This window comes from Pogona vitticeps, chromosome 1 (assembly GCF_051106095.1).
Source record: "Pogona vitticeps strain Pit_001003342236 chromosome 1, PviZW2.1, whole genome shotgun sequence".
In the NCBI taxonomy this organism is placed as follows: Eukaryota; Metazoa; Chordata; class Lepidosauria; order Squamata; family Agamidae; genus Pogona; species Pogona vitticeps.
In genome coordinates, this window is record NC_135783.1 from 319504130 (window position 1) to 319648308 (window position 144179).

A 144179-nucleotide genomic window follows, 5' to 3' on the forward strand; every position below is an offset into this window, starting at 1 on the left:
GGGAGACATTCCAAATTTTTTTACTACATCTGACTGCAGCATTGTATAGTACTGAAATAGTGTGCAAAGCTGCAATCCCATGCATAAGAAAACTCAATAAGCCAGTGTAAAAACATAGGCTGAGAAGAACACAGAAGGCAACCAAGAATGCTGAAGCTGGTTAATAGTTCTTAATTTCCAGTTTTAATTTACATATAGCTTGGTTGGAGAAAACTCACTATCTTCAAGATTAATTAATATTTATAATTAAAGTTATAATTATATGTATTACGAATTTTTTTTAACATACTTACAATTTGCTAACTATTTCTAACTAGTTACTTCCAAGTTCTGAGAAACAAGGCAACTAAATAACGGAGAGGAAATGTTTGTAAAGGCTTGATTGTTAACATAAACAAAGGCTTGCCCTTTCCTCATAGATGGCTTTCTTCTTTCAGAGCTATCTAGAAGTCACTTGGTTGCATTGCGGACAAATATTTTATATCATGGCAAACCCAGATCATGTCCTTTCAACTCTCTGAGATGATACAATCTCAGAAGTGATACTAAAAGGAAGTAGATTGGAATTGGCAGCTGCCATCATCAGTAGAATTCTCTGGCTCCCTCTACCACAAAATGTCAGCATTCCAGAGCCTTGTCATACTTATTTTCTGATGTACAGAATGATGTCTGCTATTTGCCCAGTTGCAAACAGTGATCATCAAATCACTTGAACACAAGCATACGATGATTGGCACCCATTTGTTCTCTCAAACTCTCATCTAATAGCTCACCATCTCTTCCCACTCTGGTTTAATTCATTCAGCCATAATCAAAGCACAAATTACTGCTGTGTGCATCCCCAGAAGGAAAACTCATCAGTTCTTGAAGGATAATTTTCCAGATGGCTAGAGGTGATAATAATATTTTATTTTGACAAATGTATTTGTAATGTTGCTGAACTGCACAGTGTGGAAATGCAGGGACCCAAGTTCCACTGCATCCTGTCAAATTAAAAGAAATCAATATAGGACCAGGATAAATACCAAGTTGCAAGCTAGTGATTTTGAAATAATAATAATAATAAAACATTCAGTCAGGTCAATGGTAAACGATATTCTATATTCAGTAGTGGTCTCTACGAGATATTGGATAGGAAACTTGCAAAGGCAAAGCACATAAAGAAATACTCCATTTCCTGTTTTCAGTAGAAAATTGTAGCAGATGCAAATACTAGAAAAATCAAAGCAAGGCAGTGTATGTCCTACCATGGATAATTGCTATTGATACTTCATATCTTTCATCATTTTCTCCAGAATATCTTGGACACATTAGACTGCATATCCCCTAGATGGGCTCAAAACATACAGAAATACAACATAGGCCCAATCAATGTGAACGGTGGCAACAGCATTTTGGCCCCTCCTCTCCACAGCATGAAAACCTTGCTACGATGGGTTTCTCAGCCCTCTGGAACAGTTTATTAAGGAACACAGGGGGCCAAATCTCTCCCTTCCTGCTTACATCACTGGGAACATCTTGAATAATTGGAAACTGACTGTTGGATACTAGCCATCATCTTTGTGGGTTTTTTAAATGACAATTTCATCTGCCATCTCAGATTTCCTCAATGACAATTCTTGCACATTGCTTTGCAATTATCCAAAACCGTTTTGTTGTTGTTTTACATTTATTGTGGGTTTACCTTTTGTTCCCTATTCCTATGCAAACTGACTTTGGTGCTTGTGCAAATCAGATGCGCTGGTGCTGCTACACTGGCAAAACTATCCCTGCCCAACATGGCATGGTGCAGTGCCACGCAACCCTCTTTACAGAGACACCATTCTGTAGAGAAGTGGGTGGGAAGCAGGGCACAAATGGATGGGACTGTTCACTTGTTTATGTCATGGACAACTTTTCCAACCAACCAAATAGGATCAACAAACCCCTGTCCAACTATTATATTGTGATTGCAACAAAGAGCTATGCAGTGAGAAACAGACTTCCCAAACAAAATTCTATTTTGAACAATGATTCTGTGCCCCTTTTAAGAGAAACTTCTTTTTAAAAAGTTGGGGGTATTCAAGGCTCTCTTTTGTAGTTTCCAGAAAATAATTTCTCCAGTCATATAGTTAAGTTTGCAGAAATTATATTTGTACACTAAAGCCTGTAGCAAACTGGGCACAACATATGCAGTTCTTCTTCTCTCTGTTTCACGGGCAAAGAGTCTTCATGTGTTGCCTTCCTAATGGGATCTGCTGCCTCTGAATGGAAAGACACTTTCCACACCTTCAGGGATGCTCTTTACTCCATCCAGTTCCCAGTTCCTTGAGGCAAAAAGTCTTCTTAGATGTGGTAGAATTGATGAAGTATTGTTTCTTCAAAAACACAATTCCTTAGCTTAAAGACTGTTCCCAACATACTAGCGTTAGTGAAAAACAAACAAAACTTAGCCCAGGTAGGTGATATTTGGCTCAAACCAGTTTCTGTTTGCTTGTTTTGTTTTGGTACTTCAATCTCCAGCCAGGATATAGCATCTAAAGGGAGCATGAACTTCAGTCATGAGGTGGTTTGAGTTCTGCAGACTAGATCATGCTGTGCCTGTGTGCCTGCAAATAATTATTCAGGATAATTATATTTTCTAATTCTTCTATTTTAACCTCAGTTTTGCATATGTAATTTTGAAATATTAACTATGTGTAGATAGGCAATGGCTCTAGATGAACATTTGACTTCTCAAATGGCAGCACTTGCCTAGGCCTTGAATAACACCTTTGTACAACAGCTGTTGCCAACAGCTGGTCTATATTCTCACAGTGATGTTGTCTGTGCTTCTCCCTTTCTGCTCAGGAATTATAAGCAAGCGAGATGCTGTGGCTCCCCCAGAATTCATCAGTCGAAAATGCAGTTGGCTCATGTGTTCAGGAGTGTGGAAGAGGATTGAGTACAAAATGCAGGCATGCTGGCACTGCCCTCTTCTGACAAAGCAGCTGTCTTTCTCAAACAGCACACCTGGAGAAAGAGAGAAAGCAGAGGGGGAAATGAGCGTAACACCACAAAGATGGCTGAGTCTAATATTAATCATGGAAAGTGGACAGTTAGAAATGTATTTCTTATTTTCTATGTAACTGGGTTTTTGGTTCTATCAAGGAGGGAAAGGCAGAAGAAATTCACAACTCTTCAACAGGTGACAGCAGGAGCTGTGGAAGCACTTCGTGCCTCTCTGAAGCTGTGGACAGAACACACCAGTGGCTGCTGTCACACAGAGAAAGTATGGTGTAGAACAGCGTATAACTCCTCAAGATATATGCAGCTTCCAGAGATGGAGAAAAGTTCACAGCCACTGTCCCATGGCCTCAGGAGGCTCTGGACATCTCCCACAGGCCACTGAAGAGGCCTCTTACTGAAATGAAGGTGAGGGAGGAGCAGTGCATGGTAGAAAGATAAGGCAGGCAACTCTGTTGCTTTCAAGGGAAAAGATTAAAATCTCACTACCCAAGTCCTACATGCATCTAAATTGGCTGTTTTTGGTCCTGGTTCTGATGCCTTAAACTCTGCACGTAAACCAACCTTCCTCAGCTTAGTGCCCTGCAAGTGACTTCAACTATATCTCCCGTCATCTCCAACCAACCAAAACTCTGATGACTAGGATGATAAGAGTTGTAGTCCAAATACATCTAGTGCAGGCCCCCCCAACCTTTTTCACCCCGCGGACCAGATGGGGAAGGCAGGGCACCCCTGTACTTGTGTGCATGCGTGAACGAGAAATGGCGGCACAGCCTGGCACTCACACGGGGGATGCTGGAGTGTGCACACATGTGCAAATCAGCAGTGCTGGGGTGAGTGCATGCGTGGGTGGGAGGGAGGTCTGTCTCCGTGGCCCAGTCTGGCTCAGGCTACAAACCGGCACTGGGCTGTGGACTGGGGGTTGGGGACCACTGCTCTAGTGCACCCATCCATTTCACACATTTCCATATGGCACATTTCCTTTGTTTCAGAAAAACAAGGGTCACAGACAGCAAGAGAGGTTACTTACCGTCACTCTGGTTCTTCGAGTGATCATCTATGAATTCACACTGAAGCGCAGACTAAACCCATTAGTGTGCATTCACAGAGACCACAAAGAAGAATACTGTTTTTTGTTTGTTTTTGAAAGAGCCTTTAAGCTGGAAACGCAAAATTGAATGCCCCGCTATGTAAATGCACAGAAATACTGCATATTAGGCAGGTCCAATAAACTCAAATGGAGCTCTTGCTACATTCATCTCTCCAGATCCTTTCCATTATTCTCCCTTTTCTTGTAGATGATTTCCCTAATCTGTTCAAATAAATAGCCATTTCACTTTTTCCTCCTTCTAGACAACAAAAGCAAAGAAACCATTTGAGCTGCTGATATTTGTTCCTATGTTTTATCTCAATTTTTTAGGTGCTATATGGAATGAAGTTTTTGTGACAAGCTTTAAAACCATTTTTGGCAAGCAAAATGCATTTTAATTAGAGGTGCAGTCTTGAAGTGGTTAGTCTGTACAGCCGGTCAACAAAAATCTTAGTACGGTCAATCCTCGACTTACGAATGTCCCTTTACGAACTTTTCCATTTACAAAAGGCTCTGTTAGCAAAAATTGGCATCAATTTGTGAACGGAGCCTCGACCTACGAATGAGGTTGAGGCTCCGTTTGCAAGTCAATGCCATTTTTTGCAAATGGAGCTGCTCACTGCCTTCAGAGGTCTCAAAGGGCTTTCCCCCTGACATCGCAGGAAGCTCTTCGGAGGTCTCAAACCGCTTCCTCTGATGTCGGTGGGAAAGCCCTTTGAGACCACCAAAGGTGCCACTCACAGCGGCAGGGACCTCCAGGGAGATCTCCCATGGTGGCAGGCAAGGCTTGAGCTGGCCGGGTGCTTGGCCGCTCACCCCCAGCCACAGCGGAGGCAGCGGAGTGCCGGGAGGCTTGAGCTGGCTGGGTTTCTTCAACTGCTCACCTCCTGATTGCTCCTTGCTGCCCTCTGCCATTTGAATTTCCTACTATTGGCCCATGGAGGGTGGCGTGGAGCAAGTGGAAGGCGAGTTGGGAAGCGAGCAGCCAAAAAAACCTGGCCAAGCTCAAGCCTCCCAGTGGCGGCGGTTACAGGCTGCGGACGGGTAAGGTGCTCCTTTTTCCTTTTTAAAAAACTGTTCTGGGTGGGTTTTGGAGGGTGGATTTGGACTGGGGGGGTTTATGTTTCTGTGCTGTGTTGTCTTGTTTTTGGATTTGTGTGTGTGTGTGTGTGTTGTTTTCAGCCCCAGCGTGGGACTTGCTCTGTTGTATTTTTCTTTTTGGTGTTTTTTTGAAATGCTGGAATGGATTAATCCCATTGCCATGCATTTCAATGGGAAATGGTGCTTCGACTTACAGACATATTGACTTACAAACGCCGTTCCAATACGGATTACGTTTGTAAGTCAAGGTACAGTGGTGCCTCACTTAATGAGCGCCCCGTTTAACGACGAATCCGCATACCGATGTGGATTTTGCGATCGCTTTTGCGATCGCATTACGATGTTGACTATGGGGAAAAATCACTTTGCGATTTTTCCCCATAGCCCAATTTTCCCCCACGTGAGCAGCGGGAGCGTTGAAGCCCCACCGCTCAGCTGGGGGAAAATGCCGGCGGTGGCCTCGGAAGGACCCCGAAGCTACCACCAACATTTGCCTTCCCAGCTCTCAAAGGGTCCCCCTCTGACATTGGAGAAAGCCCTTTGAGAGCTTGGAAGGCTCTCGGCGGCGGGGGCAGGGTAGGGGGGTCCCGAAGGCTTCCAGGCCTTTGCCTGGAAGCCTTCAGGACTCCCACACACACCCTGCAGCCACCACCGCCATTTGAAGCCGCCCCGCGCCGCCTACCCCAGGCATGCTCGGACGCCTGGAAGTCCGAGAACCGCTAGGGTAGGCGGTGCGGGGCGGCTTCAAGCGGCGGCGGCTGCAGGGTGTGTGTGGGGGTCCCGAAGGCTTCCAGGCAAAGGCCTGGAAGCCTTCGGGACACCCCTACCCTGTCCCCGCCGCCGGCAGCCACCCCGCGCTGCCTACCCCAGCCATGCTCGGACGCCTGGAAGTCCGAGAACGGTTGGGGTAGGCGGCCCGGGGCGGCTTCAAGCGGCGGCGGCTGCAGGGTGGGGGGGTGTCCCGAAGGCTTCCAGGCAAAGGCCTGGAAGCCTTCGGGACACCCCCCCACCCTGCAGCCACTGCTTAAGCCCGCCACCCAGCTGGGGGGAAAGGCCGGCCGGCGCTTGGGAAGGAGAGTGGAGGAGGTCCCCGCACTCCTTCCCAAGAGCCCGCCGCCCAGCTGGGGGGAAAGGCCAGCCGGCGCTTGGGAAGGAGGGTGGAGGAGGTCCCCGCACTCCTTCCCGAGAGCCCGCTGCCCAGCTGGGGGGAAAGGCCGGCCAGCGCTTGGGAAGGAGAGTGGAGGAGGTCCCCGCACTCCTTCCCAAGAGCCCACCGGCCCACTGATCAGCGGTTCCAAAATGGCCGCCCGTTTCGCACCTCACTTACCGAGGTGGCAAAAATGGCAGCCCTATGGAGGATCTTCGCTGAACGGTGAGTTTTTGCCCCCTAGGAACGAATTGAACAGGATTTAATTCATTCCTATGGGTTTTTTTTTGTTCCGTACAGCGATGTTTCCGTATAGTGACGTTAATCCTGGAACGGATTAACGTCGCTATGCAGGGCACCACTGTAGTTCTGCTCTAACCGTGCTGTCTGCAAATCTGAACAGCCAGAGCAGAGCTAACTTAAAAAGCAGGAAACAAAGCTGACTGAAAACTAAAAACTTCCTCCTGTCTCTCTGCCAATTTCTTGCGTGCCTCCACCTTTGGTCACTTGGCTAACCCAAATGGAAGGGGAAGGGAAGAGGGAAGCAAGCAAGCCCAGGCATCAGGTGCAAGGAGGAGAGGATTCAAATAGTCTACAACCTGGAAACAAGGCTAATTTCCTCCCCATCCTCTACTGACTCTTTATGTGCTTGGCTGAAGCAAATTATCTCAGGGAAACCTAACTTCCTGGATGTGACTTCACAGCAGATCCGTTTGCATTCTTCCTGCTGCACCGCCACATCCTAAGCCTCACTGATTTCAGTTACTGGAATCCAGTAGCAGGCCCATTGAATCAATGGGGATCTGGTGAGTCAACTCTTCTGTTGAAGAGATGATTGATTCATTGATTCAATGGGCCTACTCTAGCTGTCACTTACTACTGGATTTCAGTCAGTGGAACTTATACACAACGGGCTTAAATCCAAATCCTTTTCCACCTTGCAGCACTGCCTGAACAAACCTCTGCTCAGAATGCCCCTACCTGCTGAGATGATGCAAAGACGTCACACATATATCCAACCCAACTAACTTTAAAGAGACTGGGGCATTCCCCTTTGGGTATAGGTTGCCAGTGCTATTTGACAACATATATTTAGTGTACTGTATGGGCTGCTACATCCAAGGCCTGCTTTTAAGCATTAAGCTAACAGACCTTCAAACTGTGACTAGCTAACTAGATAGGAACAAAAAGCATACCAAGAAATTATTAGAAGAGTGCAGATTTGATTAAAGGTGTGCAGATAATGCTACCTAGGAAATTCTGGGAGTCGTAGTCCAAAAACACAAAACTGAACACCTCTAGAAATGGTTCTGATGGCAGCTGCAATGTAAGCCAGGTTTTCCCCATCTAAGGTCACCACTGCTAAAACCAAGCCACTGCCCAGAGCCATGGGGATGGCAATGAGCATGCAATAAAATTCAAAGGTGATTTATTTTTTATGTTCAGCCTCCTGCAATGCTCAAAGGCAGTTACACCACCCTCTGCTTGGTCCATGAGTTACTCCTGTTAGAAGTCACACAGATGCAGTTAATATTTTCAAAGTACAGTGGTGCCTCATTTAGCGACGTTAATCCGTGCAGGAAAAAACGTTGCTAAATGATTTAATCGCTAAGCGATTTTAAAAAGCCCATAGGAACACATTAAAACATGTTTAATGCGTTCCTATGGGCTAAAAACTTACCTGTAAGCGAAAATCCTCCATAGTGGCGGCCATTTTGGGTGCCTCTAAGGCGAGGCAAAACAGTGGTCGCCATTTTGTTTTTCCGGCGGCCATTTTGGAACCGCCAATCAGCTGTTAAAATGGGCGCTTTGCCATGACCGCGTCCCCACGATCATTGCAAACGATTTTTACCCATGGGGCCATCGCTAAGCGATTTCGTCGCTGCACGGAGCAATCACTAAGTGAGGCACCACTGTAATATCATGTTCCTAGATGGGCAATATTCTTCTTCTTCTTTTCTTCTGTGCTAGCTTCACATAATCTCTATTGGCAAAACTAGAGCCAAAGTGAATACTACTGGGAAAGAACATCTATCTTTACCCATGACTACAGTGTGTACTCCTCCCCCTTTCCCTGGTGTTGATACTCACATAGAGATCAATTTTTGGGTCTCTGCTTTTCCCGCTTCCTCTTGCTGCGTCCCTTGGGTCTCCTCCTCCTTTTGGAGGAAAGAGTAGGAAAAAAGAAGAGTGGGTGGGAAATGAGATACTGCAGAGAGAACCCCAGCATCAAAAATCCTTGGTAATGCCCCTTACCTTTTTGACTTCAGAGCTTCTTGTCGTGGCCTGGAAGGAAAAAGGTCACATTGTCAGGCTTCAGTGTCTGCAGCATCAATGGACATTATAGGATCTGATGCTCCAGCATAAAACTTGGAAAATTTCCTTTCTTGACTTACAACTGATTAAAGATGGAGCAAACCACAGGGGTATGGCCTTGCCCAAATGCCCCACAATTCTGTTCTAAGTAATGTTGGGTCCAGGAGGCACCCTTTTACACCAGGAACTCGCTACTTCCTTCTCCTGCATTGGTTACATCTGCAGTCCCCATTTCCTGTCACTCTCCACTGCCCATATATGTCAAGGCTGACTGAATGAGCTCCCACTGTTGATCCACACTCTACCAAGCATGGAAAAGTAACTTTTTCAGTCTACGTACTACATACAGTGGGGTCTCTACTTAAGAACTTAATCCGTATTGGAAGGTGGTTCTCAAGTTGAAAAGTTCTTATGTTGAATCTGCATTTCCCATAGGAATGCATTGAAAACCATTTAATCCGTATCTACTCTTTTCCGTCCATAGAAACTACAGTGGAACCTCTACTTAAGAACTTAATCCGTTTTGGAATGGTGTTCTTAAGTTGAAACATTCTTAAGTTGAAGCAAAATTTCCCATAGGAATGGACTGAAAACCAATTAATCCGTTCTGGCTGTTTTTTTGTTTGTTTGTTTGTTTGTTTGTTTGTTATGTAGAGGTGCGTTCGTACATTGAAGGATTAGTTCCCATAGGAACTAATGCAAAGCTGGTTAATACATACTCTACCACTAGGGGGAGAATTTTTTTTAACCTAAGATGACCTTAAAAAAAGAGCAGGAAAGGTTTTTTTTTCCTGTTCTTATCTTGGATTTCTGTTCTCAAGTCGAAGCAAAATTTAGCAAATGGAGCTGTTCTTAAGTTGGATTGTTCTTAAGTAGAGACGTTCTTAAGTAGAGACCCCACTGTACTTCATACTAATTCATGGTGTGATTTAAAAGGCCATAACCCCAAGATGTCACTTTTCCAAGCTCTGTATGGTACCAAGTTCCTCTTCTGCCTGATCCCGCAAACATGGGTAAAATCCTGTTTGCATTCTCAAGATAATATGGACCAACTGCAGGAAAAATCTCTCCGTATAGTTTAAAGTATCTTGCTGCATATTGGAGAGAAATAATAACTATAAATAAAAGACAAAAATGGCACACAGTTGGTGACTTCCAGACTACAGTGGTGACCCGCATGGCGACGATAATCCGTTCCAAAAAAATCGTCACTATCCGGATTCGTCGCTATGCGGGGCAAAAAACCCCATAGGAACGCATTAAAACACGTTTAATGCATTCCTATGGGCTGTAAACTCACCGCTATGCGGAAATCCTCCATGCGCCACCATTTTCGCTGCCCAGTAAGTGAGTAAAGAGCGCGAAAATGCTGTGGGTGGCCATTTTTTCCGGGGGCCATTTTGGAACCGCTGATCAACTGTTCCCAAAACATCGCTATGCGAAAATCGGTAAGCAAAACGCTTACCAATCATCGCAAAGCAATTTTTAGCCATTGAGAACATCGCAATGCAATCGCTTTTGCAATCGCAAAAACCACGTCACTATGTGGATTCGGCGTTAACCGAGGCGCTCGCTATGCGGGGCACCACAGTACTTTAGAAAATAAACAGCAGAAGTCTCCATACAGTATTTGAAAATGAGATATGTCTTTGCTACAGGTGAAAATGTGCACCTTCCATTAAAAACATGTTGTACACATGGAGATGATTAGCAGAGGCAAAAAAAGTAAGAATAACTGGTCTCGGCATTCTTGCACTTGTTACCAGTCCAAGAGCCTCTATTCTGGGAGTTCCAGTGCCTGATTTATTGTTCCATTTACAAGATAATTGGTTAAACAAAAGCATAGTTTTATCTTGCAAAGGCAACAAAGGCACTACTGGAAATGAAGAATTCCAAAATGTGGGCATACATGTTTCATGAAAGCACATGAGAAGGAGGGCATCAGTGCTTTCTTTATTTGTTGGGGGAGAAGCATCTCATAAAGGTCCCAGATGTTTGGGATGAGCAGCTGCTGCCTCTATCACATTTTGTCTCTTGGAGGCTGGCTCACTCAGTAGGCAAGGCACCTCTAAGGCTCTGTATATGCTACAGTTCCACTGGAGCCTGGGAAACAAGCAGAATGTGGTCCTGCTTGCAGGGTGTGGCTTTCTCATAGAATCACAGAATAATGGAGTTGGCCTGTAAGGCCATCGGGTCCAACCTCCTGCTTAATCCAGAAATCCAAATCAAAGTATATCTGACATATGGCTATCTAACTTTTAATGTCAGTGTTGTAGCACTTGCCACCTCCTGAGATAATTGGTCTCATTACTGTATTGCTCTTAACAGTTAGAACGTTTTTCCTGATATTCATCTGAAACCAAGTTTCCTGTAACTTGAGTCTGTTATTATGTGTCCTGCACTCTGGAATAATTGAGAACAGATCCTGACCCTCCTCTGTATGACTACATTTCAAATATTTGAAGAGTGCTATCATATCATCACTTGAAGGACAGATCCTGAAGCTGAGGCTCCAATACTTTGGCCATCTCAGGAGAAGAGAAGACTCCCTGGAAAAGCCCCTGATGTTGGGAAAGTGTGAAGGCAAGAGGAGAAGGGGACGACAGAGGATGAGATGGCTGGACAGTCTCATCGAAGCTACCAACATGAATTTGGCCCAGCTCTGTGAGGCAGTGGAAGACAGGAGGGCCTGGTGTGCTCTGGTCCATGGGGTCACAAAGAGCCAGACACAACTTAACAACTAAAGAACAACATTGTATCATCCCTTGGTCTTCTTTTTTTAAGGCTAAACTTAACCAGTCCTCTGAAGATGCCGGCCACAGAGACTGGTGAAACGTCAGGAAGAACAACCTTCAGAACACGGCCAAAGAGCCCGAAAAACCCACAACAACCATTAGACCCTGGCCGTGAAAGCCTTCGCGAATATACTTAACCAGTTATTTCAGTCTTTCCTCATAGGGCTTGGTTTCCAATCCCCTGATTATTCTTGTTGCCATCCTCTGAACCTGTTCTAGTTAGTTAACATCCTATTTATTTATTTATTTATTTATTTATTTATTTATTTATTTGTTTGTTTGTTTATTTATTTATTTATTTATTTGATTTTTACCCCGACCCTCTAGACATCGTCTAGAGTGTAGTGTACAAAACTGTACATAGTACTCAGGATAAGACCTAATCACTGCCATATATAGAAGGACTAGTACTTGATGGGATCTGGAGACTATACTTCTGTTAACACAGCCTAATCACATTTGTCTTTTTTGCAGCCACATCACGCAGCTGGCTTATATTCAGCTTCTGATCTACAAGTCCAATTTCTGAGAACGCTGTCTTATTATTTTACGTTAATTTAAATAAAACAAATTATGAGCACTTATATCTATGAGTGTAGGCTTGAAAAAGATGCGTCTGCATAAAATATCTAGGGTTGGGGATAGGGGTTCAGCACTGCATAGAGCTTTTTGCTATGACTATAAAAGCATAAGATGAATAATACAAAAATTAAAAATAAAAGAAACTATGTGCATCTTCCATAATCTGCACCCATCAAAGAATTCAGCTTTTTCTTGCATAAAGTTTGAATTACTTAATATATTCCCAATAACAATAACAGAGAACATACAGAATTGCTTTTTAATTGCACTTGGCAACTAACAAATAGACAGTTTAGGAAAGCCATGTCTGAGAGATCTAAAGTCTGGCCACTTAAGGAGTAGCACACTAAGGAGACCTAACTCATCCGGTTTCCTAGGCTCAAAGGGTGTCAGCAAAACCTAATTATTTCTGACAGATTGTCTATACATAGGAAGAAGTCTGCTTTGTGTTCCTAAAGAAGAGCAAATGACTAACAACTACTTCCTGCTGAGAAAGCAGGGAGGGATCAGGTGTCAACGTTCCTAGCACTTGCAAAATTAATCTCACCTGCTAATTTGGGCATGCGGGTCTAAGGTGTCAAGAAACTGAATGAAAATGCTTTTATTGTATTTTGGTCTAGCCACAGCTGGGATCCACAGGAACCTGCTATGAGGAGGGTGATGGAGAACATCTGTCCCAGCTAGATTCAAGTTACATTAATGGGATTCCTAAGTGTTTGAATGAAAGGGGGCTATGGCTCCTTCACCATTTATACTGGCTCCCTTAATGACTGGAGGAGAGTCAAGGAGAAGGGCTGGTGGCTTTCACGGAGCCATAAGCAATTAACCCCAGAGACATGCAGCTTAAGAGCTGTGAGGCACTTGATCCTGGACCACGAAAGAGTTATATTTTGGAAACCCCAGAGATCCCACTGCAGGACAGCTGGTCCCGCCTCCTGCTTAGTGACTTTTCCAAACTCTGTTCAGTTCTCAGGTATGACGCAGAAGAGACACAGCGGCCTTTTATGGAGAAGGACAAAGTGAAAACATTTGAAGTAAATAATAAACACATCAACACAGTACCTGCAGACACATTTCCTGTGCTCCACAAAGGACAACTCCACATAAGGCACCTGCTTCCCTGAATTAATCTTCACCAGCTGGAAGGAGGAAACGCGAGTCACTCTCTGAGCATTTCTGGCACTCGTTGTGTGTCTCTCTCCCCCCCCCCCCGCATCTTCCTTTGTTCCTGCCCCCTGGCTGACCCACCAAGAGATTTGGGGCTGGGGGGAGGAATCTAAATGGCAACCCCCTCCCATGATCCTCCCCTCCCCAAACTACCCCTACTGATTAACATAGAGGGACATAGGGTTTCCTGTTCATTTGAGTAGTTCTCATGTAAGATAATTTTTCTCGTCAGTTGTGCCTCCTTCTGAGACAGTGCTTCAGAGCAATGAAATCTGTGAGCCAAGACTTTCGAATAACCAGCATCACACAGTATTATCTCTTACCTGCATAGTGACATTGGTCGTCTCCGTTGGGACACAATGGAGCCTCTCATCTCTGCAGCACCCACTGCAGCGATGCAAAGGGACGCAGGAAGGGCTGAACATATGCTCAACTTCACTGGGATATTCGGACACAATGCTAACCAATTTTTCCAAGGGCTGGCAGAAGCTGCGATTCCAAACGTCAGGAAAGGACATGACTAAATGGATGCAAAGGCATGGTCATGAAGGGTTTTAGCATGTTTCACGAGAGATTACGGTCTCTCTGTTTCTTCAGATAACTGGTGAATGACAACCTTGCACTTGGGACTCTGTATTGTCTCTTCTAAGTAGGTACTCCAATGTGTAGCCAGCATAATTAAATTGTAAACTGCCCAGAGAGTCAGCCTTTTAAGTGCTATGGGGCAGTATATAAACAGCACGCTTTACTGTTTGCTGAGCTTTACTCTAGGGGCAGCCAGGGTTTTTTTGTGTGTGTGGTTTTTTTTTTAAAGAATGCAACTGGATACAAAATCTGCAGCTGGGGAAATGATATGCACTTTGAAACTGATTGATGTGTAGTTGGAGAAATAGAGGGGGGAAATATACATACTATGCATGTCCATTTATTAAGAACCTAAATGACAATAAATTCATACTTTATGTCCACATGTAAGCTCAAACAAACAAAAACAAAAACCCACGCTGGGGACATTTTGATACTTAAAGCAACTACAGGACAGAATCCTCTTTCCCCAGGTTCGGAGGTGGTCCAGAGGTGAAATTAAATGGCAGCTGACTCGTGTTTCAATGGGGGTGATAACATTGTCCATCTCAGCTCCAGAGAGCGAGCCAGCTTAGTAGTTTCAGTAGCAGGCCAAACTTACAACTCTCTGCTCTAATATTTTATCACTTGTCCAGCATTGAATGCCTGAGGAAGTCACCTCTCCTGTCCTAATGACAGGGCTGGTGCTTATGGCTGTCCAGTCTTCCAGGCAGAGATATTTTCTATCTAATCCTTTCAACTAGAGCCAGCAAGGACTAACATGGGAAACGTCTTCATGGAAAGCACATGACTTGTCAACAAGCTAGGCCCTCTCCCTAAGCCATAGATTTAAAGGCATTAAGACCACACCTTGAGCTAGATGCATCTTTCATGTAAATGCTTCTGGGGCCCAGTCAGATGTGACATTAAATGCAGATACTGGAACCCAATGCTGGCCCTAGTGGGATTTTGTAATTCCAGCTTCAGAGAAGGGACAATTCTGATGCTGCCTGAAGCTAGGAAGGAAAGGGTTAGATCCCACCTGCAAGAATTAGATTCCGCCAAACAATTTCTATTCACAGCAGCTGCTATTTGCATTTTTTTAAAAAAAAAACCTTAAACACTTAAATGCAAACAAAAACATTTAACAGCACATGGAGTTTTGCCATTAGCAACCCCACCATCAGTGTGTGAAGATGCTCCTCTGTGTTTGAACCACGTAACAACTTGCTGGTGAGCCATAAGAAGGAGAAATATAGGAATGTACACTCATTCTAACTCTCAGTTTCACAGCCATCCTATTAGAGCCACTTTGACATCAAAAGGGGAGAACCAATATTTCACTCACAGGTTGCTGCTTCAGCAGTGCTGTTCTGAGGAGTCGTGTCTTGCCTCTATGGAGAGAGGAGAGAAAAGGGATGAGGGAAGAGAATCTTAACTGTCCCAAGGCATCTTGGGAAACAAAAGGTAGCTAAACACACTGTAGGGAAATCACCTGTCATATAAAGAGTCCCCACATGAGAGGATATAACATCCAGATTAGTGTTGGCCTCAGCACTGCTCATGTTTCCCCACGTTCCCCTGAAATCCTGTTGAAATCAATCCAACCCTGCGGTCTCCCTCCTTGCAAAACTCCTTGAAACATTGAAAGAGGGACACTAGATGGCAGCCTTGTGCACAGCTTCCTATGGAGTCTACAGTATAAATGAAAGTGACTAAGGTCAAAACAGAGGGAAAGGAAGAAGACAAGTCTGGATGCAGGTGCTCCAGAAGAGAAAATTCTTCATGATTCATAGTCAGGAATAAATAAGCTGTTTTAGTAAAGCTGCTTTATTTTCATAAGAAAAACAGGAGCAGTTGCTGCAATCCATAATAAGGAATGTTTGTTTTGATGATTCTAGGATCATACATGAGTTTGGTAAAATAAAAATTTAAAAGTACAAAAGAAAACACTTTCTGAGAAGGTGCTACTAGTGGCTTTCACTGCATACTGCAGGATTTTGCAAGACCTTACTCAGGCAGGGCACAAACTTCAGTAATAACTAGAAGCCAACATGGATTTATCAAGAACAAATCCTGCCAGGCTAACCTTATCTCATTTTTTGACCCGGTAACTTCCCTGGTAGATGATAGAAATGCTGTAGATGTAATACGATTTTAGCAAAGGCTTTGAGAAAGTGCTCCATGATGTTCAGAGTAGTGAGCTAACTAGGCAGGGGCTGGATAGAACAAATGCCCGGTGGATGCACAGTTGGTTGCCGAATTGTACACAGAGAGAGCTTATTAATGGCTCCTTCTCAAACTGGGACGAGGTAACAAGTGGGGTGCCACAAGGCTCAGTCCTGAGCACGGTGATCTTCAACATTTTTATTAATGACTTGGATGAAGGAGTTCAAGGAATACTTATCAAATTTGCAATGACACAAAATTGGGTGGAATATTTAAGGCCCTGGAAGACAGAAACAAAATTCAAAAACCTCTTGATAGGTTTGAGCACTGGGCTGAAAACAAGAGAATGAAATTTAACGTTGAGAAGTGCAAAGTTCTACACCTAGGAGGAAATAAAAATCAAATGCACAGTTACAAGATAAGGGATACTTGGCTCAATATGGCTACAAGTGAGAAGGATATTGGAACTGTTGTAGATCAAAAGCTGAATACGAGCCAACAGTGTGATGTGGTTGCAAACAAGGCCAACGATATTTTAGGATGCATCAACAGAAATATAGTCTCCAAATTCCATAAGGTACCAACTTCCCTCTATTCAGCACTGGGTTAGGCCTCACCTTGAGTACGTATTGTGTCCAGTTCTGGACACCACTCTTCAAGAAGGATGCTAACAAATTGGAACACGTTCAGAGGAGGGATGACAGTTAAACATATGTTTGCAAATGATAGCCATAAACAAAAGATCAAATTGAAAGTGTATTGAAATAATTGGTCTGCATTAAGTAGAATGTTTTTGCATTGTGCTGACATGACAGATAGGTGGTGTTTCAGGTCCCACAATTTGCTCTACTTTACTAAACCTCTATGGTTTCAACCCATTAAAATCTGTAGGCTCTGATTCTGTTTGACAAAACAATAATGCTTATCATCATGATATCAGCTTGTCATATTCTGATTTACAGGAACTGTAAGATCAGAAATAGTAAAGGCAATAAAGATTTCTATTATAAAAATGTCTGCTTACGCATCAAGACCCTGTACTTACAGGTCCAGCAAAAGTCTGTTGGTTACATCTGAAATAACTATAAATAACACACACACACTCAATTCAACAATACAACATGCTATGCCACATGCATGAGATACCAACAACACTGATACCGGGCACCAGACATCAAAGAGCAGCCGGCTTCATTTCCAGAAACGAGCAACACTTTCATCATGGATTTCCCTCCATAGATACAGACTGGCCCATGGCTGGCTTGGCTGAGGGAGAACACTATTAAATATTTTTTTCATGTGTGGTCAATAATATGCTTAAATGCTAAAAATATTATTTCCTTTAATATAGCCGGGTAGGTGGGGCTCGTCAGCCCTGGAAGGCAGCCCATCTAGGAGAAGGACCACTCCGAATTTAAACCTCCACTGCCTTGTGGCTATATCCACTTATGGAAAGGGCTTCAGGAGATAACCTCGAGGCAAAATCCGGAGCCGGAGTCCCGGAGGCATTTTCTTTCATTCTGCCAACTCCTGCGACGTTGCTGGAACCAGTTGTATTGGCTCTTGCCTTTCCACTGGACCATTTCAGCGATGTGGAGAGGGGGGATTTGCTGCTTGGGTAACAGCTTCGTGCTCTGGAGAGGACACTCCAGCTTCGCATACAGCGTCGAAACAACACGGGAAGTAGCAGTTACCGGTTATAAGTCTCTGCTCAATTGGCGTAGAGCAGGACGCCAGGGGCTACTTCTGACGGTGGGAGAGGTCATTGCACCTCACTAGGTAGATACCGCCCGCCTTAAGCTGGGCAGCCCCCAGCCAGTAAGGTGCTACCTCGCCACGGTCTGTTAACCTCACGGGGTGCGTGGGGTTTAGGGTGAAACCCGACAAGCAGATCGACAACCGTGCACCATGCAACAATCATAAGAAAACTTCTGCCCTAAAGCTGGGCACCTGGAATGTACGGACAATGACCCCTGGCTTTCCTGACTACGGCTTTCCTAACGACCTGCAAGAAATAGACGATGTGCGCAAGACAGCTGTCATTGACATGGAACTGAGTAGACTGCAGATGGACATTGTTGCCCTGCAAGAGACAAGACTGCCAGACTCGGGATCTGTCAAAGAAAAAAACTTCTCATTCTTCTGGCAGCAAAAACCATCGAATGAGACCAGGGAATATGGTGTTGGCTTTGCAGTCAGAAACACTCTCCTGAGATGCATTGTTCCACCCACTGTGGGGAGTGAAAGAATCCTGTCTCTGCAGCTCCACTCATCAGCAGGACCAGTAACCCTCATTAGTGCATATGCACCAACACTGTCATCCACTCCAGAAGTGAAAGACAAATTCTATGACGATCTGGCAGCTACTATCAAAAAAGTCCCTGAAAGAGAGTCACTGTTCATTCTTGGAGACTTTAATGCTAGAGTTGGTGCTGATCACAATTCTTGGCCCACTTGTCTAGGCCGTTTTGGCATTGGAAAGATGAATGAAAATGGCCAACGCTTACTGGAGTTTTGCTGTTACTATGGTCTCTGTGTCAGCAACACATTCTTTAATACGAAGCTGCAACACAGAGTTTCCTGGAGACATCCAAGATCCAAGCATTGGCATCAGCTCGATTTGATCCTCACTAGACGTTCTAGCCTTCCTAGTGTTACGATCACACGCAGCTACCAGAGTGCTGATTGCGATACTGATCACTCCCTGGTGTGTAGCAGAGTAAAACTGCGAACAAAGAAATTGTATCACATGAAAAAGGAAGGAAGACCACGTATTGACATCAACAAGACTCGCGATCAAAGAAAAGTGAAGGAATTTGCCCAAGCACTCGAGGAAACCCTTCCAGGTCCAGCAAATGTAAATGCACCTGAACGATGGGAACACTTCAAGAACACTGTCTACAACACTGCCTTGTCCACCTTCGGCAAGAAGACCAGAAAGATGGCTGACTGGTTCGAAGCCCATTCGGAGGAGTTAATGCCAGCCATTGAGGATAAGAGAAGAGCTCTAGCAGCATACAAAGCCTGTCCTAGCGAGTACAACCTGCAAGCTCTTCGAGCCGCTCGTAGCCAAGTCCAACAGGCTGCCAGGAGATGCTCCAATGACTACTGGCTTCAGCTTTCCTCTCAGATACAGATAGCAGCGGACACAGGTAACATCAAAGGAATGTATGATGGTATCAAGCAGGCCTTAGGTCCATTACAGAAGAAATCTGCTCCCTTGAAGTCTACTACAGGTGTGATCATCCAGGACCGAGCACAGCAGATGGAACGCTGGGTGCAGCACTACTCCGAGCTATATTCCAGAAAGAATGTAGTAACCGAAGAAGCATTAAATAACATTGAGTGCCTGCCTGTCTTGGAAGAGCTGGACAGCGAACCAACCCTAGCAGAAATAAATGCGGCCTTGGATTCCCTCACCTCTGGCAAGGCACCTGGAAGGGACAACATCCCTGTTGAAGTGCTGAAATGCGGTAAGGAGATCATCATCACCGAACTGTATGAAATCTTTTGTCTCTGCTGGAGGGAAGGTGGAGTACCACAGGACATGAAGGATGCAAACATTGTCACGTTGTACAAGAACAAAGGTGACAGGGGTGACTGCAATAACTACCGTGGTATCTCTCTTCTTAGCGTTGTAGGGAAGCTGCTTGCCCGTGTTGTGCTGAAGAGCCTCCAGGTGCTTGCAGACAGAGTCTATCCGGAATCACAGTGTGGATTTCGAGCAAATAGATCCACCACTGACATGGTATTCTCCCTCCGACAGTTGCAGGAGAAATGCAGGGAACAACAACAGCCACTCTTAGTGGCCTTCATAGACCTTACAAAAGCATTTGACTTGGTTAGCAGGGATGGCCTTTTTAAAATACTTCCCAAGATTGGATGTCCACCTCGTCTCCTTAACATCATCAGGTCCTTCCACGATGGAATGAAAGGCACTGTAGTTTTTGACGGCTCAACATCAGATCCCTTTGACATCCGAAGCGGAGTGAAACAGGGCTGTGTCCTCGCACCAACACTTTTTGGGATCTTTTTTGCTGTCATGCTGAAGCATGCCTTTGGAACTGCAACAGAAGGTGTCTATCTCCGGACTAGATCAGATGGAAAGCTCTTTAATCTCTCTAGATTGAGAGCAAAGACCAAAGTCCAGCTGAAATGCATGAGGGACTTCCTCTTTGCAGATGATGCAGCCATTGTTGCCCACTCTGCTGAAGACCTCCAACAACTCATGAACCGTTTCAGCAAGGCCTGCCAAGACTTTGGACTAACAATCAGCCTGAAGAAAACACAAGTCATGGGCCAGGGTGTGGACTCACCTCCCTCTATTACCATCTCCACACAAGAATTGGAGGTTGTTCATGACTTTGTGTACCTTGGCTCAACCATCTCTGACACCCTCTCTCTAGATGTCGAGCTGGATAAACGCATTGGGAAAGCAGCCACCATGTTCTCTAGACTCACAAAGAGAGTATGGCTCAATAAGAAACTGACAACACATACCAAGATCCAGGTCTATAGAGCCTGTGTCCTGAGCACACTCCTGTACTGCAGCGAGTCCTGGACCCTTTGTGCCCGGCAGGAGAGGAAGCTGAACACCTTCCATATGCGTTGCCTACGACGGATTTTTGGTATCACCTGGCAGGACAGAGTTCCAAATAGAGTAGTCCTAGAACGAGCTGGAATTTTCAGCATGCATACATTACTGAAACAGCGACGTCTACGCTGGCTTGGGCACGTTGTGAGAATGGCTGATGGTCGGATTCCAAAGGATCTCCTATATGGAGAATTAGTGCAGGGAAATCGCCCCAGAGGGAGACCACAGCTGCGATACAAGGATATCTGCAAGCGGGATCTGAAGGCCTTAGGAATAGACCTCAACAGATGGGAAACTCTGACATCTGATCGTTCAGCCTGGAGGCAGGCAGTGCATCACGGCCTCTCCCAATTTGAAGAGACCCTTGTCCAGCAGGCTGAGGCAAAGAGGAAGTCACAAAGGAAGCAAAACCAGGGAGCTGGACAGGGGACAGATTGGATTTGTCTCCAGTGTGGAAGGGATTGTCACTCTCGAATTGGCCTCCTCAGCCACACTAGACGCTGTTCCAAGTCCTCCATACAGAGCACGATACCATAGTCTTTCGAGACTGAAGGATGCCTACTACTACCACCACTTTTAAGAAATTACGTATTTTAGGTATTTACTCTCTGCTTTTTTATTCTGCCTCTCTGGGCAATAAGCTACTGCATTTTTGGAATGTAACATCCTTTTCAGTATTTTCTTGTACTTTTTATACTATTTTATTTTGGATTGAAGTCTGACTTAAGTATTTGCCTGCAACTAAAGTTTAGTTTCCATGTATATTTGTAAGCATTTGTCCCTGCAGTTTTTTTAACTGGGATCAATGCCAGGTCTGACAAAACACAGGGTTCTGATTTTTCCCTAGAGGTCTATAAAGTTCTATAGGGCTCTGAAGATGATGTTCAGGGATCAGACTCTCTGATCTGACACCACACTGGGCATTATAGGATTATAGTGATTATCAATAACTTGCAGTTAAAAAGAAAGATGGGAAACTATTATGTTCTACTTCTATGTGCACAATGTGGTTCCTCAGTATAGTGCCACCTGCCAGTATTTTACATTGCTTTTTCACATGGAGAATTACACCTCGAACAAATCCCTCTTTCATGCACTGTAGCATCTAGTGTATTAGATGTTTTTAGATGCGGCATTTAGTGTATTAGATGCCCATTACTTCACCCTTGTGTCCACCTCCTTCTCTTTTATTGCTCTTCAAAGCAACTCATGAAAATCTGTTCCAGCACTGAGCTGAACCTACTTTTTTAAAAAAGGAAACAGTTTAGAGACAAAGGGTGCTCAGTTGGAGAGAACTGGCACCCACATGTACACCCTTTTGATTAAGATCAGGCGATTGCACTGACAGAACATGGAAAAAAGAGATGTCAAATAGATCAGAACAAATTTAAACCATTCCTGCTGTCTGAACAAAAAAAGCTCAAAAAAGACTATTCCCTAAATTCAGCTTTATGTCATGTAGTCACCAGATTTCAACTCAAGTTCATCAGTGCCTCATTTGACATAAATTGTGGAGTGGATGGTCAACATAGTCGCCCACTCAGAGGGCATGACTGGTCCAAAAGCATCCCAAGAATTTCTTAGCCAAGTGGGGATTTGAAGCTGGTGCTCCTGAACCCTAGTGCAATATTCTGACCCACAAACCAAAACCACTTGCCTTTTGACAAAGATGTTCAAAGCCTCACAGAGGAGGAATAGATGTACATATGAAGGAGTGCTAGGTTAAACGATGCCAAAAACAAGAGTTTTGCAGCAGAAGATCCTGAACCTTGGCATCTTTAGGTAAACAGATCAGGTAGCATGTGATGAGAAAGATCTCTGCTTGCGCCCCTGCAGAGATGCTATCAGTCAGAGACTTGGAGACACATTGGTCTAAAATGTCTGACCCAGTGGCTGAAATCTAATATGAAATCACAACTAGAGTAGACCCATTGAACCAATGAGGATTTGATAACTCAACATCTCTATCAGTTCCATTAGGCCTACTCTAATTGTCACTTACTACTACTAGATTTCAACCATTGCAAGGCAACTTCTTGTAAACTTTCCATCATCTAATATGAGAGGAGAGACTACATGTACTCTTCTGCAGTAGAGATAACACAAGAGCAGGTATCAGCACAGTCATCATCATCCGATGGGGAAGAACAAACACATTCAGAGCAGTGCTAAAAAAACAGAAAGGGGTGGATGGACGAGTCAATGAAATAAATTCTTGTTTCATTCCAATTTTAGGGCTTCAGTCTCATTTGAAGAACAGTTTCAGTCATCTGAGTTTTTATTCATTCATCCACCCACCTTGTGTGCTTCAGCTGAATAAGATATTTTAGTGTTTCCCAACTTGGGGGGGATTGTGACCCAATGTGTTTCCTGGGGATACAGGTCTCTTTATATGTGTTGTATCCCTTGTCAAATAATTTCTTCCTTGAACTTTCAGAGCAGGATCTTAAAGTTAGCATGTAGATGTATGTATGAGAAGCAGGCCCTTTAGAGCAGAAAAAACATATCGTTTTCTGAGAAGGGATGACCAGGACTGTTTTTTTTTTTTAACAAAAAAAGAAATGTCAGCATAAATATATAATTGCTGCTGCTTCTACTAGAAAGAGATTTTAACTATGATGCATCACTTCTGATGAGCCTAAAGAAGAGGAGGAAGGGAGGGATCCATACACACAACAAATCCCCAGGAAGAAGACACAAAAACAAATGGCCTGCTTCTTCTGCAGTGAGTGCAAGGAAAGATTCATGCCAGTTTCTGAGAAGGGTCCTCTCTGGGTGAAGGTTTTGGCCTCCTCTCTGGGTATCGCAATGTCCTTCTGCCCCCTGGCCTATCTTTAGAATCCTTTGCCTTCTCTTCTTCCTACTTTTAACCTCCCCCAGCCCCTTCCCTCCCCAGTTTTGAAATGGTGGCAGTAGAAAAATGTCTGCTATGGAAGAAACGGCAGGAGGACACACGGAATCAACTGTGCCACCATGTTGGGGAATAACAACGGTGGCCTATTTATGCAGATGTGGTGGAGGGGGTCACAGGCTATAAAAGGGGGTCACAATTTGAAAAAGATTGGGAACTACTGACCTATTTATTAAAGCTGTATGTATCCTTGCAACCCACCAGCTGGCCTTCAATAGATGCCAGGTGTTGCAAAAGGCCATCCTAGTAGACCAGCACTTAAATGCATAACAGCTACCTGCAGAATCCTGATGGAAAGTTGTGCTAGCAAAATGTCCCACAAGTTAAGTGTTTTGCTGGGGGGGGGGGAAGAGACTTGTTTGGGGGAGCCTTGGATAACCAGGGTCCCAAGCCCTCTTGCTCCACTGACATTCCCCCAACAACGGAGAAAATGATGCTGGTTACTTTTCTTCCACAGTACACATTTCAAAACAGGCATTATTTCAGATGAAGTTTTTGGTGAATGGAAAAAGAAAAAGCCTCTTGCAGAAGTTTTGGGATTTAAAACATTTGCTGCCCAGGGCACTATTTGTTCACAAAGTATTAATTTGTTTACTTCAACTGATCTAGGCACTCTTTATTTACATCTTCTCTGCTAATGAATATCCTCAAGGTTTGGCAGCTTGCCATTTAGAAAAAATTAGCCTGAAGCAAGGCAGAACATTCTTACTTATTAGATGTGACTAACATCAGCATCTTAGTGTCTGGTCATCAAATGCTGATCACATCCATGAAGTCTTGCTACTGGTTTGCAGCCAAACCTAAGGTGGGTCCCAACAACCACAATCCAAACGTATGTCAAACCAAGAAGCAAGGGCCCCTTAAATGCATGGCAAAAGTTAGGTCAGGGCTACAAAAAAGGAGGATCTTGGGCAGGCTACTTTTGCAGATTACAATTCCCCAGCCAGCAGGAGAGATGGGAGTTGTAGTCCAACAAAATAACTATTCCAACTTGAGAAAATTAAAAAAAAAATACAGGTCTGACATGGACTAGTGTGGGGAATGTGGCAAAATGGCCTCCTGGGCCCCCAAAGAGCCCACAGGTCCTTTGAGGTTCTTAAAAATATATTGCAGACCAAATGAGAGAAGAAGGTGAAGAAGAAAAGGAAAGGAAAAAAGGAGGGAGATAGCCAAACCTAATAATGGGCTGGACATATACATTAGTGTAAGCTGACCAAAAAAGATTTCATTTGGAGAAGGCATCCATAGAATAGATGTTTATGTGTACTAAGAGTAGTCAGATCTTCTGATCCTTGAATGATGGGTGGTGTATGTTTATCTTTCCAGCCCTGAATTCTTTTGGCAAGGATAAGACCTTGTCTGATTCAGTCACACTGACTCTCAGGGGTCCTTTTAATGTTAAAAATGGGGATGCTGGAGGAGTTCTGGGGGGCACATCCTGTGTGCTACATACAAGCTACATATTAAGGGTCCCTTTCATGTAGGAGGTGATGCACCCCCCCACCCCACTACCTTTCAGATGGTGGCAGTCTGCAAGTCCAATAGCCATAGCCAGTGTGATGCAGGTTGAAGATGATGGGGTTTGCAATCTACTGAATCTGGAGGGTGGGAGATTACGGGCAGCTGGAATAACATCTAAGGGCAGAACAAAGCCAGAAGGCAGCTTCCCATGTTTCTAACTAGGCACTGCCCATGGGCATGGATATTCCCACAGTGGGCAGGGGAAAGCCTGAAGTGTGGGAGATTCATTCTGAGAAGTAGTAAAAGGCCAGTGCAAGAAAGGCTGAAGTGATAGCTCCTTGGTCCCCAAAATCAAAACCATGTGGAGGACATGACCAAAGGACATCAATGACATTGTGGGAATCAATGAAATAAATCCATTCATTGAAATTGTTGTTTTTTTTTTAATGTGCCAAAAAACTTTGGTTTTGGTTTTTGCTGACTGGGGGGGTGGGGTGGGGTAATTAAGAAAATTGTCTTGAAACTTCCAGCACTTGCTTTTGGTGGCAAAGCATAAGCCAAAGGCTTCTCTCCTTGCTTGTGCCAGAAGATGTCAGCTGCTTGGCACTGAGGAGATTCAACCTGAGCCGAGCAGCTTCCACCTGCATTCCTTTCCACTTAATAACTCCAGAGAACCTCTTCAGGTGCTTCCAGTCTGAGTGTTCTTGACCTCAGTGAGCGTATCTGTTTTTTTTTTTTTTTCTGGCATCCTATTAAAAATCTCATCTGGGTACAGCAACTTTCTTGGTGGCTTTCTTCCCAGGTTAGCTGCGTCCCTATTGTCATTCCACTAGGAGGAAAAGACCTTTTTTTTTCCTTTTTAAAATTCAGACAAGTTTTTGGTAACTGGCCTTGCTGCCGCAAACTGGGCTTTGAACTGGGCATGTGCGCGCTCTGTTTTCTTTCATCAGTGTAGTTTTTAAAGGTGTTTTAAAGGTGTTCATCCACTCTGTGTTTGATTTGTTGTTGCTGTTTCATTGTAAACTGCCTGTATGTCCCTTTTTGGGAGAAAAAGCAGGATATTAACTGAGTAAATAAATAAATAAACTTGGAACAGGAGTTAAAAAGAAGGAAGCGTTGACAGGAGGAAGGCAGGCACAGAGAGAGAGCACAGTACTCTAGCAGCAACATTCAAATCTTTTGCAGATGCTCCTCACAAAACATACACAAGAAGACATTTATGTTCCAGATTCATCTGGTTCTGTAATCTGTTGCTGGCTGGAATTTTAGTGTCACCTCTAAGAAAGGGTGGGCAACAGCATCATGGCAATTAAAAGGCGTTAGGAAAACCTAACCCTAACTCTTTTCCTTTATATTATGGCTGGACTAACATAATTCGCACCATTTACCATAAATCACTCCTGAAAAGCCTGCCAGGAATACCCACACACCCCTTCCAAGTGGTTTTTACATTCAGCCTCATTCTCTGTTGGTCTGCTACAACCATCACCCTCAACTGGCGGGGGATGATGTGAATTGCAATCAAACCTTTCCGTACCAGGTTGTGGAAAGATTCTCTTCTGATCTGAAATTTCCTTCCCTCCCACCCTGCCCACACGAACACTCCACCAGATGAAGACGTTCATCTAAGCTGTGTAAACTTCCCTCCCTCGCCAAGGCTCTGCTATAGAATATAGAGGATAACAACAGTGCCTCTGAGCAGGTACAGAGTTTCCTTCGCCACATGATCAAGCCACGCTGTCGACAGAGACTGCGAATTAAAAGTTTTCCAGATCACAACCTACCCCTTGAAAGCAGTTGTGGCACTGCTAATTTTAAAATTAAACATCAAATAACTGTGAGGGCAGGAGACAATCGCGTATCTTCGTTCTACTGTGGCGCAGCTGACGGTGCCTCGCACTTTTAATCACGGGACAGCCAGCTCTGCTACTCCTAAGGGCTGCCGTTGGGAGAGGGGGTCCCACACGCCCAGCAGCGTGGCAAGCGAGCCTAGCGGACTCGGGCATCTTCCTACGGGGCGAGGATGGCTCTTGTCCAGAAATCCTCCTCGAGCCAACCTGTCCGGGATGCGGGCTGTGGCTGACGGGACGAGATCGGAAGCTTCCCCCTCTCACCTGCGCGCCCGCCGTCCGCAGGGCAAGAGCCATCAGGAAGCCCCGGAGGAGTTGCATCGCGCGGGCGCCACCAGCCGCCTCCGCCGTCCAGGGAGCGAGCGGGCGGGCGGGCGAGCCAGCCAGAGGTTCGGGCAAGGGGAGAGAGCGCGGCGCTTTCAGAATAGCCCGAGGGAAAGCCGCGGCGTCGCGTCTCCCGGATCCCACATGTGGCTTCCGACAGGAGCCTGGCGGGCGCCAGGGGAAGCGGCCGCCCCTCCCACTCTTCCCGGGTGCCAGCAGCTGCGCCAGGAGGAGGAGGAGGAGGAGGGAGACCTCGGGCTCGGTGCCAGGGCGCCTCCGGTCCCGCTCCTCCTCCGCCCGAGGCTGATGGAGCGAGACTGCCGGCAGCACCTCCTGCGGCCCCGGGGCCAAAGGCTGCCGCCGCCGCCCGCCTCCCCGGCTCCTCCCACGTCCCTCTCGGGCGCCCGCCCTCGCTCCCCCGCGGCGCTGCTCCGGGGTCTCTGCCGGGGACTCGAGGAGGGCGGTCCCGGGAGCCGGGCGTGTCTAGACGGGTCCCTGTCGCCACGATGGGGCCGCGGGGCTCCTGCGCGGCGGCAAAGCCCTCCGTGACCGCCGCCTGGTAACCTCCCCGGGGTCGTCGGCGCCTGCCTTAAGCCCCAACACGCTCCCCGACACGCCTGTCCCTCTCTCTCGGCGCCCAGGCTGGTCTTGCCCGCTCCAGTGGGGTGAAGAAGTAACAGGGCGGGACGGCGAGCCCGGTTGATGAAAGCTGCCTCACGCGAAGTCGAGCCTGGGGTCGACCTAGCCCCGTCCGGTCCCCCTTGGCCGGCAGCAGTGGCTCTTCAGGGTTACCAGAAGCCAGTCCCTCCCCTCCGCCGCCGCCCCCCCCCCCCGCAGCTTTAACTGGAGGTCACTGACGGTGGTGGGTGGTCTGCCATCCAGGTAGCAACTGGGCCTGACCCTGCTTCGCTTTCCAAATCTGCAAAAGATCACCTAAGTTTCTGTGGAATGCTTACAAGCTTTCATTCAGTCTCTCTGGGTAACTTTTTATTCATCAACTGATTTGGAAAAAATCCTAACCCATCCTTCATCGTGAGACGTTCCAAAGTGGCATAAGATGATTATGGGAATCATATAATAATGAAGTTGGAAGGGGCTTATAAGGCCATAGAGTTCAAACCCCTGCTCAGTGCAGGAATACAAATCAAAGAATTATCGGTCAGGCGGTTGTCTAAGATGGCCCACTCGCCACCTCCCGAGGTAGTTGATTCCACTGTTGTACTGCTCTAACAGTTAGAAGTTGCCCCCCCCCCCAAATATTCAACCAAAATCTGGCTTCCTGTAACTTGAGCCCATTGTTAGATATCCTGCACTTTGGGTTGACCAATAAGAGATCCTGCTCCTCCTCTTTCAGGTATGTGGAAAATGCTATCCTATCTCCCCTAAGTCTTCTTTACTCCAGGCTGTACATGCCCAGTTCTTTCAGTCTTTCCTCCAAGGGCTTGGTTTCCAGGCCCCTAATCATGCTTGTGACAGTAAATTATTATTATTATTCCTCCTAGAACAGAAACAATTAAACAACAATGGCTGTAGCAGTACCAAGTGGAACAGAAGCAATTATAGTTTGAAATGAAGCATGGGCAAATAAAAATGACTTGACAGGTTACTGAAAAGAGCCAAATGTTGACCAGATCTATAGCCAGAGGGGAAAAGAAGCCACACGAGGGAAGTAAGGGCATCACAGGCAGGCAGGGCATCCTGAACCCCCCAGGGCAGGGCAGGCTGATCTTGCCAGGCGGCTCTTCGTCTATCTCTGCGGTAATATTTATTTTCTAGTGGAAGTGATGAAGTCTAATACTTGTATTAACAAGTATTGTTCCTTGTCTACTATGAAGACCTTTCTCTTCAGGCAACCTTTCCCTTTTAGTGACTGGCCGCTTGAGTGAGGTTTGTTAAATGGATTGCTGTACTTTGCGGCTTTGGTTGTGTTTTGGTGTTGCTTTGGTTTACCATTTTTACTGTGATCTTTCTTTTATCCTTTTAGCATTGTATATTTACTGTTGTTAGCTTTATATACAGTACTGTCTTTTGATTATGTAAGCTGTCTTGGGTACTTTCTGAGGAGAAACATGGGGTAAAAATATTTTAAATAAATAAATACAGTAATTCACTTAACTCTGCTGACCGTCCTCTTTATTTTTAGGCCATTCCCAACTCAATTTTCTGGCCATGGGCCTGGTGGTGGCGGCAGTCAAGGGAGGGTATTTCAGAGTTGGTGGCCCATCATAAAAAGGATTTGCTTGGGGTTAGATGACCCTTGAGGTCTCTCCTAGCTCTCCAGTTCTGTGATTTTATGATGACACGTTTCGTTTAGTCGTTTAGTCGTGTCCGACTCTTCGTGACCCCATGGACCAGAGCACGCCAGGCCCTCCTATCTTCTACTGCCTTCCGGAGTTGGGTCAAATTCATGTTGGTTGCTTCGCAGACACTGTCCAGCCATCTCATCCTTGGTCGTCCCCTTCTCCTCTTGCCATCACACTTTCCCAACATCAGGGTCTTTTCCAGGGAGTCTTTTCTTCTCATTAGATGGCCAAAGTACTGGAGCCTCAGCTTCAGGATCTGTCCTTCCAGTGAGCACTCAGGGTTGATTTCCTTTAGAATTGATAGGTTTGTTCTCCTTGCAGCCCAGGGGATTCTCAAGAGTCTCCTCCAGCACCACAATTCAAAGGCATCAATTCGTCGGCGGTCTGCTTTCTTTATGGTCCAGCTCTCACTTCCATACATCACGACAGGAAAAACCATAGCTTTGACTATTCGGACTTTCGTTGGCAAGGTGATGTCTCTGCTTTTTAACATGCTGTCAAGATTTGTCATCGCTTTCCTCCCAAGAAGCAGGCATCTTTTAATTTCGTGGCTGCTATCTCCATCTGCAGTGATCATTGAGCCCAGGAAAATAAAATCTGTCACTGCCTCCATATCTTCCCCTTCTATTTCCCAGGAGGTGATGGGACCAGTGGCCATGATCTTAGTTTTTTTGATGTTGAGTTTCAGACCATTTTTTGCACTCTCTTCTTTCACCCTCATTACAAGGTTCTTTAATTCCTCCTCACTTTCTGCCATCAGAGTGGTGTCATCTGCATATCGGAGGTTGTTGATATTTCTTCCGGCAATCTTAATTCCGGCTTGGGATTCCTCCAGTCCAGCCTTCCGCATGATGTATTCTGCATATAAGTTGAATAAACTGGGAGACAATATACAGCCTTGTCGTACTCCTTTCCCAATTTTGAACCAATCAGTTGTTCCATATCCAGTTCTAACTGTTGCTTCCTGTCCCACATATAGGTTTCTCAGTAGATAGATAAGGTGGTCAGGCACTCCCATTTCTTTAAGAACTTGCCATAGTTTGTTGTGGTCCACACAGTCAAAGGCTTTTGCATAGTCAATGAAGCAGAAGTAGATGTTTTTCTGGAACTCTCTGGCTTTCTCCATAATCCAGCGCAAGTTAGCAATTTGGTCTCGAGTGCCTCTGCCTCTTCGGAATCCAGCTTGTACTTCTGGGAGTTCTCGGTCCACATACTGCTGAAGCCTACCTTGGAGGATTTTGAGCATAACCTTGCTAGCGTGTGAAATGAGTGCAATTGTGCGGTAGTTGGAGCATTCTTTGGCAGTGCCTTTCTTTGGGATTGGGATGTAGACTGATCTTTTCCAATCCTCTGGCCACTGTTGGGTTTTCCAAACTTGCTGGCATATTGAATGTAGCACCTTAACAGCATCATCTTTCAAGATTTTAAATAGTTCAACTGGAATGCCATCACCTCCACTGGCCTTGTTGTTAGCCAGGCTTTCTAAGGCCCACTTGACTTCACTCTCCAGGATGTCTGGCTCAAGGTCAGCAACTACATTGTCTGGGTTGTCCGGGATATCCACATCTTTCTGATATAATTCCTCTGTGTATTCTTGCCACCTCTTCTTGATGTCTTCTGCTTCTGTTAGGTCCCTCCCATTTTTGTCCTTTATCATGTCCATCTTTGCGCGAAATGTTCCTCTAATATCTCCAATTTTCCTGAACAGATCTCTGGTTTTTCCTTTTCTGTTATTTTCCTCTATTTCTTTGCATTGTTCATTTAAGAAGGCCCTCTTGTCTCTCCTTGCTATTCTTTGGAAGTCTGCATTCAATTTTCTGTAACTTTCCCTATCTCCCTTGCATTTTGCTTCCCTTCTCCTCTCTGCTATTTCTAAGGCCTCGTTGGACAGCCATTTTGCTTTCTTGCATTTCCTTTTCTTTGGGATGGTTTTTGTTGCTGCTTCCTGGACAATGTTACGAGCCTCTATCCAAAGTTCTTCAGGCACTCTGTCCACCAAATCTAGTTCCTTAAATCTGTTCTTTACTTCCATTGTGTACTCATAGGGGATTTGGTTTAGATTATACCTGAGTGGCCCAGTGGTTTTTCCTACTCTCTTCAGTCTAAGCTTGAATTTTGCTATGAGAAGCTGATGATCAGAGCCGCAGTCAGCTCCAGGTCTTGTTTTTGCTGACTGTATAGAGCTTCTCCATCTTTGGCTGCAGAGAATATAATCAATCTGATTTCGATATTGCCCATCTGGTGATTTCCATGTATAGAGTCGCCTCTTGTGTTGTTGGAAAAGAGTGTTTGTGATGACCAGCTTATTCTCTTGACAAAACTCTATTAGCCTTTGTCCTGCTTCGTTCTGAACTCCAAGGCCAAACTTCCCTGTTATACCCTTTATCTCTTGGCTCCCTACTTTAGCATTCCAGTCCCCTAGAATGAGAAGAACATCTTTCTTTGGTGTCAGTTCTAGAAGGTGTTGTAAATCTTCATAGAATTGTTCAATTTCAGTCTCCTCAGCAATGCTGGTTGGTGCATAAACTTGGATTATTGTGATGTTGAATGGTCTGCCTTGGATTCGTATTGACATCATTCTATCATTTTTGAGATTGTATCCCATTACAGCTTTTCCCACTCTTTTGTTGACTATGAGGGCTACTCCATTCCTTCTACGGGATTCTTGTCCACAATAGTAGATATGATAATCATCTGAGCTGAATTCCCCCATTCCTGTCCATTTTAGTTCACTGATGCCCAGGATGTCGATGTTTATTCTTGCCATCTCCTGTTTGACCACCTCCAGCTTCCCAATGTTTATAGATCTTACATTCCAGGTTCCTATGCAGTATTTTTCTTTGCAGCATTGGATTTTCCTTTCACTTCCAGGCACGTCCACAGCTGAGCGTCCTTTCGGCTTTGGCCCAACCACTTCATTAGCTCTGGAGCTACTTGTACTTGTCCTCCGCTCTTCCTCAGTAGCATGTTGGACGCCTTCCGACCTGAGGGTCCCATCTTCCAGCGTCATATCTTTTAGCCTTTTGTTTCTGATCATGGGGCATTCTTGGCAAAGATACTGGAGTGGCATTGGCAGTCCCTACTCCAGGTGGATTGCGTTTAGTCGGAACTCTCCACTATGTCCTGTCCGTCTTGGGTGTCCCTGCACGGCATAGCCCATAGCTTTTCTGAGTTACTCAAGCCCCTTCGCCACGACAAGGCAGCAATCCATGAAGGGGTTATGATGACACACTTAGATGGTACTCAAAAAAGGTACAGAGTTAAGTTATTTTGCCTGCTTGATTCTCCAGGACTTGTTTTCCATGAGGGTAAGTATGAAAAGAGAATTGTTGCATTGATTCTCCTCTAAAGCAAGGCGTGCAGTCCTGCTTTAATTTTAAAGAGCTTTTTCAAAACTAAAGTAAATTTTTGATCACTCCTGTTTTTGTTTTTTAAAGTTTTAAAATTAAATTTTGGAGGGGATGTAGTTTATGACAGAGTCCACAGGGATGCAATTGGCCCCAAACATTGCCAAAGTTGTCCCCGTCTTGCCAAGTTGCTGTCCCTCTTGTAGAGAGAAACAGATGAAACCTCTGTCCAGATTGTGACTGGGGGTCTCTCACTTTGTGCATCTTCTACAGAAAGCTGAAGCCACTTGGAGCTTCTGTGTGTAAACAAGCAGCTTGATGCCTGTTTGTGCAATTGTTACACTGTGTGGTTTACATAGTCCAGGGGCTCAATCAGATGGGCGTTTGTCCTGCAGGACCAGATTGGTTTGCCCTTTTTTCCAGCCATCACATGACACCACAATTGCTAGAGAGGACCAATTTGCCTGCAAAGAACCCCTACCTGTACCTTGTCAGGGGATTTTATTTTTTTGGTGTGGGTTGGTGCACTCTAGTTTTGGTCTGTTCCCAGCACAATAAATCATTGTGAAAAGAACAATATTGAGCTTTGCAGCTGTCAAAGCTATCAAGGCTCCTCCCAGTGTCATAAAATGGCTTAGTAAAGGAGCTACTTCACGATATGTGGCAAATTGAGCATTTCCCCTGCTTTGTATGAAATTATTGTTGTTATTTTTACGCTTTCCCCTTCAGCAACATTGGGGTTAGGGGTGTCAGACCACCATGTAATTCAGAATCCTTGTATAGCTCTTACGCTCCCAAAAATGTAACTACAAAATATAAACAGTTGATTCTCTCTCTCTCTCTCTCTCTCTCTCTCTCTCTCTCTCTCTCTCTCTCTCTCTCTCACACACACACACACACACACACACACACACACACACACACACACACACACAGAGAGAGAGAGAGAGAGAGAGAGAGAGAGAGAGAGAGAGAGAGAGAGAACAGTTCTCTCTATTGGGTTTTCTTCCATCACATTGACAATCCTTTCCATACAGTACCATGTGTAATGAGCCTTAAAGGTCCTTATGACCCCTTGAACTAGAGGCTGAATTAGAGATGTTATGTCTGGGGGCTTGTAGACTACTTTGATGCCTTCAGTGTTGAACCCATGGGTTCTGGGTCTCCAGGAGCACAATGTTCATTCATTCATTCATTCATTGAAAAAAATGTGTATAACTAAAACCATGATATTCAGACCCATGTATTTTTATAAAGTGTATTTGTTTCTCTAGATCATCACTTATATACAAATCTATTACATTAAATTAACCAAAATATTTACATTTGTGTGAAGTGCTGATCGAAACCACAGCTGTGACAACTTTCTCAATTGGCACTATTTTATCTAAATGATTCAGTACACCAGCAGTGGTCTAGCAGAGGTAACAAGTAATAATTTCACTTCCCTTGCCCCTCCACATATTTGCCGATATCCTTAAGCCACTTCACAATACAGAAAATGAGTCACTTCAGTTTCAGCATGAGATTTGGATGCAAGGATTGCAGCATATGGCATATTGATCCTTTCCCTGACCTCAAGTGACCCTCTTTAGACCACACCAGCCTGCTCTAAAAGGGCCAGTGTGGTGGCACCCTCATTCATGGAAGGGGGTATTTATTCCTACATGGCAGCAAGCATTTAGTCTCTGGGAATGTTTAAATGTGTGAAATGGTCTTGGCAACGCCATTTTAAAGACTTATATATGCAGTCATTTGAGAAATGGCACAAAGAATCATGTGGTTGTAATGGTGTGTTGATACAGCCAATATGCTGGTACATCTGTACATTGGATCCATGGTCCATTCCCCTAGGTCTGAAAGTGACAAAAACAGGCTCTACTGATGCTTTATCAGGGCATCTCTTGGGGTCGTGGTCCGCTTCATTTGACCTATCACCATCCCTCTCTGTCTGTTTTACTATCCCTTCAGGTCTCCTTGGCTCTCTTCTGAGCCAGACATTTCCCCAATGAGGTGCCCACAAAGACCCTGTGTGGTGCCCACTAGGTTCATAGAATACATCGGAAGAGGCCTATAAGGCCATCAAGTCCAACGCCCTGCTCAGTGCAGGCATACAAATGAACAAATATAAATCCAGCAACATCTTTATTTCCAATAATGCCCTGGACTCCACGTACATCCTACGGCAATCTTGGAAAATCAGCCACTACTTAATGTTCTGGCAGCCCAGAAAGAAGGAAATGGGAAGCCAAATGCAAGGTGGTGGGGGAAATACTGAAAGGCAAGAGGCAAAGTTTGGGAAAATTGCTTTTTAAAGTCCTAGAATCTCCCAGCCAGCATAGTCATTGTATAAACAGATATGCCGGCTGGAGTATCTGGAGACTGCAATTCAGAAAAAACAAACTTTTTCCAAATCCTGGCTAAGGATGAAAGCTAGTATACAAAGGTGTGCATGCTTGTATGCATTTGTATGTGTTTAAAAGCTGTGACGACTTAGGATGAAAGGCAGATGAGCATTACTACTAAAGCTCAAACAAAAGAGAAATCCAGCCTTCTCAAGAGGAAGCCTTGCTGAATATTTAGGCAACTCTACATTCTTGAAAAGAGACTGAATACCTTGACCACCAGTACTGGGGAATAGATAGACCAACTCTTTGGCTGGCTAAGGGTTTTTGTTTTTTAATTTAACCATACTATTTATATTTCAGTTTCCAAAGAAGTAGCTATGTTAGTCTTTCTCAACTTGTTGGCAAAATTAAAGACAAAAAAAGAGGGAGGAAAGCAAGGAAAAAAATACTGTGGCACTTTAGTGTCTAAGAAACTGGTTTCAGTGTGATCTTTCATGGATAAATATCAATTTCCTGAGATTTTGATCCACAAATGCTCACACTGAAACAGTTTTGTTAAAGTCAATAATATTTCGTCTTTGTTTCCCCCTCCCATTTTTCTCCTTTTATTTTGCCAACACAATATATATTTCAGTGTGATAGGATCCTGCCCGCACCTGTTCCGAATTCTAATCATCAGTGCCAAGTGTTCATTATCTTTTCCAGAAGGGGGTCTGTCCCTTTTGGCCTGGGTACCACACTTTGCTTCTGTTTTCGGTGGATTTGTAAAGCATAAGCAGGCAATTATGCTGCAAGCCGGCATACCTGTGCTGCCAGCTGTCTAGCATATGCCTCTGAACTTGCTTCTTTGGCATCCTTCTTAAAGCGAGGAGTCCAGAACTGGAGACAGTACTCAAGATGAGGCTTAACTAGTGGTGAACTGAAGGCAATTAGTACCTTACAGGATTTGGAGACTATATAGTACTTCTGTTAATGGAGCATAAAATAGCATTTGTCTTTTTTGCAACCACATTGCACTTTTGGCTCCTTATTTAGCCTGTGATCCACAACAATTTAATTTTTTTGTTGCTTCTTGCTGTAGCTCCAACATTCAGAGACTTCTCATTTCCCATTGCTACTGGCTGGATATCTGATACCCATCGTTAGAAATGTTACTATCTCTGGCTGGGCTGGATGGGGTTTTATGCTGCAGAGTTTTGAATTTCTAATAAAATTCCTTTTAGCTACACAGTAAAAGTACAGAGATCCGAAAGGAGACTAGTTAAAAGTTCCCCAGACAGTCCACCACTTTCTTATGAACTGGCACTGAAAGTCACAGTAACTCTCTCTGAGATGTTTGTAGGAGAAGAAATAAAAATAATTTATTTATTTACAGTTGCTTGAAATTACAGACTTAATTATAATGGCATTCAGCTACTGGTGACAGCTAGTGTCCAGGGCCAGATATTTCCGAAATGTACACATTTATGTAAGCCAAGACTAAACAGAGAGAAACAGCATGTAAATATATTAAAGTAGTGGAAGAATCCATTAATTAACCCACCAGTGAAAAAAATACAGTTGAAAGCAAATAGCTATTTTGGAGGTAATTTTTGTCAGGAATTTTGTTATGTATAGGTGAAGTCCCCTCCAAATTATGGCATATGGCAGAAGGAAATGTAGTTAAATTCCCATTTCCCATCCCTATGGTTCTGAGGAGCTGTGTGGCTGCTATTTAAATAACTTAAAAGATCCATGTGAGTTGCATGCATTCACACAAACACAGCATTATTAACAAGGGATTAATATGTTTCCCATAAGTAGAACGCTTTATATGTCTATACAGAGCTCTGTAAATCTATCCCCTTATAACCACTATCATTCAGATTATTTCTAATTTTCCAAAGTTTAAGATAACATACAGGATAACCAATTGTAGAGAAGAATGTGGCCCAATATTTGATGACTACTTGTGTAGCACCATATAAGAAGTTTCAGTCCACAGTTTATTACTGTTCTCTTCAGTATCTATTCAGCCTTATTGATCTCTCACCCCTCCTTAGCATTTCTCTTGCTTTTGCTATACACCATAAAGATGGAGAAATCAAACCCTCAGAAGTTAATATGAACATCTACTTTGCTACCTTTTTTTTTTTTACTTATATACCGCCCCATAGCGCTACAAGCACTCTCCGGGCGGTTTACAATTTTTTAATTATACATGCTACACATTGCCCCCCCAGCAAGCTGGGTACTCATTTTACCGACCTCGGAAGGATGGAAGGCTGAGTCAACCTTGAGCCGGCTACCTGGGATTTGAACCCCAGGTCGTGAGCACAGTTTTAGCTGCAATACAGCGTTTTAACCACTGCGCCACGAGGCTCTTTGGACCAGAGCCTTGAAATAGAGTTTATCTTGTGCATATGTAATCTTACTAAGCATCTCTGTGGCAGCAGTTGCACATGGGCCAAATCAGGATTAGTATTTTTATGTTTTCTTTGCAGCACAAACATAGAAGTGGGTTTAGCCCTGGCTAAAAAACATTTAAAATTGTTATTTGTTACTCATTACACTATATAACTCAGCTGTACCTTATAGGCCTTTGGCTGTAGCATGACATTCCATAGAGTCTGTATGTGTCTGGGGAAATATATATGCACACATTTATATTTAAAGCATGCCAAAGTTGAAGCCTGAAGATGAGTTAAATTGATATTTCCTGTTGCAATCTCTTCTTAAGAACAGCCAATAAGTCTCTAGCTTGGAAGAGGATCCTTCCAGTTCAGAATGCTCTTTTTGTGGTGATAGCGATCACTTCTAAAGACTTTCGCCATTGTAGGACACATGCAGGGTGCTTCCTCTAGCCTAGTTCCTATTGTATTATCTTTTAAATGCTGGAGAAACTTGGTTTGTCAGCTTTTTTTAACAAGTGATGGTTTCTAAAAAACAAAACAAAAACAACCCCCCCCCAAAAAAAACCATGCCTGATGATGTCATCAGCCTTACATAGAACTGAGTTCCACTATTAGATGAAAGTCAATGAAAGTAGGTAATTTCTGGGCAGGAGTACAGGTGGGCATGAACCTCGGTTCAAAGATTCATGCCAGTTCATATGCACAGCACTGCAGGTGCTGCATGTTCCCTTCCCCTGCCTCCCCAGCCAGTTCCCTTCCCCTGCCTCCCCAGCCAGTTCCCTTCCCCTGCCTCCCCAGCCAATGTCCCACTCCACCAGCTGGCATGCACTCCTCCTCTGTCAGTTCCTGGCAGGAGCATGGGTTTGCCTGTCATGCCTCCTTGTCTGAGTGGGTGATCAGCAGCTGCGTTCCTGCCCATCTCTAGGCAGGAGACAATTGCGTGCAAGAAAAGATGGATGTAGAACTGCTTGGAAGATCAGAGTTCTTTCTAAACTATCCTATCCTGTAAGTAACTACTGACACTCTGATTCATGTGTAGGGAAATTGCCTATCTGATTTAATTAATTAATTAATTTTTAACCATGGTTCTCTCATCCAAGTTTTCTGAGGGGTTCATAATTATAAAGGAGGCTTTATAAAAGCACAGAGGGAAGGATGTATAAAACATGGTCCAAATACAAAAAATAATACTACAGTACTGTATTTTTTTTTCTACAAATAATATTTCATATGCTGGGTGGTTCTTGTGTACATGTCAAGGAGAGCAGAGCAGTTAAGAGAATGTTATCTGTGAGCCCGTCTGCATAGCTCCCATTCCATTAACATTCTTCAGAGGCTTTGGGAAAATTGGAGGGAGAAAACCCAGTACTGAATCTGCAGACGGTTCAAGCAAGAATACACATTTTCTGGAGAAAGAAAAACAGTACTGTAATATTTTCCCTGGTTGTGCTACTGTATGTTTCCTGAAGGCAGGAAACATACAATACTAGTTTCCCCATGCAGACTGGCTTCCTAAACTCACAAGGAGACCCGGGCAGACTACAGAGGTGACACAAACTTGGGCAGTGATGGTTCTTATCATACATACTATGTAGTCAAGCTGGTCCATCTGAAGTACCTTGCAAAGTTGCAACTGCAATTAGCCATCCTAAGAAATAGAGCATGTAGGAAAGAGTTTAAAGTTGGATCTTTACCAGAATAGGATAAGAGCTCAGGGAAAAAGTCAGGGTCCCCCATCCCCATGTGCTAGCCATGCTGATCGAGAGATTCAAGTAGCTCTTAAAAGAAAAAGGGAAAAAAACAGACTTTCCCAAGCTATGAATAGGCTGTGTTATACTGGTGATCAAGAAGCAAAATGCTCACTGTGGTTCCAAGAGTTGGCAAACGGTTGGAACAGAATTTTGTCTTTAGAAACACAAAACAGAAAATAAATATTGGTTTGTCATAGGACTATATTTGCAAGTTCATAATTTGCAACATAAGACCGAATGTGGTTGCAGAAATCCCACAGTACTTTAAGAAAAGGTAACTTAATATTTTAATTATTTTATTTATTTAAAATATTTTAACCTACCTTTAAAGGACCCAAGACAGCTTACTAACTTAAATACTGTTAAAATACTTAAAACACTGTAAGTTAGTAACAGTGAGTATACAATACTAAAAGTATCTGTTAATACAATACCAAAAATATAAGCAACATCCAAACACATTAAATGCAGGACAACAATCTATTTAAAAAACCCCACTCAGCAGCCATTCACACAGGGAATATTTTAATATAACTCCTTATTTTAACAACAACCTGCGGCAGAGGAAGTGGCGAGAGAAAGGCCAGATAGGCAGAGGCAACAGAGCAGCAGGAAGGGGCTGGCCAACCATCCCTATTTTGCTAAAGCAAAATTAAGGGCCAAGTGGAAAAAAGTTCAGCGCTTTGTTTTGATTTGGCAAAATGGGATCCTTGAACTGGGTCAGAGAATGAACCATGAACCAGCCTGGTTTGTTGGTTTCTCTGGTTCGTGATTCAGTTAGTGGGTAGCCACAAACCATGAACCATTACCAAATACTGGTTTCCTGGCTCGTGCCGATCTCTAACTGAAAGCAATTTAAAAAATTCCTATTGACTTGGTTTTTTTAATAGGGACTTGGGGCTTCAGACTCTGGACTGGGTATCAAAGACTCAGATTTGTACTTGGGACTCGGATGCAAAGATTTGCCAACATCCCTGATCTTGAGCAAGTTGCACAGTCCACAACAACAACCCCCCCCCCCAAAGAAGGGACTAGTAAGCCATATCTGAATACTATAAACCTAGAAAACCTCAGAAGGGATTGCCCTAAGTCAGAATCAACTCAATGGAATATAATTATTGATAAGTTCTGAAGACTGGATCTTATTATGATGGCCCCCATAGCCACATCACATAATTTAAGGAAAACCCCTTCCCAGGGAGAGAAGGAGGGATATTATTTCTATAATACTCTGGTTAAAAATTCCATCAGGTATCAGCACAGACATCCAGATAAAGAAACTACAAATTTAATTTTAGAATTATGTTCAGAGGTCATGACTGCAACTCCACAATTGCCCAGGACTTTGAAGTAAGTTCTGTTGAACTCAGTAGCCGAAATCCAGTAGGTAGTAAACTGCAAATGGAGTAGCCAATGAAATTTACAGAGCTGACTTACCAAATCTACACTGATTGAACAGGCCTACTCTAATTGTAACTTACTACTAGATTTCAGTCAGCTTTACCTATTTCTGACTACATAAAGGCAACCTGTAAGCACATTAGCCAGAATCTTGTTGGTGTTCTTACGAAGTCTGCATGAATTACCACAGGTAATTGATTAAATACTTGATCACAAGCCCAACTGCTCTATGCACAACCATCTTATCATTTAACTACAGTTAGTCATGGCAAGTTGAATAAACTATGTGAACACTAATATGATTCAGTCCTCAGGGTTTTAACAAACAAAACCTCCAGCAACGGATCTTTTAGCTCTGGCTCTTGATCCTGCAGTCTTTTAAGGTGTTTGTTGCTCTTCTAAGTGCTAATAGGAACAAAGAACTTCAGCAAAGTAACATAGAGAGATGCTCAGCTTCTACTTGACTATTTTCCTCATCTCCAGTCTTTTTCTGTGCTAATGTAATGAATAATAGTGAAATGCTAAAGCACTATTATCACCTCATTCACTTTACAAAGGAAGGAGAGTATGTCATCTGGTCTAATAGGTGACATTGTTCTCCTTTGAAAAAATTCTAGAGTTTATTCCTTCCTCCATTCCTTTTTCGCTTCATGACCATTTACTCATCAAAAGTTATAATAATAATATTAGCACTTCTAAGCAGCCAGGGTAAAGGGGACATAGCACATGGCCCCAATAGTTTACAAATGGGTCTTGACTCATACAGTATTTTACATTTGGTGGTTTGTTTGTTTGTTTATATCCCGCCTATCTGGTCAGTTACGACCACTCTAGGTGGCTGGTTGCCAAGAGAAAGGAAAAGCAAGGATGCATTTACATCTATATGTGTGTCCTGTGTCATTACACTGGAACTGACTTACAGCTACCCTAATAGGGCTTTCAAGGTAAGTAAGATAATATATTCTTGAAGGCTTTCATGGCTGAGATCTGATGGTTGTTGTAGGTTTTTCGGGCTGTTTGGCCGTGTTCTGGAGGTTTTTCCTCCTGTTTTGCCAGTCTCTGTGGCCAGCATCTTCAGAGGACAGGAGTTAGAACTCTGTCTGTGTTGTGGTGTAGTGTGTGGGATAGTTGAGTATTTGTAGCTGTAGAACTCTGTCTGTGTTGTGGTGTAGTGTGTGGGATAGTTATTTGTAACTGTAGGATCAGCTTTTTGTCCTTTTCAGGAGATTGGGTGATTATGGTAATCAGGGTGTTTTTTTGTTATGGGTGTATTGTTGTGATAAGGGGGGGAGATTATCTGTCACTGTGATTTATGAGTGTTATTAGCTAGTCTTTTGTGTGCAGTGATCACTGGTCCTTGTGGCTGGGTAGAGTTCGTTAACCTTTTTTCTAGGCTGCATTTTTCAGTGCTGGGAGCCATCACTTAAGGAATGATTTTACCAGTGCCACTCCTCCAGTGAGTTTCCATGGCCAAGTGGGGATTTGAACCCTGTTTTCCAAAGTCTATCACACTACCCACTACACCATATTGGGAATCCTATTTACATCTATAGTAAATAAATATACAATATATTTGAGAAAGCAATGGGATTTTATTTGATTATTCCCCACTCCCTTCCTGACTCTTCTGAATTGCCTGAAATGGCTACAATCGATCAGACGATATTTGGCTTGCTTTGTTAAATTAACTCCATAAGACGCACCTTTCCATAAGACGCACCAATTTTTTAGGAGAAGAAAACAGGAAACTATAATCTGTTTTCTTCGCTCCATAAGACGCACAGACTTTCCACCCCCCCTGTTTTGTGGGGGGAAAGTGCGTCTTATGGTGCAAAAAATACGGTACTTCCAAGCTGCCTCAGCAATGTTCAGATGGCTTGCAAGGTGACAGAAACATTAGAACGTTATTTGGTACTTCGTTTTAATGATTTACTGTGCAACTTCGACTCAGAATTAAGTTTTTCTTCAAAGAGATCGTGGAGTTAAGTCTGTTTCAACAGGTGTGACAAAAACAAAATTACACTAAAAAGAGTGGTGTCACCTTGAAGACTAACAGATTCACTTCATGAGGGATTTTGTGGATTGTAATCCATTTCCATAGAAACCATGAGTCAGTACTTCTATCTTCAGGCAGAAGACTTTCATCAGAGCCCAAGACAATCTTTCTACTGCAGGCTCTTAAGGTTGGCCTTTGCACTCACACATACATGAAATTTCAGACAAATTTGAAGTCAGACTCCCACCTCCACCCTGTTCAGATTGGTGGTGTATTTTATGGCATCCAGGTGGTTCTGTTGTTGTGTCATTTGTGTTTTTCATAAATGTAGTTTATATCCTGTCTTTCAGGATGACAGCTCCTACTAGTGCTGTTTCTGCTTCTTAACAAAATCTAGAAGGACTATTTTGCAACCAGTTGGGAATCAAAGCCTTTTAGTGCTCTAGAACAATGGTCTCCAACCTTGGGCCTCCAGATGTTGTTGGACTACAACTACCAGAAGCCTTCACGACCACCTCTGCTGGCCAAGATTTCTGGGAGTTGAAGTCCAAGAACATCTGGAGGCCCAAGGTTGGGGACCACTGCTCTAGAATACAGTGGCAGGGAAGACCAAAAAAACCCAAAGTTGTCATTTTTCCCCTTCACTCCCTACACTATGAAACCTGTATCTCAGGCTGCTTGAAGTCTTGATCGGGAGCAGTCCTAGAACAGGTGAAGACAGGTTGTAACTTTTTTTAAGGTACTCAGTTTAGTTCTTTGTACATTTCTGTGGCTTTTACATTGGACAATGAAAGGAGAAAATAGCTTCTATCCATTTATTTGAACTAGTCAAGAATAAGCTGTATTTTTCTTATCTGGCACACAGTCTCTTCAAAACTCTCCCCCTTCCAATCACTATCAGCTTTTCATCTCTAAGTAGTTCCAAATATATATTTGTCCTCATTCATGCATTTTGGAACATACATGTGCTAGTGAATGATGACTATGGGTTAGTAAAGAAAAGGCATGTTTGGAGCAAAAATGAGGGGGAAAGTAGTTGGAGAGAGGCAATCTGAAGCAGAGAAATAACCTGGAGCAGATCACCAATACCATGAAACACACATGGCGGGGAGAGGACACAGGGAAGACTGTAGATATTTCCAAGAGATTTAAAAAAAAACCCTCTTGATTCAGCCAAGAGATCTTCCTGCTATTTGAAGGTAGCTTGAAAAAAGGAATGTTACATCATATACAATTTTTCATCCCACTTCTGTCTCTAGATTTGCCTCACCTCAAAAACCTATTGAACCAAAGGCAACAGTGCAACAAAAATGTGAATGGGTGTATGGGAAGCTAAGGATCTGTCAAATCAGATCTCATTCCTTTAAAATTGTCATCTATCTTCAGCTTGTTGTTGTTTAGTTGTTTTGTGATGTCCGACTCTTTGTGACCCCATGGACGAGAGCATGCCAGACTCTCCTATCATCCACTGCCTCCCAGAGTTGTGTCAAATTCATTCTGGTAGCTTCGATGACATTGTCCAACCATCTCATTCTCTATCGTCCCCTTCTCCTCTTGCCCTCACACTTTCCCAACATCAAAGTCTTTTCCAAGGAGTCTTCTCTTCTCATGAGATGGCCAAAGTACTGGAGCCTCAGCTTCAGGATCTGTCTTTCCAGTGAGCACTCAGGGTTGATTTCCTGCAGAATTGATAGGTTTGTTCTCCTTGCAGTCCAGGAGACTCTCAAGAGCTTTCTCCAGCACCGCAATTCAAAATCTCAGCTAAAGGCACATAAATAATGACGGGGGTGATTGAAAGCTCTACAACAGATGGAAATAGAAAACTATCAAAAAGAAGCTGGGAAAAAAACATGGCTGAAGATTATTACTGGAATAATAATAGGCATTACAAGGCAAAGAAGAAGGGCAATCAACTTGAGCCTCTGTAGATACTGCCTTGGTAGAACCAACAGTTGAAGGCTGAAAAATCCTTTGAGAACAACATCATTCTTAAGGTGCTATATCACATTTGTGCCATTATGACATCTGATCATGCCTTTTTATAAAGATGACGAAAACCCGTACAACCTGTGGACCAACGACAAAGCTGAAATGAGTGCAGACACTATGAGCAACTTCTCTGCCAAACCAACTCCCACATTCTGGGAGAGAAATTGAAGATCCCAGGCTTCTAGTCTTCTTTCCTGGTATCTTTATCTAACTCAGAGAGAACCACCAGTTCAACCTTGGATTTTAAGACAATTCTGAGCAGAATGTTCTTGTGCAGAATGCGGTGAATTCTGATAGTACTGGAAAGGCAATTGTGCTACTATCCAGTTGAGGAGAAATGTTTCTGCCAGAAGAATCAGGAGAAGGAGTGAACACTTACAACTGCTCATTGGCTACCCCAAACACCAACTCCGTAAGGGCGAAAATCTGCTCTGGATCTGATTTCCAAGGGGCAGAAAGGTCTGCATAGGAGAGGAGGAAATGTGTATCATGTTAGTGGAGAAGTACTAGTACAATGTTGTACTTCAGTCTGTTGTAACAATAAAGAAGAGTTCACAGAGGACAACATCAGTCTGTGTTACCAGGCAACTACTATTTATTAAGAATGACTGTTAAGGTAATCATCACTGTTTCTATTTTGTGCATTTCAATTTTCTCTAATCCATCCCCCCCCACCAGCATTTGTGCCTGCCAACTGAGGTAGCATTTCACGCATTTGTTGACCTTAGTTGCATTCCTTGAAAAACTAGTAGTTCAAAAGGTTTTGTTAGCCTCTTTAAGGTGCTATATAATACTATTTATTGTTTTTGCAACTTTTAAGGTTCATCCAGGCCAGGTGTATGAGGGTTCTGTTTGCTCAGGAGGCTGACAATTGGGGGAAGCCACATGTGTTGTTTGTCATCTCCATTGCCACGTGCAGCCCTGTTTGTTTCTGTGAGCAATAGCAGGAAGCTACAAGCAGTTACTCACCTCCAGATGCACATGGCTGGAACAACAGTGTTTATTTTTGTCCCTCAGAACTATAAGGTATATTTGGTCTGTACTTGAGACCGATGTCAGCATCGCTCTGGAAAGGATAACCAAATCATGGGCACATTTGTCTTGTGCTGTCTTTTGGGGTACCGGTAAACTCTCTAGGCTAGCCTAGAATTCTAAGTAGATCACCATGCCAAATTACTAGTCTCAGGATTCTGTTAGATGGGGACATGACACCTAAACTGTTATCTAACTGCTATAATTGGGTAATGTAGATGTACTTCTGCTTTATGCCATCCAACAATAGCCAGTTCCAACCATTGCGTCCAGCCTGCCCACCATCTTGATCGCACAGGTTTAATATGTCAGACATGGGAAGATCTCAACTTTTGGGGATCTGTTTAGTTTCTACTTACAACTTTGAATATTACACAGAATTAAGGAACTTAAAATTAAGTGCATACACATAGGAGCAAATTCAGCTCAGGAACTGTTTGATAGTACTAGAAAGGAGTTAAGTTGTTTGCCAAAAAAAGCTGCTGATAAAATTTTGTTGTTATATGTTGCCAAGTTAGCTCAGACCTATTGTGACTCTTATGGATTAATGACTTCCAAAATGATCTTACATTAACAACAGCCCTGGTCAGGTCTCACACACTAAGTTTTATTTCATTTTAATCACCTAATTTAAAAGGTATACAGGGAATCCAATTGTTGCTTTAAAAAAACTACAAAGAATCTACAACAAATGACCCAAAGATCTCCCAGTAGATCCAGATTTGACTTTTGGCCACAAGGCTTCTGTACTTCCAATAGCCACGTAAGAGATAGAAATTCAACAGGTGATGCACTGATAAGTCTCTCAAAGCTTTGTTTTTATTGAATATTATAACTGAAATTGTAGATACAGAAATGAGATATTTGATAATACATGTATTTATGGCAGCGAGGATACTAGATGGAAAATATTAAAAGAAAGAAGAGGTACTGTCTCTGGAGGAAATGATAGAAAAGATAGTGGAAGTGGCAGAGACGGATGAACTAACAGAAGCATTACATGAAAGATCATCTCAAAGAGGACTTTAAAAAATGGGAACGGGTTTACAATTGGATGCGAAATATGGACTGAAAAGTATAGATAAAAGAAGTATGAGGAGGTCCAAAGGAATGAAGAGAGTTGTAAAGATAGATAGTCTGGAAAAACTGTTAGATTGTTTACTTATGTGATCTCCTTTTTAACATACAGTAACTAAGTAACCGGATGTAAGAATACTCTTTTACTCTCTAGAATTTTACCCCTTCCCTCCCTAACCTCACATCCATTCCTTCCTTATTCCCTTGTACCCACACCCCAACCCTCACCCTTCTTGAAAACTAATAAAACTGTTTAAAAAACAGATAAACAAATGTGTTAAAAACTCAGGAATCTTCCTAATAAAATAAAATATTTCACTCACATTTGGTACATAATTGCCTTTGGCATAACCCTTACAATTATCAGGGTTTTTAATAAAATAAAATCCAGAGTAATTTGCTTAGAATAGGAAGAATGGCCCTATGTGCCATCTCTTAAATGCACACACACAAAATGTCTTATGGCTGGAATTTATTCCTGTAATTAGTTCTACCTCTAGTTAAAAACGCATTGAAGGAAAATGGGTTTCTTGAGGTAGCAAAACACTGCAGCAAAATACTTTTAGAAAAACAAACATTTGTATATTTGCACAGTATTATTAGAAATATGAATATGTAATATGGTTTGTTTGCTAAGTATTTTTGTGAATAATGCTATTTAAACCTCCTTCCCAGACCATTTTTAACTCTAAATTTACCCAATGGGGTACACACACAGCCTTTTATTCTATGCCAGCAACAGAGATTGTTTTAAACGGTAGATCTGATTCTGCCCCACATATTCCCTTGTAACTTAAAAAAGAAAATCTTAAATGCACACTACACCTTTTAGTTACTGTGTAAGTGGTCAAGTTACATGCTCACAGAGAGTTCTATAAGGCATGGATTATTTATACAGTGTAAAGAAACAGTGGAAAAATAACAGATCCTATTTATGCAAAGGTAAATTATTAAAAAGTTGGCTATCTCCATGGGATAGGATAAGTGTCTGGCTGTGGAGCCAGATGCTGGGAGTTCAATTCCCCACTGTGCCTCTAGAGAGAAGAGCCAGCCTGAGTGGCCTTGGGTAAGATGCACAGTCCCAGGGCGCCCCCCCCCCCAGAAGAAAGGAATGGGAAACCACTTCTGAGTACTCTCTACCTAGAAAACTATGAAAAGCACTGCCATAAGTCAGAAGTGATTTGACAGCACATGATTCTTATTATGATTAAAGTATTAAGAATGCTCAATATATGTCAATATATAACAAAAACATTTTATAATAGAGATTATAAGTCTACATATGCTTCCATATGGAACTTTTATCATATAATCAGCCACGGTTGATGTGTCCGGATGTCACTGTCTTTTACTTGTAACTTCCCTGTGTTTTTTCCATTTTCCGTCCATCTCTTTTCTTTCCACAAAAATGTATGTTCTAGATAAAAATATGAAATAGCTGCACTCTCTCTTTTATTGGATAATGCCAAAACCCTGTATGGCCAGAGATGAGAATACAGGGAGATCCTTTCAGCAGCCTTGTGAGTGCCAAAGACTGTGCTAAAGCTTCTTGGTTATTGATTTTATGGCATCAGACTAATATACTGTATAGGGTATAGCGTTAGGATATTTATCATACTCACTTTGAAGGTTTACATTGTTGCACTGTGGGTGAAAGATCTACAGTGAACACACATATACAGTAATAATACCTCCCTGCATGTAATGATTAAAATGTTCATAGAATTCGTATTAGTACTAGCTATTAGCACTAACTACTACTTCTTGTGTTTTTTCCTTAATGGCAGTGGCATGTTTCATGTTCTGCCCTCCCCTTATGTGTTCACAAACACATGAGGTAGGATGATTGAAGCTGCTGGTGCACCCTGCACACCAACACTGGCTACATTGCTGATCAGAAATTCAGCTTCGGTGTGAAAATATTTTGTGCACACTTACAGATGTAAAGAATCCTGAGTGTCCCAGGTTTCCCTGTCACACGAAGGGGCCTCCTGTACATATATTTCTGTGCTGTACACATAAACCCATCCAGACCAGTAACAAATGTGCAGCTGGCAGAAGCACAGCCAACATGGCTGTCAGCATGTGGGGCAGGTCCAGCAAACATACTGTACTTCCACATGAACATTTGACACGCGAGCCTTTGCAGGACTGCACATACATTGTAAAGTTAAAACAAGCCATCCTTACAGATCACTGCTTGTTTACAAATCTGAAAGAAAGGTGTGAGGAAAGAGTGTAGTGGCAAAAGTCCTGGATGGCACCTAAAAAAATATGGGTTCTGCTCCTCACAGAACCATGAACCTCACTGGATGATCTTAGATCACTCAGACTTGATTCAGTCATTCTTTAAACAGATATACTTACCACAAATAGATGGGAACACATTCTCTGTTTTTGGTTTGTTACTCTCCACCTGGAAAGCAGTGAGTCTGTAACAGAACAACCTCTGCTGTTCACGGAGGCTCTCCATGTGTGTCGGGACCCTAAAAACAAGTTATAAATGTATGGTGCAGGCTAGAGCACCCCTCTCTACCCATAATGCATAACTGCTTAAATAATCCAGAAAGAACTATGAAAAGGCCATGTAGTCCCAAAAATTACAGAAAGGAAAGACTGGGTGATACCTTCTATTAGACCACTTTTAAAAAATCAAACAATTTGCATGCTTTCATGGAGAAAATTCCTCTTCATCAGGCTGAGCGCAACCCCTTCATGGGCAGTGCAGATAAATTGTAGATCAGAGTCCCAAACCTGGTGGTACCTGTCTGTAAGAGGTGACATCAGTCCTCTTGAGGTTGCAGCCTCAAACATCCATGGAACATGGTTTGGAATTTTTACACCCCGCTGTTAAGACCAAAAGGCTGCTGATTGCTCTGTGATTAAATAATGTTTATTTAATCAACATTATTATTCTGTGATTAAATAATGCTTGAATGGGGCTTCTGATGCACTTAGTTTACAGGCTCATTGTTAGGATAAAATGAAGAGATGGGCCAGGGAGCTCACGGGAGAGAAAGTGGGAAACAACGGTTAACTAGAAGACAGGAACCAATAATTTCTCCCTAAGGTCCAGGTTGAGTTGCCAAGTGCTAACCCTGAGAAAGTGCCTGAACCTTTTATGAGTTACATAAAAGGGGCAAGTCCACCAGAGGCATCATAGTCCCACTTTTCCTTTTCTGTCAAAAGCTGAACCTGGGAACTTTCTGTGTGAGACATTGCCAAGGGCAAACACCTTTTAAAGGATTGAATACCCTCATGCCTGGGAATTGTCAACACACAATAATTTCTGCTGCAGGAATAATTGCGACAAGACTGAGACTGACAAACTTTTCTCCCGGCCTCTGTAGTTGTCTTTTATGCCAGGTTGACATCCAGAGGCTAGGCCAGTGCTGGGGCTGAAAAGCCCAACCTGGTGATTTCTGCAGATAAAGCTTCTGTTCAGGTTGCGATGGGAGGCCCAAGCCATGGTTTGAGCAGGATTATCCCTCCTTCCTTTTTCACAATTAGTGATCTTAGATCACTATCTGACACCCTGGGCTCATCCCATGACTGGATTTCCAAGGGTTAGAGTCTTAAACGGAAATTGGGGGGGGCTGTGCCAGAAGGAGGCTCTCTTCTGCTGTCTGAGCAACCTATTCTGACAACTGCAGCAGACAAAAGGTCTCAAGCTATTATCCTGGACCCCATGAAGAAGGGGACTTGCCAGCCGGGTTCCCATGGCGATTTTGCTTAATCTACTGCAGAGTTCTGAGTCTGGACAAAAACAAACAGCAGGCTCCAGATGCCAGCTAGCAGAGCAGGGCTGTTACCATAGTAAGAGCAGGTTGGGGACGTCTGGCAGGGCTCTGTTTGTGCTGCTGATGAGTACTGTTTAGACTGCATGCACACGCATGCATATGGATCCTGCAGCATGTGCAGTAGAGCAGCTGCCACAATGACTCACAGAGGAAGCAATCAAGAAAATAGTGGTGCTATGCAAAAGATGGAGGGTGTTTATTCTCTGCTCTGGGTAAGAGGCAGACACCTGTGCAATTGGAGCTCAGAAAAGTAAGTTTGTAGATGAAAATTCCCGGAATCACCTAGTCAGCATAGCAGTAGACTTGTGGGCTGGGGATTCTAAGTTGTAGACCCCATTTACTTCCCCAGATTCTGCTTTCTATCTTTCCCAGATGAGGTAGGCTGGGTTGTGTATACTAACTTAATATAGCTTTGCAAGGTAGGGGTGGGTAAGCAATCTGATCTCTGCTTCAAGAACAGATGAATTCCACAACCTATATGTATAAATGATGTAAAATGAACACAATTGCAGACTTCCTTTGCAAAGCTTATTTTATATATTTCGTTGGCAAAAGTAAAGGGGAAAAGTGTCTGAAGCAGATTTTTATCCACAAAAGCTCACACAGTAAATCTTTTAGTCTTTGGAGTCCCACAATACCTTGTCCTTTTTTCTTTTCCCCCTGTTTTGCCTTTAAATTTTGCCCACACATATATATAAAAATGGAGTAGGGAGGGGAGGGCAAATGTAACTAGTAAGGAACACATTAATAGGGATTAGCAGGAGAGAAGGTTCTGCTCTGCTCATCTCATCCTTAACAATAAGCAGACACTCTTGCTTATTTGAGGAATGAGTTTGCCATGCAAGGGCTAGATTAATACAGTACCTGCCATTATTTGAACAATGCACCCAATTGTGTGCATTCTATAGCTTACATTCAACAAGAGAGGGGTACTTAGCCAGGGATTATCCAAGAGATGAAATGAGTGGCTAGACATTATAGACTGACCTGCAGCTTTTCTGTGTAAGATGAAAGAGTTAAAAGAACACAGAAATTCTGATTCAGTTGATTTGCCGATCAAACTACCTCAGCCTATCTTCAAACTTTCAGGCAGCCAGTCTCTAACATTTCAGGTAGGTCTCTCCCTACCCCTGCATTACCTCCTAGCTGGAGGTTCCAGAGACTGAACCTACAAATCAGAACCAATATTTGACTGATGGTTAAATTGAACATCTTGCTTTTAGAAAACTTTAAACCGAGGGATGGGGAATCTTGTCCAATCTAAGCGTCAAATTTAACTTCTTAGGGCCCACATTTCAAGGTAAGGCCAACGGCAAAATCATGGAACAAGAGAATACTAGTGTACTTTAACTTAAAGTTTTTCCCAACAGTAACTAAAGGCTTAGCAAAGATGTTTCAGTCTTTATAATGGAGAAAAACATTATCATACAAAGGCTGGGAAAGCACTAAACTGTGCTCTCATGAAGAAGGGAGCATGGCCACCTTGGGAGGTCCCTGAGGTCTAGACTGGAACCACAGGAGGCTGGATTCAGCCACAGGTTTCCATAGTTGGTGATCTGCATTGAAGGCCTTTCTGTATATCAAAGCATTGAACAAGGCAAGGTTTACGACTGTCAGGTCAGCAACATCCCATTCCCTGAGGTTTCGGGGTCAACACCCTAGTTTTTTTAGGGACATGTCCTTCTTTCTTTCATTCCTGTTGGAGTCACGAAATGAGCAGGCTGATAGTTTATGTAGTCACAAGTAATTAAGATAGCAAATAGATTTAGAGAATAGAAGTTAAAGAAGTCAGCCGCACACACAGAAGGATGTCTGCCGGCAGTGCTCCTGATGGGCGACTAGAAGAAGAGGACCTTGAATAAGACGCCTGCCCTGTCCCCAGGAGGGGTGTGTTTATTAACCTTACAAGCTCACAGATAGTTAACATTATACAAATAGTTGACAGAGTTCACATAGGACAGTGGTTACATCATGCCATCATGATTGGCTCAAGGAAAGGCCTTTGAAGCTATGAGAAAGAAGAAGAATGGGTAGCCATGCCTCCTCTCAGAAGCAGCTGTGTCGTCCCAGGAGAGTTTGTTCTACTACTGTAGAATCAGCCAACAGTTTAGCAACTTTGGGGAAGGGCATTCCCCCACACCTCCCTTCCTTCCTCCCTCCCTCCCTCCCTCACTGAAAAGGACCCAAGGCAGCTTACAACAATGAAAGACAATATTTAAAGTTGAAAACAATGAGTACACAACACTGCTTAACATCATTAAAAGACAATATTTAAAACTACAAACAATGAGTCAAGAGGCATCTTACATCATTAACAGACTATAGTAAGGGAAAGCTTAATTAGTATACAAATATATTTTTAAAATGGCACTCTGAAAAACACAAAAATGGAAAACACAAGCAGTACTAAAATATAATCAAAGGCAATCTATTTACAAATCACACACAGGTAGGTAGTTACTGAGGGAAGGCTTGCCTGAAGAGAAAGGTCTTTGCCTGCTTGAGGAAGGATAGCAAAGTTTGGGGCAGTCTGGCCTCTTGTGAGAGGGAGTTCCAAAGTGTGGGAGCAACAACAGAGAAGGCTATCTCCTGTGTCCCTCAGACACACCTGTGAAGGTAGTGAGACCAAGAGAAAGGCCTCTCCTGATGATCTTAACACCTGAGCTGGCTCATGATGGGAGATACGGTCTTTCGGATAGCTTGGACCCAGGCCATTTAGGGCTTTGTAAGTTCAAACCAGTACTGTACTTTAAATTGTGCACAGTAACTGATCGGCAGCCAGTGGAGTTGGTTATGTGATCCCTGTAAGCAGCCCCTGTCAGCAATCTGGCTGCTACATTTTGGACTCATTGAAGTTTTCCTGACACTTTCCATTGGCAGCCCCACATAGAGTGCAATCCAGCAGGGAAGTAACTAGGGCATGTATCACAGTGGCCAGATCAGATCTCTCAAGAAATGGACACAGCTAGCACACTAGATTTAATTGTGCACTGCTGTGATGTCATGGAAGTGTGAGGGCAGACTCAAGAGCAGTAGTGATGAAACTTTGGCACTCCATATGTTAATACTACAACTCTAAGAATCTCCAACCTGTATTGCAGATTGCAATTGATTAGGAAATTTGCAATCCAAAATATCTAGAGTGCCAAAGTTTGCTCTGAACTAGAGCAACAGTTGGAAAATACTCTCTCTCTCTCTCTCTCTCTCTCTCTCTCTCTCTCTGTATGTATGTATGTCAACCAGACAATGAGAAAACACAATGATTAAGTACTATTATCAATAGTTAACTAATGCAATACTTTGTTATGTAATGAAGTGATGCTCCTAATTGTTTGGATGAATTTGAAGGCTAAAAGCTACAAAGCACAGTGAAAAGTAGGTGTATTATGGAAAAGGGGGGGTAGAATAATTTTTAAAATCCAAAGGTCAGTCAAGAGTAAATCTATTGGCAGATATCTGGGTGGTTTTCAGTATATGAAGATGAATTCTAAAATCTCACCAGGATTGCCAGATCAGTAAAATCCCATTTCCTGAGATTTTGGGTTCAAAGCCTGAGACTGCAGAATAAACCCTTAAATCTGAGACTTTGCAGGGCCTTATTTTCTGGCATCCTGCTTGTGGAACTCACTCCCTATGGAAGTTGACAGCTACCATTTGATCACTTTTAGGGGGGATCATGCACAAACACATGTTCTATATTTCTCTGTGACACTTTTATTTATCCAATTTTGCAAAGCATCCCTGGAAGAGATGATGAGTACTATACATGTTATCTGCTGGCAGACCAGCGTCCATCAGTAACTATTAAAGTGGCCAGTTTCTGTGCAGCAGCATTAGTCTGCAGGTGAGAAATAGTGCCTTAATCCTCTAGATATATACATGTATGTACAGTATGCATATATGAATATGTATGTATTGGGGGAGAAGTTATGCTCCTAACAATTATTTATTAAGAGTCTGCTGCACATAATGTATATTATAGTTGTATGTATTCTGTTTATTCTTATGCAGTTGTTCTGTGTGATTCACATCTGATCTGTTGATTATACAAATAATAATAATATATTGCTTGGGGTTAATTGTATAAACTGCTCTTTGCTTTTAAAAATGTATTTTTCTTCTCTTGTCAATCTTCTATGTTTCTGTTTTGTGCTAATGTTTTGAATCATGTAACAGATTTAAACCGAAAGTTCCTTTGGGGGTCACTTGGAGCTGAGAGGTGATACAGAACTAACTTTATACAGTACTTTAAAAAAATGTGTCAGCTGTAAAGTTTTCTGGGTCAGTCCTCAGCTGCTCAAGTAGTCTATGCTTCCAGCCCAGCATCTATTTAGCATAAAAGTACAGCTGGCTTGAAAACAAAAGATCCATAGGTTTAAAAGACCAGCTTCTAAGTCCTGTTTTTTTGTCGTTTTCTTTTGTTTTCTTTTTCTTTTGTTTCTTTTGTTATTTTCTCTTTATGTTGTTTTGTCATGTGACATTATTAATGATTTTTTAAAAAAAGGGGGGGGAGTACATCTGGTTTTAGAAATCATAATAATACTGACCAAGAATGAGATAATAGGGTATTTATGTGGCTGGAGAGAAATACATGTGTTAATGGAAGGGGATAGCTTTTGAATAAAAAGCAGGTGCCTGCATGGTAAACAGAAGATTGGATTTGAGTGTGGCTTGTCCACTATGGAGCTCCATCTGTGGCTCAGAAAATCTTCTCAGCACAATGTGCTGGGCAAAACTGCTGTGAGGATATATGAGTTAAGAAATGCACGGCCAATTGATAGCAGTTATTCATCTGGATGCTTTTAATCCAAAATGCAGGGTTCCCTCTGCAGAGATGCACTGATGAGGTATTATTTACTGGAACATTAAGCCAAATACACCTTTTGAATTAGAATATGTTTATTGAATGTTTATGAGCAGTGAGAGAAAAGCAACATAGAGAAAAGAAGAGTGAGGGGTGATATGATAGCACTTTTCAAATATCTGAAAGGCTGTCATACAGAGGAGGGGCAAGATCTGTTCCCAGAGTGCAGAACACGCAACAATGGGCTCAAGTTAAAGGAAGACAGATTTTTGTTGAATATCAGGAAAATCTCCTAACTGGTTGTTGTGGGTTTTTCGGGCTTCTTGGCCGTGTTCTGAAAGTGGTTCTTCCTAACGTTTCGCCAGTCTCTGTGGCCGGCATCTTCAGAGGGCAGCACTTTCAGAACACGGCCAAGAAGCCCGAAAAACCCACAACAACCATTAGATCCCAGCCGTGAAAGCCTTCGCGAAAATCTCCTGTTAGAGCAGTACAACAGTGGAATGAGTTACGTCATGAGTTGGTGAGTTCTCCAACAATGGAGGCATTCAAGAAAAACTTAGATAATCACCTGGCAGATATGCTTGATCGTATTCCTGCACTGAGCAGAGGGTTGGACTTGATGGCCTTGTAGGCCCCTTCCAGCTGCACTTTTCTGTGATAGACCACAGCCAGCCTCTAGGCATTAGGAGGAAACTCAAGAAGCAGCAATTAATGTCACCAGTATGCCCGGTTCTGTTGATTTATTTTTAGGTTGTGAGACAGGGGATCCTTTTCACATAAAAATGGTTGCGTCAACTTTGGTGGTGGTGGTGGTGGCAAGCAGCGCTTGAGTTGCACTTCAGGCTGTGTTCCATTAGTTCACTCCACAGTCTGGACCTGTATCTAAACTTCTGCTTTCAGTCCTAAGCAGCCAGCCTGTGGATTTTGCCCAAATGGCTTGATGACCGGCCAACTCTGTCATCCCTTGCTTGCTCTATGACTCAGTAGTAGCCAACTTATTTGGAAATAGACTCCCAAAGAACACGTACCAACTGTGTTGCAGGATATTAATCAGCTCAGCATCTAATGACTCTTTATGACTGTCAGTTTAAGTTTTTTTACAGCCTTCTAATAGCTATTACGTGTTTCACTATGGCGACTTTTTATTTTTTATTGCAGTACATAATCTGGGCACAAAATATACAGTACTATTAGAGTAACATATTAATTAATAATACATATTAATTATGAGAAGGCCAAAATTTAAAACACTATAAGGACTTCTTAGTATTTTACACCTAGGTAAACCTTACATGGGTTGCCATAAATTGGACCCAACTTGACAGCGCATTATTATTTTTATTACATTATTAGTACTATGTAATTATTATATCATTTGGAGATACAGAAATGTTTTAAAATAGATAAAATTCAATAAAAAAGGAAGGTTATATTGCACTTGCATTATATGCAGAAAAATACAGTAATGGCATGTGTGCTCTTATGAGATCCAAAGGAAAAAGAGAACATGAAAATCATTAGTATAGAAAGTTTTAACATGGAATTCCTCAGGCTATTCTAAAATATCTGTATGCGTGGATGATGTAAGTTCCAAAGAAAAGGGCGAGAGTAGATGTAGCCCTCTTCTCCAGAAAGATCAGCATCACATCCCTATGGAGCACTGCTACCACACTGATATGCTTTTATGCTAGGCTATCATGTTGCATCATGTGCCTGAGGAAAAGATCTGCTTATACGTAACAGATCAGTGCTACGCTTGTAGTCTCTCTGTGCTGTGCTTATGGGAATGAGTGAGAATTCAATTTAATTTAGGGTTTTTAACTCAGAGATGGTCCACACTGAGCATGGTTCAATTTTCCTTGCACCCAGACAGGTAGTTCCTGGACAATCCAGTGGCTCCCAGTGCATCAAGCAATAAATACTTTACTCATGCCTGGACGCAAATACCAGGATGATCTATTATAATCTGCAACAAAATAAATATAATGACCAAGAACAACAAGAGATAATATCATTGTGAATGAGCTCACAGTGGGGTTATCTCTGGCCATTTTGGCATTGTCCTGAGTTGCTCTGTTTTGTTTTTGTTTGTTTGGTTGGTTACACCATCCCAGTATTTGCACTAGGTGGGCATTTGTTTCTGGAAGTAGTGGGATGCACTGTTTGGTCCTGGTACCAGCTGTTCACACACATCTGGGAATGTTCCCTGATTTATCTCTCTCAACACTGACTGCTCTTCCCTTTTGCCTCTCTTCACCCAATTTCTCTCCCTCTGGATTTCAACTGTCTTGAATCATGTTTCTGATAGTGAATTAAAGTTGATCCTCTCTCTCTTTTCCTGACTGGCTCCTAATCTGTAACAGTTCCACAGCAGATAAAACATGGTAGGAGTACTGTATCTGCTCCTTTGCCTAGTGTCAGTGTGGGAGAATTTCATTTTCATTCCTTTTTCAGTAATTTGCCAAAATTCTTAAACCTCCCAGGACAAAAAGTACCTGAACTTTTAAAATGTTGACTGTAAGAGAAAGCTGAAGTGATAGATTCCATCCTTTGCAAGATTTCTTGCATAGAACAACTGGCTTTGGCTTTGTGTGCTGATACCATTTTGAAGAGACATAGGCCACATTGTAGTTTGATTCAAAGCCTAGCTTCCATTTCAATTTGCAGTTAGTGATCACACTGGGGCCACGGATTAATTCAGAGCCAGTGTCTACACATGGATACAGTGCAATCTGCATTTCAGCCTACAGTCCCCTCCCTCCCTGCTTCTCTCCTTTTGTTTGTTCCTGCCTCTGCCAAACCTTTTATGGTTCACTGTGAAGCTTCTTGGTTTTTAAAGAGTTGCAGAGTGTTAGGGAAAACAAGCAAATCCTGAAATATTTGACTATGTGGTTGCGGCCTTACTGTTGTCCCAAAGGCCACTATTGTGCCTTTTACAAATTATAAAGGAAGTCAGACATACTACTCTTAACACACAAGTGCTGCTACCAGGAATCCAGTGATACAATATTCCTTTCTTGCCTCATTCATGGAGACAGTCTAGCTTTTGCCACCAGATTGTTAGCTTTGCTATTGTGGCATGGCTGTATAGAGAAAAACAGCTTGATCATTTACCTGTTTACAAAAAAGTCACAGTTCTGTCCATTAAAGCTCACATTAAAATATAAGTTAGTCTTTAAGGTGCCATGGGTTTTTGTCTTTTAAAAAAATAATAATTTATTTTTATATTATAATTATTTTTCCTTTGAGTTTTGCCTGGTACAGTCCAGTATGTTATTGCACTGTAGATTAAGTATTACATTCAGCCTGTGCTGCACTTTGTGATCTCTAATTTATTGCTATGCAGGTAGGAGATGACCATATACAGTAGTGCTTCACTAGACAATGTTAATCCGTTCCATTGAAATAGCTGTCTTGTGAAAACATGGTCTAGCGAAAAGCGTTTCCCCGCTGGAATGCACTGAAACCCGTTTAATGCGTTCCAATGGGGAAATAGTTGTCGTCCAGCGAAAATCGCCCATCGGGAAGCCATTTTGCGAAGCGCCGATCAGCTCTTAGAATCGCTGTCTTGCAAAGCTTCGGTCCCAAAAACACCCATTTTGTGAAGATCGCCCACAGGGAAGCCATTTTGTGAAGCGCCGATCAGCTCTTAGAATCGCTGTCTTGCAAAGCTTCGGTCCCAAAAACACCCATTTTGTGAAGATCGCCCACAGGGAAGCCATTTTGCGAAGCGCCAATCAGCTCTTAGAATCGCTGTCTTGCAAAGCTTTGGTCCCAAAAACACCCATTTTGCGAAGATCGCCCACAGGGAAGCCATTTTGCGGAGCCGCCGATCAGCTGTAAAAATCGTCGTCTTGCGAAAAAAACATTTTGCGGGGTGATCGTCTTGCGAGGTACCACTGTAGTAACAAATGGGTTTATGCTTGCAGGAGGAGGTACTTGGTACCCTCCTTGTGCATGAAAAAACAACAACTGTGCACATAGTGGGCAGCAGTGTATGCTGATCATGCAATGAGAATTCTGGTCAAAAACACCCTGTTGTCCCAGGGCAGCAAAGGATTGAGGGACAGGTGTTACTGAAATACAAGGAGCCTAATACACACACACGCACACACACTAGAAGGAAAACCATTAGACAGCGACATGAAGATGGTCACGTTCTTTTTGGAATCCCCTTTCCAGAGTCTGCCTTGGCAAAAGAACAAATGATGACTTGCACAGTGACTCAGTTCTGCAGTGGAAATACAACAAAGAGATTTCCTCAGCGTGAGATTGAGGGCCCCTCTGTTTCACGATGAGCTGTGAAATCTCTCTGGGAAATCTGCCCAGCCACACAGCCATAATAATGCACAAAACAAAGAAACTGCAGTTCAATTTAAAGAACAGCCCTGTGCCACCTACAGCTGAAGTTATACATCTAAAAGGATTTAAATAACATTTTCTTAAAAATAAAATGAAAAATATTTACCCTATTTATATTTGCTTGGTTTTGTTTTTATTGCTTGGCTTGTTGGGGAGGTTTCCTTTAGAGAGAAGATCAAAGTGGCTTACACAGCTAAAAACCAAATACAACTAAAAATTAAAAAAAAAAAAAAAAGCTATAAAATGCCAGAAATAAAAAAAGGCACGAGGCAACAGAGCATATCAGGGGAAATGCAGCAGTAAACGTCCACAATGCATAGGCTATCTCTCAATCTAGTGGGCCTCACTGAGGCTGCAATTTACACCAGACATCAGAGTCGGGCTAATTCAGATTCGAAGTGGATTGACTCAAAGTCTCCTTTGGCTTTGAAAGCACTGTTGGCAACCACATGGAGCGCGTAAAATAATCCAGAATAGGTTTCTTGCAAGTGTCCTTGGGGCTCCTAAGCAAGCTGTGGTTGTATGAGAGACCACAATCCCCTCCTTCTTCCTCTCTTGTTATTGCCCCTTTCCCAACCTTTCCCCTGCCCCCCCAACGTAGGAGAATATTTATTCAAGTTTTCCAAATAGCACTGGTGGATTTGGAGTGTCCGCAATACGTATACACCAACCGAACAAATGCAGTTTATTTAGTCCACTCTAATTTGTTAGGGTTTCTTTTAATTTTTCTTGTTTACAAAACAGCATTTCTACAAGTGCCCTGATGCTAATTTGAAATTACAATAATAGAGTCTTGCAAAAACACAAGCCAGCAGGTCCCAAATTTGAAATGATGTGCAAAGTGTGTAAAGTGGCACAGGGGACTATGAAGAAAAAAAACCAGAAGCCCCAGTGATTGCGACAAAAAACTACAAATGGTGGGGGAGGGGGGAGTCAAGGTGGATTTGCATTTATCTGCACCATGTGTAGTCAATGGAAAATACTACAATTCCAGAGCAATTATCATACTATTTGACAGTGTAGTTGCTCCCCTGTAGCTCAGCTGAAGTTTCTGCTGCTAAGAGTGGGAAAAACTAGGGCTGGAAATGAGGGGAACTGTAATCTAACACATGTGGAGGTCACGCTAGGATGGAAAGGCTGGTTTCGATAATGTAAGTGAGTGAATGGGTGTCAGTTTCAAAGAAAAACTCTAGTATGGAAGCTGTCTTCTCCTTCCAAAAGATCGGCATCATGATAAGGCTGTTCCTCTGCACCACTGTTACCATGAGGAACTGAGGTTATGCAAAACAGTAATATAATTTTAGCTAGTGAGTTCTATCTATAGCCTACCTAACGTATGAGCTCAAGGCAGCTTTCCATCCTACTTTATCCTCATAATAACCATTCTCTGAGGTAAGCTTAAAAAAGGTCACCCAGTGACTTTTATGCTGCCAAAAGCAGGGAAAGGGGAATAAAAATATGAGGGGAGATTTGTGAGGCAAAATATTGTAACACTTAAAAAATTAACAGATTTCAGAAATTATTTCAGATTTTTGTGAATTTTAGTAGATCAAAAACCACTTTCTCGGACACAGGAAGTACTAATACATGCCCCTGATACTTATTTGAGGGTGGTGAGATTCATGCTCAGGTGCAAATATAGATAGTAGACAAAGTGACAATGTTTTGTTTAAATAAGAATGGCATTATCAAGCTGCTGATTAGCGGATCCTAACCAGGGGTATAAGCTAGGTAGACTTGTCATCACAGAAATGCTAAGAGTTATTTCTGAAAGAAAGGCTAGAGTCTATCAAGGAAGACAAATACTGGCATTCTGTCATTATTTCTGTCTTGTAGCGGATAATAGCATTTGCTGCACACTATAGTGGCTATTACAAAGAGAGGTTCAAGAGGGAAATGGAAGAAATTGGTTATTAAGCAAGCTCCAGTTGATCTCTAAGGGCCCAAATAGAGATCAAGGCTTCTTAGCGTACCACATGTCTTAATAATAATGGAGGATTTTTGTATAAAAATAATCCAGTTTATAAGTATAAATCTGTTGTCTCCCTGACAAACGTTAGCACTTTCCCCCAAAAAAGCCAATTCATAGCATTTTTATGACAGTCAAGTCTACTAGCTTACCTTCATGCTTAACATCTGCTAAATAATAGCCTGATAGTCCCATTCCTGTGTTAAAAAATCTTTGTTACTTTGTGGTGATATTCATGTCCACATTCATCCAGACATTAATCTCACCACCATGGAAGAAGAATAGGAGACATGTCTTTGCACTCTCTGTGTCCAAAGAAGTAGATTTTGATACATGAAAGCTCACACTGAAATAAATCTATTAAAGTGCTATAATATTTTGCCCTTTCCCTCAGTTTTCTTTTTCCTCTTTAGTTTTGCAAAAATGCTGAGACATACTGTATTAGCATGGCTACTTCTGAAATTGCTACAGTGAATTTTATGGCTCAATGCGGATGAAATGATCTTCCAAATCCCTGTGTAATAGTTTAACCACTGCACTACAATGGCGCTCAACTACTCCATCCTGTGTCAGAGAATAAAAGAGAGCCAGATTAAAATCACACTTAATATATTTATCTAACTTGTAGAGATTGTGCTGTGTATGGGCTACATTATACTCACACACCATTTTTTAGAAAAACATCACTAGTTTCTTTTATCTACCAACTATCTTGATGTTTGTGTGCTGACACCATTTTGAGACACTTATTATGAACCTAGTTTGAGCTTAGAAATATTATTTATCGGATGACAGTTCCAAGAACTCTGCAGCAACCCTGATCAATGACCATGCTGGCTGAAGAGTCCTGAAAAGTATAGTCCAAGAAAAAACTTTTCCAAGCTCTGCTCTCTTCCTATTTCTATTGCATTTATTTTAAACCTCCACCTCCCCAATGCAGGCAGAGACGGCTGGGATCCCTTACCATTCAGCTGCATTTTTATTTGCTCTTTTATTTGTTCATTGCTTCATTGGTTTAATTATATTTTTATACTGCCCACCTACTGGTGGAGCCACTACTCAGCGCAGCTTACAAAACAAGATCAAAACAACATAATAAAAAAACCCAAGAGAAATACAAAGAAAACATCATAGACAGCATGGTCCCTGAAAATACAATAACTTTAAAAACAACAATAAAATTACAAGAATAGTAGGGAGCTGGCAGAGAGAAATTCATGATAGAATTAATCATGATATAGATGATAACCCCTCATAGGCAGCCAAAACAGCCTTCTGACACAGATCCATACATCACAGCTAAGGCAGAAATTGTTTATTGGGCATAATGGAGCTCACTATCAAGCATTAGACAACGCAGAAAGAGGTGGAGGGGGATACAAACCACAGAAGCAAGGAAATCCTGCCAAGCACACATCACTGGCAGTACCACTCTCCAAGTTCCTTGGCTGCAGGCAGCGCCAATGCAGAGTCTGGGAAAAGAGTGCGACCCAGTTAGAAACTGACCTTTTGCATTTGTTGCCAAAATAGCCCGTTACAGGCAGGCTCCTGCCACAGACACACACATACAGAGGCTCCATCTGTGGGAAGGCACATACTTCTACAGTGCATAGAAGAAGCTGCCATATTTTCATTTAAATTTCTGTTAAAGGAAGGGAAGCAGCAAAAAAAGAAAATGTTTGAGTTATCCTCACCCTTTGAAAGAATTTTTAAAAGTTACTGCTTGAACTACAGCAGCTAGATTGTGCTGGAGATTCTGGAAACTGTAGTCCAGAAAAGCAACATTCTCAAGATCTGTTCTTTTTCCTATTCTTTGCTGCTATTCCATGTTTATAAACCTGTACTTTCCTAATGTGCATGTTGTGAGTTATGTGCCATCAAGTCAGAATCAACTTATAGGGACTCTAATACAACTTTCAAGTAAATGAGACATTTAAAGAATGGTTTTACTAGTTTCACACGCGCGGGGGGGGGGGGGGTTCCATGGTCAAAAGGGGATTCAAACCAAGGTTTCCTGACTCCTGTTCCACCACTCTATCCATTACGCTGCACTGGGTACCTTTCTTTTCCCCATAGGTCTTCCTTTTTATCTGTATAGGAGAGAAAAAGGGAAAAAGAAAAAAAAATCTCTCATGCGTTAGGATTAAGCTGTAGTGATGTATGTAGTAGAATCCCAGAGCCCCCACCATCTACTAAGGTGCATGAAGAAACATGTCGTCCCACTCTCGCTTCCCTGTTTCCCCTGAGTTTACTTACAATCTTCCCAGTAGCTGAGGTGAATGTGTCTAGATGGATTTTCCAAGCAGAAAAATGCTGTCATGAGTTTAATAATGAAAGCATTTGAGGATAGCTTTATCTTAAAGCAATAATTTAGATGCATTTGCTTCATCAAAGACCTGCTGCAGATGAAAATGAAAGCTGATAGAACTGGTTGGTAGCTATGAATCAACAGTACTGCTTCATTTTTGGATTTCTGCTTTCGGATGTGGTTACAGAGATGCTAACAGAGAGTACCTCCACCTCAAAATTCGCTACTGTACCACTGAGATGAAGCCTGAGGTTCTAGCCAGAGGAAGTTTGATCAAGCTCTCACACCAGGCATAGGGTGATGGGGAAAGGAGTTAAAGAGAGTGGGCAGATGGATCAGAGAATCCAGGAGAAGGCTGTCTGATGTCTCCTGTCTGAGCAACAATTTCCACCTTCCAGCCAATAACAGGGAAAGGAGCTGTTTTTGGCTTCTTCAACTCTGCCCTTCAGACTGCCAGAAATACTACTTTCCCATTCTATTTATGTTGGCTTGATGTGTCTCAAATATTGTTCCCTCCAAAATAAACCCAGCCATTTCCCCAAAGAGTCTCCTTCCTGATGCTTAACCTAGATCCTGTATCATGCTCTGCACTCTCCAAGTTCTCACGCAGTTGGCTTCCCTTTGATATAGACCCTGCACCCATCCCAGTGCTGCTTCTGTTTCTTCTACTGTTACCTGGCACAGACTTTCTAGTCCCATCAGAAACCTGCAAGTCAAACTGCAGCCAGCTGTGCTCAATACCTGTTTGAAATTCTCCCAGTTGTCCCTTGCCCTTATGCAAAATCCTTTCCCAATTCTCTGTTCCCACTTCCCCCAAATTAGTGCCCTCCATTGTATCCAACCAACATGGCCTATGATGGCTGGAGATGCTGTAAATTGCAGTTTAGCATACCCAGAAGATAGGTTGAGAAACTACTATTGCCTTCTTGGCTCTTAGTCTTAACAGAGACAATAAAAGAGAAGAGAATGCCATGGCACCTTTCAGACTTGCTGATGGATGGTGCAGTGACAATGGTAGACCCATCAGCTGATGTGTAGTGGGCAATGAGTCACATTGACAGAGCTGAGTTTCTTGAGCAGAGTAGCAAAGGCAACTGAGATTGACAGCAACAAAATTTCCTACACCAATTACAGCATCATAAGAGCATGAGAACAGCCATACTGGGTTGAAAGAAAGAAAAATTCACTTGCACCAAAATTCAAATTTGTAATGATAGTCTTTTAGATTTGGAACAGTCAAATAACAGTCAATTTGAATAGCATATAGTTATTGTTTTGCCCTTTAAAAAACACAAAGAGGCAAAACATTTTAAAAGGATTTCCCAGTGTCTCCTAACACCTTCCCAAGGATTGTGCCAAACAAAAAGTGCACACCAATAGCCAGCACCGTCTAGGAATTAGGAAGTGACTGTAATGAGCATACTGATTGAACCCTGAACAGTGGGAATGCCAGCAGTAGGGGACGCAGAGGACAGGTTGCATTGGGAGTGGGTGAATACTTTGGGCAGTACTGGCAGATTAGATCAGCAGATATCCTGTGATGGGTAAGAACTGTGCCAACTGGGGCACAGCACAGTTGAGTGAGCACAATCTTGAACTGTAATTTGGAAGAGTGAAAGAGGCAGAAGGAGGGGGATGCAGAATGAAGCATGACATATACACTCTGTGAGCAGAGTGTGTCATTCTCTCTTACTTAAAGGGGACTTATTCATTCATTCATTCATTCATTCAATTTGTACCCCACTCATCTAGATCAAAGTCTACTCTGTGCAGCTAACAACAATACATAAAAGTAAAAGCAATTTAAAATAAAAGCAACAGTATTAATATAATTCAAGACAGCAAAGAATAGATTAGGTGATGACAGGAGCCAAGGCCTGCCTAAAAAGCTAGTTCTTAAGTTTGCTCTTAAACACACCCAGCGAGGGAGCCAGGCAGATGTCTGTGAGTAGACTGTTTCATAGTTGAGGGGCCACTGCCAAAGAGGCCTGGTTTCTTGTTCTTTCTCTCTGGGCCTCCCTCAGCTTTAGGGAAGCCAAGCAGTGGAAGGCTGACCTCAAGGAAAATAAGTTTTTCTATAGATCCAGGTTCCAGATGTGAGCAGTGTGGACTGAAAATGTCCCCTGCCAGGGAGAAAATTCTCTCACTGGGCACACTAGTTGGTGGGCAAGGCAGCAGCCCCATTGCCACCTTGGCCAGTGCTCCCCAGACTTTAACCCTTATACTAGCTGTCAGAGAATGAACTTCTCCAGGTGTTGCAAGCTATGTTGTAAGGTAAAAATCTGAGCATGGTTTGGTCAGTAAGAGAAATAATAAAAGACATGCCCTTCATCTGTTGACATGGATCAATCCAGTTGCCTGTATTTCTAGACTCCCCTGGAGGGAGGCTGACTAGAGATAGTTTAAAGGAGTGTCTTGCACTTTCACTGTTTATCACTATACCACTGGTGAAGTTAAGTGATTAAAAGTCGGACTGGGACTTGAAACTTTTACTATGTATGTTATATCGCTGTGTTTTATTCATGTAAGCTGCCCCAAGTAGACTTTGTCTAGGGGGGCGGGGTAAAAGTCCAATAAAAGTAAAAGGAAAGTAAAAGGAACATCCAAATTCTTGTCCTGATTGAGCCATGAAACTCACCCAGTGACCTTGGGTTGGCCATGCTCTCTCAGCCTGACCTACCTCACAGGGTTCTTATGAGGACAAAATGGGCAGGAAGAGAGAGAGCCATGATCTCATTGGGAAGAGGGGGTATATAATGGAGCCTTGATCTCACTGGAGAAGCGAGGGGGGATATAATGTAACTAATAATAAATAGTCTTTGATGGTCTTATTCATGATTTCTTATAATAACCTTTTAAAGTCATCCAACTTGGCAGTCAACACTACATCCATACTTTTAACAATGTACTGTGTGAAGGAATACTATTTTTTTATCTGGCTTGCATCTTGCACCACTAAGACTATGTCTGGATCCAGGCCTAAGAACATAAAGCGGCATTTGCTACATGTTAATCTCTTGCTGTTCCTCCCTCCCTCGTCCATTCTCCTCTATTGTCTCCTTAACATTTAGGTTCTAAGTGCTTTGGAACAGGAATCTGTCTCTTTCGCCTTCTCGTATTTCTCTGTGAAGTTCCATGTACATTACTGGCAGCACATAAAATACAAAGACCAGCAGTAACACCAAAAAGAACACACGAATGTTAAAAACTGGGTGCCACATTTCAAAAATGAAATTGGCAGGCTAGAATGCACCTAGGGGAGGGGTGAGGCCTCAAAATCAAAGGAATGGTTGAAAAACAGCTGAATATGGTTAGCTTGAAGAAGAAAAGATTAAAGAGGAATGCGACTGTGCTTTTCAAGTATCTGAAACATACAACAACAACGATGATGATGATGATGATGATGAGCAGACTGTTCTGTACTGCTCCAAAGGATAACAACAGAACTTGCACATTTACCACCTTGCAAATTCTCAAAAAGGTGGATATTGCATGAACATGATGCAAAGCTTGGTGATATTACTTTTTTGGATTACAGCTTCTGGAATCCTCCAGCCAGTATGATCACCAAAAAAGAGAAACTTTTCTGAGCTGTAACGATAAGAGGAACATTCTAATGGTGCTGTTCAACACACAAACTCACTCTCTTGAGAGGTGGTGGGCACTGGAGATGTTTAATCCCAGAGACTGGGCCAATCCATGGAAAAGACTTTTTGGACAGGAATTTTTCAAGTGTTATGTAATTCTCTTATCATGTTTAAGTGGAAGAAGGGAAGTATTGCTTTGTCTTGTTTTTTTCTTTCTGTATGTATTTTCAAGGTGTGATAACAGAACTGGCCATTAGAGGGTACTGGGTGGTATTCTCCTGTATTTTCCCCTCTGCCACTAAGGACAACACAATGCATTATTCATATGGAACAAACTACTTTTGTGGGCAGAGTAACAATAAGTATGACAATCTGCTGGGCCTAAAAAAGTCATGAGTAATGCAACAAATTCCTTAAAAACAAAACTAAAAGCAGAGATAACAGGAAACTGTTGCTTTAATATACTTCCCTTTGGCATACAATTTCTCTTTTCTATACTGTGACAATATTTGGTGCCAAAATTGTGACAACCTTCTCTGGGAACAAGCCAGATAGGCTTTCTCAGACAGCTGACACTGGAGCAGTCTCTCTCAGCTGAAATAACAACTGCCTTCACACACAATTTTAACATTGCAATCAATAAGAAAGATTCTAGACATAGGATAAATGAAGAAGTGAGACCAGGATATATATGTTATTTATTTAATTTATATGCTGCCCACACTACCCAAAGGTCCCTGGGTGGTTTACAACATTTAAATTACAGTACAATAAAAATTCAGAACAATTAAAATGCAATTAAAATATATATAAAATTGCCATAGGACCCACAGCTAATATTATTTCAATTAAAAGCCTATATAGAGAGAGAAGGGGGGGAGAGCATGGCCTTGGAAATGTCTTATTCAAATGGGAAATCATGGAATCGCTACTCTTTGACAAACAAAACAAAATAAAATTGCAGGGAACTGCCAACATTAAGCAGTGAATGGGAAACACTCCCCAAAGACCTTACCCTGCCCTGTCTAAATCGGTCTTTCAACAATCTGTCTTTTGTCTAGGAGAAAAGAAGTGGATCCCAAAGAATGAAGCTCTACCCTTGTTCCAGGAGCACCAGGCATTGGCTTGTTTTGTTAGCTTTGCCAGTATCTGACTTCAAGTTGAAGAACTGGCATTATGAAAGCAAAATGTGATGGGTGACCTCCATCAAACCATTCTTCAACTCAGATCTGGCATCTGTATGCCCAAGAACACTTTCTGGGGCCCTAGTGATAAAACACTGCCATGCTAAGGACAATGTCCTTCATATCATGATGTGTCAGTACAGAAATCTAGAAATGAAAAGCACTTCTTTGTTATTCTCAGTCAGCTGATCCTGCATTTGGGGGTACTAAAGAAAGTGATGGGCAAGCATTATTTTTTATGAGAAAGCATAAGACTTATTTCTCCAAGGCCAACAAGTATGTTTGGTGTGACTAGAGGAAAACATGATAGGATTCAAATACTGTGGAGAAGTGTATTTAATATGTTTGCTAAGGGCTTATCTGTTGTTGTTATGTGCCATCAAGTCGCTTTTAACTCATGGTGACCCTATAAACTCATGGTGATCTCCAAAATGTCCTCTCCTCAAATGCCTTGCTCAGCCCTTCTTTCCTCCAAGGAACACAGAACTTTCTCTACTCTTTTAACCTCACTCAATAACCCTGTGAGCCAGGCCAGAGTGATAGTGATATCAGACAAAACAACATTTAGACAACAGTTTCCTGCAGAGCACAGTGATGGAGCTTTGCCAGAGCTTGGAAAAGTTTTTTTCCCCCAGAGTGCAACTCCCACAATCCTCTAGCCAGCATGGCTAGTGGGCATGCTGGTGGGAGGATGCTGAGAATTGTATTCCACAACAAAACTTTTCTAAATTCTGCAAAAGGTCCCATGGTTGTCTCCAGGGACTTCCATGTTAAGTCTGGGAATGTCTCCTGTCTCAATGCTAGAGATTCTCTGCCAGTCTGTGTAGGCAGTACTGAAGTAGATGAATGAGGGTCTGACTCTGTAGAAAGGACCTTCCTATATTCTTGGAAGCAATCCACACTGAATTCAGTGAGAATTTTTCTACCAAGTAAACATGCACCAGATACTATATTGCTGTCCTCTTTTGTTGATGGTCACTCTGTGAGAGTTTCACAGCTCAGCAAATATTTGGATCACGTCCAAGCCAATGCTGCAGCCACCATATTGGTTCTCCAGCTCCCCTATGAGTGCTAAGAAGGATATGCCCAGCACAAATGATGAGCTGCTGCTTAAAATACACGAGCTACTAACCTATCACCTGAAAATATACTGCAGAACAGTCTGTTCCACAAACAGTTTCTCCTTCCCCATTCCTCACACAAGGGGGAAATACAGCAAACTCTTATGCATGTGGAATGCCCATTCAAAGCAATGTGGTTATCTCTGGCTTGCATAATGGTAAATTGGAGATTGGCTTGATTTGATCTAGCTCTAACTTCCATACATCGCTACTGGAAAAACCATAGCTTTGACTATGAGGACCTTTGTCTGTAAGGTTATGTCTCTGCTTTTTAAGATGGAGTCTAGGTTTGTAATCACTTTGCTCCTCAGAAGCAGGCATCTTTTAATTTCGTGGCTGCTGTGACCATCTGCAGTGATCAGTGGTTTTCGTTGCTGCTTCCTGCACTATGTTACAAGCCTCCATCCATAGTTCTTCAGACACTCTGTCCACCAAATCTAGTTCCTTAAATCTGATCTTCACTTCCACTGTGTATTCATAAGGGATGGGTTTAGATTATATCTGACTAGCCCAGTGGTTTTTCTTACTTTCTTCAGTTTAAGCTTGAGTTTTGCTATAAGAAGCTGATGATCAGAGCCACAATCAGCTCCAGGTCTTGTTTTTGCTGTGTAGAGATTCTCCATCTTTGGCTGCAGAGAATATAATCAATATGATTTCGGTACTGCCCATCTAGTAATGTCCATGTGTACAGTCGCCTCTTGTGTTGTTGGAAAAGAGTGTTTGTGGGGACCAGCTTGTTCTCTTGACAAAACTCTATTAGCCTTTGCCCTGCTTCGTTTTGAACTCCAAGGCCAAACTTACCTGTTGTTCCTTTTATCTCTTGACTCCCTACTTTAGCATTCCAGTCCCCTATAATGACAAGAACACCGTTCTTTGGTGCCAATTCTAGGTGTTGTAAGTCTTCACAGAATTGTTCAATTTCAGCCTCTTCAGCCTCAGTGGTTGGTGCATAAACGTGGATTACTGTGACCTTGAAAGGTTTGCCTTGCATTTGTACTTAAATCATTCTATCATTTTTGAGATTGTATCCCAGTACAGTTTTTCCCACTCTTTTGTTGATTAAGAGAGCTACTCCATTTCTTCTATGGGATTCTTGCCCACAATAGTAGATATGATAATTGTCTGAATTGAATACGCCCATTCCCATCCATTTTAATTAACTGATACCCAGGATGTCAATGTTTACTCTTCCCATCTTCTGTTTGACCACATCCAGCTTACCAAGGTTGATAGATCTCTCATTCCAGGTTCCTATGCAGTATTTTTCTTTGCAGCATCGGACTTTCCTTTCACTCCAGGTGCGTCCGCAGCTGAGCGTCCTTTCGGTTTTAGCCCAAACACTTCATTAGCTCTGGAGCTACTTGTCCTTGTCCTCTGCTCTTCCTCAGTAGCATGTTGGACACCTTCCGACCTGAGGGGCTCATCTTCCAGTGTCATATCTTTCAGCCTTTTGTTTCTGTCCATGGAGTATTCTTGGCAAAGATACTGGAGTGGCTTGCCAGTTCCTGCTCCAGGTGGATCGCATTTAGTCAGAATTCTCCACTATGATCTGTCCATCTTGGGTGTCCCTGCTTGGCATACCCACAGCTTCTCTGAATTACTCAAGCCCCTTCGCCATGACGAGGCAGCAATCCATAAAGGGTTCTTTACTATCTAGCTTTTGCACTCATACATGATAATTGGAAATACAATAGTGTGAAGGATCTTGGTCTTGATCTCCAGTGACACATCCTTACACTTGATTATATTTTCTAATTCCTTCATTACTGTCCTTCCAGATTTCAGGAGGGACTTATCTAGATGGAGCATTTGTTGCTGTAAAAGTAAATAATTCAGCACTGATGGTGGTATTTTTCCCACCATCCATATAATAATATCCTGGTAACAACAACAACAAAAAACTACGCTTCCTTGAGATTTTTTGTGTCCCTAGCCTTCACCTTTTGTTTTGTTCTGGGGGTTTATTCCATGGAGCAGAATTTAGTGTGATGGTACTTTCAGTAAGCATTTCTCCATGAAGTCTCTCAATTTGGTTTACTTTAGCACATCATTAAAAACATCTGGAGAAAACGTACAGCATGGGTATGCATTTCAAGTAGGGATCTCCCAAAGATGTCAAAGATTTCCCAAGTAGAAGCACTTCCTGTAATGTGTCTCTTAGAAGTCCAGTTTGGATATGAATCCTGCTTAGCCTTCCTCTACACCAAGTTGCACAGCAAACAAGCATGGCCAATGAGGGCAAAACTCCTGCCTTCTCTGGAAGAGCCCTAAGTGTTAATTCATGCACACTGGGACAAAAAATTGCTCATGTCACATATTTGTTGATGGGTCTGATCAGTCAGTTAGCTATCAGCAAGCTCCAAAGTGTTGTTAACCCATTTGCAGCAGTGTATTTCAAGTAGGAGATTTTTAGGAAAGGAATCAAAAACAAAACAATCACTATGCTGAGCTATATCATGATAATCACATTGTGTGTTCTCTGGTTGCTGCACCTCAAGAAGGATATTAACTTTTAAAAAAATACCGTAGAAAAGATTACCCAAAATGACTTAGGGCTGGAGCAACTCTCCTACCGGAGAAGGGTACAATAGTGAGGGCGAGGAGACTATGATAGCCAGGAAGAAAATCAAGTAAAGGAAATATTATAAAAGTATATTAAATAGTGTGGATACCAAAAAAAGGTGTTTTCCTCTTCTCATAATAGGAGAATCCAACAAAGCTGAATGGTGGAAGATTCGAAACAGGCAAAAGGCAGCACTTGTTCACATAGCACATGAAGTAAAGATACAACTATCACCAAAATATATGGTGGCTGTAACAACACAAAAAGAAAAGGTGGGCTAAGGTTATCAGTGGCTGCCAGTCATGATGGCTACATACTAAGATCTGGACCAAAGGCTGTGTGTCTCTGAATATTAGTTGATGGGGAACTTGATCAAATATAGACTTCCCACAGGCATCTAGTTAGCCACTAGGGGAAACAGAATCAGAGAGACTTATGCCCTGGTCCATTATGGTATTTCTAAAAGACTAATACATCTTGGACTGGTAATGTCCTCTAGCTATGTAGTAACCACATTAGCAACCGCACTTTAGCAGGCATACTCCACTTTGGCAGCCAACTAAATAAATTTGTATCAGTTTCTGTAAATTGCTACAACAAAGACAAATGTCCTAACAGCTGCCATTCATCTAAGCCTGTCATCAGGAAGCAAATTTTAATGAAAATCCTCAAAGGGCTGTAACAATTAGCTGTTGGATCATCAAACACAGTAATGGACAACAATGTACATATTCCTCTGTTTTAAAATTGCTGGATAGTTTACTGGTTTAGGTCTCTGGTTGCAGAGCCGGAGGCTGGGAGTTAAATTCCCCAGTATGCCTCCCTCACAGAGGCTGGACTTGATGATCCTTAGGGTCCCTTCCAGCTCTGAAGTTCTAAGATTATTTTCCTCTGGCCATACGTATAAAATATTTTCAACTGGAAAGTTAAACAGTAACCAAAATCTTGTTTCTTATCATAGTAAATTGCACTAGAGTGGGCCCATAGAATCAGCCAGGATTTGGTGAATTAACTCCTCCTTAAATTCCATTGATTCAACTTACTGTGCTAAAGTAAATCACTTTGTAAGTAAGCTGCAATTAGAGTAGGCCCATTAGAATCAATGGAACTTACCAAATTCCCATTGATTCAGTGGGCCCATTATAGTCCAATTTTTAAACTATAGTTTAGCCATCTGTACCCCTCAGATCTAAACGAAGACCCAAGTAATCTTGTAATCTGATCAAGCACCAAAAACATCTATAAGTGTGCCTATTTGAAAGATAGACATAAAAGGAGAAAAATATTAAAAATAGGCACAAAGATGGAGACAAAGAATTTTGCTTCTTTGTACATTCTCATCTCAGATACTCTTTCTCACGGCCTTCACTCACCCTGGTCAGCTGTCCAGTGCTTCCCTGCTTCATCAAATCTTTCTTCTTTACTGCCTCAGGCAAACTGGGCAGTATAGAAAAAGCATTGTTCTCATAATTGAATTTGCATGTTTTTTTTAAAGCAGGTGCAGCTTTACCAGTCTTACAGCTCAACCATCTGATAAACTGCAGCTGTCAGCCACTGAAGATCAACTGCTGAAACTCTGTTCACATGCCTGCTGGAGCAAACAGTGAGCTAGCAAGTGGTCTGGAATGTACTTTCTTGCCCAGGGACCCTTGACCGTGTTCACTGTCAACTGGGATTTGTCAGGCACTGTTATTACAGAGCTCTGGTTGTCTGGTTTTATCTACTGTTATCTAAATACAAAAGAAGCACAACTATGTGGTATGTAGACATATACAAAAAATTCAGTAAATATGGAGACAATATCCAAAATCAGAATTGGGCACTTCCTTTCCTGAACCACTAAAATATCATCCACAACAGTTCCTGATTACTCTGTATGGATGAGAAAGCTGGACAAGAAAGCTGGCAGGAAAAAAAATTCCATTGAAACGTGGAGTTGGAGAAGAGTTTCACAAATACCATGGGCCACCAGAAAGACACAGAAATGGGTATTAGGTTGAATCAAGCCTGCAATCTCACTAGAAACTAAAATGGTTCAAGTGAGGCTATTGTCCTTTGGCTATATCAGGAGAAATCAGAACTCACTGGAAAAGACAATAATGCTGAGAAAAGTCAAGGGCGGGTCGGGGAGGACTGGACATGAGCTAGATTAGGTAAATAAGGGAAGGCACAGCTTTAAGTTGGCAAGACATGAGCAGGGCAATTGAGGACAGAATGTTTTGGAAGTTGTTAAGTGATGGTTATTAATTATATTTTACACGTAATTTTATTATTTTATTGCTGATTTAAAATCAAGTTTTGGATCTTCCTTGATACAGGTCTTCCTTTTAAGGTACCATAATAATAAAGTAAGCAAACTGTTAAGATAAACACCTGTTCAAGTTTTAAAAACTCCAAGGACCACTCTTTCTTTAAAGCTACAGGCTATGCAGAAATAGATGCAGCTTCCATCAGCCTCTGTCAAAGAACAGTGACATCTCAGAAGGAAAATGTGTGGGTGGAGTTCTATGGTCCTATTATAAAACAAGCTGTTATGTGTTGGTGTGACATAAATCTTAAAATAGAGATGGCAAACCCTTTTCCTTCCAGCCAAAGTTGTAAATGTTGTAAGCCACCCAGAGACCTTTGGGTAGTGTGGGCGGCATATAAATAAAATAAATAAATAAAATAAAAAGAAATAAAAGTCCAGTTTTGGACTAAAACTCCAACAATCCCTCACAGTGGACAACATTGGATGGGGCTCACGAGAGTTGTTATTAAGTGCTGTCAAGTAGCTTCCAACTTCTAGCGACCCTATGAATTAGTGACCTCCCAAAAGCCTTATCCTTAACAGTTCTGCTGAACTCAAGACTGTAACTTCTTTATTGATTCAATACATCTCTTATTGGTTTTCCTATTTTCCTATAGCCTTCAACTTTTTCGGCTATTAGTCTTTTCCAGTGAGCCTGGTCTTCTCATGCAGTGCCTGAAGTATGACAGGCTTTCAGTAATGTTTGCTTCTACAGAGAGCTAACGCTTTATTTACTTCAGCACCCACTTATTTCTTCTTTCAGGAGTCTGGTATCTGAAAAGCTCTCGTTTGACACCACATTTCAAGTGGATTTTTTTTTCTGGTGGGTTTTTTTGGGGGGGGTTAAATTTTCACATCTTTACACATTAATCAGGAATAGGAATCGGTTCCAGTAACACATCCTTACACTGGAGGATATTTTCTAGTCCCTTCATAGCCGCCATTGCACGTCCGTTTTCTTCTGATTTCTTGGCTGTAATCTCCACTTGGATCGAAGGCGGAACCAAGAGATCCAAAATATTTAAGTAACTCAATTTCTACATTACAAAGGTCAACATTCAAGTTAAGCCATTCTTTTGTGGACGTGACTTCTGTCCTTTTAACATTCAGCTACAGCTGAGCAACCACCCCACCTGTTTCTACAGCCTGGCAAGAAAAGAAAAAAAAAAAACAAGGGTGCGCGGCATCCCCGCTCTTTCGCTCCTCGCAGCCCGAGGCTTCGTTCCCCCAACACACCTCTCTCGCTCTCGATTGGACGTCCGGATCTACACAAGGGAAGGCACCGTGTTCGCTCGTCCAATGGCAAGCGGACCTCACCCGGAAAAACGTGCTCTTCTGTGCCACGGTCCGACTAGCTACACCATCCTTTTCCTTTTTGGTCCCAGAGAAACAGCTTTCCCCTTCCCAGTCTTCAGGCAAAGTTGCCGGGATGTCGGCCGCGATAACGAAGAAGGAGTCGGAGCTCTCTGGTCAGATCGAGGATTTTGTGGCGCTCCTGAAGCGAGGTGGGAAGCGGCCGCGCTCGGAGGAGGCTGCTCGGCAAACGGTGGGGCTGTTGCGGAGGATCGTGGCGAACGGGCGCTGGGATAATGCGGGTGAGAAATTGGGCGCGTGTATGGGGGGTGTTAGATATTCAGTTCTTCATGACACACACGAAGGTGATGCTCAAGTTTCCCTATCCTTTTCCTTGAGACGATGCTTTCGTTAAATGAAATATAAAGGCCGTCATCACGATCTCATTTCGATCAGTTGGTTTAATACCTCTCCAAATGCAGCTACAGTTGTGAGAGAGAGCATCCGAAGATATAATTATGCCAGGTGCTTCCCCCCCCCCGCCACCCTTACATCCATCAGAATACAGAAGCCTTGGCGTCCATTGCGTCAGTCTAGACTGTTTTTAACCTGATCTTAATCTATGAAGTACACTGTGAAGGTTTGCTTTTTTCTTTCTTCCTTTCTTCAGCTGTCATCTTGATTTGGGTTAACTGGTTGATATCACCAAGCAAAGGGTCTGATCTTAATTGCTGATGTATAAATAGATTCTAACACTCACACATATGTGTGAGTATTAGTCTGTACAGTATATAAATATATACCTATCAGATGGAGTTATTGTATAACTCCAGCTGATAGGTTGGGAGTGCAGTGTGGTGTATCACATAGGCTGTGTTGGTCCCTTCAAGCTGTGTGAGAGAGCAGAGGAACACACATGTTGAAAAATCCAGAGTGATATGTACTATCAGGGAGTAGCTGTATTCCACTGTATGCAGGTAATGAACTTTGAAAGAGAATTACCACAACTCCTTCACCCAATCTTTCAGGAGAGCTCATGGAATTGATACGTAAGGAGGGCAAGAGAATGACTGCTGCCCAACCGTCTGAGACCACTGTGGGTAACATGGTGAGACGAGTGCTGAAGATAATTCGTGAAGAGTACGGCAGGCGAGTGTGCTTGTGTTTGCTTTATATCTTCCTGTTCTGATACTCTTGGATTTTTAATGTGTTGTATTAATTGTATTATGACAGCCAGTATAGTGTAGCAGAAAGAGTGTTGGATTAGGACACAGGAGACTTTGGGTTCAAATCCCCACTCAGATAGGGTAACTCACTGGGGAGTGATTGGCTCTTTGTAAACCTAGTCATTAACTATTTCCCCTTCCTTGGAAACCCAATTCAGGTTGCCACAAATGGAAATCAGTTTGACAGCACATAGCGCACAGATTAATTGTGACAAAAAGCAGCTACCTGATAGTTCATGAATGTTCATAAATAAAATAGTCCTTTTTGCATGGGAAATCACATTGCATGTAACTAATTATTCTTCAGGATTACATTCTTTGCAGGTTTTTTTCTCCCCCGGATTAACAGGATATGTTTATTCCACAGGCTCCGAGGACGCAGTGAAGAGGGAGACCAGCAAGAGTCACTGCACAAACTTCTGACCTCAGGAGGTCTCAATGAGGATTTCAACACCTACTATGCCCCACTTAGGGCCAACATCATTGAAGCTATTAGTGAGCTGTTGATTGAACTAGGTGAGACAGACTAACATTTTAATGGAAATAGCAACATAAAGTCGCTAGTAAAATTAAAGAGAGAGTTCCAACAGTAATTCATTGTAAATCACTGCATTAGTTTCTCTTCCAATCTTTTAAAAAAATCAGCAGTGAAAGGAAACTATCGTAAATTCCCCCCCCCCCCATCATCTGACTCGACCTAAGCAACATAAAAAGACTTCATGGTTCAGTATGTCTTGAGTGGAAAAGACATAGCCTGGCCAGATTGAAGACTGGAACAGCATCTGGTAGAAAAAATTATGTTTCTAATGTGCAGTGGCCAATCATGTAAGAACAGACATGTCTTTTTGAATTGTGAGCCTTAAGTACTATCTAGCTATTGGATCCAAACTATTTTCTGCTTGTGGGAGTATACCTGAGTGGAATTCCACTGAGAATGTTCCCACTGGTTGGAAAGAGGGTGGCAGAGAATCTTTGTTGATTCCACACTCCCTTTATGGCTCCAGTGCCATCTCCTCCACTGTTCTGGGGGTCTCCCAACTCTGAGCAGCAGCTGTTCTGTGGAGACAGAACTGACTATTGCCCCGCCCTATTCTGTCAGTGGGAATGCTCTCCTGAGCCATAACTACATATATGTGCCTTTGGTCACAGCACATGACAGAAGCCATAGCACAGTTTAAGAATGGCACCAATGCACACTTTTAAAATTAGCACCATGGCTTCAATCACTGGCTAGCCAGTGGTGGAAGGCTTCTCAGCTACTGACAGCACTGGGTTGGTACTCAACATCTGGCAAAAATGGAGTTGCTTAAGCTGTCCCTCAGGCAAGAACAGCATCACTGTCAAACCAGTGCTGGGAGGCTTTCTGACACTGGCCAGCTGGCAATGTTGGGGGTAACTCCAGCGGTTTCATTAAAATGGGGAGCTGTTTCCCTGTCACCAGCAGTGTTGGTAGCAGTAAGAAACCTTCCTGTACTGGGCCAGTAGCTGCTCTATAGCTTGCTTTAATGCGAGAACTTCACATTAAAACAGGATGTGTAAAACAGATGATTTTGTATCTGTTTGCAGATAACTCACAGTAAAATGCTTACTATGGGTAAGTTCTGGCCCTGGATCAGAAACCTTTTGTAGACAGACATTAGTATGAGACATTAAGAACTGACAGCTGATTGATGTCATGTTGTCTGCTTAATGCTCAGTGAAAGAAACATCTCTCCTTTCATGTTTGGATTTATTTTCCTTACAGAGGGAACAACTGACAACATTGCAATGCAGGCACTAGAGCACATTCACTCCAATGAGGTGATCATGACCATTGGCTACTCTCGCACAGTGGAGGCCTTCCTGAAGGAGGCAGCTCGCAAAAGGAAATTCCATGTCATTGTGGCTGAATGTGCACCATTTTGCCAGGTAAGGACCTGTTCTCTGAGCTTTACTTGTGTGGCATTTATGGCTTTCATTGGAGCCCTAATATAATAAGTACACTACGGAAGAATAGAATATAGTTTGTAAACAGAAAATGAGATAGGAAAAGCTTCTTATTTTACCACTCCCAATAAGGGAAATGCTGATCCAGACAAGTCTCTCCTGTGTATTTTTTGTGTAACAGCTGACTCTGACAGCTAACTCTGAAGAAAAAAGTTTGAGATATTTTATTTTGATAGCAGCATCAAATTGATAAAATAATTAATAGCAAAAATGAGAAAATTTTAAAATACTAAATATCAGAAATTATAATCTCACCCAGAAAAGAAATTTGTAGGCAACATTGTTAAATATAAGAAAACATTTTTTCACACAGCACATGGTCAATATCGATTGACATAAGTCTTTGTGATGATAACTGGTATTGAGGGACTTCTAAACCATTAAGTAAATACTTGATGAAAGTTATTAAAAACTGTAATATTTGGATATTTCTAGTTTCTGATTTTGACAATCCATTGATAGAATTAAGCAGAGATGTAGTTGATCAAATACTGATCTTAGTGGGAACCCTGATAGGAACTAACCAGATGGTATGAACTGTGTATTCATGACGATCAGAAAGTCTAGCTCACCAGCTTTCCTTTCTTGTGAAAAACCTTTCTCTATCTCTTTTTGGTAGGGTCATGAAATGGCCGTCCGTTTATCTAAAGAGAATATAGAAACCACAGTCATGAGTGATGCAGCTATCTTTGCTGTCATGTCTCGTGTTAACAAGGTAAGTGTCATGGGCTGGCTTACAAGGTTCCAAGAGGGGAATAAGTTGCAGAAGTCATTTGCCTGAGATTGGCAGCAGGCTTCTTTTTCCCAGCTTGTTTTCTTACTCCTGACCTTGCTCTGAGTATTTTCCTCTGAACTGAGGACAAATTGATCTGAGTTCTGCACTTTGTGCACCAGAGGGTCCTGTCCTTCCCTCCCCCCACTGTCTGCCTGGTTGAGTGCTATACTTCTCTCCCCAGCATGTGGACGCCTGTGCTGCCATACTTCTGCATACCACACACTGTGACCCACTCTTTGGCTCAGCAGCCCTGTTGACCCAGATGTTGCACTGAAACTTCTTTTGCACCTCCCATTCTTTCTTTAATACCTTGCCTTGCCACTTCTACCCTTCCCCATCATTTATCCCCTTAAACTGCTGGCTCTGGTCTTTATCCCCTCCTCTAGGTATTAAAACCTTTGGTTCCTGAACTGCAGCGTGAGAAAGCCTACATGGCTCTCACATGGTCCTTTAGAGTTTAGAGACCTTCTGCAGGCTAGGAAGAAAATCTATACATATAGCCACCTGCAATTTTAAAATATTTGATACGAAATACAAGGGACTTGCAACTCAAGTAGAATTTTTGATATTTGCACGTGGTGTCTCCCCAGGTATTTGGATGCTGCAGATTCAGAACAGAGGGGATACCTGCCCTGCTGAGCTGTAGACAAATAAAGATTAGAGCAACCAAATTCACCCAAAATTTGCTCTGGTGGTGACAGTGTATGGACAACATTGTTTCCTAAATGCTTTTGTACTATAACTCCTATTTGCCCTAACCAGTATACTCAATGGTGATGAATGACAGGAATTGCTGTCCAACAACATCTGAAGGGATACAAGTTTTGCACACTTTATCTCCATCAGTTTTGGACCATGTGCTGATTGTTCAGATCAGCAGAATTCCAGGTTGTCAGATGGGGTGCTGGTAAAAGCTCTGCTGAAAGGAGTTTCTGATTCCCAGAAGGCTAATTTCTGGAAGAATATGAAATGGTTCTTGTGAAGTCATTGTTTTCCAGCTGTAAAACACATTATGGTGGACCCATCTTTCCACCACCAAAAAGTAGTGAGGAGTAAGAACTGGATGAGCTAACACATTTTTCCTATTTAGTTTCATGGGCAGACATGGGGGTGGAGAGGAGTAGGAGACCAGAGTCAGCTGTGTGGATCATGTCTGGGAATCTTCATGGTGGAGAATGAAATTGTGTTGGTCCACTTATGGTAAAGCATAAACATTTTTGCTATGATAAAAATTCCATTTTCGTTTTAGTCATTAGTATGTTTTAGTAGTAGTAGTAATAATTGGTCAAAACCCTGTTGCTAAGCATAATAAATGCATTAGAGTAGGCCCATTGAATCAATGGGGATTTAGTGTCATTTCCTATGTAAGTGACATTGATAGAAATGGGCCTACTCTAACAGCAACTTACTATACTAAAGTTGTAAGTAGAATAGACCAATTTGAATCAATGCAACTTACTCATTTATTACTTATTACTTAAATTTGTATGCAGCTCCCATTAGAGCCAAAGCACTATTTTGGGCAGTTTACAATAGTAAACAAAACAAAACCAAGATAAAACTAGAGCTATGTAAAACCAGTTTAGCGACTAACCAATAAAAAACAGATGGTGCAAAAATAATAAGGCAGAAAAGTAGCGGACAAAAGCAGTCAGCTAGGGTTAGTGTGGAAAACCTCTCTGAAAAGCCGTGTCTTGCCTCCTGAATGTCCACAGGGAGGGGGCCAGGTGAAGGAGGCCTTGGTTCACTAAATCCCCACCGATTCAGTGGGCTTACTCTAGTGTGACCTACTACACTAAGCAATAAGATCTTAATCATTGTGCCATAGCATGCCACAAAAGTAGATACCGATATATTTTCCATACTGCAGTTTGTATGTTTCATTCACTGGTATTTTACAGGTTATTATTGGAACAAAGACTATTCTGGCCAATGGTGCTTTAATAGCTGTCAGTGGGACACATACGATGGCATTGGCAGCCAAACACCACTCCACCCCTCTCATTGTCTGTGCACCGATGTTTAAGTTGACACCACAGGTAGGTGTTCACCTCTGTGTCCAGGACAGCATATGAGCAAGCAAGCCAGTGCTGCAGCACAAGGATAAATCATTGTGTGATTTGGCTATACTGAGATCCTTGGCTCACCCTCCATTTTGGACTGGGTTGGATCGTTGTCCTCACATTAGTCTCCCTGCCTTTCCATTTTGGAGTATACTGCTGTGAATTTTGTGCCTGCCTACTCTGGATGTTTTGCTGCTGGGCTAAGGCACCAAAGTGGTAGTGCAGGGAGTAATCCTCAGTCCCATATACAAGGGATTAAGGGTGTCAGATTTGACTCTATTTATTTTCTGTTCTTATGTTTCATGATTTTAAATTCTAGTTTTTGGGAAAGAGGGCCGTTTGTGTTTTCCTTCTGATATTTTTCGCCCTGGTGGGAAGGGTGCATATCTTTACTGTGTTGGATAACAGGGTATCTCTTCTTGTTGTTGTTGTTGTTGTTGTTGTTGTTATGTGCCATCAAGATGCTCCCGAGTTCTGGTGACTTCATGAATGAGCAATCTCCAAAATGTCCTGTCCTCAACAGTCCTGCTCAACTCTTGCAGACTCAAGCCTGTGGCTTCCTTTAGGGGAGGATATAGAGTTTTATATTTGTTCTGCTTAGAGTTGGAGTGTATGTATTGGCTATTTAGTTTGCCTATTTTGTCCTGTTGCATAATTGTGGTGGTGGACTACTGCCTGGTAGGTAGATGCTACCGATGGGGTTCCATCTTCTTGGATGGGGGGCATCTTCGTTTCACTCATGCGCACAGGCTTTATCTGCTTTTGTTCTGTGGTCGGAGATTTTTGCTGCTTTGAGAATTGGCCTAGAGAGGCCTAGCTGTGAAGGGAAAGGCCAAGCCTGCCCTACCTCAATGGTGGTGGGGGTTGTCTTCTAGGATAGTAGCTCTTCTTAAGTACTTTCTGATTTCCAGATAGTCTGGGTGGGTGGTTGGCTGGCAGGTGAGCACTGTTTGGCCAGACTAGGATGGCTGGTCTATAACTGTACTGCAAATTAAACTAATGTGGTATGTGTTAGTGTGAGAACTACTTGTGTACAACTTTTAAAAACTGTGTTTGTCAGGCTTAGGGAAGGATGATGAGTGGTAGGATGTGGTGCTCAGGTTGGTGCCAGGAAGAGGATTCTGCATGAGTGTGTGACACCTGCCAGGAAGAGGGCTTAAAGGTTGCATAGGAGCAGACCAGAGGGCCTGTGGAGGGGGATCAGGCCTCTGCTGCCACTGGTACCAGAATGGCAGTGCCATAACCCAGCCGAGCCCTTCTGCTTCAGAGGTGGTGACCTGGGACCTTCCTGCATTGCCCCTACCTTCTGCTTCTCAAAGGTTACACGCAGAGGGTAGCAAAAGTTCCACCCAGGCTCAGAGAGAGCAGACCTCCCTGGGGTTAGGGGAATTGATGGTCAAGGTGTTAGCGGAGGACATTGGAGAGAACCTGGGAGGTCATCTCTGGCCTCTAGCTAGATCGGTTTCCACAATGGAGAGAGATGAAAACTGATGTGCCCCAGCGATCTGTCCTGGGATTGGTGCTTTTTAACCTGTTCATAAATGACCTGGAGACAGGGATAAGCAGTGAGGTGGCCAAGTTTGCAGATGAAACAAAACTTTTCCAGGTGCTGAAGACCAGAAGGAATTGTGAGAAGCTCCAGAAGGATCTCTCCAAATTTGGGAGAATGGGTGGCAAAATGGCAAATGCATTTCAGTTTGAGAAAATGTGAAGTAATGCACATGGGGGGGAATCAAAACTTTATCAACTAATGGGTTCCGAGCTGTCCATGACAAATCAGAAAAGAAATCTTGGTGTGCTGGTGGACAGTTGGATGAAGGTGTCAACGCCAGTGTGCAGTGGCAGTGAGGAAGGCCAATTCCATGCTAGGTATCATTAAAAAGGGGGTTGAAAATAAAACAACCAACATTATAATGCCATTCTACGAAACTCTGGTAAGGCCACACCTGGAGTATTGCGTACAGTTCTGGTCACCACACCAGAGCATTTGGAGGCAGGTCCCCAAGGGAATCTAATTTAAAGGGAATTTAATTTAAATGTCAGATGCAGGGGAGGGGTATCAGGAGACAGGTATCTAGTTATCTCATGTGCTCCCAGCGGCATCTGGTGGGGCCACAGTGAGACACAGGAAGCTGGACTAGATGGGCCCTTGGCCTGATCCAGCAGGGCTGCTCTTATGTTCTTATCAGCCATCTGTGACTAGTCCCTCCTCTGCTCCTGGGGAGACTGATTTAGTTGTGATTGGGAAGAGAGGAAGAGCAAGGTGCTGGAAGGGGGTCTTCTTCTCCTGGATGGTGTGGGGGGGTCATGTCCTCTCCCATAACCTCAGCATCAAGGCTCAGGCCACAAGTTTTTCATGTATGGGTGAAAGACAAGCTGGCAAATTAAGGAGGCAGACTACCAGTTTGTTATATGCAAGTTGCGCAAGGCCTGAATTAGTTGGGGGGGGGGTAGGATCTGAAATGCCTCTTGGCCTCATGCATGAGCTGGCATTACAACCACACTCATGCAGCAGCCAAGTTGGCAGAGGAAGATTTATATTGTGAGGCAGCAGCAGGGTGGCAGCTCCAGTGGGTAAAAGGCAGGAGGCCAGCTGGCGGCAAAGAAGGTTTTCTCTTCTGCACAGGAGTGGACTCTGAAGGAAGCTTCCCCACCCAGCCACCCTCTATGGGGGGTTGTGGTGTGGCTGGGCCACACAGAGGCTGCAGGCTCAGAAAATGACCACATAGTTTTCCTTTCTTACCTGAACTGTTGCCTGTCAGTAAATTGATAATGATTTGACGATGATGATTCTGGTGGGATAATGTGAAGTACTGTAGTTCCTTAATCAGTCTGGTGATTATTGTGGGGGGGGGTTTGTTTTTTAATTGTTGTTGCCTGTTTCTGGAGTAGATGATTACCACCTTGCCTTGCCCCTGCTTTTTCAGAGTTGTTATGGGTTTTTGAGAGATCTTTGGGCAAATGCCAGCAGGGGGAAAAAACGCAGAACAAGCAGCCTCTCCTGTGAGTAATAAAAAAGCCAGCACATGAATGACCCCAAAACAAAAGAGGCACCCACAGAAAGAACACAAAATGAATCCAACCCAAAAGTTTTCATTGGGCTCATGCCTCTCCCATTCTCTCTTCCAGTTCCTTAATGAAGATGACTCATTCCACAAGTTTGTCTCTCCACAGGAAGTGCTGCCTTTCACAGAAGGTAAAATCTTTCTGATTAATGCTTCTGAGTGAGAGTTACCTTTTAGATAAAAGAATAATCCGTTAATGACTCTGAATCTCTGACTGTTGGATCATGAAGGAGTTTAAATTGTATTGTACTCAGTGGATCTTAACATTCATTGGCACAAAGCCTGACTATAATCTTATTCAAGAGTTCTAGCTGAACTGATAGGTGTGTGCAATTGATATAATACTGTCCACAGTTATCTTACCAACAAGCCCATCCCTGAATTCTTAAGGCCTCAATAGCCTTCCCCTTTGTTGAAAACGAATCTCCAAAGAGTCCCCATGAGTCGTATTCAACTGAAGATTTTTGTCTGAAGAGTAGAGATGGGCAAGAGCCATCTTCCAAAGCCAGTGATATGACATTATATGTCATTAAACTTTTTCCTTTCTTTCCTATTAAGAGAACATTAAGAGATTTTTATAGGTATGTAATGTTAATCTGATGGCCTGAATGGATATCATAGAGTGATGAAAATCCAAAATCCTGAATTTTTTTCCTGGGAGGCGGGGAGAATAGTCTTTTGAATAACTGGTTAAATTTTTGCTTTAAAGTTACCTCATACTATAGATGCAAATAACAGAATATGCTCAATTAAGTCATACTTTTTCCTGTCTTTTTACTGATAAGTGTTTCTTCATGGATGTTTATGCTCCATTCACTGTACTGAGACTGTCCTGTCCATCTGGATCCACCTAGTGTATTTCTTCAGATAAGCAGAACAATCTGTCACATTTTGTGCCAGCCAGAGCTCCACTGCAACAGAAGTGGTTAGAGTGAGAGCATTTGTATGTATGATCTGTCAATGTTTCAGCTGACAGTTCTGTTTTTATTTTTTGCCCCCTGGAATAAATGGGAGATGTGTGCAGGAACCAGTCTGGGGCTTCACAGAGGATACTTATGCGTGGAATGCCTTATTTCAGGCCCCATCATTAGCAGGAACACGATTGCCTGGAATCTTTTTCCATGACTTCAGATGAGGTCTCTAGAGTAGATGTGCTCACTTTATATCAGTAGTAGGGCATCTCTATTCTAACCACCCAGCAGCGATTCCATTACTGTAAGGAAGCTCAACATCTGAGGCCTTGTTTCAATCCCCCCTGCCCCGCCCACAATATAAGGCTGAGGATAGCAATTGTCTTCTCTTACCTTTCTCTAAATGAATATTAAATTGCTCTGGAAAATGTACTATATAAACAGTGGGATATAAATGCTGCAAGTAAATAAACCAACTCCACTAAAAAACTTTAGATTTTGGATTAGGCCCTACATTATTAGTTGAATTATTCCTCTGGAAATCAGTGGAGTTTCACTTAGTTATAACCACATTTTTACACTGATTTATTTAAGTGGGACTGAAGTATCTGTCTAATTACCAACACTGGTCAATATCCTACTGAACTTCCAGTGAGTAGAAAGTCCCACCAGTACAGTAATGCTGGACCATAACACTCACACAAGCACTGGCACAGAAGGTGGGCTTTCTTCATGGAGCTCACTGATTCCACATTTGGAATGATCTTGCATTATTACACCCATGGAGTATTCTACTTAACAGAAGCTCAGTAGGTTAATGGCTACTTTGATCTATCTTTCTGCTCAGTTATTAATAATGTAATTTTATTTTTTTTCAGGAGAGATACTGTCTAAGGTTAACGTTTACTGTCCCGTCTTTGACTATGTTCCTCCAGAACTTATCACCCTTTTCATTTCAAATATTGGAGGCAATGCCCCTTCCTACATCTATCGTCTCATGAGCGAGCTGTACCACCCAGATGACCGTGAACTTTAAACTATGGACATAATTTATCACAAAATATTTTGTTATCCCTATGGAAATAAAATATTTTATTTATCCTTATGGCTAAATAAAACCTTGAACTCCAGAACACAGCATTACTACACTGAAAGGGATTGGTTTGACCCAGGCTTTTTTTCTATGTGCTAGAATATTTCTCCACTCTTATTTATCTGAGGGACGTGGTGGCGCTGCGGGCTAAACTGCAGAAGCCTGTGCTGCAGGGTCAGAAGACCAGCAGTCGTAAGATCGAACCCACGTGATGGAGTGAGCTCCCGTCGCTTGTCCCAGCTCCCGCCAACCTAGCGGTTCGAAAGCATGCAAATGCAAGTAGATAAATAGGGACCACTTTGGTGGGAAGGTAACAGCATTCCGTGTCTAAGTCGCACTGGACAAAACACTGGCTCTATGGCTTGGAAACGGGGATGAGCACCGCCCCCTAGAGTCGAACACGACTGGACAAAAATTGTCAAGGGGAACCTTTACCTTATTTATCTGTTCTGGCAGCTGTACTGAAAGACAAAGAATGATTCCTTTCTGGTGTATTTAAAGTAAGCAACACTCTTTTCCACATAGGCCAGAATTCAGTGATCAGCCTAAACACCAAACAGAATTGCTGGAAACCTATGATGATAAATTCATCTGCAAAGAACTCAGCTCTTTGACTCGCATGCTCCTGGAAAATGAGGGCAGAATAGAAATACAGAGGTTAAGCCTCTTTAATATAGTGAGAGAGGACTCTGCTTCCCTTTTTTCCAATTAAGTCTTGGTGCTATTTTAATACTTTCAGACAAGTTAAGGTTACCCATGGTGTAAAGTATTATCAAAAGGCTACAATCAATGTTGAGATAAATTGCTCTTTTGTTTTTTGTTTTTAATGGCAATCCAGTTAGAAGCACTACCTTGTGTTACAATTTCCCAAATGTAAATCACATTTAAATATAATTTATATTCCAAGCTGATATAAAAATGATAGGCATTCAAATAATTTGATTTAAATAACAGTTAAATATTATACCCAAGTGAATCAATTTTACCTACATACAGCTGTTCCTCACTTCTGGTTTCTTGGAAGTTATGAGGTTGGTTTAAAACAACAGATTTCAGAACAGCATTTCCAAAGCACTTCTAGTTCTAGTGCAAGTTGAATCGTTCTGCATTTCCTCGGAGAAGAATTCTTAGATCCTGGCTAAGAACTAAGAATTAAATAAGTACTCGCCCCTGCTTTCAGAGCATCAGAGTTCCTTTTGTTGCTGCCCTTTCACAGCAAATTGTGAGGGACCTTTTGGACATGCTTAGCCCAAAACCAACGTGTTAGGTAGCACCGGGATTCACTGCAGTTCTGAGCTGCAACTTATACTTCCACAGAAGAGTCCTTTTCCTTCTGAAATAATTGCCAAGCTTTAGCCATTCTCCTTAGTTTAGGCAAATTGGGTTTACACTGGGGAAAAAAGAGAATATTAATGACTCAGTAACAAACATCTTAAGAAAACAATCTGGCCCATACCAATTTGTTTCCTGTGCAAAGTGGTAATCAGATTAACATCAAGATGTTCCTGCTGTTGTCACCCTATGTTCTAGACAGGCATCTATGACACAGAATTGCAAAACAGTGCAGACAAGAGGAAAGAAAAGTAATGTCACTCATTACTGATAGTGCCTCAATATTCAGTGAAAAACTCATGAAATAAACTTTTAAAATCATTTCCTCTACTGTCAGGAATATTGTTCTTGGTTTATTATATGGGGTGAGCAGGTACTACTTAAAACATAGTACAACTATGCATTGATATTAGTATCACTATGTTACTAACTGGCATGTATTACTAATTTTTAGATAAGGACTATCAGGATGTTTAATGCTTTTACAACAGGTCTGTTATATAAGGAGCTTGCAGTTACACTGAAAGGGGAAAGTGTAAGAGACCTGAAAGGTCATATGATATTTACAAAGATCTCTGAGAAGTATAATAGATTTTTGCTGACTCTTTTTCATAAGTCCATTCTTACAAATCCATATGGATCTTCACTTCCAGTTCCTTACTGGAATTGCTTTGCAGGAATTATTCCAAGGCACTCATGTAAGAAAACTGAATTTTAAGGAGGCCTGATGTTTGCACAGGAGTCCAGGTGTATGCAAATTTTGTGCTAGACTGCAATGCAACAATTGATCCAATTCTCATGAGGCTGCAGACTTTTAACATATTCCTTGGTTTTTATCCAAAATGCCAAGAGGCAGTCTACCTGGCTGTTACTAATATTATACATGATGCAATGAATGGTCCATATTGTTTGCAGAACTCTATCTGCTCCACTGATGGGAGTTCTAAGACTGCTCACTTATTTCACTTGCAAATAAATATAGATAGATATACAGATACCAAATATATCTTCTGAAAGGACCAAATATGGTCCAAGCAGATTAGGCACAGCTGAGAACATGTACACCTATTTCACAGTAGTATACCTCAGTCTCCTGCCACAGATGGTCTATATCTGCAAGAGGCAGCATGGAGGGTCTTCCATGAGCGCACTGGAAGGGTAACTGACAACATGACAAAGATTCCATGAGACGGCAGCTCTCTTCCAAAGTCAAGCTGTAATTGAATTTAATAGCACCTAAAAAAGAGAAGATTGTGTAGAAACTATTACAATATTAGAAGAGTGCCTTTCTCCAGGCTTTAAAGGTGCATAATTTTATTTATTTCTTTTATTTTTCTACCGCCCATCTGGCTATGAAGGCCACTCTGGGAAGTTTACAAATTCAACAACATAAGCAACAATACAGAACAAATCATTGAATGTCAAAATTAAAAATAAAAATAAAACAACAATAAATAAAATAAGGTAATAAAAGGGCATGGTGGAGGGGTTGAAGATGTAATTGTTAAAAGCACCACCATATTAAGATGTTCTAAAGTTCAGAAAGTCCTGTCTGAACAACTATGTTTTTAGCAGTCTCTTTAAAAAAAATTGTTCTAGACTCCACTAGAACAAGTCTTTGCATTCACCTACATTGAACAGCAGGCACCTTCTTGTACAGTACATTTAAAAAGAAGACCAAGTCACAAATGGCAAATGAATGCAGACGAAAGAGAATGGGTCCTCTTGATACAAATGAAACTAGATAGCACTGATTGAAAGTATTCTCGTCTTTTCATACAAGTGTTGACAGCATTAAAATAATCAAAACCATAATCAACAGTGAATAAGAGAGACAGATCCTAGGTAAAAGCATCAGAAATCTTAACTAATATGCTAGGAACATTACATATTGCTTGTTGACAAGGGCTGAACCCATTGCTTAATGTAGCAAGTTGGACTAGAATAGGCCCCTTGAATTACAGATTTTGAGAGTTGTCAACTCCATAAATTCTATTCATTCAAATGGGTCTACTCTAGTTTTGATTACTGTAGTAAGTTGCAACTAGAGTAGGCCCATTTGCATCAAAAGAATTTATGGAGGAGTTGATTTTTCCAATCCCCACTGATTCAATGGTCCTGCTCTAGTGCAACTTACTATGCTAAGCAACAGAATTTCAGTCAATGAAATTTGCAGTCTTGTCCATGAGGTACACCAAAATTGCTTGGCTAGACCAAAGGTCCAACTAGTCCAGTATTCTGTTTCCAGTCATGGCCAACCACTCTTAGCACTCATAAAGGCAGTGGTTATTCTGATACACCTTCAAAAAGTATGGCAAAAACGCTTTCTTCAAAACAAAGACAGAAAATTATGCCTCATACCTCAGGCTCTGGAACAACAGGCATTATTCAGCTCTTCTATTTCTAATGAAAGTTCTCCTCGCCTCTCAAGGTAAGAGAAAGTTGGCTGTAAAACAATGAGGTGGCACAAGACAACACCTTCCTTACCATGGCAAGCCTGGGAAGCCAGGACCTTCTGAATTGTTAGTGGCAAAGTCCCTTGTGCCCCACCTGTTGCTTGTAGTAGCTGAAAGCAACAAAATGCCATTATTTGACTTTCTAAAGAAGATACAGGATGGAAATTCCAAACAAAGACAACTGTTAGAATTAGTATTCCAGAGTCACATTAGAGCTGGAAGTGAGGTGCTTAGCAGGGAGCACACAGCAACACCTCATGGTACTGATTATTACTGTTTCTTGCCCCCTTCTCTCTTCATTACAGAAGATGCTAAATCAGACTCATGTACATTTTAATTCCTCTCATTTGTTTTAGAATCCTACATAAGAAACACCCCGTGTGGAGCATAGCATACTTTTCTTACTCCTAATCTTACACTAGGGTGGGCAATGTTCAGAAATCCATGGGCCACACATGTTCATCTCTGGACCACAGGGAAGCTGAATTCCCTTTTATAAGTGGACTGAGTAAGAAATGTACTAGGTAACCCAGTTCTGGAAGGAGTAACCCAATTATTTATTTAATTAAGAATATTTTATACCACTTTATATCTTGGCAATCTCTGAGCAGAGCACAGAGATAAAAACAATGGAGTGTTTTAAAATCATTGAAAACATTAACAACTATATACATACATTAGAACCAATAAGGAAGCCTCCAGAGCCTGCCAACTTAATCCCTGAAGGCTCTGGTAAATCAGCACCAGCTGAATGATAAGCACCTTTCCATTCCCCTTTGCCTGTTCTGACCACTGATTAAAAGAGTCTGCTTTAATCTCATGTTCCTAAAACATGCAGAGGGGGGCTAAAATACTTATTGTCTCTTTAGCAGGTTATGTGAGAATCGTCTTCAGTTCACAACACATGACATGCAGAAAGGCCATACCTCAATTTGTTCTTGAATTAAGTCCTTGAAAAAAGTACAGAAAAATAGAAATCAGGGAAATGAGGTTGTATTCTCTCCACAGAGTTTTTCCTATCCTCTGAAAAGGGATAATCAAACATGCAGCAACTGAAATGTAAAAATCCAAAGGGTCTGACTGCTCTTAACTACAAAAACTTCATCAGATGCCATAAAAGAAAGTACGTGGACACTAAGAAGCCTTCTACGAAGACAAAACAAATGTTTTGGTACTCACATGTTCATTTCTTTGGTTTGCATTGGAACAACGGAGAAGAAAAGTCAATTCTGATACAAACCCACACAGAAAACCAAAAATGCACTGGCCAAAATTATTGTCCTGCTGGAAGACCCATGACCTCTGGTGGAGACACAGCTTTCTGACACTTTGCACCCCAAAATTCTTTGGTAATCATCAGATTTCATGATACTGTTCACACAGTCAAGGCATCCAGTGCCAGAAGCAGCAAAGCTACCTCAAAACATATTTGAACCTCCACTATGTACGGACTGTATTCTTTTCTTTGAATGCCTCATTTCTTTTTCTGTAAACAGTGCCATGATGTCCTTGAGCAAAAAGCTCTGCTTTTGTCTCAGATGTCCACAGTACATTCTCCCAGAAGGATTGTGGTTTTATCACATAAGTTTTGGCATTCTCCAGCCTTGCTTTTTTAATGCCTTTGTGTCAGCAGTGGTGTCCTCCTGGGTCTCCTACCATAGCGTCCCTTTTCATTCAGATGGCGACAGATAGTGCGAGCTGACACTGTTGTACCCTGTGTCTGCAGATCAGCTTAAATTTGTTGGGAAGTTAATCTGGGTTCTGTATCTACCATTCGAACAACCCTTCGTTGTAATTTTTGAGTAATTTTGCTCTTCCGTCCAGGGAGATTAGCTACAGTGCCATGGGCTGTAAACCTCTTGATGATATTGTGCACAGTGGACATAGGAAAATTAAGATCTCTGGAGATGGACTTGTAGCCTTGAGATTGTTGATGTTTTTCCACAATTTTTTCTCTCAAATCCACAGACAAGTCTTTACACTTCATTCTTTTCTCCATGCTCAGTGTCACACACAACACAAAGGCTGAGTCAACTTTCTCTATCTTAACTGGTTTCAAGTGTGATTACTATATTGCCCACACCTCTTACTTGCAACAGGTGTGTCTAAATACAAATTAAAGAAGCATCACATGCTTGAAAAGCAATTATTTCTTACAATTTAGACAGGGTGCCAATAATTTTGGCCAGTGGATTTTTTGGTTTCTGTGAAGAATTGTATCAGATTTGCCTTTTCTTCTCTTTTTTGTGTTGTTCCAACATAAACCAAAGAAATGAACATGTGATTACCAAACCATTTCCAACTGCAACAATTTTCTGAGAGAAGGGTTGCATTTTCTGACAGAATTGCAAGGTTGCCAATAGTTTTGGCCATGACTGTAAGTGCAACCTTGGTTGAGGCTTGCACTATGCATTTCATATAAAGCTCTCATCATTATCAGTGTCAAAAACTATAACTGCCCTTCTTCCAAGATAGATAATACAGCATATTGTGAGGGTTCCACTTTAGGCTCCTCTTTTGGTTCAGAGAAATCAGTAGATTTGTATTGCTTCAAAACAGGTGAAAGATTTATTGGTGCATTTAACAATAAACAAGTATCTGTGACATGATTATGAGTTTTTTCTCCTTCTACCAATGGGCCCAGAAGGGGTCTCCAATCTTCTAACAGGAACAATTTGCCATAACTATTGCTCTATGGTCCTGGTAAATCAGCAGGGACCCAGTCTTTCACGGCCTGCACCATCAAACCCTCCAGCAAGGGCACGGTCTCATCATCCCACACAGTTTGTCTCTCTGGGTCTCAATCCTCCCAGGGTCCTCCCTGTAGTTCTTCTTCCTCATTTCTCTTATTCTCCATTCTAGCCTCTCTCTCCTTTCTCTCTCCACTCTTTCCTTCTCTTCTCTCAACCTCCTCCTCCACTCTCTCACCTCGGCTTCTCCCCAATAAGAGGGTCTGGGGGGAATCTCCCTTCTTCTGTAATCCGCCTCCTCTTTATGCACTCTCAGCCTCTCCCAGCATCCTGTCCTGGGGTCCTCCATCCACACCCATTCCCAGCCTGGCGGCAACTGACTCCTTCCCTTTTTCCTCCCCTGTTCCTGCCTCAAACTCCACCCTCTTCTTCCTCTCTTTTCTCACCTTTTCCTCCTGAACCTCTCTCATTGTCACACCCTGCATGTCTCAGTCAACTCTATTTCTGACCCTTGCTGAGCTTCTGCTGCAGGTTCTGGTGTTGACTGGGGACTCTCCTCCTTATTCTTCTTGTGGGGGAGGGATGGCTCTCCAGTGAGTGGGGCATCCCTCTCGCCTTCTGTCTCACACATATGTAACAATATACTGTATATGTAAGCTAAGCTGGAAGGAAAGCAAAGAGAATGACCACCAGCTCACAAGTCTTAATATGGAAAGCTTAGTATAGCAGGTTTATCACTATTAACAAGATGTTCTACATGGTGCTTCTTTCTTTTTGGCTTTGGTGACAGCTTTATGGAGATTATGTTGATTGAACCTCCACTTCAGGAATCATAGAATCATAGAACAGTGAAGTTTGGAAGGGGGCTATAAGGCCATCAAGTCCAACCCCCTGCTTGATGCAGAAATACAAATCAAAGAATATCTGCCAGGTGGTTGCCAAGTTTCTCTTGAATGCCTCCAGTGTTGGAGCACTCACCACCTCTCGAGGTAACTGGTTCCACTGTCTTGCTGCTCTAACAGTTAGGAAGTGTTTCCTGTATTTCCTGATACTGAGAAGCAATCCCAAAGTTAAAATAAATGGTGGTGCATTTGCAAAGGACTTAATCAGGGATCAGATATTCTAAATGGAAACATCAGATCTCCATAAATTATTTAAATCCTGGATTAAGACTATGCTAACCCCTAAAAGGAACTGCAGGACAGGGGCATAAAAACTGTAAAGGAGACAGACCATGTGTGCCACTTGATGAGCATAACTTATTTAGGAGGAAAATAATTAATTACCTACAACTGTATCTTACCTGCACAATGCCCTTAGCCACTGTCTGCCTTCCACGGCGCAATTCATTGGCTTCTCTCTCCACAAAGCACAGTGGCACTTTCCCAACGAGAACCTGAGAGAGATTGTTCTCTGGAAAGAATAATTCAAGGCCTAAGTCCTCCAGACCTTTGCGGCAGCATCTGGAAATAAAAAATTAAACAGAAGATTCTAAACTGGGTGATCAGTCTTTTTGACTTTTCAGAAATAGTATTATTAGAAATGTGATTTCTTTTGACTAGCTCAAGCAGATTTTTTTTTAAACACAATGAATTATGAAAGTTCATAAAATTTAATTTATGAGCTCAAATGTTAATCCCAACTACAGTTAGACCACTGAACCCAATTCAATGGGATATGTAAGTGCTGACTAACTAGACTAGAACTGATTCAATGTGTCTACTCAAATTAGAAGTAACAGTATGATTCAGGCCAGAGTTTCAAGAAAGAAATTTACAGGTTTATGGTACTTTTGAAACACAGGAGTACAACTGTATTGTTACTTGTAACATTCAGATATGAAACAACATGCCTAGTACCCCTAAACTTCCTGCATGAGGAAATAATACTGTCACCAAACATGAAGTGCCTCAGCATTTCAGAAGTATGAAAGATTTAGAACAAAAATAGGTGCATGCTCTACATTTCTGAGAATCTTCACAGAATAAATTGCAGATTCTCCCTACACTTTTCCATTGATATACTGCACAATTACTTAAGCTATTTCTCCAAGCACGAACATTTATCTACCTGCCTGTAACTTTGACCGTATGCTTTTCATCCTGTCTTCAATAGATATAGTGACTAAAATTTCCCATTTTAACAACATTTTAAAAATAAGAATTCTAAGTTATACTATCCATTAAATCAGAGGTCATCAACCCCCGGTCTGTGTCCTGCTTTGTGCATGCGTGCACGTGCCAGCGCCGGCATGAGTGTTCCCCCACCCCTTCACACCTGCGGCTGAGTGCCCACATGAAGGGGTGGGCACGCATGCGGGCAGGCACTCCTGTGCATGCGCAAAGGGTGCAGGAGTGCTCATGGTGGTGCTGGCGCGTGCATACGCACACTGCCCCACCACTTCGCTCATGCACCTGAGGCTCAGAGGGTCAGCCGGTCCGCAGTCCCAAAAAGGTTGGGGACTGCTGCATTAAACAAAATCTTTATCCCTGGTGACTTGTAAATTAAGCTGGTATTTTCCTCATAATAACCATTCACAAAAGAATGATGCTAAATGCAAGATATGAAGGTGAGGAAAAATCACATGCTATGACTAAAAAGATGTCTGTCCTTTATCACTTGGGGGAGCACCAATCACAAAGAAAAGCACACTAAATGTAAAATATAAAGGGGAGGAAAATCACATACTATGACAAATATTTTACATTTTCGAACAAATCTCTGCAAATGTTACAAAAGCTACAGTTGTGCCTCCCTAAACTCTTTTTCTCACACTTATAATCCATCCATCAAGATTTTCTTTATAAGGCTTAAATTCCTGTGACCTGGTGCTCTGGTACCTTTAAGAAAAAATTAACTCAAGACCTCCTCCCAAAAGAAAGTTTTCTGAGTTAATCTTCGATGGCAATTTTCATACCATTTCAGAACATTTGCAGGAATAAAAGCTCCTGAAAAGTTGGATGGCATTTGGGCTTGAGTGACAACAAAAGCATCTTTTGAACTCTCTAAATGAACTGACCAATGGGAAAATGGCACTCGCTACAGTAGAGCCAAGAGTTCCAGCAGCTCTACAGAAATCCCAGTCAGAGCTACAGATGGCTTTTGAGGCAGATTAATGGCTCCAATTGGATGTCGGCTGCCTTTCCCAGATTTTAGGCAGGAAATTTTGAACATGGCACTTTATTTCTCAGATTTGACAAACCCCAGGAGCTGCCACACCACCACTCTGTTTTCATCAGGAGAGCAGAAGTACGGAAAGGCAAGGGTTCCCAGCACAGAGACCATAACATGTTTGATGCTTTCACAGTCAGGCAAGTCCAGTACAGATTTATCTACTGCTACTTGCTGAGTAACTGCACTAACCAAACAGCCAAACATGGTGGCAGTGGAGGCAGTACAGCTCTGCTCCTCCAAGCTGAGCCTCTCTAGAGATGTACAACCGACCTAAGTGAACACCCCATAACCCCTTATTACATCCCAATCTCCAAGGAAACACCAACTGTGATAAATAGATGCCTTGCACTAGTGAGGGAGCACCTCTATTTAAAAAAATCGCCACGTTCTATCAGTGTATCGACTCCAGTTTAATCTTTATTTTCTCTAGACAAAACACAACCAGATTCTTCGTAAATATCAATCCCAAAGGCCTCTTACAGTGCAATTGTAGCTGTTTCATGAGAAGAAAGAGTATTCAGTCTAGTGGAAATGTCTCAAAGTCTTACTGCATATTCCTGTATATGTCTACCGGAAAGACATATACATTGTACAACAGAATTTCAACCCAGTGTCTGAAAATCTATTGTACAGTTTCATCTGCATAATAGCGATGATGTTATTAGTAGCAGCAGACTGCCATTAACTTGTTTTCCCGAAAATAAGACAGGATCTTGTATTAAGTTTTCCTCTCAAAAACACATTAGGCTTATTTTCAGGGGATGTTTTATTTTACAGTCATCATCTTCTGGTTGCTGCACAACGCTGCACAATGGTGGAGGGTGGGGTTTCACTTAACTGGGGCTTATTTTGGGTATAGGGCTTATATGATGAGCATCCTGAAAAATCATACTAGGGCTTATTTTCAGGTTAGGTCTTACTTTGGGGGGAAAAGGGTAAAAACTTCTGTTTGCAATTGTGAGAAACACACAGCTTGCACACAATGAAATGAAGTCATATGCATCCTGAAATCACAAAAAGCTTTTAATTAATGGCAGTTTGCTGTTGTTAATGATGCCATTCCTGTTGCATAGGTAGACCCTGCGCAACAGGATTTGACTCATTGAGTTCAATAAAAATGAAAGTCTTGTCTGGAAGTTTTCCCATTCTCAAAAAATATGTTGTTGTTGTTGTTGATAAGTCATGTCTGACTCTTCGTGACCCCATGGACTACAGCATGTCAGACCCTCCTGTTTTCCACTGCCTCCCGGAGTTTGGTCAAAACTATATATTTTACAATATATTTTACAGTCTGGCCAATACCAACCGCAAAAGTCTCCTCTGATCCTCTGTGATCTCAATCTCTAGTGGGGGATGAACAATGGAGGCCAACAATTTCTTCTTGCCCAATGCTTCTGGCTGCTTTTCGTACAAATCTAATGACAAAATAACACATGCTTTTTTTGACTTATATATAGGAATTGTGCTCAGTGCCTGGCCTTATAGTCCTATGATTTTTGAGTATGATATACATTTCTCCCTTGAATTGTATAGGTTAGAATAGCACAGTTCTCCCCCCATAAATATATAAACATTCTAACTAACAAACATTTAAATAAATATTCGACTGCTATTTGCTTCCAGGATGTGGCCTGAGAAAAGGGGGCCTCAGACCTGTGCCCTATTGTTGGCAGTGAGGCTACCCCCTTCTCATGGCCTGGTGGCTTCACGTGGTGGTTGGGGAAGGTGCTGGGGCATGCTGTACAATTAATACAGTAAACTCATATAGTGTGTGTAGGGTGGTGTTTGTGTGTTAATCAACTGTTTATGTTCTGCAGTTTTTTGGGGGAACGTAAGAGTTATGCACAGTACCCCTCACCTTAGTGTTGTTGAAGGGAGAAGGGTACATCCAACAAGAAGTGAACTATTATTTTCTCCAGCAGCTAAGGGAAGACCTATACTATTCAAGTAATAATATTTTCTGTTTTTAGAAGCACAGCTGTTAATGAGACATTAGGAATCCCAGCCAGGATCAACCATGGGCAATAATCCCAATAGGCAACTATTATTATGACATTTCATGAACAGATTATCATCTCACAAAATAGCAGAGCAGTTGTTACAAGTATAATGGCTCCATTTAAATGCTGCAACAAATATTTCTCACAGTCCCAGAGAAGTTTTTGCATTTTTCAGGATTTTCCTTGCCAGATTTCAACCTGAAAAGTTTCTCTTGGCCTCTTCCTTGTAGGAAATGTACAGCTTGTGTTGACAGAGGTCAATGAACTGGGACAGACAAAACAGACCAGTGCCCTGTTTTACACAGCTGTGCCCAGAATTTCCTAAGGCCTGAAACAACAATATCCTTTGCTAAACACAGTGAAGGTGACTCATGTTGTGATAAAACAACGGAATTAAAAAATTAGAAGAAATCCTCATGATTTTCACTGTTGCTCAGGATGCTGGTCCTCATTAAGCAAGCACATGATGAAATAATTCATTCTCTGCAGAACTTACCAAATTTACTGTGATGTATCAGTATAGTTTCTAGATTCCTGTCATTAATCTACCAGCAATAAAACTACTTTCTTTAACCATCTGGATCTATACCTGAGATAAGCTGCTCAAGGCGGACACGCTCATGGGCTGCATGTTGATCAACCAGCACAAGAAGGTTTCCACCTGAAACTGTGCAAAACCAACAGGCGAAAAGATTTAATCATTATGACAATTGTACATAAGAATATATCATGTGATACTATTTGAATCCAATTTTATCTCTACCTCACAAAGTAGTCAAGGATATAAAATAGCAACTATGCAAGGATACCTAGAGGATGATGTTTTCAATGGAAAACCCAAGGCCTTATCCACTACATTAGAGTACTCCAGTAGAGGATCACAAGCAAAACTGTTATAACTTGAATAGAAGCATATTGTTCAACATAAAGAGAACAGGCTGTTCATCGTTGAAACATATGAGGCAAAATAGTCAACTCGGCATTGAGGGTCAAACTAGACATTAAATGAAAAGCATATCCTTTGTCATTAACCAATGCTTCCTCTCACATTAGGATTTCTGCAGAGATACATATTCCAGCAATCAAATTTACAAATTTAGTCCAGAGTTTGAAATATTATGTTTGAAAATTAATTAATGATGACTGTTGGAGGTGGGAGACTGATTTATTGTCATAAATGCTGGTGAAAATCATTTAATTTGTTGATGTTAATTAAATGATTAGGGGGTTGGACTAGATGACCCTTGGATCCCTTCCAATTCTTTAATTCTATGTTTTGGATTTCTTGCACTGCAGGGGATTGGATTAGATGACCCTTGGAATCCCATGCAACTCAACATTTTTGTAATATAATTTGGCTGCCCATTCTTTTGTACTTATCTCAAATGAGATCAATCAGGCAGCATATCCTATCCCCAAAGTGTACAGAGAAAAAGAGAATCAAAAGAGGCATGTGCATGTCCATAACTCTGTATTAAGATTTATAAATAATGCCTTGTCTTATGTTTTCTGGATGGAATACATTCTAATAATAATATAATTTATTGTCATTGTAAGTATATACACAGTATACCATACAACGAAATTCACAGACACCCAGAGATTTAATTCTGAGATTAAATCAATATTTATGCCTGTAAATTAGTTTTAATCAGTGGACATAATGTAAAAGCACTGAAAGGAAAGAAAAATCTACTCAAATGTTGAAGATACAAAAGGCAGTGACCAAATCCACATAATTCATGTGGTTTGGTTCAGCACCTCTCTCAGGTGTGTCTTTAGTTTTTATAATCTTTGCTGTATTTTATGCATTGTGCCTGTTCATTTTTATTTGGGCTCTTATTCTGGGATGGGTTTTAAATGATATCTTTAAAGCCTTTATTCATGTATATTCACGAAGGATTTCATGGCTGGGATCTAATGGTTGTTGTGGGTTTTTCGGGCTCTTTGGCCATGTTCTGAAGGTTGTTCTTCCTAACGTTTCGCCAGTCTCTGTGGCCAGCATCTTCAGAGGACAGCACTCTGTGCTCTGGTCTCTGTGGCCGGCATCTTCAGAGGACAGAGTACTGTCCTCTGAAGATGCCGGCCACAGAGACTGCCGAAACGTTAGGAAGAACAACCTTCAGAACACGGCCAAAGAGCCCGAAAAACCCACAACAACCATAAGATTTTGGTTACTGTTTAACTTTCCAGTTGAAAAATATTTTATACGTATGGCCAGAGGAAAATAATCTTAGAACTTCAGAGCTGGAAGGGACACTGAAATCACAAAAAGCTTTTAATTAATGGCAATTTGCTGTTGTTAATGATGCCATTCCTGTTGCATAGGTAGACCCTGCGCAACAGGATTTGACTCATTGAGTTCAAAAAAAAAATGAAAGTTTTCCCATTCTCAAAAAATATGTTGTTGTTGTTGATAAGTCATGCACTAACCAAACAGCCAAACATGGTGGCAGTGGAGGCATCAACACTACAGCTCTGCTCCTCCAACCGAGGAGATGTACAACCGACCTAAGTGAACACCCCATAATCCCTTACTACATCCCAATCTCCAAGGAAGCACCAACTGTGATAAATACATGCCTTGCACTATCTGGATATTACATTTGTAGTAGCATATAATTAAAACTGGCTACAATTCCTGGTAAACAACATGAACAAGAATGTTACACCAGAAGGACTACTACTGTGATCCAATACACTGTATATATATTTTCCTATGTACTACCAAAGTTTAAAAAAGTTATTTGTCTGTACCCATACCTGCCTTTTCACTCTTGTCTGCTCTAGTGTCGATTAAACAAGCAATAAATTTGTTGTCCACTTGATTAAGCACCTGTAAGATATTTAAATTAGGAACGTTTTGTAAAAGGAAAATCAATTAACTCCATAGCAACTGTATTCAACAAAAAAGACTTAAGATTTCACTGGATGTCCTCAACTGAAGTTTATTCACATATCCCAAGAAAATAAAGAGTCTGTTCAAATTACTCAACACTGAAGCCATGAGAGTTCAACCTTGTAATGAATGAGCATATTTGTCCTCACTGCTCAATCATTCTTGTTCACAATATGACTAGCTAAACAAATCAGTTTCACCCCACAGTTGATTTATCATGTCATCTGGCTTTCTTGCTACTGATTTATTCCCTTCTAACAAACTAAAGAAAGAAGCCAAAAACAAATTATACATACTTTCTGTTTTTCTGGGAAGAAGTAAACTAGAAGGGTGGGAGTTTGCTCACAGCTGTTGTTGCTGTCACACTGTCAAGTTGCTTCCAACTTATGGCAACTCTATGAATTAATAACCTCCAAAAAGCCTTATAATCAACAGCAGTGTTCGACTCTTACAAATTAATTCATCTCTTATGTGGTCTTCCTCTTTTTCTGTTGCCTTTTCCAGTGAGCCTTGTCTTTTCACGATGTGACCAAATTATAATAGTCCCATCCTTTAGTTATTTTGCTTCTAGGAAAAATTCCAGCTTAAACTGATCTAGAACTCAGTACAGTATCTAACTCTCTGGTAACCAATAGTATCCGGAAAGCTCATCTGCAACATCACATTTCAGATTTTATTTATTTTCATGTCAGCTTTCTCCACTATTCAGATCTCATATCCATACATAAGTAATTGGAAATACTATCGGTGTAGATGTTCACCTTGGTTTCCAGTGACACATCCTTGCACTTGAGGTTCTTTCCTGTTGACTGATGACTGAACCAAGGCACAACAATTTTTTAACAATTTCTATTTTTTCATATTAAAGTTCTTTAATTCTTTTGGAGAAATAGTTTTTGCCTTAATATTGAACTGTAGTTCTGCTTCTGCACTTTATTTCAGGTTTAACAGAAATAATTTCAAATTATTGCTGCTTTCTGCCGGAAACTGGACCCCCAGGAGGGGCGTCTACCCCCCGGGAAAGCCTGGAGACACCGATCACGGTGGCGGGGGACCTTGAGGTCTACAATGGTGGTGGGGAAGCCCTGGGAGACCTCCTGGGGGTCCAATCGCAGCAGCGGAAAAGGGCGGGAAATGTAAAATTGCTCCCCCGCCGCCATGATCGGACCCCCAGGTCTCCAATGGCAGCGGGGAAGCCCGGGGAGACCTCCTGGGGGTCGCCCGCCACCGCGATTGGAGGCAGCGGTCACCCAGCACTGGGAGGCTTGAGCCAAAACCCGGCCAGCTCAAGTCTCATGGCGCTGGGCGACCGCTGCCTCCGGCACGGCCGGGGGCAAGTAGCCAAAGCACCCTGGCCAGACTCAAGCCTCACGGCGCCTTTTTTCATCTCAGGCGGATAGCCCAGCTGCGGTCCTACCTTGATGTTGGGGCGCTCACTACCTTGGTGCATGCGCTCGTAATCTCAAGATTAGACCACTGTAATGCGCTCTACATGGGGCAACCTTTGGGGTTGCTGCCGAAACTACAGGTGGTGCAGAATGCGGTGGCCAGATTACTTAGTGGGGTGAAAAAATACCAACATATTTCGCCCACTCTGGCGGCATTGCATTGGCTGCCCATCCGATTCCGCATCGACTTCAAAGTGCTGATGCTTATGTACAAAGCCCTAAACGGTTTAGGGCCTCGATACTTGGCGGAACGCCTACACCTACCGAGATCTACCTGTGTCACTTGCGTGAGCCAGGAGGTGAGGCTGAGGAGCCTAACGCCGAGAGAGGCCTGGAAGGAGAAGACAAGAAATCGGGCCTTCTCGGTGGTGGCTCCTCGCCTTTGGAACAACCTACCTCCTGAGATTCGCGTGGCTCCCTCGCTGGGTATTTTTAAGAATCAATTAAAAACTTGGATGTTTCGGCAGGCCTTCCCATCAGATAATTCCTGACGTCCTTCTCTTCCCCCTCCTATTATTTCCTCTTTCTGGGTTAATGTTTTAGTTATGCAAAAATTGTTTTATATGTATTTATTGTATTATTCTATGTTGTTAGCCGCCTAGAGTGGTCCTGACCCGACCAGATAGGCGGGATATAAAATAAATAAATAAATAAATAAATAAATAAAAATAATTTTGCAGGATGGGCTTGGGCTGAGGGAGTTATGTTTCTGTGCTGTGTTGTTTTGTTTTTTGGTTATTTTTTTCCAGCGTGGAACTTGCTCCAATGTTTATTTTTGGATTTGGGTGTTCTTGGGTTTATTTTTTTCAGTCCCAGCATGGGACTTACAGTGTTTTATTTTAATTTTTTTTGGTATTTTTTTCTTCCCTTAGAACGCTTTAATCGGTTTTCAGTGCATTTCTATGGGAAATGGTGCCTTGATGTACGGACTTTTCGATTTGTGAAAACTGTTCCAATACGGATTAAATTCATATGTTGAGGTACCACTGTATACATGTTGCGTGGCAACAGAATTCTCTTTCATCTCTGTTCACACTGACCACTAGGTGTCCTTTCATCTTTAAATTAGTTTGTTCATTAGCAACAGCATTATTCATATGAGTTCTTTGATCTTCCCCAGAAGTTGAATAAGTGCCTTCCAACCTGAGAATCTCATATTTCATTTTGGATTGTCTCATCATAGATTTTCAGGACAATAAAAATGCAGTATTGGTTTACAGTTGCCTCCTTCTGTGCAGTACTAACAAGAATCAGTTGAATGTCATTTTTATTACCCTTCAGGAGTTTCTCTGCCCACATCACCACTGTAACAACCCATTCTCTTCTGCTGATGCAACTGTTAATCCTGGAGAAGGTAGATGCATCTTCATTTAGTGCTTGGCTTTGCCCTTTCTGCCTTGGGTGATACTGTTATGAGTTCAGACTTATAATGGAGACTAGTCTCCTATTCTTAGCTTCCCACTGAAGCCTATGGCTAGATGACACAATAAACTAATCATGGAACAAAGCCACCTAGTTTGTTTATCTGAAGGGTGCTCAAAGTATGACCTAAGAGCCAAAAGGACCCTACCAAGGCTGTTTTAGTGGCTGCAGAATGTTCCCCTGTCAAAACAAATCTATCACTTTCTCAAGAGTACAGATACTCATGCAGGAGTGGTCGTTTGCAATAAAACGGAGCATGGGGTGATCCAAACACTCCTACATCCCAAAGAAGAATAAAAACAAACAAAACAAAAAGCATGAAAATGGACTTTTAACAACATTTCACATTAATTGTCCATCTCTCTGTCCATTCTGAGAACCCTCAGCAGGTCCTATGTATGGAAAATTGGCACCAAGACACTGTGACATCACCCACCTAGTTTAGCCAATATTTCTGCAAGCAGAAGCAATTAAGCCAATGTACAAGCAGGCTGCTTGTTCATAAGAAGCAACAGTTGTCACTTTTCTCAAACCCTGACTTAAGAAGTGCATTATTAGCTAACAGTAGTTACTACTTCATTCTCCTATCTCTGCAACCCAACACACTTATGAAAGGATGTTAGTTTCCAAGTGATACTCCCTGTACTGCTGTTATGCAAATGCTGGCTAGTTTACCTGCATCGAATCAATCATATTCTTGGTGAACCGGTACGGATACAGAATGTTATGGATTTTCACAGCAAGACTGTCAGCCTGCCCACTGCTCACATCAACAGCAATCTGTAAAACAAATAAAGGTAGCTGTGTTATTCTGTGCTAGCATATCAAGCAAAAAGAAAAGAAAAAGAAATAATAAAGAAGATAAAAACATTGTGGCACCTTAAAGACTAACTGCTATATTTTAATGTGAGCATCATGGACAAGTCCACTTCCTCTGACATGAACTTCATAGGATACTCACTGGAATAGCATCAGTCCAAAAATCTTACTGACAAAAGGCTACTTCAGACTACAATGCTTTAGATATATCCTGTGCAATCTAGTCAACTTCTATTGCAAGCTGAATCAGGGTTAAGTCCCGGTCATATGGAAATGAATTTACTTAGATCTGTGAAGCTAATTTTCAGCTAAGCTGCAAATAAATTTATTTAGAAAAAAGATGATCCTATGTGAGTAACGACAAGTTAAACCTTAAAAAGAGGGATGGCACTATTTTTACTGCACGCCAGAAATTAGGAATAATTACTGTACATAGTCATGCAGTTACTATAAAGAACTTACATTAAATTGCCAGAGATAATCCTGAAATATTTAGTTGGTTTACTTGAAAACTATCCTGGGAACCATTTTATGGGAAAGCACCCTATCCTCAGTCAAGACTCTTATTTTGTTAACGTAGGTGAGGCCTATACAAGCAATCTAGTTTCCAAACAAAACAGTATCAACTTTGGAAAATATCTTAGAAAAGCAATCAGTAAAGACAAGTTACTGGGCATCCATATAACATCTGAAATCCTGTTATGCAATTATGTCAGAGTTTATAAAAATATTGTTGTCTCCATTCAAAAATTAAATGTATCATAAAACTGAAATAATTCCTAATTTAAAAAAGGCCAGATAATACCACCAACCTCTGGACAGTGAGCAAACACAGGATTGTCCCATTCTGAAAATAAGCTCTGGAGAGATTTTCCTTGACTCTCTAGGAAAGAACATATGTACAATCTTGAAACTATGAACAGTTCCATATGAGGCTTTTATTATGTCATTCCCCTACCTCATCAATGCCCTATGACAACTACTTCATATCTGAAACGCTTCCAGTACATTAAGATAAAATATGTACAAAGGTAATCTCCAAGTAGGAAAAAAACTGCACAAACTGTCAAATATAAAGTACACATGAGATTTTATTTTATCACAAGTGCAGAGATTTAGTAGTCCTTGTACTGTCTGTCTAAAGGTTACAAAGCAATGTGCAATCAGACTGCCCAGTACCTATGGAGACCTGTACTTCAACAGAATTGTTATCTTTGAGATAGATGGTTAAAATGGATTCAGAATCTTTCTCTAAAGTAAGTTTTTGTGCAAAACCCCACCAAGTTATAACATTAAGGAAGGCTTGAAGTGAACTCCCCATTAAATTCCCACTAGGGTGGAAACCACATACCAGAACAATTATTCAAATTTCCTAATTTAATAGGATCTCAAAAATTAAATTTAGTGCAATTAGATTTAATTTTAAAAAGGGGCTAAGGAATTCCTCATCAAACCACCAATGTTTACTCAGAGTTCAGTACTTCATACTAACCACAGCTGCACTGTAATTGACTTTGACTCCAACAAGTTTTTCCAATTCCACACATCAAGTGATTCATAAAAGTCCTATTGTTAACAGACCCTGAATCACTCCAAGTTCCCGTCAGATAGCTGGCAGAATTCTTTGGTTTATTATTGCTTAGCAAAGTACCCTATGTCCTGGCAAAGTGGTCCTACCTGTGAAATCCTGGCTTCCCAAATGTCTCTCTTTCTGAGGTCTTGGAAGAAAGGGCACAATAAGGTCACTTCTAAAGGGGTGACATCTGCACTGAAATCCTGAACACCAAACCAAATAATTATCTGTACAGACTTTCTTACACCAGATGCCCACAAAAATGTTCATTTGTTAGCTTTACTACTAAGAGAACAAAGAGTGCAATAAAAAAAATAGAATTACATTTTTTACTAATATACAGTGAAAAAACAAAGGTGGTAATACAGTAGGACCCCCGTATCCGGGGGGGGGAGGGGAATGGTTCCAACTCCCCCCCCCGGCAGTTGCTGAAAAACGTGAATTATTGCAAATGCAGTGTTTAACAGCAAATACTATATACAGCAGACCTGGGCAAAGTGTGTCCAGAGAGCCACATACGGCACGTGAGCTGCTCCTGTCTGGCCCATGGACAGTTTTGAACATCAAAACCATTTATATCTTTTTGTCTAAAGTTTATCAGTTGCTTATCATTAACATACTGCAAAAAGTATTTGTGAAGATTAACCAGTTTAAAATAAAAGCAATCATAACATCACTGTTTCATTTTATTTTTAAGTAAAGTTGGTTTGGCCCCCAAACACAGTTCAGATTTTTCATGTGCCCCCCCCCCTATAGAAATTAATTGCCCATCCCTGATATACAGCAAGGTCTCTGGTTCCCTCTAGTGGCCAGTTCTGGTAACATCACCTTTAGAAATATGTATTTCTAGGATTTTTGTACAGTGGTGCCTCGCTTAACGGGTGCTCCGTTTAGTGACGAAACCGCATAGCGACAAACTTTTTGCGATCGCAAAAGCGATCACATTGCGATGTTTCCTATGCGTTTTTTTAGCTTTGCGATGACCGGTTTCCTGTTTCGCTTACCGATTATCGCAAAGCGATTTTTTAACAGCTGATCGGCGGTTCCAAAATGGCCGCCAGGTAAAAAAACGGCTGCCCGCTGTGTTTTCACGCAGATTCCTTGCTTTAGAGGCAGCGAAAACAGGTCACTTTTTTTGCCCATAGGAATGCATTAAACAGGTTTTAAAGTGTTTCTATGGGCTTTTTAAAATCGCATAGCGACGAAATCGCTTAGCAGCGATTTTTGCTGCACGGATTAACGTTGCTATGCAAGGCACCACTGTATTTGCGAAGGCTTTCACAGCCGGGATCTAATGGTTGTTGTGGGTTTTTCAGGCTCTTTGGCCGTGTTCTGAAGGTTGTTCTTCTTGGTTTTCTTCCTCCTCTTTCAGGAGATAGGGTGATCAGCATGTTTTTGTTGTGACAACAAAATCTCCTGAAAAAAGACAAAAGCTACTTCCCACAGCTATAAATACTCAACTATCCAACAAGCACCAACAGAGCATGGACAGAGTTCCTACTCCAGTCCTCTGAAGGTGCCGGCCGCAGAGACTGGCAAAACGTCAGGAAGAATAACTTTCAGAACACGGCCAAAGAGCCCGAAAAACCCACAACAACCATCTAGGATTTTTCCTTGAATATTTTTAATATTTTCAGACTGTGGAAAAGTAATTCAGTGGATACTGATACCACAGATAAGGGGCCCTACTGTATTACACAATGCATTAAGGATATATTGGCTGAAATCCTGTTACATAGAACAGTAGGTCACAACCAAAGTAAGCCCATTGAATCAGTAGGGATTTGGTGAGTTCTCCCTCCATGAGTTTTACTGATTCAATGGGTTTACTCTAGTTGTGACTTACTGTGCTAAGCAACATAATTTCAATCATTGACAAGGAGGTCTACACATTGAATAAATACAATTTGATTGTTCCTCCAATAAGGAGGCACCTCACAGAGCAGGACACAAGACGTTTAAAGAAGAACACAATGTTCAAGGGCAGAATGGGACACCATAGCAGGCAGGATCAGGGAAAGTCCCTCACCAGCAGCAGACATTTAGTGCTGGAAGTTGTAATAAGCAAGAAAATATGTGAGACCTTCTAATAAAAGTAGTTCTACTCCACTTTCTCCTCCTTCTCTAAAGTATCACTTTCAACTAATCCTTTCTAATGCTACATTAGACTTTGTATCCTACAGACCCAACATAAGGTTGTGTGTAAGAATATTTATGCACTTGCCAACCAGAGATGGTCTTTGAGTGGATACGGAGGTTGGAGATGGCAATATAAGTTTAGAACAAGAGCTCAGGTTCAAGAAGCCTAAGAACTAGTGCAGTAGAACTTCACTATTCCAAAAATAATTCTTAAAACAATAATGGATGAGATCAGGAACATGTTCAGACTATTCAAGTCTAATAGGAAATGACAGCATCACGTTTATTAGATAATCAAATTCACTTAAATTCTGCATCTTCAATTCTACCTATTCTACCTGCATGTGATTGTGAACACTAATGCTATGAACTGTAATGTTTGTCTAAATGAAAGATTTAATTCTTGATTCATTTATTCTCACAATAACACTATGTGGTAAATGAAACACAAAATTATACACTGTGCACTTACCATTCTCTATGACGTTTACAGACATTGTGCTTATGTCTTTAATACATAGAGCCTGAGGTTCCTCACTTGGAGCACAATATGTGCTCAGTCCAGTCATTTGATTGATATACACTGTCCTGCCCAAAGAGGCATCAAACTGGAGCAACCACTCAGATGAAGAATGTGGTTGCTTTTCCTCATTCACAATTGCACTGGATTCATCTGTGACTTCTAAGTTAGCAGACAAACTCACATTCTGACATTCACAGACTTTCATATCTTGTTTTGCTGATCCATTCATAACGCCAGTAGTTTCACTTGAACCTTCAGAATTCCCCTCTTTATTGAACAAAGCTACATTTCTATTTTGGGGGACTACATATTCTCCATCACTATCAATGAAACAATGGTTAACAGTATGCTTAACATCCTCTGTTCTTGTACTCGAGAGTCCCATGGTAGTACCCTGCTCACCAGAAGGTGAGGCAAAATAGTGATGCCCTGTCACTTCTTTTCTTGCAGAAACTTGAAGTAAACATTCTTTCTCACAAGTGAGTTTATTTTTTTCTTTATCCTTCTGACTTAAACACACTTGGGGTTGTTTTAATGGTTGCTCTACAGGTTCTCTATTTAAAACATCTTCAAGGTTTCCCTTCATTCTAGACAATTTAGAGGCAAGTGTTCCTGTGAACTGAGTTTGAGAGAGAGAGCTTTTTTTTATTTGTGAGTAATCTGTCAGTGTCAGAGGACTTACATTAAAAGCTTCTCTGTTTAACAGACTTCTTTCCATGGACTGCTGTGACTTTTCTAAAGAAAATGGAGAATTACAGGTAATATTACATGCAGCTGGTATTCCATGAATACAAGGATTCTGAAGATCTGTGTGGTCATCAGTAAGAGAGCTGCCACCAAGTGGTATTTCAACTGCATGCCTCTTTTCAAGAGCAGCTTTTGATGAAGAACTCTTTAAGTTCCCATAATGTCTCCTGAATCTATCTAACGAGCCCAACTTTTGATACAAGCTTAATTTTTTTAAGCAACAAGATCTAGGTCTAACTGAAGGTTCAGCCATTTCTCTACTGTGGGGTGCACTGTCTAGATGAACAGAACCTGAAGAAGCTACAGGAATTAATTCTTTAACATGTGATGCCACAAAGTCCATACTATCATTTGCTGGAACTGAAGCTACCCAATTCTTCCGACATGACACATTCCTCATCTCAGGCCCATCTGTAATTGCTGTGGATATGCTTTCATTTGTTATTCTTAAACATTCTTCAGAATTTTGAGTCTGACCTAAAAAATCCAACCTTTTTCCAAATATATCATTTGCACTTACTGGACCTAATTTAGGCAGGCTGATTAATTGATTGTTTACTTCTGTTGTTTTATGGGGTGGCTGATTTTGCCTCCAGCATGTTAGGAGGCCCGTGGAACACAACTTCAGTGGGAGCTGCCCCACTACTTCTTTGCCATCAGTATTTGACACTACAGAAGGTTCCCTGCCTTCTTTCACTGTCTTGTATTTTTCCTTCAAATAATCTGCAAAACGAAATTCACAGTTGAATTGGTTGACATCTTCCATAGTTCCAGCATGTCCCAGACCCACAATGTTCAAGCTACTTTGCTGAAGTACTCTTTCGTGTTGACTCCTGGTATCTTTATCACATTCCTTAATATGAAACAAACTATCAGGTTGTTTGTTTGTTTCTAACACAATTGACCTGTTCTGCTCACCACATGAACACTTGGAATTATTTGATTCATTCTGTTGGTTAACAGGCACACTTGCCTCTTGCTGTAGGTTATCCAATTTGGGGAATTCATAAGTGGTGTCATTTTTGCTGGACAAAAGATTCTCTATTTTATTACTTCCAAGTTCATGAGCAGGTTCAGTACCAGTTAAATCTAAGCAAACATCAATTCTTTCCATATTGCTAATAGGTTCAGTGTGATCTGATGCCTCCACAAGAGTTATTTTCCTTCTAACTGACTTTGATTGCAGATTAAACATTTCATAAGAATCCATAATATTATCACAAGCTTTCTTAAAATTCTCCTGCATGCCCTTCTCTTCTGTGAGAGAAGATGTTAAAGCTACAGAGCTAGCCAAACAAAAGTTATTCTGTTCATTAAATTCTTTAATATCTTCACTACACAGTTCAATAAATAGTTGTTCTCGCTTTAAGAATTCCTTTACTCCTTCTTCAACACAAGTTAAGAGAGTAGCCCAATCACGAAATTCTATAAGAGTTTTTGCAGGTTCCAAGCATACATCATAATCATCATACCGACACTTCACATTTATAATAAAGATTCCATAGAGCTCTGGGCCAGACCGGTGGCGAGCTGGACTTGAATTTGAAGATCCACTTTTTGTTTTGCATATAACACTTTGTTTTCTTAATAAAAAGTCAATGAGTTTGTGCAATCTTGTTCTTAATACTATCCTATTATTCACAAATAAAAACTGAATATTCTTATTGTAATGCCCCTCAGAACTGATAAAACCACTTATTTCAAATCCTCCAAACTTATAATTTATTTCTCGTAATTTCTGTGATTTGCCTAGACCATAAATCTGAGAAAACCGGGAACAAATATCTTTTGTCTTGGACAGCTGAAGCACCACTGAACAGGAAGTATCATTCCTTAAAGAAAAGGAGACAGAGGGGTGAACAAGTGAAATGGCTTCTACTTTATGCCTCACTCTTTCTAATTCCAGTAAAGAATCCATGCATTTTCTCCTCACAGGTAAATGGTGGAATAAATTACACACAGTCACAGTTGTTCCAGGACTTGGTCTATTCAATTCTGCTTCTGAGACTTCCAGTCCTTTTCCATTATGAAACATTTTCAAGAAGGTTTTTGATGTTTTGCTAGTCTTAGATGATATTTCCAGTAAGCTTGCCATGCTTGCAATGCTGGCCAAAGCCTCCCCACGGAAACCATAGCACTTCAGATTTTCTAGGTCTTTCAAAGAGCAACATTTACTAGTAAAATACCTATTCCCCACTTTGTTGAGATCTTCTCTTGCTATACCACAGCCATTATCCACTACCTGGACTTTTAAAGTTTCCAAATCAACTCTAACAGCCACACATGTTGCTTTAGCATCTATACTGTTCAAGATAAGCTCCTCAGCACACTGGCCTAGTGAAGCGATGGCCACTCCAGAGCGCAATTTGGCTTGCACTTCTTCAGTCAAGCATTTGATCATTGCAAGAGCAGGAAAGAAACCTCAGGAGACTGGATATGCATCACCACTTTCTTTTCTTCTGACTTATCTGTTAAAAAATAGACGCAAATAATTAAAAGGTTAATTTGACTTTGACTTTTTTTATTAGAGGTTTAATAAACCCCTTAGCATTTTTCTAGTGCCTTCTCACAGTCATTTTAATATTCTCTCAATCAACAAAATCCAGTTGCCACTTCAGAAATACTCATCTAGAAAATAATTCCGATTTATCACTTCTATGTGTTCTATCTATATAACATTCACACACAAACTCCAATACTATTAATGGCAATAGAGAACTGTGAAAAATAATAGATTGAACTAAATCCAGATTTACATACCAAAAGCAATTATTTCAGAAGACTGTATACTAACTTAAAACTATACATTACACATGTATTCAAAATGTTCTCCATCTTTAATTAAACCACAATTACTGGACACCAAAGGAGAGTACCACAGCAAGCATAAAACTGACCTATGTAATGGGAAATTAAACTGCATTATATCACCAATACTGTTTATTACTACTGTCAGAGCAGTTGGACTAGATGAATCTAGCTGGCAGGCCCAAGTACAATTGACCAATGAACCAATGGGATTTACGAAAGTATTGATTTATCATTCGGGAGTTAATTCAATAAGACTACTACAGTCGGAACTAGCAATTGGTTTAGGACCATAACTTGGGGAGGATGTTGTATGTTTGTGCATGTTTTTGTCTTTTCTTTATGCTCGGGTTGTATGGAGTCAGCTAGAACAAATAACAGTTCAAGGCACTCACTCTCCTGACCTAGAAAATACCTTTTTAAAAACACATGCACCAAAACATATCAAACAGCCACACTCACAGCTCCATTGCTAATCCAATGTCAACTTCGTTCACTGAAACCACAGACTATGTATATTAAGACACCTTGGCACAATAGTTAAAAGGACTAAAGAAGCGACGGATGTTCACACTTCCACACTGCTCGGCCACTCCAAGCTTATCCTACCTCACAAAATGTTGTGAGGATAAAGCGGGGAAACCGTCTTTCACATCTGGTGACATAACCTGAACTTCTTGGAAGGAATGGTGGGCGGGCTACTCGTGCGGGGAATGAAAGAAATACTTGTAAGGATTTCAGCTTAGTCAATAAACAGCGAAAGAAAATACACCTGGAACCTCTTCTTAATAGGAAACTATTCTAGATGGTAAGGAAAAACGCGAGGAAACCCCATGCCTTTGCTTCTCAACCTGGTTGGCTTCTGCCTGAGGGGACCACAGCAGAAAACGAAAAGCGAGCAGCGCAGTTGCTGTTATCCGAGCAAAACAGGAAGCCCACTGCGGACGGGCCGCCGCCAACCGATAGGCAACCTGGCCAGTCTCTCTTCCCGAGAGGCCACGTTAATCTCCGCCTCCGCCTCCCGACCATCTGAGGCACTCCCAACAGCAGCCCCGCTTTCGCTTCCGCGCTCTCCTTCGCCTTCCGGAGCGAGAGAGACTGCACCTCAGCGACATGCAGGTCGTTCAGTTTTTCTCGTCGCCTCAGTTAGCGCCAATAACTGCCGGCAACGTAGAGGAAAATAAAGACCTACTACAAAACCGGAGTAACTACGAGGCATCGGTTTCCATCGTACGTCGAAAAAATATTGCAATGCATTCTGGGTCTTGTAGTCTTTCGAAATGTTCATTGTCCCGCTTGGAGGCCTCAATAGAAAGAGTACAGTATTCTTCACTTGGGCAGGCAGAGCGGGTCAGAATAATCGCTAGGGAAACCTGTGGGAGCAACTTAACGCATCTCTCCCCAAGGTTTTCCGATGAAAAATTTTGTTCATAAGAAAGAGGTGGGTGAAAATCTCTCACTTGAATAGTGACGGTGGTTGAATCTCTAATGCAGCACGAGCATTGCAGTTACTTGATCAGAAGAGATGGGGAGTCTGCAAAATTTTCTGGATTTTTCATTTGGTGTAGTTTGTGAAGTAGAACTACAAAAGTGAAATATTTAGGTCAGACTTTATTATAGCTGCTGAAAAGGGGATGGTGATAGGGGCTGTCAGGAAAAGCATGGTAGCATGCTTTAGACTTTGAACACTATAATTAATATGAATCAAAAAGTAGATGCCACTATTGAAGGAATTATTAGGAAACATCTCCTCTGCTGCTTTTCACCATCAAGAGTTCAGTTTTATGCTTTCTCTGCTTACAGTATTTGCATACGAGCGAATCCAAGAATGGAGCACTTCCATACTGTTATTTTATGTAAGTTATTTTACAGAGTATTGTACATAAAGCCACCATTTCACAGTTTCCTTATGTGAGAAGGTTTAGGATAAGCTAGGATGAGTCAGGGTTACTTTAACTCGGGACTTCTTGCATTGATAGGGAGTTGACCCAGATAACCTTTTTGGATCACTTTCAACTATACAGTTATGTTATATTATATAGGTATGTAATGGTGACATGGGAAATAATGTACAGGATGTTGTGTTAGTGATCAACAGCATAAATGTGTACTGCAAGTCAAGCAAGGATGTGTAGTTTCAATGACATGGAAAATTACTCTAAAATTAACTAAGTCACTAGGATTTATTTCCAAATATTAACATGACTCAAAAATATAGCATATCTAGACTGTTTCAGAAAAGATTTATACACATATCCTCAATCTGACCACAACACTGCTATAGCTCACCAGTTTCAACTGTCTACTCACAGCAAGTGGAAAATTGTAAATATACTGAATTAGCAACAGCAACCTAAGCTCTAGTATCAGAACCCTACAACCCCATTGGAAGACTCCAAACTATCCCTCTCCCATCCCATAATAAAATGCATTCAATAACCATTTCATCTCTTAATTCATGTAAATATGTTCAATGTGCTTCTTCCACTTCTGTGAAGATCAAGCAAATGATTCAAGCACCACAGCAGCTTTAAACAATTAGGTATGAAGTGCAAAAAAAATGCTCCTGCATTTTTCATGCAATGGCAACTGAGGTAAGAATTTGGAATTTTACACCAACACATCAGTGGCATCGCATGGAAAGGCTTTTATACTGCATGGAGCTGGGTATGTGTAGGTGTGTGCATGTACATATGCTACATCTCTGTGTGGTTTGTGATGGAAGGACTTGTTTCATTCCATAATGGAGTTTCCAAGCAAGGTATTTTACCTGTAGAAATTAGCAGAAAATTAGAATACACCAGGAAAAGAGGAAGGCCTAACATGATATGGTTGATTCAATAATTAAAACTACAGCTTTTGGTTTATGAGACCCGAGGACTGCTCTTAATAGTAAGCGCTTCTGGAAGTCAGTAATTAATTCAGGCATTACATGCTGGAAGCAACCTGACAGCACATAACAAAAAGGGCGCTCTCAGAGATGCTACTAAGATAATTTTTCTCCTTGCTTTCTGTGACCCCATCCTTTGAGAAATCTTACCTACATCAGTTGCCATAGCTCTCATGGAAGATGAGGTTATCAGAGGTTACTAATCCATTATCTCTATGCATTGCTTCCAGTATGAGAGGCAATATGCTTCTGAATACCAATTTATTGGGAAAATAAGCAAGAGGGTCTTGATGCAGTTATGCCCTAGTTTGGGGCTTCCCCTAGATATTTATCTGGCCATCGTGGGAACTGAATTCTGAACTAGATAGGTTTTCAGTTTAATCAATTACAGCATTTCTCACACTCTCTGCCTTTTTAACTACCTGCACACTATCAACTGGGTTTGTTCTTAGTCTTAGTGTAGTGACAGGATGACAAGAAGTTACTTTTTCATACCAATTATAAACTGCACTCTCTTTAACAAAATTAATTTCAATCCTATATTCATTTTGTCTCTCCCCATCCAATGAATATGTGAACTGTTTTTTAAAAAGTATCATAAACCACTTAGAAAATAGTATTCAAACCAAAAAGCAAACATCTTCAAACAAAAATCAAACTATAGTAAAATACTGTAATTTTATTATATATTAACCTGCATTCATGAAATCTACAACAAAGTTCACCTTAAGCTTTTCAATGGGCAATCTAATTTTAATGCATACTATTAGACACTACATGCCTAAGTAATGCTTTTATTAACAGGCATTATATTAGCATATCAAGTTTTTAAGCCAAGAAGCCTGCCTATTTATAAGTGCATTCAATGTAATACCTGTATAATGTAAATAAAAAACACGCAAGACTGAAAGAATCTACATGTAAAACAACTAATGGAAAAATAAAAAGGGAAGGTTTTCTTATAGATGATCTTGTGACTTTTAAAAAGCAAACTAGCTCCTTTTTCTTTTGGGCCTTGTTATTTGACAATGCTGAAGTCACTGTATTCTAAATTAGTAATCTTCTTTTCATTATGGAATTCAGCTCTGTCAATGATGGACTTGGGACTTCCCTTCTTCTGAAGCCATTCTTGAAGCTGCCGCACCTTTACAATAGGGCCTTGTATCTGTCCTTGCACAGTGCCATAGTTGGTATTCTGGACCCAGCCAACCAGACCCAGCTTCTTTCCTTCAGCCTAAAGAAAGAAATACATTGCATTTATTTATTTACAGACATTTTCATATAGTCCGACTTAATGGCATACACTACTCTGGGAGCTAAACAAAAATATAAACAACCCCAGCCTTTTAGATTGAAAGAAAAATATATGATACACAACAATCATAAACAAATTGAGAAATTAAAACCACAACAAATAATCTATACTATATAGACTCTTCCAAAGAAAGAGCTAATATAATTAGTCAGGAGATTAAACTGGGCTACTTTGTGCAGGAAGCAGTTTCCCCAACAGAATGTAACTATTGTTTGTGTCACATTTCCACGATGTCTCCTTCTCATCCAGGAAATATAAACAAGTCTACTTATAAACATGCTTTTTGTCACCCTCAAAGTGCAATAAAAATGAAGCAGCGTAGTTGACTCTAATAGCAACGTCCTCTGTCTATACTCCAAACTTGAGTTTTGCTGAATTCAGTGAAGCCTATTCTAGAAAATGAAAGTGCAAGACAAAGGCCTCCAGCAGTCCAATCCTATACAGTGGGGTCTTGACTTAAGAACGGCTCGAGTTAAGAACATTTTGACTTAAGAACCGCTCTCATAGGAAAATATTGACTTGACTTACATACTTAGATTTGAGTTAAGAACTGAAAAAAAAACACGTGGGAGGCAGGGAAAGTGCAAAATGTGAACTTTCAGTTAACTGTTGGCCAGTGAAAAGGGTGGCTGTCTGCTTCCTCACTCCTCCCAGCGTTTAGAGAGTGGATTGGAGTCTTCAGACTGCCTGGTACTGCCTGGACTGTATTTTCCCTGCCTTCCCTGAACCTTTCTTGACCTAAGAAAAAAAGAAACAAAATATCCCCCTCTAGTGGTCGAAGGCAGAATAGCAGCTTCCCATTAGTTTCTATGGACGGAAAAGAGCAGATACGGATCAAATGGTTTTCAATGCATTCCTATGAGAAATGCAGATTTGACCTGAGAACTTTTTGACTTGAGAACCGCCTTCCAATACGGATTAAGTTCTCAAGTCAAGACCCCACTGTACAGTACACGTCTCCTCAGAAGCAAGCCCCACTTAATTTTCGTGATTACCCCCAGGTAAATGAAAATGGGTCTACAGCCAGCATGTTCATCAGTACCGATCAAAAAGACAACCCAAAGTAGCCTCCTCCTAGGTTGGCCACAGAACGATCTACGTACAAGAAGGGCCACGCACCTGTGTGTATTTGCGGAAAAACACCCCTTGGACTTTCCCAAACACTTCATAATCCACGGAAAGCAGCCCATCTCCCTCAGCCATGGCCGGTGGTGCCTGGACCAAAAGCAGAAACATAGCCAGCCAGAAAAGGAGATACAAATCCCGACCCCATGTCCATCCCTTTAAAGGGGGGGGATGGAGGGCACCCCCCTGCAACTCCCAACGACCGCACCACGAGGGCAGCGGTGGCACCGCCAGCTCAAACCAGGCGAAAGTCATCGAAAAGGAGAAGATCGGGCCGGATCCCCTCCCCGTCCCGTCCCGTCCCGTCCCGTCCCTCCTTCCTCCCTCAGTCCGTGCCCCATAAGGCGAGCCAAAAGGTCAAAGCACAAAGCCCCGCCTTCAATCTGCATCCTTATGAATATAGAGGGAGAGATGGGACAGGATGGGGCCTCCGCCAGTTGAGGGTCTTTGCAAAGCTTTAACTAACAGCAGGAAGCGCCCGGCCGGCCGACTTGCTCAGGAAACTGCCCCACTTTCCAAGAATCCCGAAGGCTTTAGAGCCGACCATCAACCGCCACGAACGGCCGGGCTTCTAACCGGCTTACCATGGAGCAGCCCTCCGTCCAGGTGCCTAGAAGAGTCCTAGCACGTAAAACGGAAGTGGAGGCAAGTCGTCCTTTCTAGGGTGAAGCGCGGACGGCAGCAGTATATGGCCTAAAACCATAGAGACGAAAGACTCGATGGAATGAAAAGCGAACTACAGTGCTGTATGTATGAAGATGAAAGAGGGAAAAGCCAGAAAACAAAACGGGGAAGAAAAAGTAGCGGTGAAAATCGATATGAGGCGTGAAAATCGGCCGTTCAGCAACAGCTTTATTGAGACAAACCAAAATGGCATAGAAATACGAGAAGAAAAACGGGGTTGTTCCTTCAGAATGTTCTCCACTCCAACTTCCAAAACCCCGAGCCTCAGATGAGGGGGTAATGGACATTGTAGTCCAAGTAGCTTGGGGGACCAAGGGTTTGCCATCATCCCTCTCCTCTCTATACATGTAATTTTTAAAAAAGTATTGCGACACTAGAAGATTGAAGGGTTTTTTTTAATTACGTATTACAATCCACTTCCTTACACATATGACATATCATATATAGGCTTACGCGCATAATTTCCATTATCTTGATGGAAATGGAAACCAAGCGGGATGCGATGCCGGTAAAAGTGATGAACGTACTTGCTGCTTTGGACCGGAAGCGGCTAGAGAGTAGTCGGATGTAGCATCCGCGTGCACGTTGCTAGGCAGCCGGGGTAAACAGCTCCACGGACGGGAGGCCGGTGTAAACAGCGTATGGGCTTGGCATGAGGTATGAAGGCCGAGGATACGTGTCTGGGGCAGGCAGGCTTGGCCTCGCGAGGCGGGTGAGGGCCCGTTGCCATGGCGAGCGAGCCGCTGTGGGCGTTCTTGGGGCTTCATCACATTCCCGGAAGGCCAATCCTCCCGTTAAGGAGGGCGGATCATCCGATGGGCAGTCAGTCCGTCCACCTGGGGACACTTGGGCGCGTTAGATAGATGTCAATTCCACTCCTAACCGATTGTTAGCAACTGGCAGCCTTCTGCCTAAAAGAACGTGATTGTTTCCAGTCGAGAAGGGTCTCAATCGTAAATGCACTTACAGTACACGCAAGTAGGGTTTATATTGGTGCTTTTAATAGCCATCTATAGAGTTATGATGAGTTAAGGGTAGATCAACTCACTTCAGGCTCTTCACAGTTGCAGAACTTCTTTATCACAAGGCATAGTTAAATGCTTTTTTTTTTTAATTTACGGAGTTTGAAGCAGCCTCAGAGGTAAGTCCCTTTTCTTGTAAACAGCCCCATTTAATGATTTGACTTTAAATTTGTTTCGATGGAAGTGTAAGGAACTGAATCTGTAGAATACTTGTTGTGTAAAAGAGTATTTTTTAGCAGGTAACCTAGACTTCAGTTTTCTCCACCTTTGGCCCATCTGTTGCTGATGGTCGGTTGCTGAACTCTTTGTTAAAGAACAGATTAAACATCTCCTGCACTTGTATTAAAGTCAGTATACTAGGAGCATTCATTCTAATAGTTCATAGAGCTGGAAGGGAGTTTAAGTTAAATGCAGGAATCCAAATCAAAGCAGATCTAATACATGCTTGTCCAGTTTTCTTTGAATACCCCCAATATTGGAGCACTCACCACATCCCAAAGTAATTGGTCCCATTGTCATACTGCTCTAACAGTTAAGAAGTTTTTGCTGATATCCAGCCTTGTCAAGGTATCCTAGTTGTCAGGATACATTTCAATTGCTATACATTCTGTTGATTCGTAGCGTCATTGGCTTAACTGAAAAGTATGAACTAAGTACTGTACGTACATAGTAAGCTAATATTGTGTGCTTAGTACATCTAATTAAGTATTCAGCATTTTGTTCATAATCAGGTACATGCTGTAGACATGGGCAAGGGCTTGGGCTTCATCTGTAATTAGTTCACAAAAACCTTAAGTTCTGTCACAGGGCAGGCCTCTGGGATTCTTTTTTCACTTCTCTTTACAGGCAGTTTTCTCTTGCCTCAGCTCCTTTGCAGAAGTGATTACATGTTTGGGTTTGGGACCTCGATATTTGGCAGATCGTCTTCTCCCACCCAGATCTACCCGAACCACCCGTTGTAGCCAGCAGGGACAGCTGAGGGGCCTGACGCCAAGAGAGGCTTGGAAGGAAAAAAATAGAAACCGGGCCTTCTCGGCGGTGGCCCCTCGGCTGTGGAACACACTTCCCACTGAAATTCGGCTGGCACCCTCACTGGGTGTTTTTAAAAGACTGTTAAAACTTGGCTGTTTAGGCAGGCCTTCCCTCCAGTCAGCTAACTCTTTTCATTTCTTTTTTCTTATCTTATCCCAACCTAGTATCCTTTCTGCCAACTCCTGCGACATTGCTGGAACCAGTTGTATTGGCTCTTGCCTTTCCATTGGACCATTTCAGCAATGTGGAGAGGGGGGATCTGCTGCTTGGGTAACAGCCTATCCTCCATATTACCTTACCCGGGCTTCATGCTCTGGAGAGGACACTCCTCGATTCAGAGCATGTTACCATAGTCTCTCGAGACTGAAGGATGCCTATGCTATCCTTTCTTAAATTGTTTTAATTAATATAGAAATTGTATTTTATGACTATATATATATTTTATATAGATCTATTTTATGTTGTAAGCTGCCCCGAGTAGACATGGTCTAGGGGGGCGGGGTATAAATAAATAAATAAATAAATAAATAAATAAATAAATAAATAAATAAATAAATAAATAAATAAATAAATAAATAAATAAATGTTGGAGAAGACGGCTATATATCAATTTCCCCACCTACCCTACTCTTTGGTAAAAGGAACAACAGGTAAGTTTGACCTTGGAGTTCAAAACGAAGCAGGGCAAAGGCTAATAGAGTTTTGTCAAAGAGAACAAGCTGGTCATCACACTCTTTTCCAACGACACAAGGACATCACCAGATGGGCAATACCGAAATCAGATTATGTTCTCTGCAGCCAAAGATGGAGAAGCCTTATACAGTCAGCAAAAACAAGACCTGGAGCTAATTGTGGCTCTGATCATCAGCTTCCTACAGCAAAATTCAAGCATAAACTGAGGAAAGTAGGAAAAACCACTGGGCTAGTCAGGTATATTCTAAACCAGATCCCCTATGAATACACAGTGGAAGTGAAGAACAGATTTAAGGAACTAGATTTGGTGGACAGAGTGCCTGAAGAACTATGGCTGGAGGCTTGCAACATTGTACAGGAGGCAGCAAAAAACCATCCCAAAGAAAAGGAAATGCAAGAAAGCAAAGTGGCTGTCCAACGAGGCCTTACAAATAGCAGAGAAGGGAAACAAAATCCAAGGGAGATAGGGAAAGTTACAGAAAATGGAATGCAGACTTCCAAAGAATAGAAAGGAGAGACAAGAGGGCCTTCTTAAATGAACAGTACAAAGAAATAGAGGAAAATAATAGAAAGGGAAAAACCAGAGATCTGTTCAAGAAAATTGGAGATATTAAAGGAACCTTTTGTGCGAAGATGAACATGATAAAGGACAAAAATAGTAGGAACCTAACAGAAGCAGAAGAATACACAGAGGAATTATAAAAGAAAGATATGGATGTCCCGGACAACCCAGATAGTGTGGCTGCTGACCTCGAGCCCAAACATCCTGGAAAGTGAAGTCAAGTGGACCTTAGAAAGCATGGCTAACAACAAGTCCAGTGAAGGAGATGGCATTCCAGTTGAACTATTTAAAATCTTAAAAGATGACGCTGATAAGCTGCTACACTCCATATGCCAGCAAGTTTGGAAAACTCAGCAGTGGCCAGAGGTTTGGAAAAGATCAGTCTACATCCCAATCCCAAAGAAGGGCAGTGCCAAAGAATGCTCCAACTACCATACAATTGCACTCATTTCACACGGTAGCAAGGTTAGGCTCAAAATCCTACACGGTGGGCTTCAGCATTATGTGGACCAAGAACTCCCAGAAATACAAGTTGGATTTTGAAGGGGCAGAGGAACTAGAGACCAAATTGCTAACATGCGCTGGATTATGGAGAATGCCAGAGAGTTCCAGAAAAATATCTACTTCTGCTTCATTGACTATGCAAAAGCCTTTGACTGTGTGGACCACAGCATACTATGGCAAGTCCTTAAAGAAATGGGAGCGCCTGACCACTTTATCTACCTCCTGAGAAATCTATATGTGGGACAGGAAGCAACAGTTAGAACTGGATATGTAACAACTGAATGGTTCAAAATTGGGAAAGAAGGCTGTTTATTGTCTCCCTGCTTATTCAACTTATATGCAGAATACATCATGTGAAAGGCTGGACTGGATGAATCCCAAGCCGGAATTAAGATTGCCGGAAGAAATATCAACAACCTCAGATATGCAGATGATACTACTCTGATGGCAGAAAGTGAGGAGGAATTAAAGAACCTTTTAATGAGGGTGAAAGAGGAGAGTGCAAAAAATGGTCTGAAGCTCAACATCAAAAAAACTAAGATCATGGCCACTGGTCCCATCACCTCCTGGCAAACAGAAGGGGAAGATATGGAGGCAGTGACAGATTTTACCTTCTTGGGCTCCATCATCACTGCAGATGGGAACAGCAGGCATGAAATTAAAAGACACCTGCTTCTTGGGAGGAAAGCAATGACAATCCTAGACAGCATCTTAAAAAGCAGAGACATCACCTTGCCAACAAAGGTCCGCATAGTTAAAGGTATGGTTTTTCCAGTAGTGATGTATGGAAATAAGAGCTGGACCATAAAGAAGGCTGACTGCCGAAGAATTGATGCTTTTGAATTATGGTGCTGGAGGAGACTCTTGAGAGTCCCCTGGACTGCAAGGAGAACAGACCTATCAATTCTAAAGGAAATCAACCCTGAGTGCTCACTGGAAGGACAGATCCTGAAGCTGAGGCTCCAATACTTTGGCCATGTCATGAGAAGAGAAGACTCCCTGGAAAAGACCCTGATGTTAGGAACGTGTGAAGGCAAGAGAAGGGGATGACAGAGGATGAGATGGTTGGACAGTGTCATTGAAGCTACCAACATGAATTTGACCAAACTCCGAGAGGCAGTGGAAGACAGGAGGGCCTGGTGTGCTCTGTCCAAGGGGTCACGAAGAGTCAGACACAACTTAAAGACTAAACAACAACCTTACTCTTTACACTCTTGGTGCTCCATTTACTTAGGGGTATTTTTCTGCAAGTTAACATTTATTTCTGCCAACACAGATCTGTTCTGTTCCAGTCCAGGAGGACCTGGGAGTGGTGCCTCCGAGGACAGTGGGGCCCTCATGATTTTCTCATTTCAATTTTGTGGAATCAGTTGGAATCAGCATTAACAAAACATGTCCTTTCTTAGCATAACATTTTATCCTGATCCATGGATCTGGTCTTGAAATTTTGTGCAGGTTTTTTTTTAATGTTTTATGGGAACCTAGTATTCACATGCAAGTTTCCCTGTGGTCTGAGCATTAACTACCATTATACTACAGCAACACACAGGAAAAATGTATACAAGGGGTTTATTTGTTAAGTTTCATTTAGAAGTAGGCAGTTGTTCAGAGTTATACATGAAGGTTTTTAGGTAGCAGAAAAGCTGGAGCAAGTTTCCCTGCACTAACCTTGACTTGCAGCGCTATTTGGAAAAGGAGGTGCAGAAGACTTCCAGTGGGAAGGCTATTACTTGCTTTCTCCCATAGTTCTTTAAATAATCATATATATCTATAAAAGCATAAAGACTCCCAGCCCACCTTCTATGCTTAAATGTAAAGTTAACTAATTTAATAAGTTTGGATATTGTAATACAATAAAAAGTGGCCATGCAGTATCGTCAATCCAATATGCATTTCTAGTTCTGTGGATTATTCATAAAAACAAAATCATGGCTAGATGCCTTTATAAAGCCCCCTTAGAGCTTCTGAGTACTGTTCCCCTTATTGCTGGAGGTGGGAGCAATCTGTAGCCTGTATAATTAAACTGTAAACTACCCTGAGAGTGCTTTGAGCACTATGAGGTGGTATATAAGCAACAGACTTTGCTTTCACTTTATCATAGTGGAGGAACAGAGACTTTGATTGAGTGCCCTAGTCATAGCATGCTTGTAACATGTCACATTCCTCCAGGCTTTATTGGACCGGCTGAATGGCTGAGTTGCAGCTGTCTGTGTGTTCAGTTATGGATCCAGCAGCATGTAATCCAAGTCTTCCAGCAACAACCCAGGAGAGGTGTCATCCAGAAATTCTTAAAGAACATACCCAGTTGGAGCACCTAAAGAATAATATTGAGCAACAGCTCCTATGCAACAATGATAAGCTGGCAGATCTTCATCTCCAAAAGAGGCAACACTCTTTTTGTTCTCATCCTGCAGAAAATACTCACCTGATTTTGGAAAAGGCAGGCTTCTACTCTGCTGGCCCCTTCAACTGGTATTTCAAGGGACAGGCTAGTACTTTGCCAGCTCACTGGAGAACTAGGCGGAGAGAAGGTGTGGACAGGGCGTACCCACTTAAGCCAGTCTTTCACCATAAAGGTAGGAATGTTCCTCTTCCCATTTCTTGGCAAGCTGGGAACTTGGCAGCTAAGGAAAATCCTTCCAAAGGTACTAGCTCAGAGAAAAAAGAAAAGTCACACATACTCAAGTCTCAGCATGCTGGAGTGCCGCCACTTTTTCCCGTTGGCCAGTCTAAGATATCAGCTCCTCATTCACGGGCAGAGTCGGGCTACATTCAAAAACTGGAGGCTGCTGGACGGAGCTTAGAGGAGGAGATCCAGCGGAAGGAGGCTCTCCTCAAGGAAAAATTGAGAAGAACAGAAGAAGAGCTCCGGAGAATACAGTGGGAAAGGCAGCAGACAGAAACAAAAGCAAGAAGAGAACAAGGAGCATTACGGATGCCTGAGAGGAAAGCAGCTGATATTGCTCAGGGCCGTGTTTCGAGACCTGCAGCTCAGCTGCACACTTGTGAAAAGATACATGTTTCAGAGAGCCCCGCAGCTTCATTGGGGGCTGCCATGCCTCCCCAGCTGCTCCCTATGGAAAGACTCAAAAAACAAAGATTGGTGGCTAGCAATAGTAAAATTCGAGAAAATATTTTAGCTACTTCTAGCCCAGAACTGGCTCCACTGCATGACCAGTCTCTTCCAGCAGCAACCCCTTTAGGACAGCTTAGCTGTGTGGCAACAGACTCATTAATTACAGAGGATCCTAGCAATGTAGAAGAATGGGGAGAGTGCAATATTTGTGAACGAAAGCTTTACCGCTCCAGATTGGAGAAGCACATAAGTATCTGCAGCAAGAACCATGGCTCCAAAAGAGAAGTGTTTGATTCAAGCAAAGCTAGAGCCAAAGGCACTGAATTAGAGACATACCATCTCCTGAAGGGCTCAGATATCTCCCAGGTAATACACATGGTTACTTATTACACATTCACTGTTCTTCTTTTAATTTATATGAGAATTCTAGCTAGTTTCGGATCTAAGCGCTAATGGGCCTGAGTTCTCCTTGGCTTTAAAAACACAGTAGCATCATTTTCTGATACCCACCTATCTGTCTGGGAAGAGGTTCAGTCTTTTTCTCTCAAAGATTTCCTACAAATAATAACTTGATGATTGCTTAAGTATCTCCAGTATCTTAACCAAATACAACTGCAGATGGGGTAACTTCTAGCATCATTTCAGGTAAGGGCAAAAAATAGAATGTGAAGTTTCAGTAAGGTTTAGTTTAAAGCACTGAGAATTGGCCTAGAAACAACCGGCTATAAACTGTTTTACCTCCTTTTGTCATACACACATAGGTAGTTGTGGATGTGAAAACAAGCAGACAAAACTTACCAGGGTTGTATGTAAAGGTGTCTAAGTAGCAGACAGACTTAAAATTTATCAAGTTAATTTGGCATAATCTATCAAAGTCACTGCTGTAAGTCAGCATTTATGTCAGGCATTTACCGGTAGTAGTATCTGGTAAACACTGTGAGGATGTAGTAAAGAGAAATCATTTATACTTAAAATTACAGAAACAGAGTTTTTCCTGTTTCCTATTTTAGCATAGGTAAATTCTTCCTAACTGAATACATTTTATCTACACTCCTTTTAGATGATTTACCGAGTTTTACTGAATTAGGAAGAAAATACAATGGTGTTCATTTGCAATGTATCTATGAGCAAAATTTGGCTTTAAGGAGTAGTAAGTATTCAGCTCGGCTATTAATAGTTAGACCTTAATATACACAGTATTTTTCCATTTGTCTGACTGCTGTAGGGGCTGGGAATTCGTTGCATTATAATTGTCCTATGATGTCAGAAAAGATCACATTGTGAGCTAAGAGGGTTGTACTAATGGTTTCTCCCACTACCCCTGTCACTACAGAAAAAATTCTCCAACCAAAGCTCTGAGGCTTCCAAGCAAATCAATATATCTAAGCAAAGCAACTGGCGACAGAAGCATGACTCTTTCATCAAGACATTGCGCAGGGCTCGGGAGGTTCAGCAAGTAATCTCAAAAGGGGGGAAGGCCTCAGATCTTCCCCCAGCACCTGCCATGGAGAACCCAGACTACAAGCTGTGCCCTTATTGCACCCGTCAGTTTGCACCCAAGGTAGCAGAGAGACACATTCCAAAATGCAAGAACATAAAGAACAGGCCCCCACCACCGCAACAAAAGAAACGTTGTTAGTGGTGGGCCAAAGTGGTACCATTTCCCTCAGTCTGACAATCCAGAGTGACAGAAAGTATTCGCAGAACTATTGCTTCATGTAAGAGACAATAATGTGAAAATGTAAAAGTGAGAAGCCCATAAACTGTGAACAGATTAATTAAAGCCCTTGTATTACATGTGAGGTTAGTGCCTAAGGCAGTACTTAGGCTACAACAGTGCCCTTTATCTTTAGCGAACAATGGGATTTCAATCTGCTTCTTCGGATGTGGCACTTGTGTGTTGCAGAGGTGTTACTGAAAAGTGTCAGAAGGCAAGATAGAACACACTACCACCAGCAGCTTTAAAGGCAACTCTGCCCGCCACAGCAAAAGAGTACCTTCGTTCCATAGAATGCAATGTATCAGTTGAGAAGGGGTGATGCCTATTTGGATATAATGAGGTAAATTCAACATTGCCAGAATTTTCTCCTCTAGCCTTCCATGCTGGTTTTTCCAGACCTCCAAAGCTGACAGTGGACACACTGTGGGGTCCAGTGGGATAGAGGGAATAGCTCCTCACCTGGTTCTGTTGGATTCTGCTCTTCCACTGTTCATTCCTTTCTATTGTGTACTACCCATTGCCTCCCATTTGGATGAATCTTTTCATAACTAGTTTCTTGGCTCATCTGCAGATACTGTAAGTTCTGTTCGTTGAAGCAGATTGCAAAACAGTTGTAGAAGAACATGGAAACTATTATAGTGGAATGGGTTACCTTAGTGTGGTTAGAAGTGGCACAGCTACCTTATTTATATGCAATACATAAACTCGGGGCGGAATGAACTGAGCAAGTCTTTCAGAGGTAGAAGTATGGATTAGTTATATTTAAACTGTTAATGACCAAGAGATCTGGGTGCTAACTAGCCACAAATAGTCAGCAAACAATGGAATTTTTATATACTGTATATATAGCACTGAGAATTGGCCTAGAAACGACAGGCTATAAACTGTTTTACCTCCTTTTGTCATACACATATACTGTAGGTAGGTGTTGTGGATGTGAAAACAAGCAGTCAAAACTTACCAGGGTTGTATGTAAAGTGTCTAAGTAGCAGTGTCTAAGTATATATATATATATATATATATATATATATATATATATATATATATATATATATATATATATATATATATATATATATATATATATATATATATATATATATATATATATATATATACTGTATATACTGTATATACTGTATATACTTATATATATATACTGTATATACTTATATATATATTTATATATTTATATATATAAAACGGAATTTATATATATCTGCTATGTCATTTAATTCACCATGTTTATTTACTAAACATGGGAATGTAAATCATGGAGGAATATATTTCCTTTATGTCACAATGCCTGAGATTCTGTTGCTTAGTGAAATAAATTCCAATTAGAGTAGGCCCATTGGAATCCATGGAACTTAATTGGCTCACTAAATCTCCACTGATTTAGTTGGACTACTGTAGCACAATTTTCCACACTAAGCAGCAACATTTCAGCCAACATTTCCCCAAATACTATCATACAATGTGGTATTTTAACTGATTATGTGGTACACAGGAATTGCTATAGATTTTTTTCTGAGACCCATGTTTTCAAAATGACAATTCTGAAGCAATGGGAGTGAAAATAATTTTAAAGGTTTCAAACAAATTAGTTTTCTCAGTTGCACAGATGGCCCTTACAAACTCCTCTTGGTTTTGTTTTCCTTCTGCATGCTTTCAGGTTGATGATACCATCAAAGTACTCCTGTACTAGTCAATGAAAAGATTTAGATTTTAGTTTCAGTATAATTAAAGAAAAGTTCAGACACCATTTCTCTTGGATGGTGGCAGCTTAGAAATTTTTCTTCAAGAAAACAAGGTTTTCCCATGTGAAAGACCTAGAAATAGGCATGTGCTGGTCAATGTCCTGTTGCTGGTGCAATGGTTAATGATTCAACTGCAGAAACAGATTACCACTGATTAAAGAATCTCTCCTTTGGTTTCTGGTTGCATGGATCACGTACAATGAGACAAAGTTGCACAAAATCAAAGTAGGGACTTTTTAATTAGTGACAATGTGCCACTGATGTTGACATCATTCTTGATGAGTCAGCATAGTTATGCAACAGACGTTTTGCCATTATTTTTAAAAGAGATGCTGGATCAGAATACCAGATTCTGTAGTTTTATTTGCGGCTGGAGTCTACAGAATATGGACAGAGTTCCTACTCCTGTTCCTCTCAAGATGCCAGCCACAGAGACTGGTGAAACGTCAGGAAGAACAACCTTCAGAACACGGCCAAAGAGCCCGAAAAACCCACAACAACCAACCCAATTACTACTCTTTGTTCAAGATTCATAAACACATGTCTGTCCTGCAACACCAGTGTGTCACTCCTGATATCTCACTGTACTAACTGGTAGTATAAAAATGCTAGTAATTACTGTAGTAACATATATTATTAAAGGCAGCATTGGTGGGAGAGATAGTTAAGATGTATTATTAAGCCAGAATTAGTAGCAGATATGATTACGATATGCTTTAGAATGATAAAAGATTATCTTACCAAATATCTTCACACCTTGTAAGATTTCTAAAACAAAAGTCAAATAATACCATTATTGAAAGTATTCGAGAAGAAACAACAGCCGAAGGGTAATCTCTGTTACTGGAAAAACAAACTCCCTAGCTTCTCTTACAAAATGTTAACACGCCTTAATGCCACTGGCATATGTTGAACAAAGGAAACATGCAGATTCGTTCCATCTCAGCAAAATCAAGACCTGAAGTCCAGTACTGATACTGCTTTTGTGTTGTCTCCTTGCACTACAGGTAAGCATGCATCGTTTCACTCCTATTAGAAAAAATCAGGACACAGAGGCAAATGAGTGTCAATATTTATTTAAACAGAAAACGTCAAACCATGCCACCACTGAATCTTTCAAATATAGATAATAACAACCTAGTTTTTGGCTAGAGTGTCAGTGCAAGCGTATGCTGTGTTCCACTATAACAAATCAACAGCAATGCTAGAAAGAGACTTGACATCTACAGAACTAGCACTGCTGAAAAGGGAGAAGGAAAATAGATCTCAGAGTGCTCAAAGGCACGCTGGCCTATTTGCCCCTCATCCTCTAGCCTAGGGCAGGATCTGTGTTGAAAACTGCTTCTTTGGTTGCATAGCAGAGCTGGTGCATATATTGTGGTCTGTAACAGGCACAGCTAGGACACCGTGAATCCTTTAAGGCACATATACTGTTGTGGAGTACAGGTCACACTCAGTATGGTAATCAGTCCTCCACTAGATTTTTGTCTGTGTACTTTGTTTTGCAAATGTGACACACTAAGAAACAGATAGCACACTGCCAGAGAGTGACTCCCATCAGCTCAGTAATTCCTGGCTAGACAGGAACTAGCTTTAATTCCTTTTTAGTTCCTACTTTAGAACAGGAACATTACTGAGCTGCAACAGAATTCTCATATGAAAATGATAAAACAGCACTGATAATTTTAGATGTGAAATCAAACCAATGCCACAATGGTCTATTGTTTCTTTTCTCTCTCTCTCTCTCTCTCTCTCTCTTCATATCAGAGCATTGCACAGTTTACAATTTGGGATTGTAAATGATCTATTGAACATTTGGCATTTTTTATTTTTATATTCCCCCCACTAATACCAAGGACTTCTTTGCATTGAGGCTGAATGTAAGACAAATATTGTATCTCTCAAAAAAAGCATTAGATAGACTCAAGTAACTCTTTAAAAATGTCCTATTTGGGTAAGATGCTCTTTCACCCACCTCCAGACAGAAGAAAGTACATCAGTCTGATCTAATTGTAGAAGAGAATACAAGGGAATATGATGATGATTGCAAACTCAAAAAAGGGACATGAGGAAGAACTGTTTTGGGAAGTCAAAATATGTTATTAAAATAAGGGACCTTGGGAATCGCACCCGATGATAAATGAATCATATGGATTATGTCTCACAAACATCACAGCTGTGTCAAAAGTGTACATAAAGTACAAAAGCAATTTAGTAAATGTACTGATTTTTTTTAAATGAGAAAAGGGGAAATTCTGTGTCCAACACTTCTTCCTATACAGCTTAGTACCAAGAATACAAGAAATGCTCTGAATTTATATATGGTAATCTATCGCTGGTAAATCCATTGGATGGAGGCATTGTCTTCAAACCAGCACAGCTCATTTTGTCAAGTATTCAATATGAAACAAAAATACACATTTGAGAGAGGGCACAAAGAAAGGGGCTTTCAACCGCTTTGGCATTTATACCAGGTGGAACAGATGAGGCACTAAGAGGGTGTCTTAATTTCAAATTCCACACACTTGTTGGGCCTCAAAACAGCTGCTGTGAACTCTAGAACTATAGATTCTTTCTTTGAACAGCTGGGAAATTTGGCCAGTTCTTTTTGGTCTGAAGTGTGCACAGTAGGAATACTGTAGATGGAGTAGTTTCCCAAATATCCTTTAAGTTACCTTCTGTATAGATTGGAGTAAATATGGCTAAAACATCTAAGTGAAAGACGTAATTCTTCTGCTTTGGAAGCTTGTGTATCCACTTTCAAAACAAGAACTTTCTTAGGTACTGTCTCCTGTAAACAGAGTGGGATCCTGCCTCTTTGACTTTTGGCTGATGGCAACTTAAAAGAGGATATCAGTTTAACTGACAGTGATTATTTATTTGATTTTCTCCTTTCAATCATTTTCCAATTTCAGTTGCCTGAACGTGAGGTTATTACTGTAAGTGACTCAATGCTACCCTTAAGAAATTGGGAAAGAAATGAAGGATGTGCTGTTATTGGAGACATTTCTATCCTGTGGCTAGCTGGCTTCAAAGTCAGGCTGACAGAATGTATATAGAGAGGGACTGCTGCTGACATGATGTCTGAATAAACCCAGGCTTCAATGTGGGTCTTGGCCTCTCTCTAAATTATCTCCTAAATCCATAGTTTCACATGCTTCCCCGCTTGTATACATGGATGCTGTGAAAATCCTGACCTCCTCGTTCACAAAGGACCTGAAGCCAGGAAAGCTGATCTCTGCATTCGATGTGCTGAGAGATTGGATGAATTTCACCAGACTCAAAAGGCTACAGGCTAAAGCGGCATGAGTCAGTTCCCAGAAGGCACCAGGAGTCAGAATCCAAGTCAGGTTTTGCATCTGCTTCCATCTCTTCTTTGGTGGTTTGTGTAGCTTTGGAATGAGCCTCCAACTGTCCGGACGAAAACAACAACAACAAAACCCCACTTGCAACTAAGTAAAACTACAGGTGATGTCTTACAACATAACGAATTCTAACAAGAAAATGTCTAGTTTAACCACATTTGTTCTATATTCTGTGTTACACAGGTTACAAAGAATAAAATGATGAAGTGCAGGGGCCAACATCATCTTCTCAGGCTGCTTCCCAGAAATGTTCTCATGTGGAACATGATTCTATTATTAGCTACGTGAGCTCAACTTAAGATCAACATATGGGACATGGAGCTGAAAAGTACAGAAAATCTGTTTTCATAATCAAAATTATATCCTGATTGCCAGCCTCAAGGGTTTTCCAGGCAAAAGAAAAGGAATCCAAATGCACTCATCTCCTTACAATTCAGGCTTGATACAAGCAATTCCAGATTGCCAACTACAGTGTCTGGCCTCCAAGTCAATCTAGAAGAACAGGCTTAGTCAAACCTTTCAAGTAAGAAAAAATTCAGCATGACCCATGTTGTCTAAAATTATTAAATCCTCTCTCTCTCTCCACACCTCAGTCATGTCACAGTCAATCTTACTTAGCAACTACTACATTTGAAATTACCCTAACCCAAATATTAGCATGAGTTTCGAGGAGCTACAAAAACATTCAAAATTATTCTAATCTGTCAGTTTCTACGAGATGAAACATTACCTGTTGCGTTCCTTGCATCTTTCTTGTGAGACTCTGGAGCTGGGCACTGAGACGGGTGGTTTCTTGCTGAAGCTTCTCTTGGTCAGCCAAGCACTTTGAAAGCAAGCCACTCAGATGCTCCACTTCAGCTTGTAGCAAGCTGCATTTACATGCCGATGATACAGCAGAGGTTTTCTCACTACTACAGGGTTCTGCTGAATTCAAAAGGTGCTGCAATGCAGGATTCACAGACAAGTTTATATATAGGCCTACGTATATGCCATGTATGAAATCTTTAAAACTAATGTTTGCCAAAGCTATGAGTGGAAGATGAGAATAGATTTACTAAGAACCTGGAAATCAAAGTTCCAAATAATGGAAGCAAAATTCTTGAACAACTAGTGTGCTGAGATACTGGTTAATATAAAAATGACTGTCATACCTCCAGCTGCAAATCTGGAGTATATCCTTCACTGGGAGTCTCAAGATTAAAAGCTTCATACTTTACACATCCTATTCCTATTTCTTGAAATCTTTCTTGTTTTTAAAATGTTGTCTGTTCTAAATCCTACCCTGATTTTTTTTAATGAAAAGTGACAAAAAGTGTCTGTCAGAGATGCTTCTTGGGGTGGCATAGAACACATTGCGCTACAAGTAACTGTTGTCAGTCTCCTATTAGCCAGTAAATCATGTGCATGTTTGCCAACTGTTAACTTTTAAGAAAACTTTCCTATTTACTTACTTAACATCAGTTTTGAGGTTAGTTTGAATTATTTGCTCAGCTTTGTAAACTCTCACTGCTTAATTTCAGTATATTAACAGGTCTTAATCTTCTCGCCCTAGGTGAATATTTATTGTACCAGTCATTTACACACTCAATTTCCACCTCTAGTTCAAACTATCATAGAGAATTCCATACGTTGATATAAATTTACATTACCCAGGATCCTGCATTGGTCTTGTTAATATCAACAGGTGTGGGTGGAGCCATGTGGAGTCCCTTCAGCTCATCATAAGGAAGAGTTTCCTTGTCAGACTCTGAAGATGCTAAACTCCCAAGACAGGGGTTTTCAGGCATGGGAATAAACTCTGCACTCTCCAGCTCCTAATCAAAGAAAGAGAAATGGCAGTTTGTTAGATTTTCTCCATATTCTTACCTATCATACATATTTTTTAAAATTTATTTTTTATTTTTAAAAACTAGGGATAAGGTAAGGAGTACAAAGGTAGAGGGGGATATGGGGGGAAGAGGGGGAAGGAGAACACAAAATGTACTGTCATCCAATCAGTTTGTTCATGTTGCATTATCAAGTCAACTTTTTCCCATTCTACAATTTGATTGCCCTCCAGGTTTCAACTTACAATTACATCTTAGTTTAATTCTATGTTATTCAAGCACTATCTGGTGACTCAAGCCATTTATATAATAAATCCCATCATTCAGTTGCCTTTTGTATTGGACAGTCTTTTAACACTTCTGATAGAATATCCATTTCTGCCGCTTCCCATTTCTTCTGAGTGAGTTCCTCTTGTTTTGGTATCTCCAATTTTTTCCAGTTCTTAGCGTAAAGAATTCTGGCTGCAGTGACTATATATATAACTACCGTAGATAGTTCTTTGTCTTATCTATATTATCTGGTATAATGCTCAGTAAAAACAATTCTGGGGTTAGTGGAACATTACAAAGCAGTATTTTTTGTAACTGAGTATGTACTGCTATCCAATACTGTTTCGCTACTCTACAAGTCCACCACATATGATAAAAGCTTCTGTCTTGTGCTTCACACTTCCAACAAACAATGACACCTCTGTATAAATCTCTGACAATTTTTCTGGAGTCATATGCCACCTATAAAACATATATGTTCTCTTTGAAATTTACCGATTTTGTGAGCTTTATGTTATTTTTCCATCTATGCAATCATTGATCAATATCAATACTATGTCCTATATTTTGTGCCCACTTAATCATACATTCTTTTACCATCTCATCTTGCATTTTATTTTCAAGCAAATAATCATACATTTCTTAATTTATCATTTGAGCCAAGCAGAAGTTTATTGAATATCGTATGTTCTGCGTAAAAGCCCTCTATTTTATCTTTTCTATACAGTGGTGCCTCGCTTGACAAGGATAATCCATTCCAGCGAAATCGCTGTAGAGCGAAATTGTCGTCAAGCAAAGAAAAAACCCATTGAAACGCATTGAAAACCAGTTCAATATGTTCCAATGGGCTAAATACCTCAGCGTCCAGCGAAGATCCTCCATAGGGAGGCCATTTTCTGATCCCTGTTAAGCGAAAAATCCGTCCTAAAAACAGCGAGGAGCCATTTTGCACAGCGGGCGGCCATTTTGAAACCCAACGATCAGCCGTTTTTAGATTGTCGTAATGCGAAGAATTGGTTCCCGAAGCAGGGAACCGATCGTCAAATGAAAATCGCCCTTTGAAACATCGTTTTGCGATTGCAATAGCGATCACAAAAACATTGTTGTGAAGCAATTTCGTCGTTTAACGAGGTAATTGTAAAGTGGGGCATCACTGTACCTAGATTCCACTTGTGTTCTGGACCACTAGTCTAGATATGTTTTGTGTTTCTAGCTCTTCTTTGGACCTCAACCCACGATCATTTTTAACAGATCTTGATATCTTAAAAGTTTCACTTCTGTCATGAGGTTAAGTTGTGTAAAGGCCTCTATGGGTGATACCCAGCCTGGTTTATTTTATTTTATTTTATTTTTTTTTGGTAAATCTGCTGGATGATCTTTTTCTAAGTCCCTAGTCGGGCTCTTCTTATCATATGCGAGTTGAAACTTTTCTGCTCTTTATCTTTTTTTTACCATAGAAAAGCATGCCAACCTAACTGTAAATCATGTCCTTCCAACTTGAGTAGTCTGTCATTATCTAAAGTTATCCATTCCTTTATCCAGACTAATATACAGGCTCTATAATACAATACTCAATCTGGGAGACCAAAACCTGCTCTTTGGCATCTCGCATTGCTTTGATTTTAATTCTTGGTTTTTAACCTTGCCACACAAACCTCATGATTATCTTGTTAAGTTCTTGAAAAAATGACTGTTTTACTCTTATGGGAATTGTCTGAAATAAAAATAACATTTTAGGTAAAACATTCATGTTGCTATTCTTCCCATCAATGATAGCTGTAATTTGTCCCATCTCTCCAAGTTATTCTGTATCTCTTTAATCAACTTCATATAATTGTCTTTGAATAATATACTAGATTTCTTTGTGATTTGGATCCCTAAGTATCTGACTCTTCTATTCTTGAAAGTTAATCCTTTCTATTAATTTCTGTCATTCTTAATCTCTCATATTTTTAACAAGTATTTTTGTTTTCTTTTGGTTTATTTTCATTCCTACCATATCACCAAAATTCATCAGCATATCCATCAGGTCTTCAATTGAGTACATTGGATCCTCCACTATAATAACTAGATCATCTGCAAAAGCTTAGAGCTTAAAAGTATGACCTCTTACTTTCAGTCCTTTTATTTCCTTTTATCTCTAATTTGCTCAGTTAATATTTCTAGAGTAAGAATGAATAGTAATGGAGAGAGTGGGCACCCCTGTCTTGTACCTTTCTGTATTTTTATTTCTTTCATTAGCTCTCCATTGATTCTAACTTTTGCCTTTTGCCGGGTATAGATTGCTTTAATTAATTTCAAAAAGTTTTCTCCAATTTGTAGCACTTCCAATTAGTGTAGCATAAAATTGCAATTCAGATTATCAAATCTATGCACCCAAGAATATCACAGCCATTTGCTTCTCCGGGTGAGCTTCACAGTATTCTTAAGTATTTAAGATAATCCTTATATTATTTTTCATCTGCCTTTTTGGAAGGAAGCCCGATTGGTCTTGATGTATTGTCTGTATTAAGATTCTTTTCAATCTAGTTGCCAACATAGTGACCATGTTGGCAACTAGATCCACATTTAGTAATGAGATTGGTCTATAATTTATATTTCTTTATCCTCCGTGTTTTCCTTATGTATGAGAGAGATTAGCACTTTGGACCACGTTGGTGGCAATTCTCTCTTTTCTTCTACAAATTCCAAGAATTTCTTATATGGTTTAAGCAATACATTTTCTAATTCTTTGTAATATTCAGCTGGAAGACCATCTGGGCCTGGCGATTTCCCATTTTTTTGCTTTTTGAGGGCTTCTATAATTTCTGCATATGTTAAAGGCTCATTTAAAGACTGCATTTGATCTTGAGTCAGTTTCATTTTATTGTATTTCAGTACATATTCTTTCTGAGATTCTTTGTCTACTTCCTTTTACTGTACAGTGGTGCCTCGACTTACGAATGTCCCAATATATTACCATTTTGAGGTACGACCAGCTTTGGCTGCAAAATTTTGCTTTGACTCGTGGCTGGGGGAAAAGGCAGGGAATTCAAATTGCTAACTGCTGGTGGGGAAGAGGCTGCTTCTTTGTAGCTCTTTTGCCCCAGCAGTTAGAGAGTGTGTGATTGGAGGAGGCTGCTGGTAAGGTAAGGTGCTGTTTTCTGCTTTTTAAAAACTGTTCTGGGTGTTTTTGCAGCTTGGTTTTGGGCTGGGGGGGTTATGTTTCTGTGCTGTGATGGGTCTTGCAGGGTTTGTTTTTTGGTTCCCCCCCCCCAATTTCTGATGGGTCTTGCAGGGTTTGGTTGCTCTTTAGAGTTTTTTTCCCATTTCCGATGGGTCTTTGGGGGGTTGTTTGTTTTTTTTGGGGGGTTCCCCCCATTTCCGATGGGTCTTGGGGTTTTTTGTTGCTTTTTGGGGTGTTTTTTCCCATTTCCAATGGGCCTTGAGGGGTTTGTGTTTTTTCGGTCTCCCCCCCATTTCTGATGGGTCTTGGGGGGGTTAGTTGCTTTTTATTTTATTTTTATTTTATTTATTTTTATTTTTGGTTCCCCCCCCCCCCTATTTCCGATGGGTTTTGCATGCTGCCCTTGCAGGGACTTCCAGGCAGGGAATTCAAATGTGCTAACCGTTGGTAAGCGAAGAGACTTGCAATATTTTATTTTTAAATTTTTTGGGGGGGGTGTTTCTTCTGCAACAGATTAATCGCGTTCCAATGCATTTCAATGGGAAATGGTGCTTCGACTTACGAACATTTCAATTTACATCCATCTTCTGAAACAGAATTTGAGGCACCACTGTATAAATTTCGGTAGAAGTCCTCAACAATCTTTTTTATTTCTTCTTGTTTTAATTTCTCAGTCCCTGATTCATCTTTCACTGTTTGTATTATTGTTTTCTCCTTTTCTTTCCTTAATTTATATGCTAACCATCTCCCTGGTTTATTTGTGTTTTTTCAAAAAATTTGCTCTGCAAATTTAAGCTTCTTTGCAGTTTCCTCAGTGAGCAATATATTTATCTGATGTTGTACTAACTTTATCTTCTCTTTCAGTTCTGTATTTGATGGATTTTGTTTCAGCTGTAGTTCATTTGATGCTAATCTATTTTCCAAAATCTTGTATTTTTTCTTTCTTTCTCTTTTTTGTTTTGATGAAAATCTTATGGCTGCTCCTCTAAAAATGCCTTACTTGCCTCCCAAACCATTGTCACTGATGCTTCTGGCCTCATGTTCTGTTTGAAGAAGAAGTCCATGTCTTCTTTTACTGTATTTGCTTGGTAAACTCATTTTTCAAATGTGAAATATTGAGCATCCAATTAAATTCTCTTGATTTGCTATCTAGCTGTAAAGAAATGGGACTGTGGTCTGAAAATGTGTTAGGTAAAGCATACCTATCATACATATAATGTGGAGAATATGAAGTTGAAAATACAACTTTCCATTTATGGGAGAAATAACTTCAATGCACAAGGGAAAGTTAATGTAACAATGGCAATTCCAACTTCCAGTAACTACAAGATGCTAGCTGAAGAAAATTACTTTAAATGTTCCTTTAAGAAAAGGAGGAAGATTTCTTCTGTCTGTTTTGGTGCTACCAGTAGAGAACAGTAATGTTTGGGCAGAAGCCTCTCAGCCAACGCTGCAAAACATGCTGTTAGAGACATATTATTTTTCTTTTACCTTCTCACACTGTGCACAACTGAAGTTCTCACCTTGCGCAGCCAGCTCGGGCAGGAATTGCTGGCGGCACTGCTATCTGCAACTGCTTCATTTGCACAGATCCGATCTCCCATTTTACGGTCTGCTTCCATGGTTCCCCGGAATTCTCTGCTGGGTTCTGGGATCTCTGAGTCCCGCTCGCTTTCCTCCTCTTCTCCTCCTTCAGCTGTGGAACTCTGAGCAACTAAAAGGGGGAACAGTTAAATATTTAAAATCTTAAGTATTTCCATTGCTTACAAAGGAGTTTTCGAGTCATGGGAATACAGATGTTTCAGGGCCCCAAAAGGTAATGATGTTAAGAAAAAAATAATCTCACAGTGAATTATGGGGCCAGAACATTAAGAAGACTCAATAAGAAGGTGCTGACCACACAGTGTTATTATTTCAGCAGTTCACCTCAGCAAGCACTCTGCAGAGTACCATATGTGTACATCTTTACTACAGTTTTATACTACCTATTGCACTCCTCCTCCACATGCAATAAGCATACACTTCCTCACTAAATCTTCCATCTTCAAGTACAGGGCACTGAAGTGACAGGAGTGCACTCAGATAAGATAAAATTATCAGTTCTATCTTCAGCCCACCCCTCAAGATAATACACTGCATTTCCATTTTCACTAAGCTTCACACTTGATTACAGTGGTGCCTTGCATTGCGACGTTAATTCGTTCCAGCGAAATCGCTGTTGAATGAAAACGTCGCAATGCGAAATAAAAAAGCCCATAGAAACGCATCAAAACACGATTAATGCATTCCTAGGGGCTTCAAACTCACCGTTCAGCAAAGATCCTCCATAGTGCGGCCAGTTTCGCTGCCTGTTAAGCGAGGAATCAGTCCCAGAAAACAGCGGGCGGCCATGTTTTTTTCTCGGCGGCCATTTTGAAACCGCTGATCAGCTGTGCGAAAATGGTCACTTTGTGATGATCGGTCATCGCAAAACGAAAATACCCCATAGGGAACATCGTAAAGCGATCGCAAAAGTGATCGCAAAAGTTTGTCACAACACGATTTCGTCGCTAAACGGAGCGCTCGCTAAGCGAGGCACCACTGTATTTGGATTGCATTCTGAACCTTGAACCCATTTGTAAGTACAAAATCGTCAAATAAATTTGCACTCAAATTCTACCCATTTTAGTCAGGGATAAGTAACTTCAGCAGATGAAAGGAGTCAGTTCTCCTAACTTACTTTGCCACACCACTCCCATACTTCTAAACACCAAAATTCAGTGACAGAAACACTCTTAAAACATTCAACTGCTGTTCTGAAAAAGCTCACAGAAACAAAAGTGCAATATTGTATCCAACTCAGGTACAGGACCATGGCAAGAACATTTATAGATACACTCATAGAGATAGGTTTGCATCTGTTTCATTCTAAGCTAGTAGCAGTTTTGGGAATCATTAAATTATCCTAATGTTTATCTGGGGTTCATAGAAGTGGAGGCAGAGAAACAAAGACAAATGATCAGATTTTTTAGAGATGTACAGTGGGGTCTTGACTTGAGAACTTAATCCGTATTGGAAGGCGGTTCTCAAGTCAAAAGGTTCTCAGGTCAAATCTGCATTTCCCATAGGAATGCATTGAAAACCATTTGATCCGTATCTGCTCTTTTCTGTCCATAGAAACTAATGGGAAGCTGCTATTCCGCCTTCGACCACTAGAGGGGGGATATTTTGTTTCTTTTTTTCTTAGGTCAAGAAAGGTTCAGGGAAGGCAGGGAAAATACAGTCCAGGCAGTACCAGGCAGTCTGAAGACTCCCAATCCACTCTCTAAACGCTGGGAGGAGTGAGGAAGCAGACAGGCACCCTTTTCACTGGCCAACAGTTCACTGAAAGTTCACATTTTGCACTTTCCCTGCCTCCCACGTGGGTTTTTTTCAGTTCTTAACTCAAATCTAAGTATGTAAGTCAAGTCAATATTTTCCTATGAGAGCGGTTCTTAAGTCAAAATGTTCTTAACTCGAGCCGTTCTTAAGTCAAGACCCCACTGTACTGGGACTTATTCTAGATAGACTGAATTAAAAAGTAGCAGTTACTCTGTGCATGCGTAACAAAAACAAAAAGAGACAGAACCATTGTGCCTCCTTAAAGACTAACGCTATATTTGAATGTGCCTTTTGTGGATCAAAAACACTTTCACACACTATTGCTATCTTGTAAGCTGATGACTGAAATTATTCACACATGATAGCTCTATTCTACTACTAACAAACCATTGTTACTTTGCCTATGATCTGTATCCCCACTTGGTCATAAGGTCATGCAAAAATATAACTGTACAGTCTCAATAATGCATGACTTGTTCCACAAAAACTCACATTTCTTTTTTGTCCTGTTTTTATTTTGATCTCTCTCTCTCTCTCTTGTCTGATATACTGAATGAATGAAAAGTTACCTCTTTCTGTTAGTTAAGGTCTCATAGAGACCTTTCACATTTTTGGATAAATATGTTTTCTACTCTTTCTAAATATCATTATATCACTATGAAGACAGAATTTATATTATATCTCTGTAAACATTTATTTTCATTACATTTTTTTTCCAATTAGACTACACACTTATCTTCTTAGAATCATCAATGGATAGAGCGATGTGGGACTGATAAAGAGAAAACAAATTTATCTACTAATTATAGCAAGCCATTACTGCACCCTGTGTTCATTACTGTAATGTTTTACTTCTTTTCTTTGAGCTCCAACATTTAATTTTCTCCAGCAACTAACCTATTGGTGAAATATTGTCCAGCAGAACAGTGAAACAGGGTCACTCACAGACAAAATGCAAGTCCTGCATATTTGCAGGAAGTCCCTCAAACATTAGAGAAAAACAAAAAATCCACCTGATAAGATTTCCCATAGGAAGAGGATATTGTCAAAAGCCCAGAGAGTAATCAAACTAAGAGCAGGGGGAGAGAAAATAACTGATTCCAGAGGGGTTAGTTTTTCTTTGCACTTTAAACATGTTATAAATCAATATATTTCTCTGTTCTAATTATCTCAACTGTTCCATTTTAAACATCTAACCTTTTATTTTCTTCACTGTCTTGATCCTTCTTATGCATCTAGCTTATTTTCTTTCTATTTCTTCAGTTCTTACATTCCTCAAAACATGTCTTCTTACTAAACTTTCACTCCCATGTTACTTCATGCCAGCATGCATTCATGGCCCCTTGTATGTACAACTCTCTTCCTTTAAGTATTCCGCTAGCTTCATCTTTATCCTGCTTTGAAAAAATAAATCATAACAACTTTTCTCTCTAGGTTCCTTCTGCATTTCTGTCAATTTTGATTGTTAGTCCTATTATTTTTTTTCAGAACAAAAAACAAATACAAAAGTGCAAAATACTTTCTATACAATCTAAACTACCATGTACCCCATATCCACAGGACCCCTTAGAACAATACTTTTAATACAAACTTCCTTTCCAAAATTGTATTGATTGTTGTTTAGAAGCTTTCCCCTTTCCCTTCACTAATACAAATTCAACAAATCTACCCCACATAGCGTAAAAAATATTTGAGCTTATTTCCCCTCTTTTCATCTTATGTTCAGTAGTTAATTTAACATTTAATGAAATGTCCCATACTTCATTATACCAATCTTCTAATTTAATATTTCTGTTTTTCCAAAATCTAGCTATTAATATTCTAGCACTTGTCAAAAAATTAGAAATCAATTTCTTCAAACACTAATCAAGTTCTGTCTTAACAAAATTGACAACAAAATATACTACATATTTTCTTAAAAATCAGTTTCCAAAATTTCTGAATCTATTTACACTGCCACCACATATAATATGTGCCAATTTCTTCATCACATTTCCAACAAGCTTTAGAATAATCTGAATTTATTATATTCAATTTCACCAGAGTCATGTTGTTGTTGTTTAGTTGTTCAGTTGTGTCCAACTGTTTGTGACCCCATGGAACAGAGCACGCCAAGCCCCCCTATTTTCCACTGCTGGAGTTGGGGTAAATTCATGTTGGTAGCTTCAATTACACTGTCCAACCATCTCATCCTCTGTTGTCCCTTTCTCCTCTTGCCTTCACACTTTCTTAACATCAGGGTCTTTTCCAGGAGTCTCTCATGAGATGACCAAAGTATTGGAGCCTCAGCTTCAGGATCTGTCCTTCCAGTGAGCATTCAGGGTTGATTTCCTTTAGAACTGATAGGTTTGTTGCAGTCCAGGGGACTCTCAAGAGCCTCCTCCAGCACCACAATTCAAAAGCATCAATTCTTCAGTAGTCAGCTTTCTTTATGGTCCAGCTCTCACTTCCATACATCACTACAGAAAAAACCATAGCTTTGACTATGCAGACTTTTGTTGTCAAGGTGATATCTCTGCTTTTTAAGATGCTGTCTAGGTTTTTCATTGCTTTCCTCCCAAGAAGCAGGCGTCTTTTAATTTCGTGGCTGCAGTCACCATCTGCAGTGAACATGGAGCCCAAGAAAGTAAAATCTGTCACTGCCTCCATATCTTCCCCTTCTATTTTCCAGGAGGTGATGGGACCA

General features: G+C 41.4%; 6 protein-coding genes, 1 long non-coding RNA gene and 1 pseudogene across 25 annotated transcripts in view; 2 read left to right on the top strand and 6 right to left on the bottom strand.

Moving 5' to 3' along the window:
- Positions 1-888: 888 nt before the first annotated feature.
- On the bottom strand, positions 889-61786 carry PGF (placental growth factor). The gene is made up of 8 exons (XM_078387497.1): positions 61781-61786; positions 26997-27539; positions 15096-15141; positions 13507-13703; positions 13079-13155; positions 8580-8609; positions 8415-8482; positions 889-2991 (listed from the first exon to the last, which is right to left on the bottom strand). Exons 1-7 carry the CDS (start codon positions 61784-61786, stop codon positions 8422-8424), a joined length of 960 nt encoding a protein of 319 aa, XP_078243623.1. The 3' UTR covers positions 889-2991; positions 8415-8421.
- A 1772-nt stretch (positions 61787-63558) lies between these two features.
- On the bottom strand, positions 63559-75946 carry LOC140703224 (uncharacterized). The gene is made up of 2 exons (XR_012082610.2): positions 75815-75946; positions 63559-63718 (listed from the first exon to the last, which is right to left on the bottom strand). It is a non-coding gene; the product is annotated as an uncharacterized LOC140703224 (long non-coding RNA).
- On the top strand, positions 75938-87105 carry EIF2B2 (eukaryotic translation initiation factor 2B subunit beta). The gene is made up of 8 exons (XM_020793864.3): positions 75938-76276; positions 77003-77123; positions 77568-77716; positions 78945-79108; positions 79806-79901; positions 81863-82000; positions 85154-85220; positions 86879-87105. The coding sequence occupies exons 1-8, from the start codon at positions 76111-76113 to the stop codon at positions 87034-87036; spliced, it is 1059 nt and encodes a 352-aa protein (XP_020649523.3). The 5' UTR covers positions 75938-76110; the 3' UTR covers positions 87037-87105.
- A 796-nt stretch (positions 87106-87901) lies between these two features.
- On the bottom strand, positions 87902-114139 carry MLH3 (mutL homolog 3). 14 transcript variants are annotated; one of them, XR_013544868.1, is made up of 13 exons: positions 113733-114062; positions 109518-112783; positions 107011-107109; positions 106146-106216; positions 105190-105294; positions 101513-101581; positions 99335-99412; positions 98052-98160; positions 94875-95034; positions 91808-91831; positions 90913-90991; positions 89510-89661; positions 87902-88483 (listed from the first exon to the last, which is right to left on the bottom strand). XR_013544868.1 is itself a non-coding variant. In XM_020793859.3 (13 exons), the coding sequence occupies exons 2-13, from the start codon at positions 112714-112716 to the stop codon at positions 88397-88399; spliced, it is 4236 nt and encodes a 1411-aa protein (XP_020649518.3). In that variant the 5' UTR covers positions 112717-112783; positions 113975-114139; the 3' UTR covers positions 87902-88396. The 14 variants fall into 14 exon arrangements, 8 of the variants coding, with proteins under 8 accessions (XP_020649518.3, XP_072842534.2, XP_020649516.3 ...); XR_013544866.1 differs by having other exon boundaries at positions 91808-91904; positions 101509-101581; XM_020793859.3 differs by having other exon boundaries at positions 101509-101581; positions 113975-114139.
- LOC140703221 (protein Hikeshi pseudogene) lies at positions 96340-97031 on the bottom strand (annotated as a pseudogene).
- Positions 114140-116672: 2533 nt separating the features above from the next.
- Positions 116673-119680, bottom strand: ACYP1 (acylphosphatase 1). 4 transcript variants are annotated; one of them, XM_078392853.1, is made up of 4 exons: positions 119665-119680; positions 119038-119146; positions 118448-118543; positions 116673-117247 (listed from the first exon to the last, which is right to left on the bottom strand). In XM_078392853.1, the coding sequence occupies exons 2-4, from the start codon at positions 119038-119040 to the stop codon at positions 117032-117034; spliced, it is 315 nt and encodes a 104-aa protein (XP_078248979.1). In that variant the 5' UTR covers positions 119041-119146; positions 119665-119680; the 3' UTR covers positions 116673-117031. The 4 variants fall into 4 exon arrangements, with proteins under 4 accessions (XP_078248979.1, XP_020649589.2, XP_020649587.3 ...); XM_020793930.3 differs by having other exon boundaries at positions 119591-119669; XM_020793928.3 differs by lacking the exon at positions 119665-119680 and having other exon boundaries at positions 118920-119088.
- Positions 119681-119706: 26 nt separating this feature from the next.
- On the top strand, positions 119707-127823 carry ZC2HC1C (zinc finger C2HC-type containing 1C). 3 transcript variants are annotated; one of them, XM_020793925.3, is made up of 3 exons: positions 119707-119794; positions 125120-126392; positions 127360-127823. In XM_020793925.3, the coding sequence occupies exons 2-3, from the start codon at positions 125139-125141 to the stop codon at positions 127663-127665; spliced, it is 1560 nt and encodes a 519-aa protein (XP_020649584.3). In that variant the 5' UTR covers positions 119707-119794; positions 125120-125138; the 3' UTR covers positions 127666-127823. The 3 variants fall into 3 exon arrangements, with proteins under 3 accessions (XP_020649584.3, XP_020649585.3, XP_078248960.1); XM_020793926.3 differs by lacking the exon at positions 119707-119794 and adding an exon at positions 119934-120278; XM_078392834.1 differs by lacking the exon at positions 119707-119794 and having other exon boundaries at positions 123250-126392.
- A 2743-nt stretch (positions 127824-130566) lies between these two features.
- NEK9 (NIMA related kinase 9) overlaps positions 130567-144179 on the bottom strand; it is a 52583-nt gene continuing 38970 nt past the window's right edge. The window contains exons 19-22 of the mRNA XM_020793923.3: positions 139657-139847; positions 134521-134685; positions 133602-133811; positions 130567-132917 (exon numbers count right to left, since the gene is read on the bottom strand). Of these exons, the coding sequence (XP_020649582.2) occupies positions 132795-132917; positions 133602-133811; positions 134521-134685; positions 139657-139847 (689 nt within the window). The 3' untranslated portion in view covers positions 130567-132794. The remainder of the gene's footprint in view (positions 132918-133601; positions 133812-134520; positions 134686-139656; positions 139848-144179) is intronic.

Bases quoted from the DNA above. Each gene is read 5' to 3' on its own strand.
- PGF (XM_078387497.1), bottom strand. The intron at 15,142-26,996 runs GTGAGAGGGGGA...CTCTCTCCATAG, and splicing joins TGCGGACGGCGGGCGCGCAG to AGGCAAGACACGACTCCTCA. The intron at 8,483-8,579 runs GTAAGGGGCATT...TTCCTCCAAAAG, and splicing joins GAAGCTCTGAAGTCAAAAAG to GAGGAGGAGACCCAAGGGAC.
- ACYP1 (XM_078392844.1), bottom strand. From the start codon at position 118,708: ATGACTTTCGCCTGGTTTGAGCTGGCGGTGCCACCGCTGCCCTCGTGG. The intron at 117,248-118,447 runs GTGCGTGGCCCT...TTCTTTCTTTAG, and splicing joins TTTTCCGCAAATACACACAG to GCTGAAGGAAAGAAGCTGGG.
- MLH3 (XM_020793859.3), bottom strand. From the start codon at position 112,716: ATGATCAAATGCTTGACTGAAGAAGTGCAAGCCAAATTGCGCTCTGGA. The intron at 90,992-91,807 runs GTATGGCCTTTC...TGTTGCTTTCAG, and splicing joins TAATTCAAGAACAAATTGAG to CTACTACAAGCAACAGGTGG. The intron at 89,662-90,912 runs GTAAGGAAGGTG...TCTCTTTTTTAG, and splicing joins GGCTTCCCAGGCTTGCCATG to GTGCTATTAAATTCAATTAC.
- EIF2B2 (XM_020793864.3), top strand. From the start codon at position 76,111: ATGTCGGCCGCGATAACGAAGAAGGAGTCGGAGCTCTCTGGTCAGATC. The intron at 77,717-78,944 runs GTGAGACAGACT...TTTTCCTTACAG, and splicing joins TGAGCTGTTGATTGAACTAG to AGGGAACAACTGACAACATT. The intron at 79,902-81,862 runs GTAAGTGTCATG...GGTATTTTACAG, and splicing joins TCATGTCTCGTGTTAACAAG to GTTATTATTGGAACAAAGAC.
- ZC2HC1C (XM_020793925.3), top strand. From the start codon at position 125,139: ATGGCTGAGTTGCAGCTGTCTGTGTGTTCAGTTATGGATCCAGCAGCA. The intron at 126,393-127,359 runs GTAATACACATG...CTGTCACTACAG, and splicing joins AGGGCTCAGATATCTCCCAG to AAAAAATTCTCCAACCAAAG.